At 29.0% G+C, this 144,179-nt stretch overlaps 1 protein-coding gene across 1 annotated transcript; it reads right to left on the minus strand.

The window, feature by feature from the left end:
• Nucleotides 1-1,705: 1,705 nt before the first annotated feature.
• On the minus strand, nt 1,706-114,928 carry LOC121126226 (uncharacterized). The gene is made up of 3 exons (XM_040721543.2): nt 114,443-114,928; nt 45,980-46,123; nt 1,706-3,005 (listed from the first exon to the last, which is right to left on the minus strand). The coding sequence occupies exons 1-3, from the start codon at nt 114,742-114,744 to the stop codon at nt 2,225-2,227; spliced, it is 1,227 nt and encodes a 408-aa protein (XP_040577477.1). The 5' UTR covers nt 114,745-114,928; the 3' UTR covers nt 1,706-2,224.
• Nucleotides 114,929-144,179: the final 29,251 nt, after the last annotated feature.

Raw genomic sequence — 144,179 nt, forward strand, 5'->3', positions numbered from 1 at the left:
TCGGGTGTTTCTAATCTGTATTTTTTGTTTTTTTTTTATATTTTCTTATAATTGTACCTTAGAGTCAGTAATAAAATAGCACAAAGAATGTTTACTTTTGAGTTTCTCTTTTCATTTAAATGTATTAATTGTAAAAACAATAGAAATATTTTTCCAAATTTATATACCAATAAAAAATTTATCAATCTTAAATTCAAAGTACAACATAATTTAAAATGCAGTCGTATATAACTGATTTCCGTATATACTGAATGTTCTTTTTTAGTTGATACTGGTACTGAACGTTCTTTAATACCCTTTTCCAAATCCATCTGAACTGTAGATTCTAATGTTAAATTATTAGCAGCAAATAACAAAGCCCTGAAAAGTTATGGTAGTTCTAATAAAAAAATAGAGATATCCATAACTGACATGTCGACCAAAACTTGGATTATTTAGATCTATTGTTATTGCAATAATTATATGTTAAAATGAAAATTAAAGAATATACAATCCAGGGCCCTTACAGATAGAAGCCCCTAGGCTTAAATCTAGGCTATTCTATATCATGATCATCACTTTTTTTTATTGGTTGGCCATTTGAAATAATAAAATTAGGAAACATATTTTGTTTGTATTATAATTTCAATGAATAAAAGTTCAATTGACCAAAATTTTATGCCAAAGGAAATTTGCCAAATGACATTTCACCGATGTACAATTTTCCTATGAAACAATACGCAGAAGTGTCATTTGGAAAATTTGGCCGAGCCATTGCTATTTTATTAATTGAAATAGGTAATTGTACATTTAAAATGGTTTTGTGATCAATAAGTATTGTTCATATGTGTAGCGCATGTTTTTTAATACCATAAGTTTGCAGTCATTTGCCATACAATGATTTTTATGATATTATAATAATTTGCTTAAATGAATTTGACACTCATGATCTACATAATTTTTTTAAATATAGTAATCACATTCTAAATAAGTTTTAAAAGTAAGTTCGAATTATTTGTTATCTTAAACAATATGTTAGAACAGTTGTTTTTAACCTGGATTCAATTGAACCCTAGGGGTTGGGTGAGTCAGTCTCACGGATTCGTCAGAGGTCTAAATAACTATGATTTTTGATGACACACTCTATTTGAAGAATTAAAAAGGGTTTGGTGAATATTCATATGAATATGGTGGGGCTCAGTACCTCCAAATAGACTTGTAACAAGTGTATCATAAGTATAACAAAAGTATTTGAGTAGAAAATATTGCAACACATGGCTCCATTTTGTCTTTTTGAAATATATAATTTAGATAAAATAAACAAGATATCTAATTTTATGTTATTTGAAGAACAATTTAGAGACTTTTCTGCAAATTTTTTCAGGCATACCTTTTTGAATGTTAATGCTTAATTTTTAATTAGTACTTGGATCAAATTATGAACAAATTTAAAGGCTGATATATCCATTTCTTATTATAAAAATACCAAGTTAAATGGTCGTAAGTCAAACTTACTACAACTATCTGTGGAGTATAACACTTAATTGAGAGGATTACAACATATATTGTTCAATACTTTTGAATTAAGATTTAATTGATCATACCTTCACAATAAGTTCTAATGGTTGTATATGTATATCTCTTAATTAAAATCCATATTTTTGGTGTTTACCAATTACGACATTTTGATTCTGATCCATGATAGAATAAATAAATAAGTTGATTATTTTTTTATCAATATATTTCATAGAATGTTTATTATACCAAATTATAATTTGTATTTTCCCAATCATAGCAATACTATGATATAGAAATTGACAGTAATAAAAAAGAAAAATTGTAATGATTCGTTACAATTTGATTAGATCGTTATATAGTGTGATTATATAATGAAGAAAAGACTCGAAAATAATAGGTATATGTAATAATAAATTATACACTGAGTTAAACAACATTTTTGGGTATTTTTTATGTACACTATTACTGTTCAATTATTATTTTTTAATTATAATGAATTGTATTAGTTTAAAAAGACTCGAATCTACGAACAAATAGTAAAAGTAATAAGCGAATAAAGAGTGTTTTTTGATTTCCTCTGCTTTTTTACTCTTGAAGAGATAGAAGTTGTGGGAGAAGGGAAATAGATAGACAGGGTTGTGAATTATCAAAAATTATTGTCTGTAGGAAGTTTTTATATTTATCAATGTGTTTTTGTGTTTTATTTTTGGTTAGTACACAGGCTTCTTTAGGAGATGGTAAGAAGACGACTGAGGCTCATAGAAAGAGCAAGGACAAGTAAAAGAGACGTATTGCTTATTGTACAAGATATCAGTCGAGAGAGGAATACGTGTTCGGATCCACTCCTGCTGTATTGAAAGGAATAAGAAGATGAAAGAGATCCAAGATTGGCTGCTGAGAGGGCTCTGGCCTCTTCTTCCTTCTGCCGCTCCGACTCCGCCTCCAACCTTTGTCGCTCAAACATTCGTCTCTGATTGATTTTGTGCTCTTTGAGACATTTGTCTGAGCATCGAACACGTGGTCCGTACTCGGGTATCTTTGCACAAACAGTGGAATAAGTGCAGCGACTCCAATCCGACAAATCATCTGGATCAATATCAGAGGATACGTGACTCAAACAACTCTTTGCACATTTGATGTCATGATCGCAAAGACCATTTAAACAGAGAAGGAGTACGTCTGGACTCACTGAGGCTCCTTTTGTGATACGCTCCCAAAGCTTACGATCCGTGCATTCCAGCTTGTCCAGAACGAGTTGATTTGCTTTTGGATGGCAGGTAGAAGTAGAGAGGAGTTCAGACCAGGTTGGCCAATCACTTTGGGGTACACGGAGAGAGACGTGATGTGCACAGCGATCGAAGCATTCAAGGGATGAGGTGTCTGTTGATGCACGTGTAGAACGAGAGCAAGCGGCGTGGATACAGGCACGGGCGATTTTGTGATGGGGTTTCACGCGTTCATATGAGATGAAACAGTCCTCCATGCAGGTGGAACGATCCCGGTATGCTCTGAAAAGGAAAATGCAATTTTTATATAATATTAAAGTAAATAAAAACTGAGAATAATTTTGTCAGATGTTGATGACATTTAACAAAAAATTATATTTATGTAACAGTAAGGTGGATATTATTATTAAAGTTAAAAATTCTATGATTTTATTTTCATTTTCTCTCCCACCAATGTCAATGGATTTCACTATTGAAAAAATATTCTAATGTTAGAAAATTGTAACATTTGAGTGGCATTTAGAGGTAGGGTCCAGCTTTTGATTCAAATATATTTGAATCAAATTAAAATTTATCAATAATTTCCTATGTTTTTATTTCACAAAAAAAAAAATCAAGCAAGGAAGAAAATAAAGTTTATCTGCATCTGAGATAAACATAAAAATTTTTTTGTAACTAAAACCCTTTATCAGACAATATATTATTAATAATCTAATTTATCATATTATAATTTTATTCATATTTGTTACAATTGGTTAACTAGTGTATATTGTATCTCTACAATCCAAATGACCAAAACGGAATAAATGAAACAGAAATTACCTGTAATTGGCTATTACAGTATCTGGACCAAAAACTTTATTCACATTCTTAGGAACCTGGCTTTCAATTTCCCCTTATTCGAAGAAAAATTATAAAATTAGGTTGTTTTTTTTACTATTGCTCATCTTTGATCTGTACTTAAATAAAACTGAGTTAAACTATGACACAAAAATTAAAACTTGATCGTTCTAACGGACCACACTTACACAACACAAAATACACATTACTAAAGTCATTTATTGAAGAAAAAATATGTAATTTATTACATCCATTATATGAAATAAAAAGTTATTATTTAGTTATACAATCTTAATGCAATAGTGTAGATAAAAATGGAGAGATTAATATATATTTTTCTTCATTTATCCTACTTTTCTCGTTCTTAATTGATTAAAAAAATTATTTTTTTCAAATAAAGAAACTTCATAAAATTTTTAGTATATCATACAATTGTTAAATTCTTTTTTATGCATCAATCCATTTTATACAATTTCATTTTATGGATTAAAAATATCAACTTGAGACTTGAAAATGGCATCACATTTTCTAATCATACAAATCATTACGTTAGTTAAAATATTGGATATTCTTTTTTCTACAGAAGAGTATATGGACAATAAATACGATTCACAATTTCAACCAGTGTTGCCTTATATTTGACGATCACTACATAAAAACTTAATTATCACAAAACTGTTTATATTTATTTAGTATGAAACATTTTCTTACTAACACCATGAAATATAAATCGATTGCACATATACAACACAAAATACAAATTACTAAGCCAACTATTGGAAAAATAATGGATTTTTGTTTTCTGCACCTATTATCATGTAACTTTATATTATTTAAATAAATAAGGAGATGGTATTTCTTAATAGCTAATTAATATAGGGAAAAATATTTTAAAGCAAGTACCACTATAAGATATTAATTATAATCATACATATTTTGCACTTTACAATTTTATTACAAAGACAACACAATGAAAGGGTGAGATAAGTAAAAAAGGTATAGAGTTTATATATAAAAATAAATACCTACTAGGAAAACTGACCTTGGGAAAATAGCCCAGGGAAGATTACCCTGCAGAAAATTGCCATGTACGAAAATTGCTAGTTAAGAAAATTGTACGTAATTTTGTTCAAACATCATGATGCATAAAATTTTTATAAATTTTCTTAATATAATATATACTAAGAACCACCGCCAATTCATCAAAGACATCCAAGGAACCCTTCTAATATCAAAAATAGTTCCAAGCTTTCTGGTTGCATAGTGTACTTGGGGGGTACTCTTGGATCTATAAATACTACCACCACTTAACTACAATACGTAGGCAGCTATATAAATTTCTGCCCGAGGCTACACTTTGTATTGCTAGATGCAATTTGAAATTAATTTTGGTAAGTTTGACCTTTTTGTAGCATAATCGTACTCAGAATGTTTTGACGTAAGTCCATCATTTATGTTGTTTACAATGACTTGCAAAAATTAATTTGGCCAAAAAATAGAATTTAGTCCTGAACATTTTAGTGCGATTATTTTTCACAACTTTCGACATGGATTATCACAACAAGAGTGAATTGATGAAATTAAATGACGATGAAGCAACATCCTATAGCACTGTGAAAAACTGGTTTAATGAATTCAATCGTGGCCGTTGTGCCAGATACCATTGATGTCGGGTATGAAGTGATAATGCAAGATCGTCATGTGACATACGGTGAGATAAAAACATCCTTGGGTACTTCTTCCACTAGGATACATTCGATATTGCATGTACACCTGCCGGTAAAAAAGGTTGGTTCTAATTGGATCCTGCACAATTCGACAATCGCTAAAAAGAAGGATTGTGTTGATTGGTGCAAAGAAATGTTGAAAAAATACGCTTGCAGTACTTCAAACGGACATTTATAAGATGTTCACAGATGACAAATCATGTATCTATGAGTATGAGCTCGAAACAATACAACAATCGATCGTGTGGGTTCTCGAAGGCGAGCTAAATCCAACAAAAGTTGTTCGTAGAAGAAGAACTTCGAAGCATATGGTGGCCTGTTTCTTCGGTAAAACTGGTCATGTGGCGACTGTTCTACTTGAGCATCGTAATACGGTCAATTCTGAGTAGTACATCACAATTTGTTTGCCTGAAGTCTTCGGAGAAATTGGTATAACGAACGAGAAAAGACGAATCATTTTTCACTATGACAATGCGAGCTCTCACACATCGGCTCAAGCCAGTGCCTTTTTTACGTCCCAAAACGTCGAATTGATAGATCATCCTCTGTACAGCCCTGAATTGGCCCCCAATGAATTCTTTTTATTCCAGCACATCAAAGACAAATGCGATTTTCGTCGGCAGAAGATGCTGTTGAAGGATTTAAAAACCATGTTTTGGAGGTGTCTCAATCGGAGTGGAAAAAGATTTTTTACAATTGGTTCGAGCGTATGCAAAATTGTATAAATACCGCTGGAGGATACTTAGAATATCAAAAAAACCATTTTTGGTTTAAATATTTGCAATATCATTTTTAAGCCAGATATATATAGCAGCCCTTGTATTTGCATAGTAAGTAATATTACAGCAGTATCAATTGAACTAAATTGATCTAATTGGCAATTTTCTCTTGTATCTTAGTATGTTGGAGAAAAAGTAATTTCATATTTTATGCTTTATTTCAATGCTCTTTTAGTATTGTTACACTCATCTGGCCTAGAAATAAACCTAGTTCTGTTCGATAACTTGTTACCAACGAGAACCCAAATTTTTAAATCCTTTCTCATAGAAGCCCATGTCCCTATGTGTAAGAAAATCGTTCATTTAAAATTTTCATATGCCTATATTAAGACCAAATTTGCACCCCAAAGCGCGTTGGTCATAGACGAGAACAGGTAGTAGCCCCTTGTTATGAGGTCAAGACTGTAGAATGGATGCATAAGAACTTCTAATCCAAACTCTTAGAGCTTCAAGTGCGTCATCAGCTTATTGTTGTCTTCATTATGCTTTGTTATTTCCAATTTACCATCGCTGACCCCTTCTGTTTGATTGAAAAATGTAAAATATGGTGAATCTCTTCTTTTGAGACCTCCATAATTGATGCAAAATAATTTATGGGTGAACCTTCCAAACGTAATACTGTCAGAAAAGTATACCCTCACAATTTTACAACACAATAGTATGATCCGATGGGACCAATAATGAACAAGATATATTTAGTTTAATAGATAGGTCGGGAAAAACGAAATTACTTTTTTCCCAACCGAATATTTAAAATACAATATTGTTAAATAAATAAATTTGAAAGAAAAATAAAGCTCTTATCGGAAAGAAATATCCAAATAAAATTCTACAACATATTTAATTTCTTAAATTATAATGTCCAAATCTTGTTTAATCTATTAAATGCTTTACTAAATATAAAATAGAATAATTTTTTGTACAGAGTGTTCCAGTTATATTGTTAAAATATTTATAGGCTTATAAATAACAAACTGGATGGATTAGGACAATAATTTGATTGTTATTTGAATGCTACATTTAATGACATTCATAGGTGTTATGGACTTCTTCAAGGGGTTCACTAACGACTGTTACTTTTTCTGATTTCATGTGTAAACATCAATCATACAAAATAAAATTTTTAATATTTTCTAAATAAATACAACAGAATTAATTATCAATTATGTATCTATAATTATTGTTTAGGCATAGAAATATAGTATTAAAATTAAATCAAATCAAATCAATGATTATGCTAGCAAGTATAAACATTTTTAATACTTTATTTGATATTATACACAGTAATTTAAACTTTTTCTCTTGTATAAGAAAATACTTTTTATAAAGTGTATATCATCATTTGATAAATCTCAATCAGTATTCTTTAAATAAAACACAAAGAAAAAGTTATAAGAATAACAAAAAAACACTTAAATTATCTAGAAAAGAGGGTTTTATATTTCTTTTTGGTTTTTCATACAAAAACTTTTAAAATCTTTCAAATAAATGATTATTTTTTTTACTTGGTCTTAAATACATATTTCAGAGAGTTATTTAGTGAGTTTGGATATGTTTAATACATAGATGCACAAAGGATGGAATTAAGAGGTGCATGATATGACGTCATCTTTGTTTGTTATTCTAACATTCATACTAATTGCAATTTCAAATAATGCAATAATATTCTGTCTTTCTAGGCAATACTTTATACAACATCTTCAACACTGATTTTGCCTCCTTTAAAATTAGCAAACCATCAATAAAACGGCTGATTTCGAAGGTTAAGAGCCCGAATAATATTTATCAAACACAACAAGAGCTTTGGTATACTTTTGGTCTCCATTAAAACAAAAACTTAAAAAATACTAAAAATCTGCTTTATTCGAAATGCTTCATCTCCCACCCATTAGTCCAAGATCTCACAAAACTTATATACACTATAAATCAAAACGATTGAGTTCAAATAGTGCCAACCATGTGTCAGTATACGAGCTTATCAGCCGACTTCATATGAAGTATACTTTTTTTAAATCAATAACACATTTTTTGAACAAATGAATTACAGCCCAAAATGGATTTATCTTTATGCACAGAATCCAACATTGATGTCAGTTTTTCTCTCAGTCATCTGAATTCTGAGAAATATGGAATTATATTAATTCAGTACTGATATTGTTCAGAGTCAATTTTTACCTTTAGTTAAAAGTAGAATTAAGAAAACTGATGTTAAAGTGTTTTATGGTTAAAAAGTATTATTATTGATTTTGTATCTTGTTCTGAACTACATAGATTTCCATTTGTAAGGTGAAAAATGATAAAAAAACGACACTGTTGCTATATACCCTTATAACTCATTCATAATATAGTAATGAAAAATATCATAGCTTATATAATCAAAAATATTCAATGTCTAATTTAGAAAAGAATTATTTAAAAATTTGCGTCTACAAATGTTTATGCTCAGTTTTGTATCTTTTATTTGATCCAATTTGGAAATATTAAAATTATCTACTCATAATGAATCATGGTAATTTCTAAAGTAGGAACATATTATCCTTCTTTCTATAGGTCTTTCCTTTCAATATCATTATTTCATCATATATACGATATATTCCAATGACCTTATATTAGGGTGATCCTTATATATCATTATTTTAACTTTCCACATCCCCCACCTTCCATATCGTTTTTCCATCATGAGTGTGTTGTCCTGCCCTGGAGAGTATCAGGCGGTAAAAATGAAATACTAATCTAAATAAAAATTAAATGTGACTCTTTCTTTTTTTTGGCTATTGACTATATTAATGACATTTTTAAATCGGTTATATTGTTTCTATAGATTAGTTGAGGATCTTGTTTGGTTTTATACTTATTGCTGTAACATATTTGATTATAGTTGATGAAAATATATCTACGGTTCAGAGGTAAATGTCACACAGATTACACCATTTAATTACAGTTTTCCTGGGTTTAAGTAAATTTAGCTATACTTTTAACATATATTTAAGGGATATTATATTAAAAAATAGCCACCCTAACAAACATAATATAGCTTTAAGTTTATTCCATAAAATTATTTCTATATCTCTTTATATATATAACCATATTAAAAAAATATGATGTGAGAATGGAACACCATTTTAAATTTATATATTACTTTTCAAACTGTTGTACAAAAAAAAAATATTAGAATAGAAAGTGAAGTAGGACAAAGGGTCTTAAAAATATTGTTTTCTTTTCAACACAGGCTTGGGATATTACATTAAAAAAAAGTCGTACGGCAGCATCTGACTTTCAAAGATATAAAGATCCAGCCAAAAAAGTATGAAAAGCATAGGTAAAAATATAATTATTTTGTTAAAAAAAAAGGATTTTTTTTTTCAAGTCCTTTAATGACGTATATTCTACAAAGAGTTGGAAGAGTTGTAGTCCTAAAAAAAACCCTGTGGCTGTTTGACTCCTCTTTCCCCATCTTCCTTTTACTCAACCCCTCTTTAAAAAACTAACAAAACTTAGATATCAAATTCTATTCAAACAAACAAAATGTGTTTCTGTATGCCAAAGATGTTTACATACATCAAACTGAAAAACACAAAAATAACAATTTGGTGTTGGAAATAAAAGAGCCGCTATAGCAACAATAGAACAGTTTGAACTGCAATCAATAAGATTACTAAACAAACACTTTTTTTTTACTTTCAAAGGATGGAGTTACAAATGCATGCAAAGTTGTTTAATAGTTGACCCCCGTATGTAAAAATAAATGAAAACCCTCACACTTTGAAGATTTTTTTGGAAGATAGGAGCTTAGCTGTCTTGGCCTTGTAATAGATTTGTTTGAAGAATATGTGAAAGAAAGGTTATAAACACGAATAATATTGTGTGTATCGCAAGGAATTATAGGGTGGAATTACTTGCATGTTGATTTTTAATTCTATTTTGAATACAAAAATTTGACTTGCACATAAGAATCACAACCCATCTTTAGTGTATATCTCTATCATTCCTGAATCTATATTCCTTAGTTCCTCAAAAATTTTAAAGTAAGAACGGCAGCTTTGGAAAATTAAAAAGAACAAACTTTATAGATTACCAACTGGATTTTATTTCACTCATTTGAGTCATAATTTTATACAACTACAGGTATTTCTGTACGTCATTATTGACTGAATTTTTGTAAAGTGTGGCCTGTAGGTATTGAAGAAATTAAGCCCAAAATTAACACTGTAATCCCAACAATTTGAAAAATGTTTCTGAGGTGAGTATAAAAGCTGTTATGCCATTTCATTAGATCAGCTTAAAGCTGCTATGAGAACAAAATACAAATCTTACTTTGTATGTGGCAAGGATATATAAAATTCCCCGAACAAATCCTCTTTCATACTCTCAATCTTTTATATGTGCACGCACTAGTAATAAATTTATATAAAGATATACTCTCTTCAAGAATAAACGAATAAAGAATAAAGCATTGGAGGAAAAAACAAAACCTCTTTTGATTGCCACCTAGAAAAATATCTCAAAGGGGTTCAGTTCATAATTCTTACAACTCTAATCACTATCTTTATCACCATCAACTAATCTGTATATAAAATAAATGATATTTTCTCTACTTAACTGAACAGCAAAGAAGAACTGTGCCTCAATGCCCCATGGACCCTTGCCAATTGCTCGTATCCTTTGTTGTTGAGCTTTTTTGCCGATTTTTGGTGGAGTTTTTGGGGAAGGAAACAAAATGTAAAAATAAAATAGGCCCAAAATAAACGGGGTAATCTTCAAAATTATATAAAAAATACCTGCATGTAAAAAAAAATATGAAAATCATTATCAAGTAAATAATGTTGTGAAGGAGAGCGGCTTAGATTTCATGACGTTGTATAAGATCAACTTCAAGCTACTGTGAAGGAAAGGTACAAAAATCATATGACAAGTTTATATATAACCAGGACATATAGGCTTGAATTACTCCTACATATGTCGATCTTTAATTCTACACTGAGTCCAAATTGTGCTTACACTAATATCTCTTCAACTCCTGCTCAGTGTATATATCTTTATCATTCATGAGGACAGAATACTTATTTGTTCTCTCTTCAAGAATTAAATAATAATCCTATAATTATAATAGATCTACTACAAGAAGCAATGAGAAAAGGCAAATAAGCTGGAATTACTTCCATGACAATTTTTAACTTTAGTCTTAGTCCAACATGGACTTTTAATTATCCCTCCCGAGGAGATACCTCACTTTGGTCAGCCACTTTCTCAAGAAAGAAGTATTAATGATAGATGCTTTTTGAAAATAGAAGACCCTGTTTAGATTGGCAATTTAAAAAAGCCGCTTTCTTTTGTATATGACAAAAAAATTTCATCTATGTTAACACCACATTATTAATTTAAGTTTTACTACTATTTATAAGCAATATTTTTTTTTTCAAATCAATTGTCTAACTTGGATTGATTTTGAATTGTAGGGATTTACTTCACAAATGTCATTTAAATGTTAAAACACACTCCAATTTTTGGTACACAAATTGAAACACGGAAATGTTTGGGGAGAGGAATTTTTGATTAATTATGTTGGGGATCTCAATTTTATATAGGTAATATATGGATGGGATAGGCCAACTCATCTGAGATAAGACATAATAAATCATTTGTGTGTTTATTTAATATGGAATTTTACAACAAATATTATAAAAAAAAAAAATTGGCACACCACTTCAGAATATTTATAACCGTACATAATATATTAAATTTAATGTAAATAAAAGCAGATTTTTTCATTTTTGCTTTTCGCTAACAAACATTTACATTTTTAGTACGCCGTTTTGTATTCATAGATTTGAATAGAATAGAAGTAGAATATACCATTTGGCAAAAATTATTTTATTTCTCCTTACGAACTTTAATTTAGTTTTTTATTTCCCTTGTTCTATATGAGTTTATTCATAAATAAAATTACAGAGTATTTTTATTATTTTAGTGGGTATACCCGACAAAAATGCCCATATTTTTTTGTTAAATCTCTGTGAGTGAGCATTTCTTTATAATAATTTTAGTAAACTGAGTAAAATGAAATCCTCCCAAAATAGATATTTAAGTTTTCCAACAAGATAATTTTGGTTACTCTTAATATTACAACATTTTTTATTATAATAAATGTCTTATAGAGAATTCATTTCTATACGTAAATATGGTTATCAAATTAGTACCCAAAAAGTTTTTGATGAGATTGCTTTTATTATTTATAATAATAGCTACTGTGTTACGACTCAGGTCTCCCACTTAAGAAATGAAAAGGAACAACTTGTATGCAAAACAGTTTTTAAAATTGACTAAACCTCGAATAAAAATTACATAATATGCGAATTCATCTTGAACAAGGCAATTTCAAAGTAAATAAATTCTCTATTTCATGTTTTAGGAGCATTTTGAAAAAGTGTTTGTGATAAAATGTAGATTCAAATGAATTAGAAACATTGATATAAATAGTGTATACTAACCTAAATCAAAAACAGAGGGTTAAGATAATTGTTGTAATACATTCTGTGGGCAAAAATGAATCATTATCCCCATGCCTTAATATAAATATTATAACTTTTTTATGAAGAACTTAAAAATATATATGATGTAATTCTAAAAAATTATTCGAAATTGAAAAAACCGATGCTGTGGGACTTTTTATTTTTTTATAAAATCATTTTAGAACTTTTGTTTTGTATTAGGAAAGATGTAGATAACCTTTTTGTAAACAACTTTTGACGATCCAATGTATAACAACCCCTTTTTAAATTATTATTATTATTAATATGACGCACTTAGCTAAGCTATAAATACTCATTGCAGCATTGTTATTTCTTATGTAAAATAGTCATGCACTTCTAGGTTTTTAAGTGTAATCCCAAAAATGATTCTTCTAGAGACAAACAGTTGGATAGCTTTCTTTTATTGAAAAATACCTCGTTTTATTTTTTAAATAAATAAATATGGTGCTTTTAGCTTTCCCTACACACGGTCATTGGTAATTTATTATTTTGTAGAGCCAGTAGTCACACTCTTCTAAAATCTTCAGTATCACTCCAAAAGTGAGGCTTCGACAGACAAACAAAACAAAAAAATTACGATTGATATATATGGATTTTTTATAAATTCATGCATTTTTTTCCTTATTAATTGACGCTCAGTGCTAGATTTTTAGTTTATTGATCAAGTAATCACAAAACTTCAAAAATCTTAAGTCTCAACTAAAAAAGATACCAGGGCACATATTCATAAAGACATATCTTCCTTTATTAATATGGATTTTTTTTTTAAATTTGCATATTTTTTCATAAATATGATGCTAATAATTTTTTTTTTGCCTTTTACAAGTTATTATAATATGCAACATGAGTTTTATAAGCTGAAACAGAAGATAACAAGATGAGCGTTATCATTGATGAAACATGAGAACTGCAAATCATTCATTACATCTCGTTTAGCTAAACATCATCTTTACTTTATTGTTATTTTATAGATCAAGTAGCCGCAGATTTCTAACATCTTACGTACAAACTCCAAAAAGAAGGCTTTGTAAACAAACGAATAGACAAAATTTGCTAGATTCTTATTGTTTTTATACAGCACTTTACGCCAAATATCCTAAAAACTATTATAAATTAATATACATATTATGAGAAACTAATATTTTGTACGTGCATAAATATTGCTATATTTTGGGACTTGGTGCATTATTTGGACAGATGTTTTTATTATAATTACTATCATCATTACAAAGGCATAAATCATCAACCATACATCATATAATTTGTAATAATCCACCATTATTAAAAAGTTATAATTAGATTCTTGCAAAATAATAATGGGGAAAAAAACAACATTCATAATCATACTGCAAATATTTAATGACTATTTCATTTCACCAAAAAGTTAACTTTTCTATGCGTGTATTTTGAGAAACTCTTTTTGTATTAAAGAATAAATATTTTGGTTTTCATTCCTGTTCATAGCCTCTGTATTGGTTCTAATGTACAAAATTTATTCCCCTACCAAATCATTGTAAAATTTGAACTACATTCAAATATGATATATTATGCGACAGTCGACTATTAAACTTTACAAAATAATTGTGAATGTATGAACATTTGCTGACCTTATTTACAATTCAACTAAAATGTAGAATTGATTAAAAAATTATTTATTAAGGAAAAGAGAGCAGGCTATTAAAAATAGTGAATTTGATAAGTAATTACTTTATGAAATAGTTAATATTTTATATGTGCAGAGGCACCATAAAAAACCTTGGAATTTTAAAGCGACAGAAGAAAAAAAACTTGATTGTATTTTTATTGTTAAATACTTTAATTATTTTCAGGGGTAAAGAAATACACTTAAGTCTGAAATTTATTTGTATTCTGGAAAAATAATAATTTTGTCAAAAGTTTTTGATAACGTACCTTTTGTATAAGTTTTATTTTTAAAAAGGTGCGAAATTTGATTTTTAAGTCATCATCATATTACATACATACTTGATAAAAAATGGAATTTGGTCATTCTTTTTAATTTAGTAAATCTACAGTGGATAGTCTTTCTCTATTTATTAGATGATAAGTCATTGAGAATAAACCTTGACTCATGAGATACTTTAAATTTAAATTTGATTTTTTTTTCTCTCTTTCCATCTTATCATCTTGCATAGAAAATTAGGAACGACAGAAAAAAAATGGCCTTATAAATTATTATTAGTGTCCAACTATAATCTTAAATAGCGGGGCTTCCAATTAATATTTCAAAAAAATCCCAAATATAATTTAGAGAACCGTTTCATATTAAAAAAAATTTAATATTACTAAGTAGGATTCCACAAAAATTGTGTCTAGGATCTTTTAATCCTGCTTTTACACTTTTTCTAAATTGTGATGTTAAAAAAGATTCATTGTTTTTGAAAGTTTTGTAATTCAATCGTTGAAATTAATTACCCTTGTGTCAAGTCCGTTAAATGGGAGACGGTTGAATAACACAAAGGGCTTTTTTATATTAATTTAATAAAAAACATGTTAAACGTAATTTTTTTTAAATCCAACAAAAGATTGTCCTTACGTAACTTCACAATACTCCTGGTATTCCTCAAATACAAATAAACCTCGAAAAGGCATTGACAAAAGTCTGGCGGGATAGAGATCTAACCACTTTCAAATGTATTGCTTTTTTTCTCCAATCATAGAACAAACAATTCTTGAAATTGTATTACGTATGTTTTATAAGGATATATAATAAATAAACAAAAAAAAAAATTAATAATAATTACAGTATGAGTCAAATAAAACTAATCCTACTGAAAATTAATTAACCATAATCAAACTTTAGTAGTTTGAATTGAAAAAAAGTACTTGGAGAAGGCAAGAACAAGACACTGGGTACACCTGAATTAAGACCCTTGGTAATATTAGCTTCCTTTTCAATTCATAATTATTAATTTTAGTGTGAATTTTTAAATCAATTCATAGCAAGGTTAGCCAAGAATTTTTCAAAGTCCTTATTTATTCGGTCCAGTCCAGTCTTAGAATCGGTCCAAAAGACTGTCAGTCCTTCTGACTATCAGTACTAGAACTTAAAAAAATTAATGTGGCATCATGGACCAAAGTTTTTAAGACGGCAAGGCAGGACTGAATTGGACTGGACTGAGACTGAACTAGAAGGCACTGTATCCTTCAGCCATGAATAAGAAATCACACAACAATAATGATAAAATCACGACGACCTATTCTATAGTGAACAAAAAAGAAGAAAGAGACACGCATCAACTGTTCTTCCTTTCTTATCGCCAGACTCTTTTTTCTTAAATTACGATTGACATAAGAGATAATTAATAAAAAATAAACAGTGCTATTGTTATACATACACAGGGTTGCAATATTTCAATACTGAGATTCAATGATAATGTTTGATATAAAAGAATGTATACGATTTAAATCGGAGAGCACTATATATAGTGCACCCTGTATACACATTCAATGATATATGCACCCTCCTACAATATTTCAATTGTAGAATTAGATTGTTATTTGTTAGATCAAATATGTTTATTTTACACATCAGGGAGCACTAAATAGAGTGCACCCGGTGGCTCCTTGTCATATATTCAGACAGACAAACAGATAAATTTTGCATCTTTTCAAATAATAGAAATTGTGTGAAGTGTGAGTCGTCATTAAATATTCATTAAAGAAAAGACCACTGCACTTTGAGGTTTTATTATGAAAGGAAAAAAAGAAAAGGGATTGACGGGTAAAAGTTAAACAATATGTTTTTTAGGCCACCCTAATGAACATGCATATATTTAGAAGGGAAGATAGTTTGACATTAAAATATGTAGTAAGTACATAATTGTGAAAGAAACCAAAATCATTAAATATATTTTTCAGTACTCCATTTGAACAATATATATATATATATATACATTATGTATATGGAATTAAAAAATCTTTAATTTTTATTTCATATTGAAATTAATTTAATGAAAAACTTTTAATTTTTTATTCAGAGTAAAACTTTTAATTACTTAAAAACATTATTTTCTATATATATATAAATATCTATACTTCTTCTATTATATTGTTGTCAGCATAAAAGGAAGCTGGAATGATTCAATTACAAAAATAAAAGTGAATTACATTTATCGTATTTGACGAATTATCATAAATTTATTTAATCAACTTATCTTTCTTCCATCTTTAGAGGTCCAGAAATTGTATCTAAAGTAAGACAAATTGATCCTTATGTTAAAAAGGATTATAAATTGATTTTTTTTTAATTTAAAAGGGGCAATATTGGTTCCAATATAAGTGTCTCCTATTGAAAAAAGATTTTAAATTATTAATAAAACTCTTTAAAATCTGAAGTAATCCGACAAATTTAAATAATAAGCCTTCACTTGACTCAAATATCTACTTATAGTTGGAACGTATTTATATATGTGTTTTCTCAACATAAAAGAAAGCTATAATGATATTTTGTAAAAAGAGTGTGCATTACATTTAATTCAAATTATCTTCACACTTTTTGGAAAAATATACAGTCCTAACAAAATTTATATTTTCAACTAAGTATATCGTGCTCATTATTGGTCACATTGGATCATAGGATAAGGTGTTTTAAAGGTGTGAGTGTATACTACCAACACTTTTGAATAGTATTGCACTTGGCCCGTTCAGTTGTGAATTATCGTGCGTCGAGTATGGAGGTTTTAAAAGGAGAAATTTGTCATATTTAACATTTTTACTACATGTAAGGGAAAATCGCGTTGAAGGCAAGCAATAGCAGTTAACGATGTATACAGGTTCAATACACATTTGTTTCATGCTAAACAACATTTGTTTGAGCAATCCTCCTCCCCCCCCCCTTACCCTCAATTCATACCTCTACTGTGAATAAATCCACCATGTCTAGCTATCAATAGAACAGAAGTGGTAAGCATTTTGTGAATTGGAGACAACTCTTAAGCATCCAACCTACAGTTCGTACATGGCATTAAGTGACGAACACATGTTCTTGTCTAGAGTTAACACACTGGTGGTACAAATTTGCCCTCAAAAGAGGTCTGTGAAAATTGTTTGTTTGAATTTTTGCGATTTAAGAAGTATCTTAACTCAGATAGAGGTTCGAAACCATGCCTATAAATCTTGGTATCTTATGTTATACAACAAATATGAATAGAATGTCAATAAATTAATGAAACATGAATATGAAATTGAGTTGTATTTATATATGAGGATGATATTTTATTTTTCACAAATTAAATGTAGAATACAATTGTATTCTCACTCCATGGTGACCATTAACTCAAATATGTCTATGAAAATATTATATATATATATATTAGTATATCTATGTACGAAGTAAGAAAATAAACTGTGCTTTCTTTTACTTGATTTTACAAGATTGTCTTAATGTTTTGCGTACTATATACGTGCACAAAACTAAATAAGATAACTAAAGATTATTTTAAGTACTTTATATATTTTTGTGTAGTTATTTGCTATATTTTGACAATATAATGATTAATATTACTTTGCACAATTGTTCATATAATGTAAATTTTCATAAAGCAAACACGAACAAATATCATTAAAATATTTGTATTTTGATGATGTACGTTTAAAAGTCATTATGATCTAAAAGCACATAATTTTTTTTCAAAGGATATGAGTATAAAATTTTTTTATACATTAGAGTATTCACTTAGAAGCGTACTTTTTCTCGATATAAGAAGTAAGTTGAGTAAAAATCAAAGTTAAGATCCTAAATATATCGTTTTAAAGAATGGGACACATATTTATAAACAATTATTTAAGCCTTTCAAAATCAACCATATTTTATTTTTTTTAATTACGAATAATACTTTTAAGATGTGTTTTTTGAAGATTATAACTTTTAATACGAATTACGTTGTAGAAAACATGTTATATCATAGATATAAAATATCACCCAATTCACCGTTATTGTACAGAAAGGTATGTTTGAAGATCATGCTTTGCAATCTTACAAAAACATGTTTATGGCTACGCTAATTTTGTTTTTTCTAAAAGAATAATCAAATCCAATTTCGTTTATTTTTTTAAAATTTTAAACTACTCTTGATGGGAAACAAGCAAGTATTGAGCGTTGACTATTGCAGTATATGGTATTCCCAGAACTTCGGCTATGATATACTCTATCTTGAAGGCCTCCTCCATATTTGCCAACGTCGAGACCAGCCTTTCGGAGGGACTCAATCTCTCCTATTGATGACTCCAGATCTCAGCCTCTACTACTTTTACCATAAGGGCGATAAAAGCGCAAAATAAAATAGGTGGGATGAAGTTTCGATGCACAAAAGGCAATGCTCAAACCCTTTTGGTAGGGTTTGGAAAATTAGTAAAATATTGGTATTAGGGATAGACTCTTTTTAAAATGATGGATCAAGCGTTGAAAAACAATAGGGATCTATAAGCTGTCTATTGTATCTAGGAAAGACGGAGGGAAGATCTCTGATATTATCTGTATGTGTTTCTTTTATATGTATATATATTGCCTTTTGTATAATTTTATAATGTTTAATCGTTATCTACAAGGGTGGGGGAGGAGGATGAATATAATCATATTATGCAATGTGCTGCGTTCCTTAGGAAGGGACGGTGTGTGGAAGAGAAGATTATACGTACAGCATACATACCTACATGAAGTCGGAATGGAACAGGTGAGGAGTACCTGTACCGGTAGGAGGCCATGGAAGCAATAGATGCGCACAAAAATAAAATCAGTTTTGAAAAATATTTAAATATATTATGTCATAAGTCATTAATTTATTTTATTCATTTTATTTTTTTATATATTAAACTAGAATGAAAAATTATTATTTTTTTTGATAAATATGTAAAATGAATATTTTTTCTACATTAAATCACAACTTTTTTTGTTCGGCCCGGGACTTTTTTGTGCATGTGTTTGCTGGATATAAAGTAAAAAATAATTTGGGAATTTATCATTTTTTTGATTTTTTTTTCCAGAATATTTTTAATATTGAAATATCAAATATCCATGTTACATAAGATAATGAAACTATCTTTAGGCTTAAATAAATAATACTTATTATATATACTTTATAATAATAAAAAAACACAACTCTGTTGGGGAATGAAATTATATTTTTTTTCTTTTCCTTTTTCCTTCATTCGAGAGATTTTTACATATCTATATTGTTAAAATATAGAAAACGGATAATATGAATACCATTCAACATATGTGTGTGTAGGATGTGCCTAGATGAAGCTAGAGATATTTGTATGTATAGTTTTAGGAACATTGATTTGATGTGTTTTTTTTAAATATTACTAGTTATATTCTCTATTGGGATATTTTTTATTTAATAAGTTATCAATTTGAAGTTGAATAGAATATATCCTTAAAAAAATATGTATACCTTTAAATTGGTGAAAAATTAATATTGAATCTTCTGTTCTATTTTAATGCATTGTAGGAACTGTTACAATCTATTTGAAAAATTATTGCTGATTAGAATCCCTATTCATAATGCCTTACTCTAAAGGTCCTTTTTCCCAAATGTGTAAAAGGACTCGGACAGCCATTTATCAGAGGTATCCTTTGAGTACAAATTTGTACCTCCTAACGCGTTGGCCATAGGCAGGAATAGGTGGAAGTCACTTGGTACTAGGTCTGGACTGTAAGGTGGGTGTATTTTAAGTTACTATACGATTTAATGCGGAAAAAATGACATTTTTAAGACTGCTTATATTTTTAAACAAAGGAAATAGGGTTTCATAGCTTATTGGATCAGAACCCTTACACTTCTTTTTGTGGGACTGGTTGGAAAGATAGTCCAAAAACGTGCAGTTAACTCTCTGGATTCTTTGCAGACTTCTATTCCCGAGCAAATGGACAAATAATTTCTCATCAAAACTTGTTTAAGAGCAGTATGGAGGCTGAGGTTGAAGATAAGGGTGGCAGTCGAGTGATTGACTTTACTTTAATAGACTACTACTACATGGTGGAGTAACAACTTTTGAGTTGCTAAATTAATTTTGGTAATATATGTAAGTAAAATGTATATAATTTTACTTAAATATCCCGAAAATAATTTTTTTAAATATTCACTATATAACTGTGTAGCTGTGGTTTTATTTGAAGATAAGCTCTTAGGATTAAACTGGGCTCGAATGAAACTAAACTAGACAAGACTACAGACTTCTGTCGTAATTATATTTCAAGTTATTTGTAACAATCTTAAAATAGAAATGATATATTGACAAATTGTTAATTTATTTTTATTGAAAAAATGCTTTCTTTCCAATCATTTCCATATTTATTTTTCTTTCTAAGGCATCAGTCGTCTTAAGCCCTATAAAATTATCATATAAAAATATATACAAACGAATATTGAAATTTCTTAATATGCCTTTATATATTGTATATATATGTTTATATTAAAAAATATTTTTCTTTCCATCTCTAAGGATAACAAAAAAAAAAAAAAAATCATATTTTTTTATCTTCAGCTTTCTTACTAATAATAATTTCTTATATTAACAAACCAAAATGATAATAAGAAAACGAAAAAATAAAAATTCCATTACAACTCTTAATAAGCTTTGTATATAAATATATATTTTTTATATGTCTCTGTGAGTAATATATGCTGTATATGTATATTAGGGTGGCCCTAATACATCAATGGGGTACTTTTATATACCTTAATCTTCCATTTTGTTTTTCAATATAAAAATTACCATTGTTTAAAGTAAGTATAATTTAACTCTTCATAGGGTGAGTAGAAAAATGACAAATTTAGTACAATTCTTGTTTTCAATGTTAACCCATTACAGCCAATAATAAGTTTATTAACAAGAATTGTACTAAATTTGTCATTTTTCTACTCACTCTATGAAGAGTTAAATTATACTTACTTTAAACAATTTTAATACTTATATTTTTCAATCTACAGTAATATTTAAACATTAATTTATGTTAATCTGTCGTCCAAATTACTATACTAAATGACTTAGTATAAAATAAGAAAAATATAATATTTTTCTTTAGCGCCGTATTAATCAAGAGTTTAATTCCAAACTAAGGCTGTAATATAAGATATATATATATATATATTGTAAAATATAAGATCATTAATGTTTCTGAGGATAAATGTTTGAACATTTTCAGTAATTTTATACTTTTTTAATTCATTTTAAAATTAGACGATTAAAAATTTTACCTCTCATCAGTTGGTAATCCTTTGATTTATTAAAATATATTGTATTTCTGAGGAAAAATACTTATGTTAAAGAAATTTTAGTCACAATTACAAATGTTGAAAACAAGTGTATAACTCCTGACAGCGTTTCTAAATATAACAAGGGCGTAGGTGGAAGTGATCTTTTGTATGCAATAAATGCTGTCAATGGGAGATAATTTGATGAAAGATGGGTCCTAAATTGAACTGGTCATTATTCCTTCTACTTTTTGAGCCTGGCGACTCATGAAAGCTAGAATAATTGTACAACTCCTTAAATTTAAATGGTACTCATTCCATCGAATTAACTTATTAAACACCTTTTATTTGTATCCTTAGGATCCTTTGAGAATGTTGTATAAATATTATCATCTTATTTGAGTCATAAATACATCAACTATTTCTCTCAATTTTTGCCAATTGCCCTATGTAATTATTGCCTGTAATGGGTTAAACACAATGACCAACTAGTATTATCTCTTTTTATTATTGCCCCTTGTACATACTAAGGTAGTACTCCCCTAAAAATTATCTTAAACTTCCTTAAATTATTATTTATTCATCATGAATCATTACTAATAATTACCATCAGTTATAAAAAAATAAGATTAAATAACAAAAAATATATACTTGAGGAGAAAAAAGATGAAAGCCTAAAGATCTGAAAAAGATTTTGAGCCAATTCTAAAAAAAAAAGAAATGCTGGTTAATATTATCAGTCCTTTATCTGCCGCCTTCCACCACTCCAAACCCTCTGTCTTCAAAACATCACAAATTCTTATGTGCATCTGCATTACTTCTTTCAAGCCTCTAGGCAAAGCTGACCCGGAAGAAATTGCACCATACTTTATATAGAGCACCTTCGATATTATTGCTTGGATCTTAAAAACATTATTGGGCCTTGGGTTGGTAGGAACAAGTCACCCGGTTGTTTTTTTTTTTTTTTTTTTTTTTTGGTTCAGTGCAGTACATATCCTGGATCAATGCCTTTGTTGCAATCCTTAAGTCAGTATTGTATTTGCAATAGTAGAAAAGATGTCTAGAACTTTCCTTCTCATTATTGAAGATCCTCCAGTTTTTTTTTATTCTCTTTTAATTGAATATTCTATTTTTAGACCAAGAGATTTCTTGTTCATAGACCCCTCCATCAATTTTAGTGTATCTAACATTTTTATCTTCCTAGATTAGATCTCATAACTAATAATAATAAGAAGAAAAAACAAGAATGATGTGATCAGGTCTCCTTCTTTACATCTCCTTGAGATTTAAAATTCTCATTTTATACCAGGTATGATTAATTTTGATTAGAATCACCATAGGTAAGTGTTATTTCTTTAATCAAATTCATAGGATTTTTTATGATTAGAGTTGATTTATTTGGAACTCGTGAAATATGGATTCGAAGGCTTTTTCAAAATCAACGAGTAAGATAGCAACATCTTCTTCCTTTAGTTCTATGGTATCCATAACTACTTGGCTTGCATAAAGAATATCCAGATGCCCTAACTTTAAAAAAAAAAAAAAAACATCTACTTTGTGGAGATGCATTTTTTTTTTTTTTTTTTTTTTTTGCAAAACGGTATAATTGCAACCTATGACTTTATCACTAGACATTCATTTTAGAATCATAAAGTCAAAGGGATTAGTAAAATTTCATTGTTGATTTTTGTTCTTTCGTCAATTGAAAAGATTAAAGAGGTGAATCAACAGGGGATTCTCGATCTCAACCGTACCCAATTACAATATTTAACCCTCACTAACTAAGATTAAGGGGTATACTCAAGGAAGGTTGCCCGATATGAGGCCATAGAAAGTCAAAGATAGCTTGCCATGAACAAGAAGATGAATTCAGACTTCATGTTCAGGATGTAGATGCCCACTTAGATAGACTTGTCTCATCCATATAACTTTTGATTTTTAGTTTAAGATAGGAAAAGGATGCCTCCTATCTAGTTCCCCTCTGGAGCGGTGTGGGACTTAAGAATACCTCTTGGTCATGAGGACAAAATTAAAGACTATCTAAAAATGAGGGTACTATGTCTGAACCAAGCCGGATAGCCAAAAAGATATTTGAATGGATCACTGAAAACTTTGAGGGGACAAAATATGTCATTTACATTATTCCAATCATAATCCTTTTATAGGTAAATGTAACAATATCTAATTACTTTCGTTTGATAATATCTTCAAACTTTGTTATTCTAAAGCGTTTAAAGTTTACTACTTATTTTGTCGTTTGAAACTTATTCTCAATTCGTTTAATTTCAACTGCAGCTAAGTAGTATATTTGTAAGAAAGGTGGAACATGTTTGAACTGTCAACCTTCTATAGGTTTAATAACAAAACTTGCACTAGCGAATGTTCATCAACAATCAAAACACAAGGTTAAAATGCATACAAAAAATAATTATATAAACTGATGCATGTTATATTGAAGATGAAGTAGAATATAAAATATAACTGAATCAATGTAAGTGTCACAGTGTATTGATATTCTTTAGACAATTATCATTTTCTTTGGATTTCAGTATTGATTCTTGGGACATTTAGAGGGAGTCTATCATATTATAAAGTTATGAATGGCATCCCCTATTAATACCAATTGAGAGTACGGGTAAATTAATGAATTTTGAACTTTTATTTTTTAAATGTGAGATTCAGAGCCACCCTAATATACATATTATATTAATATATTTCCATGTATGTGCATATACATAGATGTATAAATAAAGCCATTTTTATCATCTTTCAAGGTCAATTTGCCTACGAGATGTCTTTCTCGCTTATAAATATACGAGTATATAACGAATATAAAATGCAAAAGTTATTTAATAATAAAATCATATTTGTTGTAGTAACTAAACGCTTGGGACTTACATTCTTTAAAAGTGGAACCTTTTTTTTTGTGGACTAATTGTCTCAAAAATAAAGCAGCCGGTATTTTTAAGCAATGCATTCTAGCCAATAGGTTTACAAATTATTTTTAAGATAAAAAAAAATTAATGAAAATAATAACTTCGCCTCAACCAATATGAGTAAGAATCAACTAGAACGACGCACGGATCAAGTTAAATAAATTTGAATGAAGACAGTCAGTACTGGTACTTCGACTTTTCATAGCTCCTATATTCCTTTAATTATTGTATTGTGTAAATCATATGAGAAAATATTAATTTTTGCCATAAAATATATATGGGGGCAAAAATTCCCTGGGGTGAAACATCTAAGAATCGTTTCAATTCATGTGTGAACAAGTACAAACCATTATTGGGGAGTGTTATCATGATAACTCTTAATTATTGAACTAAGATCTTATACATATTTAGATTAATAGAAATATTTAATAATCCTTTAAGTCTACATTATATCACCAGTACTTTTCAGAATGCTTCTGAAAAATTCAATCAGATGATATACAGCTCATGAAGCATCTGAAAAATCCCTTCATTAGGATTTATTCGTATATATGTTATTTGTAATCAAGGTTGAGTGAATTTAATTTACCATTTAGCATTTTTTTTCCTTTTAATTTCTTGGAATGTTTCTATTTTTTAATGTGAGGACTGATGTGGATAACAGTAGCTAGATAATAATAATATTATAGCTATTATTTAATTTGATATAAGTAATATTATCAAAAAAATTAAATTTTTTTTTTTTTAAAAATTGTTATTATACAGTACACATTTTATAGACATTTTTAACAAAATATTTTTTTTACCATTAGAATAACATCTTATTGAAACTCCAATTCCATCTTCTGAAAATTATAGTCAAAATTTGATTTAGTTTTTATCGATGTCTTAACATATATTTATAATGTATAGCATTTTAATTGATAATTACGATTTCAAAATGTATGGAATAGTAAAAAATGATGAATAAATCCAATGACGTAAATATTATAACGTTTAATAATTTATCATGTAATTAAATATATATTTGTGATGTCATTCATTTCCTTTAAATGAAACCTTCAACAAAATCAAACAAATCGCTTCAAAAGTCCTACACTTCCTATCTAATCCAAAATTTCAAATAATTCCGTGATTCCGCAGCCCTCTACAAAGTCCTCATTCCCACTTAGGAACTGAAATTGTAGGTAGATTTGAAGAATTTTATACAATTAATTAAGTTCTCTTATTTTAAATTGTTTTGTAACAACACTATTCAGTCGTGTTTTTTAAGAACATTGTTCGTTATGTTCAAAAGTACGTCATTTTTTAAGCGATCATATAAAGTATTTTTCACTAAAATAAAAATTAAATACCTTTTACTTTTGAAATTTCTTTTTACACAGTTGACTAACTACATTATCAAAAGGAGGTTAACCTTAAAGAGGGATTATTCAATATTTAATGATAAAAATACTCCTATTTTTCACTAACAAAACATATATTTCGGGATAATCACGGAAATTTCAAAGATAGTGCATTTTTATGATAACTTGTGATTCTATGATTTTTTGGTTGTTGATTCAGAAATCTGTATATCAAAAATTGAAATCCAGCGATGCTGCTGTTTTTTGCTGCATTTATTTTCCAGGAAAAACTCAGCTATTGATATTTAGTTAGCATTGGAAAGCTTCTTTTTTTTTTACGGTGCACACTCAGATTAATTATTGTGCTTTACGCAAAGGTCTTCGATTTCTTTAGAAATATGCTTATTTTCAACATCAACAAACAATGAATTCATATTTTACGTGGTGGTGCTTCTTTTTCTTTTTTTCAATTTCTTATATAAAGTTTGTAGATACTTTAAATATGGGGTCCTCAAAAACCTAGCCTTTGTTATTTGGCAAAAGCAACTCAACTAAGCATATTTAGACTTTCAATTTTTAGAAAAGAGAAAGTTAAGAGTTTATGTTTAGTATGATACAAAAAAAATTCTGGAGAGACATTGGGCTCATGCTCAAACATTCAATAGGATCTCTTAAAACATGCAAAGGATTTGAAATTTCATAATTTTGTTCGACTTTCTGAATCAACATTCAAAAAAACATACGTCTCTTGAAAATTATCATTTTTAATCTTCTTGTTTTTGAAGGTAAAAATGCTCATAAACAAATACTAGCTCCCGTAAGAGTTCCTACTAATATTTTTTTATTATTTTCAACCCAGTAAGTAAAAATGGCCCATAACATTTATTTTTACTTAAATATTACTACTGTACAAAAACATTCTATCTTTTTTTTAAATTCCACCGTACCAAAAATAAATATTAAACGTTTATGCATAGGAAGTAAAAAAAAAATATTCATGCACATTTGCTTTCGTTAAGTTAGATGATATTCCAATGGTTGAGGAGGTCGTGGGGAAAATTTAACAATAATCTAAAAAGAATATATATCTATAAAGTACTTTTATCTGCCAAACTTCTCTCCCAAATTTGCTACTGGTATTTTAAGAATACTAGTGTTGTACTGGGTCCAGACCGTAGCTAAAATTCAATATGATTCAAAGCGATGTGCAGTTTATAATTTTGCATTTTTTTAATATAGAAACTGTGGACTGATTTCTTTCCATCTCTTAATTTATGAAATGAACAAAGATGATTGATACGATACATTTTACCTTATTGAATTTGTTGGACAATTTTGAAACACAACTGAGGTGATTAATAATTCATATATAGAATTGATCCACTCTAAATTTAAATGAGACCATTCCATAACCAATTTTCTTTCAAAGGAATGATATTAACTAAATTTTTTTAGAAAAGATCTATAGTAAACTTCTATAATAGGGAAAAAATTAGCTTGGGTCAATTAAAATTTCAATTGACCCTGTTTAGTCTAAGATTTTTAGTCTCGATCCCAACCTTAATTAAAAGAAATATACTAATGATGAGAAGGAGTTGAAAACTTATTTTTGCAATTTGGTCTCATTTTCGTGTCAATAAACATACATTTATTCATTTTTACATCCTAAAAGGATTCCGGTCTCAATCTAGTTGGGACATATTTTTTATAGGAACCCTGTATTATATGTAGTCCACATTTAAACCTAATTCAACTTTATATGTTTCACTGTACTTATGTTAACACAATTTGAAAAGTCTCTAAAAGTTAATCAGTAAAATTGCTCAAGATCGAAATTGAGATATTCCATTGGCAACCAATTGAGACATTCCATTGGTAACCAAGTGGGTGCAGGGGTTCACCTTGGTCTCTAGCAAGTCTGGTAGGGATCTGTGTCGACCGTGAAACCTTTGGGAACACATGAGAAGGTATGACGGGCGTCCGGACAACGTCACTTTGACCTGAGACCTCAACAGCACTGTTGTTGCCTCAAAATTGACTATTCAGTTTGCAACATCGAGGAGGTCTCCGTGCCTTTTCCAAATATTTCGAACGACAAATTCGTTGATTGATTCAATTTTTCCCCCGTCTGGTGAAGGTTTGAAAAAGCTATTTAACAAAAAAGATAATCTACCAATGTGTTTGCATTTGCCAAAGGGATTCCGTCAAAGTGGCGGCATAGATAGTTTGTGTACCCCGTATATATATTTAGGAGTGGTATGTATGAATATAAATGTTAGATTATATGTATAAAAAGTTTCATAAAATGACTCAGAACGGAAATTATAAATATTTATTCGCATCTGACATTTGTTTTTATTCCAAAAAATATAACTTTTATCTTTCCTTTTCTGTCTTCGGATATTGAAGTAAAAAAATCCTGTATAGACACATATAAGAGAATAGTTTTGACTTCCTACCCAACGAAGAAGACGCACATATACATTCACAATGGGAGGAATGAGGGGTAATCTAAATAGATCAACCTATTCATTTTCTAGTGTATATAATATGTACATATATTGAATGATCATATAGAGGATGACATAAGGGGGGAGGCTCCTTAAAAAAAGGAAATCAGTGGACTACTTACTAGTCATTCTCTTCTTTTCCTCTCCTTTTGTCCCCCTCCCTAAAAAAAGAGGAAAACCTGATGGATGTGATGTGTTTTATAGATAAATTTAAATGTATTATTATAACATATATTTATTTATATAGTATAATCAATCCCTTCTACCCATCAATAACCCAAAAATGGTTCAGAAAGTACAAAAAATTAGAAATGTGAACGACCCCTAAATATTTGAAAAATATACAAAGTAATAATTGAACATAGGGGGCTTAGCACTTCCTTGCATGGACTGCTGGTCTCAAAATTGATTTCAACCGTCTTTAAGTAATGCAAATGAGTGCAAAAAAAAAGAAGATAATAATATTTGGAAAAGATTGAATAAACATTTTATTTTTTTAATATAATACCTCTTCTTGCTTACTACTAACAAAAAATAAACGCCATGCTTTGAATCTTCCATAAGTGAACAGGGATATTATAAACCCTGCGATTTATAAAATTGATTCTTATTAATTTAAATCTACATTTGACGCCCAACACTTTTAAGTATGCTCTTGAAACATTAAATCCGATTACCTGGTAACTATTAAAATATGAACACTGACTAATTTAATAATAAATGAAGGTGGAGTGTTTCGATTTAATTTTTATTTCAATATATATGTGAAGAAATAATTAGTTAAAAAAAAAAGAAATTTGGGATCTGTAACGAACGTACAAGTTGACCCAAAGAAAATGAAACACAATCAACAAATTTCGATTCGCCCACTTCAAGGAGTTGTGCGTGTAAAAGGCAATCGTCTAAGCCTTCACCATGTCCGAAACTTTGGAAAGGAAGAAGAGTTTTGTCAAAAAGACCAAACTGGACCTGGATGAGTTGAAGAAATCAGACCAGACTAATCCTGTTCAATCCATGAGTGGCCATAAAAGAGAACACGGAGTTTCAAACCAGACTGTCGTGAGAGTTGTCAAAAAAAGTCCATAAAAAGAGCCTTGTGAGGTTCTAAAGGCCACATTTGACACCGACAATGGTTGAACGATTATTTTGAGGTCTTTTAACTCTTTTTTGACACTTTTTTTTAAAGATGCAAACTGATTTAGAGTATGTCATAGCAATCGTAAACTACTTCAAGCTATATTGTTTGATATTTATAACATTTGCAAAAAAATCTTTTGAATTTCGAGATCCAAAAAAATAAACTAAAATAATGACAATGAATGAATGGATAATAATTTATTTCCGAGTATTATAATAATTTTTACGTCAACTAAATGAAAGAAATTGATTGGTTAACTTTTTATTATACCATAACAATAAGTCAATATTAAATATCATTTATCTCGTAGTGGGATTGCGGATTAATAAATGAAAGAAAACAATTAAATTATATATGACGTCGTATCAGAACTCTTTTGTCAGCTGATACCGTTGCTCAATTATTTTTGCATCTTGTTGCCTCCATGAATATATTTTTCAATAGTATCTACCTTTCTTTCCCTCCCTCTGATCTCATTAAATATTCATTTCCAATTTTCTTTTGATTGTAAAAGGGGTTGGCTGCTTCTTCATAAAAAATAAGGAAATATAAATTAGATGCTCTGATATATTTATGTAACAACAATTACATTCCTATTTTATGTGACCCCAGAGATTTAAGGGTATATTTCCTCATATTTGGCTAATTTGGAACGTTAATACAAATGTGGTGCGTTCACATAAAAACATTTGAGAACAAACATAAAGAAAAGGATGGAAAACGTCAATTTATTTTTTACTTCATCTATTCAGGCTATAAAAATCTGAACACTTACTAATTCCATAATAAATCAAGGTTGAGTAATTGAAGTTAATTCAAATTTCGATAAATTAAAGCATGAACAATTAATTATAAAACGATACAAACCTGAGCTTTTGTAACTTATGTGCTTATAAAACTTGAAGGTGATCAACAAAATTCAATTTGCGCACTCCAAGCAGTTGGGCGTCTCCATGACCACCGTACTATGCAATTCCAAAACAGTGGAGTGGAAGAAGGGCTCTATGAACCAAAACTAAACTAAACAGGGAGAAGTTAAAGAAATCAGCCCAAGCCAATCCCCTCAAGTCCATTAGACCCATGCAAGATATCTCGGAGATTCAACCAGTTTTATTCACTATAACCACTAAATGATTACTAATTACCAAATATAATTTTGAATTTTGTTTTTGGTGGATAATAAAATGAATTAAGAAAATTCAAGAACTTATAAGCATATACAATCTATTAGATTCTCAGAGTATTTCATTGTATCCCAAATCAAAAATGGTTCCTTTGTCGTAAGTGCAATTTGTAGGATAGAAAAAGGATTCACATAATATTTGTTGATTTGAATTGATAGCAATTCGTGAAAGGCTACATATGTATTACAAATTAAAAATTTTGAAAAATACTTCTAGCTTACTTTTTGATTGACAGACAACAATATACGTTTGGTTGGTTTATTTTTCTTCCATCTTACTTTTAATATTGTCTGAATGTTATCTCCATAACTGTATACTAAAAACATGAAAGAAATCGTAAGAAACTCTCTTTTTCTGTCAGAAGATGGTTTATTGATGATCTTTGAATCCTTCTCTTTGAATCAAAACTGTATGTATACAGCAATAGTCTATGTATAATCCTTACACATATATCCTTTTTTTATTCCTTCGATGATGTATGACTTTGTTTTTTCTTTATTATTCCGTTTTTGTAGATTTTTGTCGTTTCATTGTTCTATTTTTCACTTATACTTTACCCCATCCCCAAGATGTGTAAGAATATGAAAAATATATTAACTAAATAAATCTATATAAATTGAAATAAAAGTTGGGGAATTGAAAAATATAAGCTTTTTAAATCGATAAATTGTAGTCTTCTCCCAATGTCACAAGTTCCTTCCCCTTTTACACAAGGATTTCGGTAAAATCTTAGCCTTGAAAATGTATATTACTTTGTGGTCATTGTCCTAGAAAGTTACAACATATTCATGTTTTATGAACCTTTATGCTCGTAACTTAATTTGGACAACTCGTCAATTTCAAGATTGTTATTATTCCTTTTGATTAATTAGGACTATTATACTTTCATTTAACACAATATTTCTTTGTTTTTTAATTTTATTTTTTGAACGTATTAATACTTAAGTATATTTTTTGAGTACTAACTTCATTGGGTCCATACCCCAGTTGTCAAGACTCGTCCAATTAGTAGCATTTGACAGCTTTTGCTCATGAACAAATTTTCAATTGGATAGATCCTAGTAAATACCTCAGTAAAACATAGTCCAATAACTATCAAATATTCTTATTCCATCATTAAAGTTACTCACGAACTATAATCCAGCACGCAATGGTCTTTTATTCGATTTTTGATCAAATTTATCATGCATATGAGCTCCTAACTAAAAGTAAGATTGATTTACAGATCTGAAAAATCGTTTTTCGATTAGAAATGAAAGATAATTTAAGTCAATTATTGATTTATTAATCAAATTTCCGGGTTGATTTGAGATATTTAAGAATTTTGAGTCCATTTTAAAATCTTTGTTTGATGTAACATAATTTTATTAGCCCTGATATGGTTCTTTGAGGAAGATTTATATCAATTTATTCTTTTTTTATTATTAAGATCATTTTTGCCTTCTTTAAGAGGAATTGAGAGCACACACAAAGGGTTTATATTAATAAATTGTAACCAAAACCATAAAACCAATTTGAGAAAAAAATTCTTGCTTATTTTTGTGTAGAGGGGCAACATACGTATATTTATTTGTAGCAACTTATTATTTACCAATTTAATTGAAATGGAATATAGTGCTTTTTGAGAGAATAATCAATAGAATCCTAATAAAAATTATAATATTATTAGTCTTATTACTCCTAGAATGATTTTTTGAATGGAAATGAACAACAGAACTATATTATAAAAAATAACAATTCCGATTTCATGAGCCGTGATATTAAATATTAAAAAACAATTGTACACATTGACATCCCATGGGTCTCCTTTAACGTAATGAAATTAATATTTGAATCTTACAAGAAACAAATTAGATAAAAGAGGTTTTCTTAGCTTTTTGTCTTAGTTTTACATGGGAAGAATATTTTTTGTTTCTCTGTGAGAGAACATGTGTCAAAAATGCACAAAAGATTATTAAATTACTGACCATTATTATTGTTATTTTGTGTTTGTTCTCCATGTTATCTTTGATCTGTTGGATTTTATATAAAAATAAATGTTAAAATGTTTATAGCCATAAGGAAAGAGGAACGACATAGTTGTAATTAGTTATTAAAAAGTCCAATAATTTCTTTTGGTATTCACAAACCTCATGAACAGTTCAGAGAATGTAATTCCTTAACCTATCAATATTCTCGTTAAGTGGGGGAAACTTAAAAACGAGTAGAACTGAATAGTATACTAATCATCCTTTAGTACGAATGTGTGAGAAAAAAAATAAAGGACAATTTTCAAATCATGACCTCAAAAACTGATTTGGTTCATGGGCACAAATTTGAACTTTAGCTTTTAAGGTGGAGACCATCCTCATAAATTTCCAAAGGATAATTAATTAATTCAAATGCAACATATAACATTTATCAATAAATTTGTAATGTGTAATCGCAAAAGAACTCGACGTTTTTGTAAATTTATTCTATAATAGTCGTTAATTCGGTCTTTTAAATATTTGAATTAAAAACCTGAATAAAAAAGGGATTTTTTACACATGTAAGATATTTAGAGGGATGGTATATAACTTATTTAAATTTTTGTTGTATGTCTGTTAGACACTGTTAAAAAAGTTCATTCTCGTTAGGTTGGGGTCAACTTCAGACAACCGTATATCTGAAAAATATGTTGTTGTTGTTTTTTTAAGTACGACTTTTTCCAAAATAAGGCCAGAAGAATTTATTTAGCCTGTGAAAGTGAAATGAGATATTATACACTCCTAGATTTCTAAAAATGCTTTGTATTCCTTGAAATCTACATTTGATAACCAACAATTGTCAGTATGCTTCTGAAAAATTAAATCTGGATATATGCTGTTTTATATTGATGTGGATAATTCCTTCTTTATGATTTATTCTAACTGTTAGTTCCAAATAAGCAATATATACATTTTAGAAAGCTTTAATCTTTTCAAACACATGTAGTAAGCCACAAAAACCACAAAACTTCTTGCCTTTCATGTCATAATCATTAATACATTTTAGTCAATATATTTACATATATATATATATATTTTTATCCTAGTAGTATGATGTGCTTATAAAAAAAATAGAAAAAAGGGGGACAATGTCCTCTCTTTTCTTTTCCCAATACATTTAATATCATGTCTATTTTTTATCTGTATTGATGAGGAAGGTCTAAGCCACCAAAGATAATTGCATGACTAGGAAAGAAAGAGGTCAAGAAAATAAACTATTTGAAGGATTGCATGTGTGGGGGATTATAGATTTTATGGCCCTAGACGGCGTTGTGTTTATGGCCGGTATGAATATAAAAAAATATATAACTTAGATAGTAGAAACTAAGACGATAGTTGAAAAAAAAATTATCTAAAACACAAAGTTTTATATTCATCTCATGTCTCCATGTGTAAAAATGTCTGAGGAATAAAAAAAAGGTACATGTGTGCGATACCCCAGACTGAAAGACCCTTGTCAGCGATATCGGACTACTACATTCAGAAGTCTATTTGACTTCGTACGGCCAGGAAAAACAATTATTTCTATAGTAATAACATGGTTGACTTCTGGCCTGGTTCTATGTGGTCTTCCTCCTTGTCTAACTTCAACCCTACGGCTTTCTTGTTAGGGATTTCTTTGATAAAAATATCTACCACACTGCTAATCATAATTGGGGCCTGCTATCATTACTGGATGCCACGCCATTGACTTAAACTTCATTGTTTAGAAATTTCAATCTTTTTACAAGCGTGTATGGATTATTATTCGTTGTTCAGGAGGACATATTGAACACAAAATATTTTTAAATATATTATCTAAACAATTGACAAAATATTTTTAAATATATTATCTAAACAATTGACAAAATATTTTTGAGTTTTCCCTACTTCATTCCTTAAAAATAACTTTTCTGTAATTTTGTAATGCAAGCACATGTTTTGGATCCCTAATCAAAATGTTAAACTGAATTTGAATAAGATTAGTCATGTAAAAATGACCTATTATTTTAGATCTCTGACTTATTTCAGCTTTAAGATATGAGCTCATTTTCAGGATGAGTTTGATTGAACATCGTTTTGAAGACTTTTGCCTTATATATATCACTTAAATGATTGTTGTAATTCCTATATAATTTGATAATTACCCTTAGAATAACTTTTTTTCTCCATTCAAATTGATTGCAATTTTTATATAGTAGGGACTAGTTTTCATGCATTTAATACTAACTTTTAGGATGATCGTTACATTAATTGCAAACTTTTTTGTACATATTATATACACTTATGTAGAATGTATTTATGAGTAAAAGTCAGTAAAAATATATATTTTTTTACTAAGTATATGCATGAATATTTGCTTAAAATATTTTGGACATAAATGAAGATTAATATAAATATGCCATGTAAAGATGGAATTAAAAGCCTTTCTCTCGTATATTTAGATGGTTTAGTCAATGATATGACTATATATATATATAAATTTTCAGCTTTTTTTTTTTGCATGCCCATGTAGTTATTAAAAGCCACTCAACAAGAACATAGAGTTGGATTATTTTAATAAATAATCAAATATTCATGTAAGAACAGTTATGTTCTTTATATAGTATTGTAAATCACAAAGCATTTTGGGTATGTGAAAAAAAAAAAAATAATAATAATTAAAAAGGTAACTCTGACAAATGTACTGCTTGAAAGTAGATCAATTACCTATAATGATTTATCATGAAATAAGCTGTTATATGATTATAAAGGACAAAAACACAAGCTCCACTCTGTATCAAGCACGAACAAAGGCAGGAATGTCTCTGTTAGTCATATTCAATTCTACTCTGGGTCTGTTCAAGAATTTAAACTATGGGGAGGACATTTCTTAGAGTGTGAGGAGAAGACAAGATGTGGACATATGGTTCCCCTGCATTAAGACCCTATTTAGCATGAGCTCCTTAAAATGATTATTTATGGGTCCACAATATTGAAATGAGATCCTTCAACATTTAAATTAGCTTTAATTCAAGGAAACTATTGTATAATTAAATTCAAAAAATATCTACAGTTATTTAATGAAACCATTTCATAAATTTAAATCATAGGAACGCTGGAATGAATTATTTAGAAATCTATTAAAAAATGCAATAAAAAGTGAAAATAATGATAACACCAACTATTTTTATTTTCTAATCTTAAAACTATTATTTTTCTTAAAGTTTTTTCAATCCCTACAGACACTTAAGACTACTGCACAATGTATATATTTACGGTCAATCATCAGATAAGCAAAAGCACTCAATTTTTACAATTAAAACATACATGTTTTTTCTTCATGTGTAAAATAATTTTGGATAACAGCTTTAGAAAATATAAACTGCAACAAAAAAACTGCATGCTACAAAATACCTAGGAAATACATCCCTACTTATTGTACATTAAAATATATATTTTGATAGATTTTGATAATTAATTCTATATTGTAAAGAAATATTTCTTATTAGTTAGGCTGAGAACACAAAGTGAATCACTAATTCCTTATAGTATATGTAGGTCGTTCTTGCCCGATGAAAAATGTAAATATTAATTTGGGTAATGTAATTTATAAACTCTTTACAAAGTTTGACCAGGGCATACTTGGCTTGAATCAGTATGATTGTAACACTTTTTAATAAAGTATTCAAATAAAGCGAATAAAACAAAATTAATTTTTCCCTAACCTATTATAAAATCATATATGCTTAATATTTTAAGTTGTAGAAGGTCTTTTCAAAAACTTCTAATTTAGCTCTTTTAAGGCATTGTGTTAGGTATTTGTGATACATTAAATAAATGTTCATTTTTTTTCACTATAAAAAAATATCTTTTTCAAAGTTTCAATCCTATGATTTAGACAATTGGCAAAAGAAGTTCTACATCATTTTATTTATAAGTAATAACATTTTTATCACCAAATTATATTCCTCAAATTTTCAAAGATTTTTTATCCATTTATAAAACTATTTATAAAAGCTGTTTTGTTTTGACTTAAATTCACCATATTTTAGGTAAAAATTTTTCTCTTAAAACTTTAAAAATTGACTACTTTAGAAAATGATGTGTACAAATATTAATAAATACGGCTCAAACGTTCTCTTTTGCCATATTTTATCTATAGAAATACTTTGCGACTGTGGTCTACAACATTTTGAAAAATTGTTTCATGAACCAGTTTTATATCAATAAAAAAATCAAATGTTTGTTCTTTGAAGAAAGTTTCCCCTTGTATTTTTTCTTCAGCAGGTACATATGAGAAACGTATGTAAAAAAAAAAATAAACTCTTATGAACATCTTAAGATTAGCTACTTATCACATACATTCAATTGTTGAGACCCCGTCTACTACCAAATTTTATTTTCGATTAGGTCTCAAGTTATATTTGTAAACCGATTTAGACAAATATTTCCGACTGCAAAAGCAGATCGTAGAATCAAATTTAACCGTTTTCATATTGTGAACCGATTTTTTCTGTCTCAATATATCACCACCTTTATTGTAACTCAAAACCTTTCCACAAAAAATAAACAGAAGAAACCACAGCTGTTTTTCACCAGTTTCACACTCTTATAGAATTATTGTACATTAATTGTTAGAAGTTGCTCACAGCTTAAACAAGCTACTTATAATTTGACCAATTCAAGATTAGAACACTCATTTTATAACAACAAAACTTTCATGCCTCCTTATCATTAAAAATTTATTAAAACGTCATTACCTCAATATTATTTCCAAATTACAAATAGATTTATAAAAATATCTTTATAGGAATGTTATTTCCTTCTTTTTTATGCTCTGTGTGTTAGTTTACCTTCTCATGAAATCTGAAAACCTTCAGAAAATAAGCAGGAACGTCTACAACTTTGAGCTAACAATGTGATATATACCTATTTCTTTCCGTCTCAATTTCTGAACCAATCTTCTCCCTTATCCTGATTTCGTAATTGTACAGATATAAATTTCTGTATAACTTGGATCGACGTAACTCAAAGAACATTGCATTTGGGAGAACTTATTATTTTGAAATCAATTGATGTGTTTCTTTGGAATTCAAAGAAGTTTCCTACGTTAGATGGAATAAATAAGACTCTATCAAAATATTTATACTTAGTCAGTACAACTCCATCAGACCCATTATTTAAGCAACATAAACAAACACATATATATGTAATTTATCGAACAAATTTAACTTGATATGACCTGATTTTAGGTCCATGTTTACAATTTGAAAAAACTATAGACTTTCTCAAAAAATCTTCTTTAGAATCAATTTAGACTCTTAGGTTAAATGAAACTGATACATTCTGAATTTTACTTTTGAAACTGGTCTGGACCGAACGTTTAAAATGTACACAATTAGAATGGTCTGTGATTTTCAGACTGAAATCCAAACTTAATACATACTTTAAAAAAATCATGTTTTTTAGAAATAGATGATATTAATATTACAACTACATATTCACTACAGTATATACAAATACTACAATTCATTTTCGACACACATTTTCTTGAAATAATTTGTGCTGTCTTATAGGGGAAAGTATTAAAAATATTTTTAATGGAAAAATACGTTTTCAGTATGAAAGTTGGGAGTCAGTAACTGTCAAATAATCTATCTTGGCGTATTTAAATAGTGCATTGACTTCTCTAACCTATTTTTTTTCTTGGAAACAATCTTGATTTTCCTCCTATTCTTATGCTTGAAGTTATAATATTAAACTTAATTTATGTTTTATAATATCTAATTTTTATTGGGTACACAATGAGACACGTGGAAAAGCTTTTCTTGTCTCAGAAGCACAGAATATATATTTTTGAAGGTGGTTAGTGCCTATTGAATTTGCTTAACCCTTTTTTAGTGAACTGGGATATTATGCAACCTGAGATTTATAAATATCCTTCCTATATCTTTGAATCTACATTTCATCGTTAAAACTCTTCACTATGCTCCGGAAACATTAAATAAGATATTATGTAATTTTTCATTTTTTTTTATAATTTCTTGTTTAGAATTTGTTAGTATACTTATTTACTTTTAGATAATTAAATTAATTATTTTGCCTTTAAACCGGCACATAGTCAAGGGCTCCCCATACCCCATAGTAAAATATAAAAAAAAATGGTAATCTATTATTAAATGATAGATAAAATTGATAAAAAGTTTATATAGTTAATATCTTTTTCCATCATCGCTTGGAGATCATTATTGAGCACAAGGGATATCATATTAATAATCAATGAGGCTTTACTTGTATTGTATGAATATCCAAAAGAATTACAATGTGTTTCATTTGATCAAAATTGAATTATAATGAAATAAATCATCTGATTGTAAATAATTTATAACCATTCTTTTATAAGTTGATATTCGGTATTATTCGGGTATCTTATAATTTATGTATGAATGCCTGATAATATAAATATTTTTATGATCGATTTTGTAACTTGACCAAGCGTGAGCCCCCCTTTTTTTTTTTTTTTTTGGTTTTGTCTACAAACATAAAATGGAAGCATAAATAATATTTATTCAAATAAGACTCGGTAGATTATTCAAATTGCAGATTTGTTTTTTAATGTCGTTTTCATCTTGGTCTTATAAATTTGAATCTTTATAAGTGATGGGTCAACATAAAAATAATTTTAAAACAAAAATCGAGAAATAGAGAAAATCCCTTTGAATTTATGTAGACCTTCCCAAATTTCATATACGTAAATAATAGAGTCAAATATTGGCTTATTATTCAAATATAAAGATTTATATATTTTTTTTAAAATCTTTATTTAATTTATTAAACTATATAGCCCTAAATATGACACTTTACAAATAAAATATGTTCAATTCTTATTATACAATAAAAATAAATCCATTATTTTTTTAACAGATGGCTTTAGTAATGTTTTTCATGCGATGTATCATTGTAATAAATTTACTCTAAATGGTACTAGAAAGATGAGATTCCATACTTTAAAAAACTTTTTTTAAACTTTTGTTATTGATGGACTCAGCATTGTTTGAGCGTGCTTCAAAAATTGACCCCAGCAAAAACAAAATACGCCATATTTTAAAGTTTTTCTTCGTTAAAGGCCAAAACACAGACCAGACGGATGAAAATGTGAATAGTATTTATGGTTGCTGATACTCTAACATTTAATTATAGTATTGCCCATTTTGTTCCACTAATTTTGAGGTTACGGATCTGAAAGGACAATTTTTACTATATCTTATATTGTTGTGAGGATCAATTTTAGGCTACTATAAGCTGTCCAAAATGATATGGTAATAGTTTATTTGTAGAAAACACAATAGTATTTTAAAGTATAAAATACTATCTCCACTCATTTTTGAAAATAGTTGTTCTAGCTTGCCATTCTTTGGACAGGCCACATAAGGTAAGGGAATAGTTAAGAAGTTGTAGTAGTTGTTTTTTTAACATTTATATTTTAATATTGTAGACTGAAATTCTATTTGTTTGTATAACAGTATAGTTTCGAAATATTTTGATACTTGCAGTCCCCGAAGGGTTTACCTTTTCCAACTATGTTCAAATGGCAATAGATGCTAGTGTTTATTTAAGCCTATAAAAGTAAGGGCTTAATTTAACTAAGATATCTGTAAATTTGTTTAAAATGAAGATAATACAATTGTAAAAACCAGCAATAATATTTCTCAGGGTTATTAAACATCAATCACTGTTAAAACGCTGTTAAAACGAATATTTTTAATAAAGATAAAGATTTTTAACATGTGTTGATTGATTCTACGAACATTTGTCCTCTTCAGTAGAGTAACAACAATGTAAGCTTATACATGACATTATCCCTAAACCTCTCTTTCAATACATAAAATAACTTTTAAATCAGTTTACTGTTGCCCACTCATGTATCTGGATACAGTGGTGGGACATAATGGTTTTATAAAGGATTTAAACATCTTTTGGATAAGTTCAGATCAATTTTTTTAAAGGACTAGATTCCTTTGTCTACTAAAAATCATATTATGTCTAAACCGGTCTAGAACTTTTATACCAATACCCAATACTATTAAGTGGCATCAATATGGGTGAGGGTCGTCTTTTCAAGAAAATGAGAAAATAAATTAATAAAATATCATTACATCATCCATCTCTTTTTTTAATATAAAAAAAATACTTATGTGACATTGAAAGATATCTTATAATTCTTAGTATGTAGACTCGACTTTTGCTCATTTCCAGGCTTTTTGCAAAAAAAAAAAAAAAAACTAAAGCAAAAAGACGACATCAATTAAAGTCAAAAACTATGACTAAAATACGATTACTTTATCAAAGCAAACAGATGACTATACATTAACTATAATTAAAAATTTTGGGGGTAAAAAAAGATTGGTTAAGTTAAAATGAGCACTTGTTTTGTTGTAAACAATTCCCATAAGTACCAGGCCTATAACTAAATAATTAGGCGTCGTTTAAAAGACAAATTTTGTTAAATAATATTGTAGAAATAAGAAAAACAAAGAATATGTTTGGATGACTTAAAAGTATTTAAGTCTGTAGAGAGTTTACTAATAAAAATAAACAAAATTTATAAAGCAGCATTTATATATAATAATTCCAACCTTAACATATACTGAAAATTCACATGAATTTTGATATACATCATGGAGCACAGGGGGAATCATTTTCATATATACAGGGTTGGGGAGCAAAACATGGACAGTTAAATAATTTTAATGGTCTCACTAATATAAGAAGGTTGTGTTAATATTTGTTGACATCTAGGTCAGTAATTTTTTCTGCATCAACAAACTATGATAAACATTTGTCACATCACCATAATTACTGAGGACAAATGGCAGCGCATATCAAATCTCCTAGATGATGAAGTTGAGGTAGAGAGGATTGTGGACGTTGTGAGGTGCTCCAACGGCCTTGTTTTCAAGGTGGCCTAGGTGTGGAATAATGAAGAAGACCAATCCAAGAAAGCAGGCAGTGCATTGTACAATTCAAAGGGGGGTCCGAAGCTCCTCCCAACTTGGTGAGAAAGGTCATGGAAGACATTACCGAATCTATAACATCTCCACGGCTCCTAGAACCATCAGAAGGGCTGTGAAGAAATACTTGGTATTGTCAGAGGTCATGAAGGCCAGTATACTCGAAAGATGCTGCTTAGCCCTGTACAAACATTCATAGAGACATACTTACGATGTTTGATTAATATAGATATGGATTCTATAGTTCAGAAGAATTAAAAACCTATTTTCCATTACTAATGTTTGTTGAAGTCTCTTACTTATTCTAAAACGAGTATATAATGGAAAATTAAAATTGACAGCTCAACAGAGCTCTGTATTTTTCTGTTAGTGAGGCAACTCTGAAAAATCATCTCATTATTTTATGTTATATGTCTGATATTTAGGGAAAAGAAACAGATAAATCTATAGTTGACATCAAAATTCTTTATATAGTTTTGAGTTAATAAAGTCACTCTCTAGTAAATGGGTATTTGTTGGAAAAGAACAAATAAAGTAGATAAGAAAAAAGAGAAAAAAAACATGGACTCAAAGAAAGAACAACTACTCTTGGCCAGGAGTGTCCATTAACGTGATGTGATAAAATAAAAAGGAAAGTGATTCTTCACATAAATCTTTTTTTTTTTTTTGAGAGAGAGAGTGAATGAGAAACATAAAACTAAATATTATTGAAAGCACTTTTCTGAAAGATATGTGTTCTTTCCATGTTCTATGTATTTAATCTGTTTTATACTAATTTTATTTTGAGAATATCCCAATACATTTTTCTATTTGGAAAATTTTATTTAAAATGATTTTACAAATTATTTTTTTATTTATATTTGAACTGTACTGGAATTTCTTGGAGTTATTGGGTGTCAGTTTTAAAAAAACCGTGCTTTATATTAAGTTCAATGATATCTATATTATTAAGGCCAAGTATATCAGTTTGTAATTACGTTTGTGTGTACTAAGTACATTCATTTTTGAGTGCATCTTAGGACTGCTTAAATACTTGATCTACTAAATAATTATCAAATCAAGGCTGGTGGAAAGCGAGGACCTTTAGATTCTGAAGATTCAAAATAGCTTCTTTATACGATAGCATATCAACTGTACGAAAGAACTCATATGGATCCCATTTCTACTTTTAAAAAAATTCTATGAACTCCTTCGTGACCAAAATAGTGTGCACTTAGAAGCCATTTTCCTTTTAGTCCTTCCTTTACTAAGAGCACACAATAATTACCTGTAGTGTAACTATAGGTAATTTTCCCAGCCTTGCCCAGGAGATAAAATTTTAAGAATTATTTTCATGTTGATTTCATTATTAAGAGTATACTAACATATTGACATTATATAGGGACTCTGTTTTCATGCGATGAAGAAGGTGTTACTTTATTCTGAGTTAGTTACCGAACTTACAGTCTCACAACCGTTTCCTTGAGCATCAAAGAACCCTTCTAATATCCAAAATACACACGGCCCTCAGGTTGTACAAGTTAAATACTTGGTCAAAATAGAGCTTAAATTTTAGGCATCAAAGAACCTTTATCATATAACCCAGCCCATGGGTTATGCAATGCACTACTGGGCTCGAGGCAGGTTAAATTATTCAACTGCACCTTTTCTGAGTATCAAAGAATGCTCCTAATATCCAAAATACACCCATCACTCAGGTTGTACAGTTGAAGTGATTATAAATGTTATTTAAAGGCCACCATGCCTTCGAAGACGAAACTATCACTAGAACCGTTTCCGAACCTTATAAACCTGTACAAAAATTAAAGGAAATTTCATTTGTTGGTTTGACTGTGATTAAAGGACAAACACACATACAGACATTCACATTTAATTTATAGAAAGTTATGAAGAAGAATACATATCTGATCAACTCACCTCAATTGGACAACTAAAGGGTAAAAACTTTTTAATAACAAAAATTGGGGGGAGCGGGTGAGTCCTGGGGTCTACGGCTCGATGGATAGGATATAAGATTTGGACGAAAGAATTGTCTGAGTCCAAGGATAGCTTTTTGAGCTTTACATAATAATGAAGTTTACTAGAAAGGGCTATCACCTGCTTGGAATTTCTTGTTTTGGGATTATTTTCCACTATTGGGTGAAAAGAGCCTTTACATTTTAATGAACACTTAAAAAGTAGAGATGAGCTAATGAAGAGTTTGCAATTTATCTATGGAACGAGGTGTCAACTGTGCTATCAAAAGACGTTGCACGGAGGACAGAACAATGACACTGTGCACAAAATGTGAGCGACCAACTTGTGGAAAGTGTATGGCGATTATTAGCTGCTGTTGCACGTAGTTTTAATAATATCTTCAGTTTGTATATACACAGACATTTTTGATAAGATCTGAGACACATTTCTTTTTAATCCTTTTACCAATTGATTTGCAAAAATAATGATTGGGTAACTTTTTGGGAGAGGAGGTGCATGATTTTTTTTTCCAATTTTCAAAATTTTATCAGCTCTTCAAATAATTAAAATACACTCAATGGCATTCACTAACAAAAAGTAAAACCTAAATTATTAAGGATTGAATATTAGAAACTACGTGAATTGACGTAACTGCACCTCCAGTGTTAAAAACCCTTTATATTCAAAGTTGACAGGAAGCATTGATTTTTGAAATCCTAGGTAAGTTATTCGTACTTATTGAATTAATCCTAAATATGACCCTAACGTGGAGTATCAAAAGAATTGATTATAAAATATCAACAAAACCCTCACAAATAAATGCATAGACATTTCTTGAATACATAATTTTTTATACGTTTTAAATACGGTTTTGTATGTATAAAACTAGAAAATAAGCCTGCAATAAAATGCTATCTTTCTTAAACCATACTCGTAATATTTTATGCTTTTCAAAAATAGATATTTTGGTTTAAATGTAGTTACCTGTATATATATACAATGTAAGTGCAGTAATCTGTTAGCTGTAGATATAAAAAAAATGTTTTATTTATTTTAAATCCTATAACATACATTAGCATATTAATGTAGAGAAATATTTCCAATATGTAAAAAGACATTTCATTACACTCCGCACTTATCTAAACTTTAAAAAGGAAGAGACATATAAAAGGCCTTCGAATATCCCACTAGACGAGGTGAGTTAACAATCGTTTTTTTTACAAAATTCTCCACCAACAAATAGAGCAAATCAATGGATATCGTACTGCAATACCTTTGGTTGTCTGTCGATATTTTCGACAGTCCTAATAAAGACTTATGTTAAGGTTCTGTTCACAATTAATCTGAGACAGTAGATCGAAATTTAGTTGTTTTCAAATCCAGAAGCATTTTGTTTGGTCTCAATAGATGGATCAATAATTTTCGGGCTCTATTTACAGACCAATTTTCCCCCAATCCGGTCTTATGAATTTCTCAAATATAATTTATACAACACTTTTAGCTTTATAAGACAATAAGGTTCAAGTTTTGAACAAACTTAATTTATGCTTAACATTTAACTTCATACAACGCTATTGTAAAGATGTTTATAATTTTAATAGTCACGTGACGTCATCAACAGTTCATCTATAATTTGAAATGACAGGAAGTCAGGCAAAACTTTGTTTTGTGGGATAACTATGGACTGGTGTTATTTTTGTTCGAGTCATTAAAAATTAGTAACGTCTTAGACTGGTCTATGATACTCCGACCAAAATCACGGTTTGGTGGTATATGAAAAAACTCATTCTACAGTATAGTCTATACCAAATATGGATAATTTTTTACAAGTGCAATTTTACTACCTAAGAGTAAAAAAGTACTATGTTAAAAAATCATTTGGGGCAATAATGTTTTTTTTAATATTTTTGGAGGTACATGCAATCAGGAACATATATTTTTCATATAAATGCAAAAATTTATGGACTAAGGTTATTTTATTGTTCTCAATGATCTTATCCGATCATTGAATGTGTACAACGTAATAATTATTTTTTATGAACGTAAATTATTTTTTTGTTTTTTAAAAATAACATTGCACAAAAAAAAATAGTGTATTAGAGCAAACTTACCTTTCATTGTACATTGTTCGATTTATTCCTTGGTGATTCTCGTCGTGGTGATGGTTATTATTGCCTTTTAGGAAGCCAGAAGATCCAGGTTGATTTTGATGACGGTGGCCTATTTGATGACTACTTTCACTATTCCCTCCAGAACTATATATTGGGATATAAGAAAAAAAACTTGAAACATATGACTATTAACATAAAAAAGGCATAGAAGAAACAATTTCAAACATAGGAACGAGTGACTTAGAAGACTTTAAATTAAGGAAATGATAACAAAGCTAAATGCCTTAGCTATAATGAACCAATAAATACAAAAAGTTTGTAGCTGATATACAGCTGTATAATAGTTATTAAACAAGTTATACTATCATCTTTTATAAAGTAAAATAGCTAAAAAACTTTTTGTTTTTATCTAGCTTTTTTTTATGTTGACGCGACACATATATAAAAATACTATGTGCAATAGTAAGAGGAAACACATGTCATAGATCAATCTCAAAGTTTCTACTTTTTATTTGTTATACTTTATTTCTATTTCAAAGTTATATGACAATTTCACAAACTCTAAACATAATTATTTTGAGGAAAAAACTTTTCAATTTATCAATCACTTTCATTTTCTTAGAGAGCAGTAATTCATTTATACATAAAATCAAATAAATAAATTTTCAAAATTCAATCATTTATTCCTAATCTCTTCAATTACTTGATTGCTACTACTTGTACGTACAGACAGAGATGGATTTTTTTTATAACCAACCATCATTCATGTGTGCAAATAATTTTTTCGAAAGGATTAATCAAGGGGCTTCATACGATTATTGTGCATTTTGCATATAATTAGATACTCTCAAAGTAATTGGAGTTGTACCTTCTGTGTGTAATCTCTGATTAATTTATAAAAATGTTCAGTTTTAAATAGTTATTTAGAAAACTTTTGATTTGGTCCATCAACTCAAATTAATGATGCCAAAACTGAGGGTGGATTACATTAGTATACTTTTGCGAATAATAGTCAAGTTTGCATTCAAAACGATTGTTACTATTCCTTTGGATGGTCTACAAATTTCACATAAAGTATTCAAACTTCATTTTCACCCATTTCTCTTGAAAGGGTTCATACCAAGATCAAAAAAGTCTCTTAAATCAACGAAGATTCGAAGCTAAAGATAATTGCTTTACTCATCCATTTAATCTGAGTAATAAGTATGTAATTGACTCAAACATGTATTTTTGTATCATTTTAGTTAAGGATATTTTATCTTGAGTCCCACATATCTGGCCCGTCAACACAAAAACAAGTTAAAATCATCTTTCTTAAGTTTAAATTTGGATTAGATTGCTGTTCTTCAACGACGAGTTTTTTCTTCATTTTTGTCAAAAATCTACTATGCTTAACATAATAGATGGACAGCAAATTGCACATAAAGTAGACAAAATTGATCATCACAACATAAAAAAAGAGAAAAAAACGCATTTTATATGAAACATATACATAAAATTCTTTTGTACCTTTAGAAATATGAATGATTTAAATAACTCAAATATGTCTGTGATATGTTAATATAAATTTTAAAACAAAAGATTTTTTTCTTACTTTCATTTTTTTTTCAAAATTCATTTAATTCTGACTCACCACACACAAAAAAAAAAAGTAAATAACTTTTTTTTTTCTCAGTAATCCCTTAATTTTATTGTATCTTGCAATCTTTTATTCATCAAGATTCTAAAATCAGTTTTAGTTATCTAATTCTTGTTTCAAATGATAATTCAATTAATACTAGGAATTGATCAAAGCTTCACAAGAATTAGTTGTAATGCAAATATTCAACGTTTAGAACACTGATAAGTGGGGAAAAGAAGCAGAAAATTCGATTTCCTACTGTAAAATACACTTTATATTTTAGAGTTTGTGATGTAACACCGTGATAAATATCAAATATTAAAAAAGCATAAAGGATAAAAGTTATAAATTTAGCTTTTTTAAGTTAGTTTTTAAAAACGTTAGTTAGTATCAAGTTCAATAATTTTTTGCAATTATGTTATTCAAATTTTTTTTTGAACTATGTCTTTATGGGCTCCGAGTTCATTAACAGGTTGTTTTCGAAAAAAATAAATCATTTTTCCTTTCTCTTTCTATATCTTCCTCCTTATCTTTGTTCTTCCCATCTTTTTCTTTTTACATACATCTTTCTGTCTTTTTTACACCTCTCCCTCTGTACCATTCATTTTATTTTACCTAAATATTTTATTTCCACTCTCTGATAGTTAAATATGCATATTTATATAAACCATTTTTTTTTATTTGTTGACTTTAGTTATCTTTTATCTATTTAAAGTTGTTGATATCATTGAGAATCAAATTAATTTTCTCAAATCTGAATAGAAATAATCTAAAAATTAGTTATAAATTATATCAAGCTATAAAAATGTATTTTTTCCCAATTTTATAAAAAACATAAGCCTTTTTTAAATTTTATTATATATAAACTCAATGGAAAATCCTTCTAATTCTCTTTTTGAATATTTTAAGCGTATTATATTTCTATTATTTAAATATTCCCTATTCTGCATTAGCATAAGCGGAAATAGGTGATTGAAAATATCATTGATTCACCTTCTGAATAAGAAATCAAAGCTTATTGAATTATATGAATATTTAGCTTTTTGTATTTAACAAAAAATTATTATCTATCCCAGTGTATACTTATTTTATAAAGCATAGGAGACTTTCCAAATTCATAAATGTAGCCCCTCAAGATAAAAGAAAGGGAAACTGATATTTCGTAAAATTGAGTAGGGGTTTCTATCAGAAAATTATTCTTTATATGCCTCTGGGTGTACTCAAAATTACATTTAAAGTAGACAAAATTAATCGTGACCATGAAATAGTTTGAAATATTTTTCGGGGCCTACATAATTATTTAAATATCTCAGTATCAAATAAAAGTTAGGAACAATAGTTGAAATTATTCATTCAATGTGATAATGCCTGTAATTATACAGCCAATGTACAGAAGAAATTGGTATTTTATTGAAACACATTATTGCGATAGTTTTTATACTTCAAAAACCAAAGGATCTTCCGACCTGAAGAACGGCTTGTGCATTTGCGTGTTTTAAAATTAAAAGGATTGCCGAAATTGTTTCATAATAAGATGGCCAATGCAAAGAAGGGGAACAACCAAATTGGAGTAGCATTACTAAATTACAAAAAAAAACAAAAAAAACACAGAAGATATTTATGAAATAAAATAAACAACTTCCTATCATTTTAAAATATCTTTAATTAACATATTTGGTATTGATTATGTCTTCCATCACATGCAATAATAGCCTCAACTAGACGTCCGAAAAAATCAGTAGCTCTTTACGATGAACATCGTGTTCATGATGTAGCACGCTGTGATTATGTCAGATCAGAGTAAATCCAAATTGGGATGAAAGGTGAGGTAGACGCTCCAAACAGCAAAATCAAAGTGCTTCTTGTTCCGGGGTGGAGAAGGGTCACTTGGAGATAGGCGAAAGTAAAAAATATAACTTCTGCATTTCTTTGGGTTCGCTTTGGGTGTGGGCCTATAATTGACTTATTGATGTTGTAGCCAGTTCAGGTGAGGATGCAATGGTCTATGCGGCCTTATTGGTACTAAAACCGGTACAAAAGAGGTCGCACACGCATTAGTTTTTTGTTATTACTCCAATATTTATAAACTCAGAGACATGGGATAAATGATAAACCTTTTTTTTTTGTTTTAGCTTCTCATTTTGTTGCGTAATGTAGTTAAAAAAATAAATATTTAAAATTAAAAAAAAAAACATATCTTGAATTTCTTGATTGTTGTTCAAAACATTTTTTATTTGATGCACCACAAATATATTCAAATTAAAATTTCGTAGAATTGGCCTTTATTCTTATATAGCATAATAAATAGAGATTTTCTACTTTTATAGAATTTTGTTTTCAGATTGTTATTATGTAGACGCATCAAATAGATGAGTGCAGACGCACAAACTTGATAATGATCTTACAAAGATTCCAAAAATCATTTTGTAGACATGAGAGTAACAACACATGTTGCAGGGGCGTTGAAAATGATTTATATTTTTTATTTTTTTTAGCTTTCTGAAATTGATTTTAATATTATACTATTTAAATAAAAATATAATCAATAAAAAAATATGATCACTGTCATCTGGTTTACAAAAAAGGGACGTAAAAGTTAATATTATCAAACATTTTAATATAATCGTATATATATTTTGAGATATATTAAATTTATTTCTACGTAATAATAGACTATAAATATTGGAAAAAAAGTTTTTACTTTATGTGCCATTTGCAGCACAACCAAAGGGTTAGGTATGATAATATGAAGGAATACTCATAATAAATAGATTTTTTTAAATTATACACGGAGTATTTTTCTATAATATATGGTATGATCGTCATCATCACTATGTGTTATAAATAAGTTATATACGGGTCTAAAGACCAGTATCGTCTTTTATCATTTATCGGCCGAAAAATGGAAATTTATCTATTTCAGAATAAGCAATTAAAATATTACATAATCCTAAAAAACATTTTTACATAAATTTAATTTATCCTAAATTTAATTTTGAGATTTTTTTACTGTGTAAAAATGACCTTCAACGATAACAGTCCAGAATTATTATAATCCCAAATAATTCGTAATTCAGATGACTGAGAGAAAAACTAAGATCTATTTTGGGTTCTGTGCGCATAGATAAATTATTATCTTTCATTTATTTGTAAAAAATTTCACCCCTGGCCCCTAATTGTTTCCCTCTATATTTTGTTAATCGAAAAAACTAAAATTTGTTTGTAATTACAAATGTAATCATAACTCAAATTGGATATGATTCTTTCTAAGTGACTTTTTTTGTTGACAGGTTAACATTAGATTTGTATTAAATATGACAAAAAACAAACCCCAAAAATGAACATGGTATCTATGTCAATTTTAAGTAGTGGATCTTGGACAAAGTCTCAACATTTATGTATGTATACAGTGTGGTCCAAATAAAACGGAAGCTATTCAAAGGTTTAAAGTGAACGAAATAGACAGGGTAAGCCCATACTTTTTTTTAAATTTGAAAGCTATATTTAATGACATTTTATTATTTATAATGAGATCTAGCTTTCTAATTAATATTTGCCGCACAGCGCTGAATCTTTGGCCGGACCGGTTTACTTCTCCAGCATTGCCATCGTACAGGTTCTAGTTTCGCACATTTAATTTACTTTCCTTGGATGGATGGAGTAGCCCAAGGAAGAAATTACACCTTCGAACAAGACAGTGCACCGGAAAAAAGGCCAAAAAAGTATAAGATGTCTTGGCACAACATTTTCTCACTTTTGGGGCTCAAATTTTTGACCTGCAAACACCCGAACCTTAACTAATGCAATTTATATATCTGTTGGAAGGCCGAACATAAGACCTGTGCCAACTATCATTCTTCTTCAGACATCCTGAAGACGTCCAGTTTCCTGCAAAATGGCAAACTTGGATGTGCAGGAGATTGCCAGAGCCTGCCATAGCTTTCAGCACTGTGTGACAAAAGTTATCAAAAAGGCAGAATATTAAATGTCATTAAATGTAGCTTTCAAATAATGATAAAATATGGTTCTAAAAGTACTAGTAAAACTACCCTGGAGAAAATTGCCAGTGAAAGATTGCCCACAACAAAATTACCATGATACAAAAATGTCAGTTAGGAAATTTTCAAAGGAGAAAACTGCCCGTATTTTGTTCAAACTTCATGATGTATAATAACATTATATATTTGCTTAATATCATTTATGCCAAATATCTAAACATATTTTATCGTTCTATCCCCAAGGGAGTAATTTCAATTGTGAGTAATATTATTGCAATACAATTTTTTTAAATTCAATCCATTCTTCTAAGAAATGCATTGAGAGAATTGGTAAGGAGGGGGATGAATAGCTTAGGGCCTCATAAAATACGGATGCATTTGGTCCGCTTTTGGTGGCCCAGGGGTAGTATGGGATTGCTAGAAACCGCCACCAATTAATCCAATACATCTTTGGACGCCCCAAATTAAACCTGATCTTCACACAGGTTAATCCAAGGGCGGAGTGTATTCAACTATATTTTAAGAGGACCTAAGCTATTCATTCCCCCCTCTTATATTACAATAATATTACGCCCACTTGAAAGTACTCCCTTTTCGGATGGAAAAAACAAATATGTTTGGATATTTGTCATAAACATTATAGAACGAATGTATAATTTGTTATTATTTCTAATTAAGTTTGAAAAAAATACAGGCAATTTTACTCTATGTCAATTTTCCCTCGGGTAATCTTCCACGTGAAATTTTCTACAGGGCAATTTTCCTTGCACTGGTTGCAACCAATCTAGTTCGTTCTTTATAAGCCTTTAGAGATTTTCCCATATTATCTGATCCACTCATTATATATGTGATGTATCAGCGTACAAATCAACTTGATCAAAAAGAAAAAAAGAAAAGAAAATCCCAATTGTATTTACATTATATTTCGTAGATATATTTGAGCCATGTATAAGTTTTGTGTTTAAATTTAAGAGATAAGTTAGGTTGCTCCTAATTTTTTTGATAGAGTTGAGAGGCTTTCTTTAATTTAAGAGACATATAATGGGCCAAATATTGTCGCTTTTAAATAAAATATAAAAATAACTAATTATTTCTTGTAACTATTAATACGGACAACTTTTAGTGCAATTTTCGGTAGACCCAACGACAATTGACAATATTTTTTAACGTTTAACTTAGGTATACTTTTACATTTCAACCCACACATAGAAGAAAAGAGTGGATGAGTGAGGGATCCTTCTTCCCCTTAGAATTTCGGATGATCATAGTCAGAAAATTCAAACAAGATAATAAAATATAAGCAAATCAACATATTTGGTATATATATATTTATTTTTTTTTTCATCCTGCCTCGTTTCCAGGTTCAGCCTAAACCACATCTATGTGAATACTAAGCATTCTGAGAACACAGAACCAGGGATGTAGATATTTATGAAGCCAGCCCGGGGTCTCCTTTCTTCTACATCTGATCATGTTGAGGATCGGCAGGACACTCAATATTAAATATATATATTTTTTTATGTGTAAATGTCGAATTGATATTCTCATCAGACAAGCTAATATATCTAACTAAGCTCTGTCTTCCTCAAAAATACTCCCGGTCACGACGTTTTGTATAAATTTACATCCCCCTCAAACAAAATAATAACACAATCCATCAATAAAGATACAAAAGAGTTGGCACTACTGCTCTTTAAAAACTACAGTATATAAAACGTCAAAAAGTTCATTTATAACAGTATTGTAATCGGGACGTGGTTCAAAAATATGCGTACATTAGCAGTATGTACTAATGCACACCAGTACATGCTGCTAAGGTTACATAGTCCTTTTAGAGACCAACATTCGATTTTGGCCGAAATCAATAGGGCCATCATGGTTGCCATATACAAAACTGCTCTACTTTTCTTTCTGGCTGCTATTGAAAGCCGGAACCTTCTTGACAAGGGCACCGAATCTCAAAAGCTGTCAATGCTTTTGTGGATGTGCATTTGAACCCCAGGAGTCCCAATTACATTATTACCACCTGACAGAGCTTTCCGCTCTTCATCAAAGCGATTATCAAAGTCGATAGAGGCTACATTAAAGATTAGAAATGGAAAAACATGTGGTAGGAAAAAACTGTACTAAGTTTGGTAAATGTAGACCTTGTTTTCCCATACACCAGTCCAAAATTTAGAATTGAAATGTCTTGTTTTTTATTACAAACCCAGTAGAGACTGTACCAATGTATTTCCAAGGTTCATAAATAGATTGAGAATATTTGTTTGACGATAACTCATGGAAAAATAAAATATATATGTAATCCAATCCCATTTTTGAGAAACATCATTTTAGATTTTTTTTTTTTTTTTTTACGGCACATTTCTTCATTTGATATAACAGAGGGTAGGACTATTCACTTAACAAAATGCCTGTGTTATAAAACCCGCAGTAGATTATTATGTTCGTACCTTGTATCAAAATATAGCTTTTGTTAAAAAAAGTGATGTATATTTATGACATTAAAACTTGTAATAGTTTTTGTTTTTTTAAATAGAAATTGCAAAATAATTAATATAATTTCTATTTTGATCTTCCCAAGAAAAAAAAAAATGAAACGATAATAAATTATTGATGAAAAAATCTATATTATAATTTCATTATTATTTTATGAGATCATTATCAGTGAATAAAGAAAAATAGATTCTATTCAATTTGAGCCAAAAATTCATATCTTGAAATAATAATTATTATTATTTCTATAAGTATGTATGGAAGTAAAAAGAGAAATAGAATAGAACTACCACTGGGTCTGATAAAAACTAGTTGTAAAAGCATTAAGAATAATATAAATAAAATTAAAATATTGCCAAATTTTGTAAATTTATTTTTTTAGAAAATATGTTGCGATACGATCTTTTTCCTTTGTATATATATATATATAAATATAAAATAAATGATAATTTGTAGGGGGAAAAGTAGGAAAGAAAAGAAAGATTTCTTTCAAATGGCCACTATTCTTTTTAATATAACTTTATATATTATTAAAATATGGGAAATATAAATTTTATCTGACATGCAAACAGTAACTATTCAAATGATATTCTTTAAAACAATAGAAACATGTTTAAAAAAAACAAAAACATAATTGACTTGTGCACGACTCTTAATTAATTAAAATTAATATATATATATATAATGTGGCCCGTCATCATTAAAGCAAGATAAAATGATTTTTCCCAAAATTGAGTGTGAATTACATTTGTACACTTAATATTATTGTAAATGTCAATTTCAAAAATTAAAAATTGTCATTTGATAAAAAAATGAGAAAAAAATTAAAAAATTGTTAAGCAAATACACCAAAACATTTACTTTTATGAGTCAAATTGATTTGTAAATTAATTTCCAAACAAATTTGAGCAACTTTTATTTATTATGGAAATCAATTATTTCATTTGAAGGTCACTTTTTTGCATTTGTAAAAAGTGAAACTGCAATTTTCACCAATTTCTTATTAAGACCATAACTTTTTGATTTGGAAAAATTTGTAAAACGTGTCTATTTTGATAGTTATTTCTCTAAACGCCAGTAACTTTTTGGCTTATCACTCAACCTCCTATTTTTAATCTTGTTAAGCTCTTTTTTTTGTTTAGTTGTTTAGTGTATAATAAGCGCTCCTTATCCCCCCTCTCACACACTACCAAAACAAAATCGGGACACCCGTCTTAGCTTGACTAGATTTGGAAAAAAGTACCCATGCAAAACATTCTGATTCCTAGGCCCAGCAGTATGGCCATCCATAAAGGACACAAAAACGGTATTTAATATATATACCTAGAGGGGCGAAATAAAAATATCTTCCTAAGTCTCTTAGAAGCCAAGAAAATACCATCTGAAAGAGACCTACGAATTTTGGTCTGCGTACTTTTGGACAATCAGTCCCGTACAAAACTGTCAAAATGACAGGAATTTGTTCTTTGGAGAGGCTGATGAGTGCTTTTGTACTCTCACTAACACAAAGCACCTTGCATCTGTTATGTCCCTGTGCTTTGTGCCTCAGATGGCAAGGCCATCCCTCTCATCTGGTTCACGGTCTGTTATAACCTCACGGGGGCCACTTCATGGAAGCCATGGAAGATAAATTGTTATCATGGGTCCAGATCAATAACCCAAAATTGAACATTGTGTTCCAGTAGAATTGTGAACCTGCACAAACAGCTAAAAAGGCTCAGAACTAGTTGAACAACAACTTGCTCTTCTGACCAATTTAAATCTGGCCCCTAATCACCAGATGACAACCCATTGGACTTCACTTCTGTGGGGCATATTGAGGTCAAGGCCCGTACTGACCGTCATCCATATTTCGACAACATCAAAGAAACCTTCAAACTGCAATGGGGTGTCATTTCTGAGAACAACATCTGCTTTGGGTACAAGGTGTTCCATGGTGACCTGTAAGGCATCATTGCTCCTAAAATGCAGTAGCCAAGATCTTATATTAGTTATTTTTATTTTATTGGCATACCCTATTACAACTGGTTGCTGAAATACATCTTGATAAAGTTCTAGATTGAAAGTGAAACGATTTTTCCGCTGCATCCGGTACAGATAATCAAAATATTACTTTAAATGTGTTCAATTATTTCGAAACAAAAGTAAACCTTTTCTACAAATTATTTTATTGTCTTTCATCAAGGATTCACAAACTTTTAAACAAAATTATTTATATCCGGCAATAGTTTAAACGGTTTTTTTCATGGGAATGATAAATAATTTATCCTTTCTTAATTGATAAACTTTTTCAAAGTATTTTGTTTTTGCAAATGTAGCAAAACTCTTTAATATAATTATTGTTGTTTTTTTATAATAACAATAATTATACTGTTATAATAATTAAAAAATAACAAAAATATACATTTCCCAAGAGATCTTATTAAGGAAAAGGGGTTTGATTTTAAACACAGAGATATACTTAAATATATCTATTAGTTAGTGTGGCACTGTGGATGAGCTGAGAGACACACTGTTTTCATTTCTATTATATTCCCTTCTCAATAAATTATATGAGTAAAAATATATTCCTCTTGACTCTTAAACTTTTGCCTAAAACCTACCAATTTCTAATAACTAACTGGCGTTTTTAAGCATATATCAAGTGTTGAATAAGATATAATGTTTCCACTATGAGGAAGAGAAGAGTGGAACAAAAAATTAAACGTTTATTTAATAAAGTACAATACTAAAGAACGTGGGGTGAAGACGAATAGGTCGATTTTTTGTTTTTTGCAGTTGAACCCGTGTTTTAAGAAAAATAGGTAACCTTTCCAAATGATTCCTCTTTCCATGTCAGCATGGCATTTCTTAATTATCAATTTCAACTAGAAAGCAATAATTTGTTATTGAAAAGAAAAAAAGAACATTTCTTTAACTTAAAATCAAGTTATTTAAAACAATTTGACCACAGATTGAAAAAGTAATTTTTGAGTAACCTAATTTTGATATGAAAATATATATTTATAGAAACTTTATAATTTTATGAATTAAATGACATTATATGACGTGCTCATTCGATTTTTTTTTCTTTAAGTTTTAGAAATTTACAACTTTTTGGCTGTTTTTTTCCGACTATATGTTTTAAAGCATATATTGCCACAAAAACATTAAGTAAAGTAGAATAAATTTGATAAAACTTATACACTTTGATAGCCAATACCACATTTAAATATTTGAAAGACAAATACATATGCATTATTTGAAACTGACCCGAAAACTAAAATAAGCCCATTTAACCAAATCTGATGGATTGTGTTAAAAAGTATGGCATGTTGAAACTAAAAATAATAGTTCAATATTGATGATTAGTAACAAAATAAAACTGAGTCGTTATTTTAATTTTATGTTGTTAGAGCAAATTGGAAATATTCAATTTATTTCCAACTGATTTTTCAATATTAGACCAACCACTAAGAAGTAATGGCCATCATAAATAGTTAATCAGTAAAATCAAACCTATTTTGCTCATCGTTGTTTTGTAATTTATGGGATGTACCGAATTTAGGTCAATTTTGAAGCATTAAAATACATAAAAGGAGTTCAGACAAGCAAATATATACTATTAATATTTTAAGACCACCCTAATATATATTATGTAAGTAAAACAAAATTTAAAAAACAATTATTTCTTAACTCCCAAATGTAAATAGTTAATTAGTAGAATTTATTTATAGATCATAAAGTAAGAATTTGCCCTCTTTAGAGAAGATAAAACAATTTATAGCTTTAATTTATGAATATATTATTAATATGATATACATTAAAAACAAGCAAAATTATTTGACTGTTTGTGGAGAACTCATGTGTGAATGTAGGGCTTAATATCTTAAAACAGCATAATTACTGGATCTAAAATAATAATGTATATGCGCTTCGATAAAGTAATTAATGTTTGAAAAAGCTGATATTTGGATATAATACGTTAATGTAAAAACAATTTTGAACAAATATCAAGAAAAGGCCAAATTCATTAATTCACTTTAAATATACATTCTATAAATTATTTATTAGATATATTATGGTTAAATTATAGCCATTGAAGTTAAATTTGTAGGAAAAGTTATGATATACTCCTTTCAATCAAAAAATCGATCACTTGCTCATCTTTTAAATTTAAAATCCATCTTGTTTACTTTAAATGTAATCTGCAACACACGCCAAGGTATTAGCAGAATAATATAAAGATATACATACATGTATTGACGATAATTTGTCAAAAAATACAAATGTATTCCAATTTTATTATTGATAACATCATTATAGTTACCTTATTGTGAATATAGAAGCACAAAAATATTTTTATTTTAAATTAGTTAGCATCAATAACATTTTGAACAACTTCTTAGAGTTTTATATGTTTATGGATTTTATGAAAAACATTTATATTTCTTGAGTTATAAATAAATTATTGATTATTTTTATTTTTGAAATGCATATAATATATTGGTAATTTATGAAATTTACATAAGATATAAATAAAAATAAACATATATTTAGTCTTAATTATTAAAAGATATCAAGAAGGTGAAATATTGTATAATGACTCGACTATGAATGTGTGTGCAACCAAGTTAGGATTTTAATTTGTAAGAATTTTGTAGCTTTAAAATAATAGAAATGGAGACCAACATCATAATTTTGAAAACTGAAGGAATGATATTAGAAAATATCAGCATAGCTGTTATGACATTTTATTAAAATAACTGCGAGCAGAAATAATATAATGAAAATATACATAAACTCCACTCCGTATTTTGAAATTTTACAGGTAGGAAATTCTCAATTCTACTCTGTGTAAAAAACTCAGTTCAGGTTACCAAAAACCACGCTAAAACATACTTAAGATTTACAACCCTCAACAAAGACATTAAAAAACTTTGCATTATATTTCAACACATTACTCCATGCAATGTTTAGTACACCCGCTAGTAGATCATAAAACAGAGAATTTGCTCTCTATCAAGCAATTTTTATGCATGAACAAAAAGAAATTTATTGCTGTGATTTATGAAAGTTATATATGTTCATAAAAAAGTTAGTTTTTGGGTCCATTTTTTTTTTTTTTTTTTTTGTTTGTTATTCTTTGCTCTTCCTTCCGGGCCAAAATATGTACATATATGGCTTTTATTTTATATGTTTTTTTTTTACACTGGCACTTCAAAGATTCATAATATATGTATATAAGGTTCCGTTATTGTCCAGTATTTTGTCATTTCCAGCGGAATTAATTAACTTTTACGCCAAAAATATTACTATATTTTATTAATAATATCGTGTATCTAAATATTTGAAGATGGGCAGGACTAATTAATTTTGCCAAGTAGTGAAGAAGCACGGAAAATAAACTACATAATGAAAATTATTAAGACTTAGCATGAAACAAATTTTATAGCCCATATATGTGATGTATCAACATAGAAGCAGGCTTGAATGAAAAATACACATACGAGCATATCTTGCCTGCAACTTTTAAAACAACTTATTCAAAACATGTACCTATCGTTATGTCCTCCCAATCTAAATATATGGATCTGTGATCTGGAATCCTTCCAGAAACTGCAAGGTGAACCATAAATACTGCAATAGATTAAAGCCTAACTGACCCTATATAACTCATTGAGGTTTAGAGATATCTTTGTAGAAAACTTTGTAATGAATAATGGATCATACGTCAACAATTTTTGCCTATAACATTTTTTGGTAATCTATCATGTACAACAAAAAAAAAGAGAGTGAAATGAAGCAATAAATCCTTTAATTTGTTGAAGTATATCACCCCTCCAAGTATTGTTTTCAGTTATGTTAAAGTTTTCGTGCAAGGGTCATATTCAACTAACAAAATGATCGAATTTTAATCCAAAAAAAGTATATGATTTGCCATTTATAACCTATTGGATGCAAAAAACCAGAATAACTGATAATATAGGGGTTCATTAGCCGGTCCCATAACCTCCTCATTATTATTGTGCCGTTGGGTGTCAAAATTAACAGAATTGAGTGCAAAATCACCATTCTGAAGAAAAGCCTCTACTTATTTATCTAGAATCTGATTTAAAAACATTCAGTCCGAATTTAAATGTAACCCATTTGTGAGGACAGGGTCCCCAAAAAACGCCCCATTTAAATTTTAATGACCTGAGAGCCTCCCTTTATAAGAATTGAGCAATATTCCTATGGAAGTGGTCCGCGCCTACAATGATGTCTTACCTAATAAACTTAAAGCTGTAATTTTGGCAAAAGTTAACAATTTTGAATAATATTTTGGCCACATATTGACATACAAATCTAGTAATATTCATACAAAATTTTAGAAATATTTTGATAATTACATACAATACAAACACAAAAATTTTATTTACAAATACTCTTACTCGATACCTTCCATGTTTATTTCAATTCACATTGAAGGTACACATGAACTATTTGTCAACATCAATTTAAAAATGAACAAAATTATTGAACAACAAAATCGTCTTTATCATCTTTCATCTAACAATTCCAGCTTGTTTGTATATTGACACCCCGTTACATTTACAAAAATAGTATGTACTTTTTGAATTGAATTTGATACGCATCATTTCTCACGCATTGATCACGGGCTGAGTATATATATATATAATATAGACTCATATATCATCATCGATTAAGTTTCCCCCTCCTCTCTTAATGGATCATAGATAAAGTCTAAATTAAATTACAATCTGATCAGAGCTTACATATGTAGTATTAAAAGAGAGGGTAGATCTATTTTTTTTTTATTGATGAAAGCTCTCAAAAACTTATTCCATGTTATTTTATTTCTTCATTACAATGTTTCACAATCCCAAAATAAGTAAGTTAATATAGCCCTATTCATGTCAGAAGGGAATTTAAGTAAAGTTGTTTAGAATATGACCTGGCAGTAAGTTTAAAAAACGTCATAGCGTTATGATGTTTGTTTATATTATTTGCTATCATATGACAACTTTTACCTAAGAGAAAGCTTAAATATAGGTTGGAATTACTTCGTTTCCGATAATTAATTTTAATTTTAGTCCACCAATGACTTACACTTATAATTAAGGACAAAAATAATGTCTTTATTACAGTAAGCAAACAAACCACCTCTGGCAGAATGTCATACTCAATATATTGACATTGAGAAAGGGCATAAATGCAGACCAAACAAAATACTCTGGTGTTATTTGATTGCTGTAACAACTAAATTTAAAAAAAGATAAAATCACATTTAATAGGAGCATTCTTATCATATGTTTCTGGTATACTAAAAGATAGAAAAAACGAAAATTAACTTCGTCTTCCTAAAAATTTGAAAGAGAAACTGAAGCTGTCCTGAACTATTATTAGATTTTCTTCTAGGAGATTTGAAATAAACTAAGTCCACCCAAGTCCTTTTAAGTATAAAGTACGGTTATTGGCAGGACTTACTCTGTTTTTCACGCATTTATGAAACTCTGAGTTTACAATGACTCACTAATATTAAGGGTTGAAAAACCTTTCTAAATTGTGAATGTGTAAAGAACCAGGCCTGAAAGAATTTCATGCAACATATGGTAACTTTGCAGAGATGACAAATCCGCTCACAGAGATCACTATTAACTATAGGGATCCTTTCTAGCTGTTACGTAAAACTTTCAAAGGAAAGGGTAAAAAATAATAAGAACATTCAAATTTTAGGTCTGATAAAAAATAAAGAAACTGGTAAATGACATCAAGCCCTTGATGAATGCTTGGATGGAAAGTAGCTTAGCTTTCATGACGTTTCCTTGGGGTATCTTCTATCAGCCGTGAGATGAAAGAAATCAACACAAATCGCCCAGAGTATTTAACAAGGACGTTTTACGTAGGAATTACTCCATTTTTTATTCTTAATTCAACTCCAAGTTCAGCAGGAACTTACAATTATAACTCCCCAACGAATCATTATTATTACAATTTGACTTTGATTCACTAGGATTATGTACTTTCTTATAGATTAAAAAAATACTTCATGTTTAAACTACAACAATTTTTGCAATTTTCTAAGTCATGTTTTTCAAAATATGCATCAGCACAATGTTAGGGTCTAGGGTATTTTGTGACCTTTCTCATCTCCTAATAAAAACTTGTTCGACTACTAAATATGAATACGAATTGAACTAGAAGCTGTTAAAAACAGGACCAGCAATATTTCAAATCTCAAAATATCTTTGGGACAAAAATGAACAAGCCGAAGAATGAGGAATATTTCAAGGGCATCATTCCGAGCCCCACATAGAGGAAAGGGTTAGTTTTTAGAAAAAATGATCTGAAGTATAATAAATAAATATTCTGTAACATCGAGGAATTTATTCTATATGATTTTTATCATATGAAATTCAAAAGTGTTATGTGACTAACAGTGAAATATTTGGAACCTAAAATCAGAGGAATTAGTCAGTATAGAATCATAGCAAGGCATAGTCAAACTAATGTCGGGTAATTGCTACTGTAAATGCAATCACAACTATCTATCGTCAATGAATGTAATTGTACCTCATGGGCTTTGTCTCTTACAGGTAATTACAGGGAACCTTTATTGATTTTATCAACAAAGGTACATGTACCAAGAATAGACAATTAACGTTTTATCATTAGGTACACAATCTCAAAAAAGGAACGTATTAACAAACCAATAAAACAAAAAACTTATCCATTATATATTGATCGAGTGTAGCCTTTTTCAAACCTAAAATGCCCATACTGCCCATTCCTGTAAAAAAATATGTGTGGTTTACAACATAAAAGCAATCTTTAAAGTTTTTTTACAACGTTGATTGAGGATAATAATTGTAATCTTTTACAAATATCTGTTTATTTTTATCAGCAAATGATTCTTATGCACCTTTGGGTGTGCTGGACATTGAATTAAAAGTAGTTAAAATTGATTGTTAGAATGAAAAAACCAAAAATTGATAGGTTTTATATCAAAGAGGACATTATAAGTATCTGCAATCGAGTAAAGTCTCTAAACTCCAGCTGAAGTTTAAGGACATATTAGCAAGGGTTACAGAAGGGTGAAAAACTTTTGGTAAACTTTGTATTAGAGGGTTCAGGGGCCAATGGCTTTTAAACTTAGAAAAGAGTTTTGGAAGGGGGTATAAGAAAAATAAATAAATAAATTATCTGATTTTTTTTTAACAAAATGAACTGAATCTCGTTTGTTCATGTTCAATCATTGAACAATCCTGGATTTCCTTGATGTTATTTTTTTGTGGTTTCAGGATCATGTTTGACCGGCCTTTTTGAGTAAGAACGACTAGGTTTTCACTCTTTTCTTAGCGTTTACATAATCTGTAAATCATAAGATGGCTCTTACCTCGCTATTCTATGATGGTGAGAGTCCTCTTGCAAGTGTCAATCAAATAAGTCACTTCTAATTTAACTACTTCCATCTTTTTTGAGTGTGTGTGTGCTACAAATATGCTTAAGGTATTGTTATGAATCTAAAAACATGCTTCTTTTTTTTTGTAAGCAATATTGTCATAAAAGGTGTTTAATCTCTTCAAAATTGCAGTTGAAATTGTGTTTAAATCCTTTAAAAACCTAATATAAGACAAAAAAAGGTTAAATTTAAAATAATCATGCACTTATTGTGATATTCTAATTTATCTTCCTGGAAAAAGTGAATAAAAATTCAATAGACATCAGCTACAAAAGAAATTGAGTTTTCTGTGTTTTTCAAAAAGAAAAGGATGTGCTAAATATCTCAAGTACTCAATCCCCTTGTCTTTGACATAATTGTGCACGTTTTCAGGGCACACAGTAGTTTAACCAAAGAGATTCCAAGATAGATATTAAATATTTTTTTCTTATGTTCTTAGGATGAAGTTGGAACGGCATTTTGGTTCGAAGGCGATCTTTAAGGTTTTTCCTCTCTTTCTTAAGAGTTTGCAAATATTCAAAAGCATAAAACAGCTGATCCTCAACTGTTTGATTATTTTGAGAGGATTTGGCTCGTATGGATCAAAGTAACGACTTGTAACTTTTTGACCTCCACATTTTTTTAAAAATATGCGTCAGTTATGATTCAAGTCTTGTCTTGAAGTTAAATATAAAAACTAAATTTTTTACTCTTACAACAATGTCTTTGAATATCTTTAAGCCTTTCCAAAAATGCAATTGAACAGGTGTTAAAATACTTTTTGAGCACCATGTAGATATTTTATGACATGGATTTATGGGAAGTAAATAGCAATAAAGATATTATTATTCAATATTCTTTTTTTGCACATGGTTAATGGGTATATTTTATTTATGAAAGATGTAATCAATTTTGTTATTAAGTATCTCACAGAATACCCTGGTTTTGTTTAGATACGTACTCCATCAACAAAAACCATGGGAGTAAGAGTCTGAAGATAATTTAATTTCTGAATCTAAATATCTGGCATTTTCTATTTTTTTTATCAAATAAGTATTTTAGCTCAAAATTACACATTCTAGACTGGCATTTCTATTTTTTTATCAAATAAGTATTTTAGCTCAAAATTACAACTCTTTGACAGTTCTGCTGCTAACTGCCCCCAAATTGTTTTCTAATCATATCTCAAATTCATAAATAATAAGTTTGTTATTTCACACTTGGAAACTAAAATCGTCCAACAAATCGGTCAGAAATTTACCTAATATAACTATAAAATAATTAAACATGTTCCTATTATATTTTTATGGGCCTCCGAGGTCATTAAGTTATTTTGTACTGAAAAATAACCAAATTTATCTCCTTTCATTCTATATATCTCTCCTTCCTGTTGTATCTTTCTACAACCCTCTTTCTGTTTATTTTCTACTACCTTCGTTCTTTTTTTCTATTCCCTTCTATTCAGACCTGCAACGCAAGCACCCTCTTTGAGTATATATGTAAAATAAAACTAATTATAATTAATTACTAAGTGGTGTAGATAATTTTTGGGGGTCAGCCCCTCCAATGATGCAAGTTAACAACACTCCTGCTCCTATTCAAGACCAATATCTAAAAATATTAATAACTTTCGATAACACGAATACAAAATTATAATATTAAAGTATAATACACTAATTATTTTAAAACATTGTAATCAATCCAATGATTTTTTCTTCAATACCTCGAACAAATTATTTGTATAAAATTCATGTATCTAGCTGAATCTGACAGTTTATATTATACAATGTGAATAGGATAATCTCAGGAATCACACTCCATCTTTGTGTCTTTTTAATAAAGGAAAAAAAAAACATGTCATGTTGAAGAAAATAAAACTATTAATTAAGAGATTTCTACCTAATAAATTAATTTGATAAATCCTTTGAAGACGTTGGAAATTACAAATACAGGCCTAAAATCCCATTATTTGTTATAGAAATAAACTGTGATGGATTATAACACATGTGCTGAAATTTTTTTAGGCTTCACACATAGATTGTACTATTTTTACAATTCACCTAATTTTCATATAGTAACAATCTTCAAAGACAGCTGCCTAAATTTCAGGACAATCTGTTCTTTAGTTTGTGAGTTATTGTTCAAAGTGTGATGCTACTTTTGTTATTTTTCAAAAACAATGGATCAAAAACAATTTCTGTATTAATTTTACACTGCTTCTTAAGGGGAAATAATACCGTTTAATTTAAGCAATTGTTTGAAAAGTGTCATGAGGACTCTACTTCATAAGAGAAGTACAATCAATATTAATTTAAAAAATAGCCAATTTTGTCCGTAAGAAAACAACTTATTTTTTGTTAAGCCTGGAAGTTTTTAATACATGATCATTTGCCATAAAATACCTTGTAACCCTTTGCAATGCAGTCGAGTAGCTATTAAAAGACTTTTTAAACATCTGTTAGTATTTTAAGGGCGAGAAAATAGAAATAAAAATTGTGAATACATTTTCTGCTATTATTTTATTCAAAGAAATAAAACTTTGAATTATATAAATACATACATTTTGATTTACTGTTTAAGTAATTACATTAGAGTTTTTTTTTGTGTTTTTTTTTTTTGTTCGTCCCCTCGTTACTTATTTTGTTCAACTTTTGTGCCGTTGTATTTATATAAAATATAGTTCCTATTGTTCACAAAAAACTACTACAATGGTAGGGACCCTTTTTTTCATATATGTAGAAACAAATATTCATAATAAAGTAAGGGAAGAAATAGCGGAGAATAATAAAAAAATCTTATGAGTAATAAGGGAAAATAAATTTATATTTTTTTCGGGGACTTTGTTGTTTCCCTTTTTACTTACAAATCCATGATATACATATAGAATAGGGTGGCTTTTACAAACTAATATATAACTTTTACTAGTCTCACCCCTACCATTTTATTTCCTTCAAAATAAAACATGACTGTGTATATATTTTTTTGCAATTTTTAATATTTAATACTGGTCCTTGCCTGCTAATGGATTGCTCTACCAAGTGGTCCATTGAAATCAGAACACGTAGTAATTCAATAATGAACAGAGGTGGATTGACTGAAATCAATTTATAATTTGATGTATAAACAATTAGCTACAAAAAAAATATATCTGAGCTATCTAGGTTGCGTAAAAGTTGAGAAAATGACACTTGAATCTAATCAACGAATTTCCATTCAATCACTTCCAGGAGTAGGCATCTCTTAGACAAATGTCTCGCCCTTAGCAAGTCTCTTTTTTGACACCTTTAATCCCCCAAAGCCAATATACCAACTCCCTCGACTACGCATTTTGGTTACATGGTCCAGGAGAAATACAGCAGTGCCCTTCATCGTACCACCGAGGCCCTCAAAGCCACTGTCAGCCAGCACTGGGAGGGCATGACTGACGAATACATTTGCAGCAGGCACCAGGCCTTCAGCACTCCAGGATGCCATCAATGCAGCAAAGGGTGGCTACATTAATAATTAAGAGAGCTCAATCGCACATCTATTTATAGTAATAATTTTGTGGAAATTCAATTATTAATTATTAAACTTTATCTTGTTAAAGTTAGAAATTAAAATTGTTTAGATTTGTATGGATCACTCGGTAATCAAAAAATATCCAGAAAACTTTTGGATGTTTCCAATATTTTCTACACATCAAGTTATTTGTAAATAATAACTTTGTATTTAAGCATACATAGATTTATGTTAAATCCTTTTAATCCCTTGGTTAGTGAACTGGGATATTTTCCACACCCAGAAATACATATAAAATGTTTCCTATTCCTTTGAATCTACATTTTATCGTCAATACTTCTGTGTATACTTTGGAAAGATTGAATCTGATAATATGCAGTAAATAACAAATAATCAAAGATAATGGACCTATTATAACACAAAAGCTGAAAAATCTGAGTTTAACTAAAAAAACAGAGTTTTTTTTTTATAAATATTTTTTTTTTCACTAACAAAGCATAGTCCCCAACCACTTTTTAAGCCCTTTCTTAGCTTGAACAGTATTTTTTCTATCAAACAGCAGTTTAAAATTAAATATGTAACGGTTTTTAATACATTGTATTGGAAATAACCAAGGTAGGGACGTCAAACTTAGCACAATAACTTATAAACTAATGATCCGATTGTGATTAAACTTTGAAAGTTGGTACAAATTTAATTATGAGCTGAATTTTAAAAAAAATGCCATCTATTTGTGAAATCTGCAAATTTAATGTTTTTGTATTATTTTATATATATTGTTTAAAAATTATTTTATCTACAAAACAAACCATAACATTTTCTTGTTACTTTTATTTGTGTTGAAAACGTATGCAAATGTGGATAATTTATCTGTTTCTTAGGCAAAATTTTACTTTACGAGCCTAGGGTAGCCACAGCCTTTTATTGCCGTTCAAATTTTATTATTTCTACATGAATATATTTTGGAAGCAATTGATAAGGTGGTTGACCAAATGAAAATAAAATCCCTGATTTCTTTAAGTAGACAAAAAGAGCCACCCTAATATTTATGTCCAGTACTTAGTTGTATATTTATTAAATAAAAGTACAAAAAGTACTCAGGAACATTAATCATTATATCTATGAATAAACAATAATAGTTGGTCATAAATGTAATATATGCATCATGAATTAATGGTGGCTAAAAAAGAAAAAGAGATAAATGATGTCTGGTAAGTACTACAACTCAACCTCCTTTAGATTTCTGTCCTTGTTCAATCAGGTGAATAATCAAAAAATAAAAAAGTTAAATCTTTATCATTAATAACATGGTAAAAAAAAAACAGAATTGTTTCCGGAAACTTAGGGGGAAGAAAAAAAAAAGAGAGACTCTAACTCGGGTTTGATTAAAGATACTGAATATGTTGTGTGATTTCATTTTAAATCTTTCTGCGTTTAAATTTTGTCACAAGCTTGTTGATGTGAACAAAAATTACAAACCGTTTCCAAATACGAGTGAAAACGGAGGCTCTTCTGAAAAAACAGCGTCAAGGAGATTAAGGGAAATACTATGATCAAGTACATTCCCCAGAGGGTCAGTTCGAACATCGAAGATTAGTGTTGTAAATTCCTTCATTAGGAAAAATTTTATGTGGGCCATTGATATTTCCCATTAAAAAAATTTAACTGAATTCCCGTGAATTAGATTTGATACTCAAAAAATATGACAGATTCATACTTAGCAGTTGTCAAGCTACAAGAATTGAATATAAAATTCAAAAGATCTTTTTATTGAGTACCTATTTTATTATAAAATGTCTATAAAATGATACTTTTGCAAATCTCTTTATTTCCTATTAAATCTGATTTTCAAGCATTTTACTCTTTTTCTATGCTTGAAAGTAAGCCTTGGAGAATGAAAAAAATCTGTAATTGATATGAAAATAATCCCATTCTCTAAAATATACAGGTTTATATTTAATGCATATTTAACTATCCGATGCTGTAAAAAAATAATTTAACATTTGATGGACTTTCTGTCAAAGCGAATAACGCCCCAATTATTCATTTTTTTTTTAAGCCAAAGAAATTCGTTATAAGCTTAAGTAATTGGTATTTCTTCTTAAATATTAATTTTAATAGTCAATTTTTTTTTTCTTTTAATATAAAACAATTTTTTATGCAAAAAAAAATAATTATTACATTTTTAACTAAATTTTATCCACATCATTCATTTTTCAGATAAAAAAAGAAGGTAAATACTTTTTCTATCTTTTCAAACTTTAGTATCATGTTAACTATGACGTCATTTATTCACTTTGACATATTTTTCAGGTATATGCGGCTCTTATTTGTACCCTTTACCCTTGATCCTTTTCCTACCTTTTATACTAAATTTAATACTTTTTATTGCAAGGTTAAAAAACCTTGCAATTTAAAAAATATTCCGAATAAATTTGCATATATATTTAACCAAGTATCTTGTATGTATGAAAGCAATTTCCCAATTTTATTTTTTTAATTTAATATAATCATCACATATGCATGAAATATTGATCCTTTGTACAAAATAAATAATATTATTATATGAAATTAATTAATATTAAATATGGGAAGTAAGATATTAAAGAAAGAATAAACCAATACTTATTAATTTTCATTTAAGAATTCGCCTACCTATATATAGTCAATACAAGTAAGGAAAATTATATTCTTTCAAAGTCTTTTAACTTCCATATTCAATTCTAGTAGTGCTTGCACTCATTACAAGTTTTTGAATGGCATGGGATTAGATGGGACAAATTATAGTACTCTAGATTTTTATTTTAGTAGTTATTTGTGTTCAAAGTATTTTTGAAAATTTTAAATCAGTAAAAGATCTTGTTGCTTTATTTTGACAACAAAGTAAAAATAAAAACAGACGGTTTTTTTTATATATTAGTCACTTCACCTCCTGGAAATTCGGCCGGTATGCACTCAGACAAGATCTACACGAGGTCAAAGTTTATTCCAATTGTTGTGCACGACCCTTTACATATTTGTGAATCGACATCAATATTACTTTGCCTTTAAAATTTCATATCTACTGTCATTGAGAAGTTTCCACTTTTTTAGATGATACAGCTGCATCCTCAGGTACTCCCTGAACAACATAGTCATAGTTTCTAGAGACACTCCACCATCATGATACATTTTTCTCCTGGGGCGATTCTTTTTTCTGTTGATCTTCGATCAACCTTGGAGTCCTTGTTTACCTTGGGCGAACACACTTGGGCCCATAATCGATAATCCCGGTCTCTTTTTACTACTTGATCCCGTAATGGAATGATAACTTGGGCATATGAAGTTCTTTCAGGGCCTTGGTTATGACCCTACCGCTCTTCCCATCCAAATAAAGCGAAATGATTTCACACTTTGGGTCATGAGGGTATCGCTAAAAGTTTGGTTTATAAGAATCAAAGATGAAGGATTCTATGAATCAGAATTTCAAAAAGTACATCTATATAAGAGAAATATTAAGTTAAATTTCTTAGTTTAGACATATGAATCAACTAGATAAAATTAAGCAAGATATTCTGAATGTTAAAATAAAAGTTTGTCAAATTGATGCCGTTATTTAGAGTCAAGCTTATTACTATTTTTTTTTTTTTTTTTGTACCAATTAAGATTTTCTCGAAATTTTGATTTGATTGTTTTTGCACATTTATTAGGATTTAGTCAGAAAAAGATTTGTAACTTATATAAAGCTTAGATTATTCTTTGCCAAATCGTATGTTGGTTTTATATCTCTACTTATAAATTATATTGCAATAATTCAATCTTGAGAAAATGCAATTTAAAGAGAAAAAATACCATATTTTATAAGAAATGTTTGAAATGGAATAACACTTTGGTTTTTAAAACTGTTGTTACACAAAAAAGTTTATTTGAAACATTATAATTATGTTTTCATTTACAAAAGTTGGGGTTTAACAGAGAACAGTTCAGCTGCAATATATTTGGATTGATTAATTTCCTATTGAATTTAATAAAAATAATTTTGTAGTAATTTTAAAAATGGAATATTGGATCCAGGTTGATATCCATATTTTTAAATTGCTAAAATACTTTTTATATACTTTCTACTAAATAATATTTGAAAACTCAGATGGTGTTACCTCACTAACAAAAACTATGGAATATAATTTCTTGTCAGTTATCTAATTTTCTTTTTCTTTTCAATATTCATTAGTGTCCTGAGGATTGACTAGTAAAATTTAAATTAGTTCACGTATAGTTGATCTTTAATTATTTATTTTTATCAAATCTGTTCTTCAAAGGTTAGTGATTTGAATGTTTAAAGTATTTTCATTCTTTTTATTGCTTGAAACAACTTTGAATAATAAAACGTCCGTCATTAACATACTACAAACTACTTTATTATTTTTTTAAATTTTATGCTGATTTAAATATGTGCTTATATTTGAAATACAATCCTCCAACTTTAAAATATGTTATTTAAAAGTTAAAAAACCACCATACCTGTAATATTCTGTTATACGTCAAAATTAATTAAATTAAAAATGGTAGAATGGTTTTACTAAGTTAATTTTTACTCCAAAATTAGTTTCTTTCCAAAAAATTTAGTGTAAAAAATAGTGATCAAGACGTTGATAAAATTGTTTATCAATTTGTATTTATTTTGCTTATTTCGTTTTCAGGGGATTATAAAAGCTTAATTATATAACTTTTAGTAATTTCTGTTTAAAAAAAAACAAAATCAAATCGATATTACTACTAAATTAAATGTTTTAGAATCAAATACTCTTTTTTATATGAAATCATCATAATTTATATTTAAATGAACGCCTTTGGCGTAAAAACAATTCAATATGGAATTTTAAAGTTTTTTTTTATTTGACTTGTTTTATTAACGTAGTTTCCAAGGACAAAAAGAAGTGAAATCTTGTCAGTAGGGGGTGTGGTCCCTATTGACTTCATCATTACTATCAAATCATAAACCACAAAAAACATACTTTGTTATGCATTATATATAATACTGTATGATAATCATTACTGTTTTTCCAAATACCAGAACCATAATAGAGGTTGCATGACTGATTTTGCTCATTGAAAAGTAATTTGACATATCTCTGTGTAGATTAACGTATGTAACGCGTCACTAGAAAAGTAAAAAAAATTGTAGAAGTAACCCAATCATATTTTTTACAATTATAACCGTCTCTCAACACGCATAACTTTTTATTATATAAGTCTGTCATTAAAAAAATCCTTAAATATTTGCATGGGAGCGCTTTAAGTCGATAGTTTCTGGAACGGAAGTATTTTCAATCTATCTATAAACAAACAAAGTTATTATTGTGAAAACGTTCATTGATTATTTGTAAATCATAATTGTTTCTGTCTACATATAAAAGGATGGAATATTTTTCCTAAAAGTTGATGAATTTATTATTAAATAACACAAGTCAACATACAATTTTCAATATAAATCATTTTGATTGTATTTAATTTTTTAGTTAATTTAAATTTGTGTTTATATCTTTTCTACCACGTACAGTTTTTAAGATGAAGATAACTTTTTTCCACAAGTTTATTTCTAAATTTTTATAAAATCACTAAATTTGATTAATTCTTCATATATTTAAATTATATTTTTTAAATAAAAATGAGTTTACGAGTATTATAACGTGTTTTCATATCCAGTTGTTATTTTCTAAAATATGTATAAGGTCTTTTATTTTTTTTTAATTTTATATTGTCGTTTCTGTTTCCAGCCCCCTCCCCAATTCTGAACTTGCTCTTATGAATATATCTATAATTATACCTTAAGAAAGTACTACATATCTATACTACAATTTAATAAGTTATGTTTTTTATCGTCTTGAGCATACTTATAGTTATCAAAAATAAATTAAATATTAATGGATATATTTAATATTTTAACATAATATCGAGAAAATTTTCATTCTCAATCTGTTTGTCATCATGCACAAGTCAAATAATATGCTACGATATTTTAAAAATAATCCCAACCAAAAAAAATGTTACTCATGCAGCCAATTCATAAGAAAAGAAATCAGATTTAAATGAGCACAAAAATACAGTTAAAAAAAAAAGACATTCCTGATGAAAAAAAGATGTTTAATTGAGTTGACCAGTCTATTGAATTCTCTTCTTTCAACTATAGCAAATTTTTTTATTAATTTCTTTGATAGACTCTGTAATTTGAAAATTTAATTTGAAAATTAGATTTCATATTATTAAACAGATAAATTGGCAAACTACCATTTGATTTTGGACTTCTTTTCTGTGTGTCTTTTTATTTTTTTATTCTTTCTATAAACATAGATAGTTGTGTCGTCAAAATACTATATGCTTACCAAAGTTAAGCACGGAGAACAATAAAACAGTTGGCTTTTGCATGCCTTGTCACCAGGATATTTTTTAGCATAAAAATAGATTGGCTGGAGTTTTTAACTTCTGCTTTACGAATGACCCAAATTTATACAATTGTTTAACATATAATTAATTTTTATGTAAAATATCTAAAATAAAACAATCATTTTTGATATTTTATTATAATTAAAAATCCTTGTTTCTCAGATTCTTATTTTTTATCCCAGCCAACTTTTATGTTAACACTTCACATATATATACCATATCGAATGAATGGGTAATAATATACCCAAAAATTAACTATACATTCAACACAATGATTAATCAATGGTTTTTCAGAGAGGAGTAATTCAATGAGGAAAACTTGCCAAATGCTAGTTAACACTTTAGACAGGTATTGCGTACCTCTTCCATTGGTCATTAATTATTTACTTCTCCCCCCTCCTATCATTCACATAATGATGATGAAAGGTAAGTGAATGAAAAATGATATCCCTATTTATTTATTCAGCAATATTATCTTTATATATGTGGCTTTATATACGTCAAAAAAACGAAATAAGGCTATACTATTATTTCTCAAAATGGAGTCTGAACAATATTTGAATTCCTTTCTAAAAAGAAGTTATTATACAATCCCCTCCTTTGGAGCACCCTAAAGCTGTACTGAAAGGGTAAAAAAATTATCTTGATAACAAAGGGGCTATATTGAGGCCAAATTAAGTCTCACAAATCAAATAAAGATGTATAAATTATAAAAACAATATTTGTTAATCTGAACTTATCTCTGAAGCTTTAATACTAAACATACAATTTAAAAGAATATGAAAAAAATTAATTTTATCATATTATCAAAAATATATTGGAGAATTGGTTTCAAGATTGTTCAGGTTAAAAAATTCTAATGGTATGTCAACATAATATCAATCTGATCAATAATAAAGAAAACGAGTTATGTCCCTCTATTATCTTACTAAATTCATTCATACTGACCAACATTTGATATACATCATTGAGTAAATTAAAGGCTTTGTATTTAAATTTGAGAGATGGGCTAATACATCCAAGAACGTTAAGTATACCTTTATTTTAATTTTGAGATTTAATTGAATATGGACCCATTCGAATAAAATATGTAAATTCCTTATGCTTTCAGTACGACGACTAATTATAGTTATTTTCAGAGACCAAAATAGTTAGTTAGAGTAATTTTGTTGCTAAAAATTTACGATGATTGATTGTTGAAGAATAGAGATGCAATCTACACTAAAATGAGATAAAAATCACTCTATCTTTCTTTTGTGTTGATAGGCCACATCTTCTCTCGTGTACTTATTTATTTCCGTATTTCATAAATTTATGTCATGAGACGATCAATTTTGGATACATTAATGTAATTTGCAGCACGCCTAAAGGGTTAATTAGAACAACAGGTAGTTAAAACATTCTAGCCCGCCTTTATGTTAACGACCACATATAAAGTAAAAAAAATTAATTGGATTTCCTCTTTTCTTTGACTATTTTTGCAGAGTGTTTTGATGTTTTTATACATCACATAGGATTTATTTTGAATGTACTAGGTAGCCATTTTGAAACATTGCTTGAAAGTATCTATGTACAATGTATATTATATAATTGTGTATTCCTTAATTGACGACTAATGGAGCTACCCTATCCCCCTCCAACCTCAGACCCCCTCTCTATCTCCACTCCTCTGCTAAGAGCATTATCGACGTCTTAATGATTCTAAAAAATAAATAAGCTCAACTGTGGTTTCATGAGTCAATCATACTACTAAGAAAAAATAAAGATAATCAGTGATTAATGAATCCACAGTGAGTTCTTTTCCCCTCTTCTTCCATCCTTGTTTGTTTTTTCGTGGATAAGCTGCATGATATGAAATATCAAAGGTCACATGACCTTATTTTCAATTAATTCATTTCTTAATAGTTACATATACGTATACTTATATAAATAAACAAAAAGCTAGGATAAACAATTATTTATTAAGGGAATAATATATGTTTTTTTCAAATTTCATAACAAAAAAATTTGACGAAATATTATTTTCATTTTTCCAATTCAATTATTAACAATACAAATACAAAACATTCCTCAACCTCTCCTCGGAATAGAAAAATTATGTGAAAAGGCCAAAAATCTGTTAGTAGTTTGTTGGTTATCTCACGATCACCAACCATTCACCTGTTACTTCATAAAAGTTATTTTTGAAATTTTACATCACTGAATCAAGGATCCAAATTTTTATTAATATTATATGCGTTGTGTGAACATAAAAATATTTAAATTATAGGGATGATCCAGGATACCCAAGAAATTTAACTATATTTAATCAGATTTATTTGATTGAAGAACGCTATATTGGTGCCAGTTTTCATATAAAGTAAATCAATTTCTTATTACTTTACTGTGACCATCATTTTGAGATAATTTAAATGCAATTTGCAGACCATTTCAAAAGAATCGTAATAATAACGTGATGATAGAAATAGAGAATTATTATTTGTCTAATAATATAACTGTAATTCAATTTCGAGAAAAATCATTTTATCTTTCTTTGGTTTTGATGGGCCAGATATACTCAAAGTATTTGATTAATCTTTACATCAAAAAAAATTCACAATGATGTCATTCTCAGCAACAGTTGGAATATTCTTCATTTAGTAATAAAAGTATTCAACTGCAATAAATCAATTCTGGCACGTTTTATATAAATTGATTTAGTCTATTATGATGAATAAAGTCAAAAATTATCCTCGGATTGGCTAAACTTTTATTTAATTTCGTTTTAACCTTTAGTTAAATAGTTCAAACACATAAAAAATGTTTTAAAAAAGAATGAAAGCTGATGTCATAATTCAATAAAGTTAATTAACCTAAAAAATCGGCTAAAAATAAATGTTTAGTTTATCAAATTTTTTAAATATAGTCGGTTAGTTGATGAAAACATATTGAATCAGGCAAGTACAGTATGGAATTAAACAAATCACCAGCTGAGATCGACATACATACTGATTCTTAGCTTATAAATATGTCAAGCAAAGAATGCTAATTAGTAGCATTTATATTCTGTCCGTTTTCCTTGAGTTGGCTAACTGAGAATGCATTTTTTTCTATCAAAACTACTATCATTATTATTTTGTTCTTGAGTAGTGACCTTCTTTTCAGCTAGTATATACAATAAGCGTTACTGTTGGTACTTATTTAGGATTGTAGACTAAAGTTTTCTCTAGTTTAGTCCAACATTTCCGTCCCTTTTTTTAAATCAATTGAGTAGTATCAGTCCATTCATTTGTACTTCCTAAAAGACTGAGAGTAACTTTGAAGATTTGTTCGAACTGCAATTTTATGAATAACTCAGATTAGAATTGAGAAGCAACATCAGAGTAATATTTTCCGTTTTTTGCCTTCAAGCAACTTTTCGTAAAAAAAAATGTATCTAAAGGTTCTTCAAATTGCATGAATTTTGATTCTTTTTAAATTTTTTCATTAGGACTTGCAGCAATAATAAAGTTTGGTTGCATATCTTTGAGCTTATAGCTTTTAAATAAATGTAAAACGTCAACACAAAAGTAATTTTGATTCAAAATCAAAAAAATAATATTATTATGTTTATTTTTTTTACATACTAATAGAAATTGTTCCATATTTTTCATTAAATAATATATCGGCCAATGATTACTGATATACAAAATTTTATGGCATGAATGCAAATACTGAGGAATATTAAGACTAATATGCGAATTATAGACCAAAGCCCAACACAGGTGCAAAAATACATTAATAAATTCTCAACACATTATGTTAACTCATATTTGTCTCAATATATTAATTAACAAGACATTAATGTTTTACTTATTAAAGGCAATACAAATTTAGAACATATATAATTCAAATTATATAATTTAGTCGATTATTTTAGTAAATTGATTGATTTTTATAAAAAAATAATTCCTTCCTGTTTGGATGTTGGCATGTCATATGTGAGAATGTTTTTTTTTTGTTTTTTTATGTGAAATTTGAACTTTCAGTTTCCCCTTTCTGTTAAAATAACAACAAGAACATGAAATAGATTCATTGTATGGTTTTATTTTTTAATTTTGTTCGTTGCTTTTGGGGATTTTCATGGATTTTTTTTACACTGCTGTGGGAGAAGGAGGGGCGCATACCTATTATTTCACTAGATGAATGTCATCAAATTGTAAGGGGTTAATCCCCCCCCCCCAACACACACGTGTCCATCAAAGGGTGGTATTCTATGATAAGGTTATAATATATAACATGTTTTTGTCAACTAACCACCCAACATGTATAAAGTTCAATACGTACGTAGAAATGTATAAAATATGACCTTCGGGTATGTAAAATCAAATAATTAAAAAAGCAAGGTCTTACAGTTATAATTCCCGAATAAATCTTCAGTGTCACTCTAAAAAAAAAATATGTTTTGAAAACATCATTCAATAGCTTGTCATAAAATGTTATCAAATAAGTTATTTACGTAACTTTGCTCTCATATTCAACTTACAGATTTGACTAATGATCTCATAAACTCACATGACTTTAAAACACCGTAAATTTGGGATTTTTAATTCTTAACTGACATGATGATATAAGAAAATGAAACTAAAATAAAAAATTAAGTTAAGATTGTATCAATATGACATTGAACTAAGGCAATATTTTTTGTGGTTGCTCCCTAAATTAGTCCTTCATTTTTGAGGACAGAGCATCCAATGATAAAGTGTTTTTACTAATGAATAACAAAGAGTAAGGATTAAGATTTGTTACAAAGTTATTATTGTATTCCCCTATTAGACTCAGAGTAAACTTAAGGATCAACATCGTAGTAATTCCTTACTGTATATACAGTAGGTCTTGTGTGTGTGTTTTTGGGGTTTTTTTTTATAAGAATTAGTCTTTAATAAATGCTGCATAGAAATATTGAATGATTTGATTCCATCAATCAACAAAAACATATTTTTAGTATAAAGCATCAGAAGATATCATAGTATATAATTTAAATGCTACCAAATCTTAATGGCTTCATAACTAGCTCCAAATATGTGTGTAGTAAATTTTTTTTTTATAAATACACATGATTTGTGTTGTATAAAAACTGTCAAGGAACACGGGATATGCTTTTTTAAGTAGGAAATCAGATCAACTTTGATGTAATTTTGCCTTTCTAAGGTTTAGAAAATTGTGTTTATTTTTTTAGTCTTACAACTACTTACAGCTGATATAATATAACGTCAGGATTGCATAGTTGATCTCCTGCAAAAATTATTTAAATCGTCCAAGTCATCCAGTTTTTATGTTTGTACTTACCGACAGGGCATGTTTTGTGCATTACTAGTTATATTTTTCTAGTGAGCTACCACAAAAACACCTCAAATATATTTTTCTTGTTCGCTAATTAAAAATTGTTCATATTTATTTATTTAATCTTCCTTGGTTTAATCTGAAAGAGAGATCATTGATGTGAAATGTATTGACTTCTGCGTTTTCAAATATAAATGGAGAATAACACGATTTCACAATTTATGCAAAGATAAACAAAATTGAAAATTTAAAGACTGCCATCAGAGAGAACAATATATATAAAATAATCACAAGTGCAAGAAATATAAGGAGTAACTCTGAGGATTTAGTGCAGAGTTAAAAGAGAAAGAAAACATTGTTCGGCTCATAGTAGAATTGAGGATCCACTTTGGAGTAATTATTCATCTCTATATATCTTTACTTTTTCCAAAGTGACGTTTGTGATTGTATTTTTATATTCTATATGTTTGCAGCTAATTCAAACCATGTAGATGCTTAGTGTTTGCTATCATAATAGCAACTCATATTTTTATAGTATTATTTACAAATAATGATTTTCTTCTCTAAATACAAAACTATGAATTTAATATGAACAACAAGAGGCAAAAAAATGCGCACTTTGTGCGGTACAGAAGTTGTCTATGTTTTTTCCTCCTCACATTTTATTTATTTTTTCTGTTTAGAAGCTATTTTCAATGTATATTTTTTGAACAGGTCTAATGTGACAGACATACACTGACATACTTTTAATTAATTATATCGTTTTTGGAAGAATGACTTTATGAATTAGGGGGATGGAGGGCAGAGGGGTGTTGATGAAGACTTCTCTTCTCAAAACGAGTATGTAAACTCACACACAAGATAAATGATGAAACAAAAATTCAAGACAAAAAAAAACTAAAAGAAGAGATTAGGAAGTCAATTTTTTTTTTTTTTTTACTTTGTTCATTTATCACGTCTTATTTAGGAAAGGATCTTGGAAATATGAATAATATAGATTAATATTATGTAATTGAAGAAAAGGATGGGTGTAGAATTGTTTAAATTAATTTGTCAAAAGTGGAAGACAAGATATTTAATTTATATATAATATTACAGTAGTTGTACAACCCTGCATTTCCCCCCAGTTTTTGAGCGTCGCCGAACAGATTTTTTTTTTGCTTTAATCTTATTGACTTTATTTTCAATATTCCCTGGGAAGAAATATCTCTAACAAATCCTCAGAGTTTCCAATCATTTTTCAGGAGTACACTCACACGTAGTTACTCAATACATGGACAGGGGATGTTACTCCATTAACTCATTAGTCTCAGTGATGTAAATCGTATTTATTTTTTGATTGGCCTATTTTTTTGGAATTGGTAATCTGAAGAATATAATTTCTTTCCTTCAGCTGTTGTCATTATTATTTAATTACTGAGCACTGAACTTCCTTTTCTACTATTTTATATTCATGTGTGCTGATAAAAGACGGAGAGTAATCTTGATGATTTGTTGTAGGGTTACAATCATAAGTCCTTGATAGACTCAGAGAAGAATGAAATATACAGATAGGAGGCATTCCTCCAATTGTTCGTGTGTTTTTCCCTTCTCTCTTGTCATAGTTGAATATAGCAAATCTACTTATATGTCATGACAGCTTAGTTGCTCTCCTCTAAAACACTCTCGAATTGTCAAGGCTTTTTTTCAACCTGTCCAAAATAAACACCATTTCCATTACTTAGTGGGCCCACTTATAAAGAATTTGTATAGTTATAACAATTCAAAAAAAATATAATGTCCAAATTTTCGAAAAATAATTTATTTTTGGTTTTAATTGTCTTGTATGAAAAAAGTTATTTGTTTTAATTTCTCTAAAAAAACTTTTGAGTAAAGTTTGCTATTTATAACAAAAAAATACTAGATCAAAAGTATTAATAAGTCCTTTTGCCCCTTAAAAAAATCCTTGTTGCGCCCCTCACATATTCTGCTGTACCCCTAATGATGTCATCATTATATCATTTTGCCTCCAAAACTATATTGCAGTTCCGGTGTCCGTAACACAATTATATACAGTATATTTTTCACTTCACTTTTCAATGTTCTGTTTCTTTTTTCTTAACCAAGTCATCAATAATTGGTGGAATTATAATTATCCTGGGTTAAATATGGTTTTACAGGTTGTATTATCTACTGATTTTTTTAGATTCCATGATATCGAATTATGTTTTTGATGTTACTCCTTTTAAAACACAGCTACGTCATCAGCAATTCGTCTATAGATTTGAGATTGACTCAATATTAAGTTGAATCGATCCAGACATCATTTTTCTTTTTGGCTGAGCTTATTTTACTAATTTAGTTCAGTTTACTAAAAAAATATAATGGCCTCAGACCTGTATATCAATTACAGATCGAAACCTAACACTAATCAATATATAAAATTTCATATTATAGAATAAAGAGCGGGTAGAAAAAAAAAACTCTTACGGAGTTTTACCTTGACGAGGAACAAAAGTAAAAGTTCGATATGTAATTGGATTTTAAAGATCTCATGGAATAATAATAATAAAAATATATATAAATAAATAAAACAATTATCAAAATGCTGACAACTTAATGATTGTTATAGTACTTGATCACGCAACCACTTGTGTTATAGTTAGAAATTTATTTTTTAAACAAAATCTATCTATTTTTTCCCCCTCAATACTATTTATATACAGCTTGTCTCAATATCACGCAGACCCTCTATAAAAAAGTATTTTATACCAAGCACTATTATTGAATGATCTCTATTATACAAATTCTTTGAGGTTGAGATAATTTTTTGTCAATTGTTCAAAAAAGCAATGTTGTGGAACACATAAATACCTGTTGTTTGCTAATAAAAAATTGTCTTAGTCGCCACCATGAGGACATAGTAAGAGAAAATATTAAAATAGCAGTGCTTCTTCCGCACAAAATTGTCCAGAAGGCAATCATGGAGCAGACTGAGACGTAAAAAGAAGGAAATTCATAAAATGGTCCATGCAATGGGACATTGAAAATCGTCTAAAATGTTATAATTAGTCCATAAATAGCAAAATTGAAAAATCGTCTAAAAAAACAAAGATGAAATTAATGCCCCCCTCCTTACAGTTTTAGGCAGTTTTTCAAAAAGTTTTTCATATTATAATTTTCAAACCTTATTCATTCCCCCTTTCAAAATGAATGGGCTCTAAGATTAAAAACTCCCTATTGTTACTTCAAAAAGTCTTGGAGCAATATTGAGACATACTGTAGTACATTTACGTAAGAAGTAAATGCATGGATTTTTACTTTTTCATACTGCCTTTGAAACTTATTATTGTTATTATAACTTTCATATACTATTATACAATAATTTATGACCTTATTACAATAACCATTGAGAGTCTACGGCTCACATTAAGATTTATAGATTTTTTCCATTCTTTAAGGGAAAACATGAAAATATTACCATATAAACGTAGATTGCATATATGGACCAATATAATCATTGGTTTCTGGGATGTAATTCTCCCTTGTTATGACCTCATGACCTCTACCTATATATTTATACATATAAATACATATTTATGACAAGAGAAAGTTATAAACATCATTGTAAGTATCATAATTAGTAAATTTTAGGTATGCTAGTCATTAGCATTTTGAGCATGTGAACAAAAAGAAACCGAAAATCAACATGGCAACTTGTACAATTCGCAGAATGTTTTGGAGATGAGTAGTTTACGTTGCATGACAATTCATTGAATTAAGTGGAAGTAGGTGTGAGAGGAGGAAATTAGACAAAAATCAAACCCTGTAGATAGCAAGGAAATATATGCTAAAGCCCAAAGTATTTGTTTGCGGAGCTATTTTGAGCACCACACAAAATTCTTGAGCCGGAGCACCCTCTTCAATTTAAAAAAGCAATAAAATTGCTGAATTTTTGGATCATTTATAAAAGTTTTTAATACTTTTTTGTTTATACCTCCTATAAAATAACATCAAAAATTGAAAGATAAATAATAGTTCCTTAAGATTGCAAAAATAGACAGTTAAAACTATTTCTCCAGATAAGCTAGAACTTTTTTTCCAAGATGAATCTGTGACTCTGCTGATTTTGTTGAACGAACTTGCTTTTTACATACGTGGCAACATTAAAGAGACTCAGATATTAGTTCCCCCAGAGACACCGCCAGCCTTTTGAAACATAAGTTTTTATTGTCTGTAAACAAATTTTTCCACTTAAATTCATTTTTTAATGTATTAAATTGACATTATATCTCAAAATATCACGTAAGCATGATTTCAAAACCTTGAACCCCCTTGAAATAAGCTCAAACTCATTATTTGGCTTTACAAGATGATATTGAACAAAGCCTCATAAGTACATATCCCTTAAGACAGTGGTGCACAAACTTTTTGTGCCCAAGGAACACCAAAAGAAAAATCTCTTGACACGCCTATTTTATTTAAACCAATCATTAGGATTATTATAAGCTATTACAAACAATGTATGGTTGTCAAAAAAAATTGTATGCCACATTTGAACTTTCAATATATTGAATTTAATTGGAAACATAAGGAGTTGTCAAATTTAAAAAAAAAACACCTATACGAGGGAAAGAATTAACTATGTTCATTTTCAATTCAGCCGGAGGGCGTTTCTTGAGTGGACTAAAGCTTTGCTTAAATCACTCTAATCCCGTTCTTCAATTTTACTCTGAGTCCAACAAGGGCATACAATTATGAGTCCCTGTCGAACCTTGGTGGTGACTATCTGTTTTTATGAGCACACACACTTGTTATAACTTTATATAATTATGATAACAGTATTTAACAAAAAAATAATAGTATACTTAACAACTAGATAAAAATATTGCAGGTGTTTAGGTCATATTAAGCAAAACTTTAGTTAATCATAAAGGATTGTATCGATTATAACTTATAGTTATGGTAACCAAAAGACTACATTGTAACCATGACAATTTAACTATTTTTTAAGACCTCAGGCTAATAAAGAAAGGCCTTATATAGAATGAAGGATTAAATTCTATTATGTAATAGCTAATATCACATCTGACTTTCCAAATTACTAAATTATTCTAGCTATTAGGCGGATAATTAAAAACGCATTTAGACTCATAATAAGAAATAATTGTTCATTGTACTTATGTAGATTGTCATTTCTATAGAAATTATTACTTTCGAAGTGCGTCAACATAGAAACAATCTCGAATAAATATAAACATATTGCAGAAAATCAGCAATATATTTTTGACTTTAACTATATATATATATATATAATCCAAAGTTTCATTAAGGTATTTAAGTCAATTATAGGCTTATTATTCGAATTTTTGGGATGGTATAAATTATGCAAGAGTTTTAGCTATATAATCAAAACTTTTTTCTTATAAAAAAACAACAACTTATAATAGCCCCAATATGGGTGTTTATAAAATAAAAGTAATTATTTTCATAATCAATTAATACAATGATCCAGTTCGACCCACTATATGTGGAATTTGCAACAGATCCTATGGCAAAATAAGAATCCTTTTGGAGAGGAATGAAAGATATGTATTTCTTAAAGAATATAAATGTATACCACTTTTAAATTTAAGAAAAATATATCTGGCCTGTTTTTATGTCAATAAGTCATATATATATTTCCTATTATAGAGAAAAAAATATTTATACATACATAGGTATATATATAATTGATATGTAGGTACTAATCTATATATTGATGACAAATGATTCTTGAGCATTTCTCTACATACATAATAATATATATGTATAACAAATAGATGATTAATAATTTATATTGAAGAATAAGAAAGAAGAATTTTATTGATTGACAATTTCAAATGTTTCTCTTGATCAATTCATTTTATGAAAGTATATATACTACATCATTTGTAAAATAGAGAGAAAATTCATCTATTATTACATGAACCAATTAGAATAGTATATATTCGCGTCGATGTTCTCTTTGTATGCATCTTTTAAGACAAAGAGTCTGCGGAAGCAAAGCGTACCACTTTTGATAAAAAGATATAAATCAACTTGATCAAAAATATTAATAGTTGTATTTTATAAATTATTCGTATATGGTAGTATGTCAACTTTTTTTTATATAAAAATGTCCTTATTCTGCAGCCATCTTGGCCTCCAATCTGTACATAAACACAACGATGACGTAGTCATTGGACATATCAGCTTACTACTATTACATTACTATTGTTCTGGTTCCGGTTTTGCAGTTTTAATTGATATTCCTTAGATAAATGGAGTAGCCCCCAGAAGAAATTACACCTTTCAACAAGACAGTACACAGGCTTACAATGCCAAAAAAGTGCTGGATTTATAGGCCATAAAATATCTTCACTTTTGGAGTCAAGATTTTTAGCCTGGAAACATCCCAGACCTAAGCCCATGCAGGTTCTATCTCTGGGGGAGAGGGGTCGAACATGAGGCCTGTGCCATGTATCATTCGTTTGTGGATGCCCTGAAGGTTATCAAGTAAGACAGATTTCATTCTAAATAAATTAATGTCATTAAACGTATGGTTCTATCTTATTTAGCTCGTTATCAGCCTTTAAAGATTTCCCTATGTTACCGAACCACCCTGTATGGTATCCCCTTTATAGAGTGACAGACGGTTAGGAAATTTGCAATACGTTGCCCTGTTGCCTCCATTATCGTTGTTTGTAGACGTATCATAGTGAATAATTGATGTGGTACGATTTTCTTACACACACTGTCAGCAAATATCTTCTGAAAGTGTTTTTCTCAAAATGAGTGAGGAACATAGTTCATCCATGTTTTAATAAATAATAAACAAACATTCAAATGATTAGAGGATGCCCTCCCTTGTTTATAATTTATATATGGGATTATTGTACTAAACAAATTAGTCGAAAGGGTTTTGTATTGAACGTATTATACATCTTTATCTAAGATACGTAGTTTCGAATACTTCTTTGTATGTACTTAATTGCTTGAAAATTTTACAGGGTTGTGCAAAAGTTTTGAGACCCCAATGGATATATTAAACAATGGTGTATATTTTGTTTATATTTAATATCCAATCATTTAAATTAATATTATATGTAATAATGATAATTAATAATAAATAGAACCACAATGTGTAGCAATAACGGCTTCCAGGTAGAAGCAGAATTAGCCGCTGTTGCTTTCAATGTAGGCATATAATATCAACTAACTGTTCATTGGTGAAGTCCTTTAATACCTATCATACATAATCTAAGGAATTAAATATGTTAATTGTCCAGGCAATGAGTTCTGGTCTATACTTTACAACAGTATACCAACTGTTCTTGGACAATATTGGACGTTGCAATCCCTCACCTTTGTGTTTTTGTCAACATTATAATACATTTAAATGTTTTGAATTTAACGTGAATAAATAGGAAAGAGTTCTGGCTCACTGTAGATAAGAAAATAATTTAATTCAATGGAAATGATCTTATCCAAGCTTCAAAACTATATCCCACTACAAAAGAATGATTTTTGAATCTGTTCTATTTGGACGTGTTACAGAGATAGAAGAAAATATGTCTGGGATCTTTGTTAAGTCGGCAAGTTTTCAAACCTCATTCGTAGTTACAATACAAGTATTAGCATTATTCAAAACATTAAAAGAATGAATTCTGATGTGTTTGAGTACGTGTTTCATAAGTGATGATTTTTTACTCAATCCCGTTATGTTGAGTTCTATTAAGGAAAAGTAAAGAAAATTCAAATTTGAAAGATGTCAATCAGAGGTATTTTGTAGTTTTTTTAAAGTTGAAAACTAGTCATAACACGACTCCAAGTTTAAATTGCAGGGAGCGGGGATCAGATTGTCGCCTACTTTAAACCTTGATAACTTGAAGACGACATTATCATATGAGGGATCTGGGCTGCCATGAGAAAACAATAAGGGATAAGCACCCTGCCATGTGTCCAAAATCTCCATGCAGTGGTTAACCAAGAACTGTTATGACGTCGTAACCAAGGATTTGTGGCCTCCTAACTCTCCCAACCTTAATCCTTTGGACTATTTCGTCTGGGGCTATGTCGAGAGACATAGCCCCAGACATCCCCATATCACCAAGGTCAGCCTGATGGACTCCATCAAGGAGGTATTCGGCAACATGGACAATGAGATGGTCAGTAGAGCCTGTGGCAGGTTCAGAGGCCGTATTGAGGCCTTTATTGATGCCAACGGTGATTATATCGAATGAATGGCTACTCTATACCAATATGCTCGTCATAGTTTTAATTTTCAATGAAAAAGTTAAATAATGTATATTTTGTGTTGTTTTTTGCCAAAAAATATTTTGGCGACAATTTGATCCCCGCTACTTGTACATATTTTTTTTATTTGCTTACATTTTTTCAATCTGTTATAAATGTGTCATTTACTCAAATGTAAATGCAAAGTTCACTTCACCTAAAAAAATCTTTTAATATTGAGTGACTTTTATCTTAACATAAAATGCTTTTATTATTGTTGTACATAAAAATAAATATATCAAACACAAATGTCAACCACCGACAATTTTTTTTAGCAAAAATTATTTTTGTATGTATAGAGTACAAGGTTTGTTAAAGAAGAACGATGATCCTTTGAGACATGACATATGTACACTGTGCATCTGCCAAACCTTATATAGAGATTTCGCCTCTCTAATGTTTCCTCAAATTTCATTACTCCTATTAATGGAATGAGAGTTCTTTCATTTATGAAACTTTCGGTTCGTTGAGCTCGGAGTGAATAAATCAGAAGGACATTGTGGGAGCAATGAAGCGTGCTGCTCCAATCTCTTTATGAACCCTCAAATATGTTTTAGATATACTGATAAAAACGAACATCATTATTTAATAACAGTGTATCGTCAACACAGTTGCAAGCTGGAATGTTTTTTTCTTTAAATCGAGACATGATTACATTTATATTCTTCAACAAATAATGATGATCAATTTCTAGAAGCAAAGTATTGTTATTTACACTTTGGATGTGCATCAAATTGTACTCAAAATTACATCAAATTGCTTTTTACATTAAGAAAATGAGACATGGATATACCTTAGATTATATTGGTGCTAATCCAATTTAATCAAACAAAGGATGTTAGCTAGGGATTCAGAAGAGACGGCCTCTGGGCAAGTTTGGGCTATGTAAGCAATTCATACGATCAAAAATTAATAAAATATAACTATTAAATAATCAAATAATATTGAAAAGGGGTAGAATCAATTGCCACCAATTATTTTCACCTGGCTTTAAGTGATATCCATTAATATTAATACTGCCAATTTTTTAGCTGCCCGTTTGATAGAAAAAGTTAATTTAAATAATATATTTTCTTTTCCTTGGCAGTTGGCATTACTTAATTCCTTAGCAGTTGTCATTATTTAAGTCCTTAATAGTGAGCATTCTTTACTATACAAATTCAATAATATTGAAAACCTGATTGAACATTCGTGTGTGATCATAAAAGATGGAACGTAACCCTGAGGATTTGTTGTGCGGTTGTAATTGTGAGTCCTTGTTAGACTCAGAGTAAAATTGGGGATCGTCATTGGACCTTGTTAATTTCCCATTCTCATTCCTCCCTTGTCATAGCTTATTGTAGCTGATCTAATGAAACGTGATCAGCATTATTACTACGCCCCATCAAAACATTTTTCAAATTGACAGGGTTACCATGTTGATTTTCTCTTTTTTTTTTTTACATGCAGGATTTTCATCAACTATGATATCCTCCTTTATTCATTTCACGCCTTTACATCAATCAACATTTCTTCCCAGCTAAAGTATTTACTAGTAAAATATAATTGATTTTTCTTCAAAATTGTTTTTATGTTAACTCTTCACATATGTGGCCTGTCAACACAAAGAAAAGCAATAATTAGTATTCTTAAAATTGAGTGTGGATTACATTTGTATTCTGTTAAGACAAAATTACTCTGAACATGGAACGCCTAAATCCTTTAGGCCTTTCGGTAGCTGCTTTAAAGTAGCCAAAATTAATTATTACATGAAATAATGAAAAATATATCTTTTTTCTCTTAAATCAAATAGAAGTTTTAAACTGTACATCCAATTATTGGGTACCTTAACTCAACTTAATAATTTGAATAATAACTCTATAATTTACTCATATATATTTATGAAATATTGGCTTGGACTATACATATCTATAAAGAATTTGTTTCCCACATCTCCTCCCCTCGTGACAGAGAAAAAAAAATAATAATAAAAGGTTTATTGAATTCTTTAACAACAACCGACTATTCTATAATTATTATAATTGTAAACACAAACATATTATATTCATCACCTCTGGACATAGACTATTGAAAAATTGTACTAGGACTTATAAAGCGATTTTACTCACTATGTTAATGTATATAGAACTTGTAGCTTTGTTACTTTTATTGCATCACACAACCTTTACATCTAAAATAAACCTAAAAAAGGGTCAAAATGTGTAGTTAATTAGCCAATTTTAAGCCAAATCTTCCTAACAATGAAGTTAGTTTAAAATAATTATCGGGAATCTTTTACAGCTTCAAATAAACAAATTTTGATTCAACCAATCAACGATCAGAACACTGAATAAAATTAAGTAATTTTTTATTTTACTTGAAATTTTTGCAGTCAAGAGGAAAAAAAACTTAACATTAAAATAGGGTAATTATTTTTTAATTAAGAAAAAAGGTTATACTGGCAAATTATGCAACAGAGTAAAAAATTAAAGATTTGAAAGTTAAAAAAAATTAATTTCTCAAAATTTTCTATCGATTTTCAATTTTTTTTTTTAAAATTTTTTTTTTTGATTTTGTGGACACGTTGTGTTTTTTTTAATTTTTTTTTCAAAAATGACATTTTATTTTGTCAAACGTTATGAATTTTTTATGATTAGATATGAATTTTTCAATTTTTTATGATTATTTATGAATTTTTGAAACTTATTCCAAAAATATTAATTTTCAAAACTTATTTATAAAAATTTAATATTATGTTAAAAACAATAGATTTTGAAAATTTCATTTTAAATAATCAAATAGTTGATTTTTTTTTTCAAAACTCTTTGAAATTTTTATCAAAATAATTGTGAATTTAAAATTTGATTACAGAAAATAGAAATTTTCAGGAAAAGCTGGGAATTTTTTGATTTTTTTTTCTATAAAAATTAATATTTTAGAAATTTTTTCAAAATTTTCTTTTTTTTTGTTAATAAATAGCGATTTTAGGATTTTTCTTAAGCATTATATATGGAATCCTGAGGACACCCCTAATTACATCAAATTAAAAATTATGGCAAGCCCCATTTCATGATTGCATAACCTTGGATATGTTTAATTTAAAGAAAATTTAATTAAGATCTTCTCTTGATCCTAATTCTTGTTCAATATTGTTTTTATGTTACCGCATCACATATATGGCTTGTCAAAACATAAGCATGCTGGAAGGATCTTACTCTAAGTTGAATTTGATTTATATCTTCATTCTTGAACGACAAATATTCGTTAACTTAAAAAACTGACGAATAAACTATACTGAATATAATGAAAGGTACTTAACAGTAGAAAACATTATTGGACATCTAATTTTATCCCAGTATTTCGAATATTATCTTTATAATTGACACAAATAGTTTTATGAAATATATTGGATTGTTCATTTCATTTAATAAATTACAAATATAAATCATTTGGGCGTGCTGCAAATTTCATTTAAAATAAATTAACTTACTCTTTAAAATAAAATAATGAAAATTAATCAATTTTATTTAAAAAAGAATGTTTTGGGACTAATATAAATCTTTTTAATCAAATAAAGGCTGTAAACTATGGTTAAGATCATTATTTACCTTCAGTCATCCCAGAAATTTGAATAATCAGCCTTTAATTGACTCAAATATGTCTATGAATAACTGGCCTTGTAAGAAACAAAAAAATAAATGTTAAATTGATTTTTTTGATAATTTTTCTTCATTATTGTTTTTATGTTGACGCCACTTACATATTATAAATATATCAATAATGGTAACATCATTATATTTTATATACAATGTACATATTATCCATGTAAAAAACTGTTTGACGGAAGAAATTACAACATAATTTTTATAGGAATAATAATTGATCATGAAAGAAAAGAAAAGTCATAAATTATTTTTATTATTTAAATTTATTGTTAAGTCGGGAGGAGGAGGAGGAGGAGGAAGGTTGTGAATGTATGTAAATGAAATTTGAATGTGGGGGGTTGTTTTTATGAATATTTTTTCTTTTCTTTTCGCATATAGGATTTTCTTTTGTTTTCCCCGGTTTTTGAATACACTTTGTTGTTAAGTAATTTTATTTTCTTCTTTGTGTCTTAAAAAAAGGAGATAATAAAATTATTTCCTTATCAAATGTAGAATTAAAATTCGGGAATGTTGATTATGTAAATGTTTCCTTTCATAACCTGATTAATGATGAGACAGTCAGGGGCGTCTGCTAGAATATTGGATATATATATTTTTTTTTTTTTTGGCGTTTCTTTGTATTTGTATTTTTTTTTAATTCAAAAATTAATTTTTTTTGGAAATAAATGAGAAACATCCTTAGTTATTCAGAAAAAGTATAATTTAAAAAAAAAAAAAAAGAGAACTGTTAATAAAAAATGAAATTTTGTGAAAAAAAATTCCAAATTTTCAATTCTTTGAGAAACAATTTCAAAATTTACAACTTATTAAAAAAATATTCAAATATTAAATCTTGTAAGGAAAAATTTCAAAATTCATCGCTATTCACAATAAATGAAATTTTACAAAAAACAATTTGAAAAATCCATAGTTATTCTCAAAAAACTAAGCATTTAGAAAATCATTTCAAAAATCCACACTTGTTCACAAAAAATAAAATAGTTTTGAAAGAAAAACAAAATTTAATTTAAAATATTAAACTTTTCGGGAAAAAAAATCAAAATTCAGAGCTATAAATAAAATAAAAAAATTCTAAAACTTCATTCAAAATCCATAGTTATTCACAAAAAAAAATGCTTTTTGTACAACATTAAAAAAATCGCAGCTGTTCACAAAAAAATAATTGTTTGGTCAAGAAAATAAAAAGATTAATTTCAAAAATTAAATATTTGAAGAAAAATTTCAAAAATTCATTGCTATTCATAGAAAAATAATTTTTGGGAAAAAGAAAAATTAAAATATAAATTTAATATAATTTCAAATTTTTTTCAAAAATTTGAAATATTAAATATTTTAGAAGTTGTTATTTCTTTGTCTTCAAATAAATGGTTTTTCTTATGGAAGCATTATTTTTTTTTTGTCAGAGAAAACACGAGGCCATATTTCTTTTTTTTTTATTGATATTTAAAATTTTCATTATTATAAATTTCATAATGATGCAAAATACACTCGATCACTGATTGCAAATTATTCATATTTATTATCTAAATAACCTTTCAATGCTATTCATTACAAAATCACTTTGATTGGTGAAACTCATTTTTGACACAATAGCTTTTTTAATATGCTAATAATCGTTATTCGGCAGGCAGCAATTTACAAGTGTTTTACGAGACATAATTGTATCCTGAAAAATTATTGTTTTGTGTGGACTTCATTCTGAAAAGATCATTGGGCATATTTTTTCACTGATGATGATAACAGCACCGTTATTGTAATTGGAAATTGCTATTGTAAGGAGATAACTGATTTTATTGGGTCTAATTGCAAGCTATGACTTTGGCAAGCTTGTGGTTTCAACAAGACTGTGCCACTTGTCACATAGCAAATTTTACAATCCATTTATTCCAAAGCATATTTGTCTGCAGGTTATTTCAAAAAATGGACCAGTTCATCGGGCGCCGTGATCGTGCTATTTAACGCCTTTAGACTATTTTTTTGGAGTCACGTGTAGTCATTGTCTACACCAATAAGCCAATGACATTAGAAGAATATCTCATTTAAAATTGCTGCAATTTTGGTCAATTTATTGAAAAGAAAAATTGGAAAATTATGTTCAGGGATCGGACTTCTGTAAACATGCTCGTTGTGGTCATGCTAGAGAAATCTATTTTTAAACAAAATTGCATATGCTTGTAATTTGTATTAAAAAAAATAATTTAGCCAAACTGTTAACTGTTTATTTTTCATTCATACAAATAATTAAAGTGATCTTAATGAAAAAGTTTTTACATTACTCAAGTCCAATATTGCTTGGCCGTTATTACAAATTATTAATTAAATTTATATTTCCATTTTCATATATTCAAATTACATTTCATAACGTATTTATAAATAATATAACAGATAGAAGTTGAACTATGTCCTATCACATATAACACTTATATTTTACTAATTTATATTAAAATAGCCAATATCACAAAGTGATCAATCATCCATAGAAAATTAATCATTGCATTATTATCACGCAAAGTACTGGATATTACAAAGCGTATGTAGATTTGTCACTAATTCATTAAATGTGGTGGGGGGTTTGTCCCATAATGCTGAAGAGATATATTTTGAAAGTGTTTTTTTTATATAAAAAAAAAACATAGAATTTTCGTCTACTGCTACAGGACTCTAGGAAAAAGAAAAACTTATTAGATGGTGAGTATGTTTTTTTTCTTCTTCTGGTTCTTGATTGTTAGCTGCAATATACTCTTATTAAAAAAAAGTCTGGGAAATTTTTTAATTAATACCCATAAAAGTTAATTTAATTATTTATTATAATTAGCAAATAGTTAATTTTAATATCTATTTCATAATAGGCATGTGTACTGTAGTGTAATATAAAAATGGATCTACTTCAGATAAAAAGTTAAATTGTTTAGCTTTTCGAATGACATAGTTTTAAATAGAAACATTTTATGTTATTTTTGTGTGTAATATAATAATTTTATATTATTTTTGTATAAGGTATAATCGTTTTATATCATTTTTTTAATATTTTTGAATAAAATTTATTCATTTTTCTACGAAATATAAGTATTTATTTATAAAATTTAATCATTTTAATACAAAGTCAAAAAAATATTTTTTTTTCATTTATAATAATTTTTGATTAAAAGCAGCTCTATTTTAACTTACAACATCGTCCCCAAATGTAGGCTCAAATCACATTAGTTAAAAAAATCACTTCAGACGGACCCGAAAATAAAGTTCAGTCTTGGGCCAAGTCTCATCACGAATAAATAAACTGATGAGTTTTTACAAAATTAACATTACATTTACGTCATTTTCCTTTCCATTAAAGATATCTTTGTGAGGGTTTTTGTGAAACTCATATTTCATTTTCAGTTGAGAACACACACTAATGGGGCACAAAAAAAAAAGAACAAAATGAAGACTGTCTTATGTACAATATCCTACGTAAAGTCAAGCTTTGCATCTGTACGTACAACGTATATGTAGCTATGAAAAAGAAAAGAACTTTTCTGAACCCTTCTTATTATTGAAAATGATTCCCTTGAGAAAGATGTTTACTATTCCTTTATAAATTATATTTATTTGATTTGAGACTCAGTCCATAAGAGATTTTTTTTGGGTTCGCTCTCAAGCAGTGGCGCTGGAAGGAAAGGACTAGTTCCCCCTTCCCGCTTCAACTTTAGGCAGTTTCTAAAATTATAGCAATAAAAAATATTGTTTCTGTCGTAAAAATTATACATGCCATACATTCCATATGTTTCTTTGTTAAAAAACTTATCTTTTCGTTCTAATGGAATGCTTTCAAAAAAGTTTACAATATCACATTATACTAGTAGAGTAGATCTTACCGCCGTTCAAATTAATTATGAACTCTTCTTCCTATAATAAAGATTATAAGGATAATACAAGGCTATAACATCATCTAATCGGGCTTGCTATAATTTTCAATTTGATTGAGCGTACTGACTACTGAGCAAGACAGACTCATTTTGACATCATACAACAGAGGTCAGGAAACTATGACTTGCAAGCCAGACGGGACTCTTTTGAGGACTACATCTGATTCTATGCATGAATTGTTGATGACTTTATTTTTACTTCAAATTGTTGACCATAACTGTCATATTAAGTTAAATGTGTTGAGTATAAATCATATTTTTACCACTCATAAATCAGGAATGAGAAAAAAGTCCCGACATATATTGGGAAAGAAAAAATTTATAAATCTATTCAAAGCGAAAAAATCTGTCCCCCATTTAAAAACGATGAAATTGCAGTGGGTGGTCTGAAATCGCAGTGTGTACCAAAATATCTATATAAATTCGGTCTTGGACCGAGTCTCAACACTAATGTTTATTTATATTGTCAATTTTTTTTTAAATGAGGCAAAAAATTGAAGTCACTTCATTAATTTCTTGGAAACGATGTACAAAACAAATAAATGCTGAGGTGACTCTTAAATAAATAAAAAAAAACGCCCCCTTAATTTATTTTTTTGGGTAGAAAATTAAAGTGTTCTTAACAGGAGCAATAATAAGAACATTTAGGTAAATAAATACAAAAATCAATAATAATAATAAAAAAACAATACACTTTGCTTCGATTTTCAATATTAATGATTTCAAAATCCTTATTTAAAACAAAGTGAACAAAGAAAGTTACAAGTAAATTGCTTTAAATAACAAATTATAATTTTTCATTGAGGCAAAAAATCACACATTTTCAAATAAAATCAGAAATACAACTTTTTTGATGGTTCTTTAGTACTTGGGACCAGACCGTAAGACATAACAAGAACTGTATAAAAAGAGAAAGAAATATAGTTGAGCAACATCCTCAATTACCGAACTTTGAGTCCTAGATAATGACCGATACAAAACTAGATTTGGTCCGTCAATCCGAAAGGCAGATACAATGATTTTTCTATGAATTTGACTGTGGATTACATTTCAATTTATCATCTAAAAGAACAAATGACAAATTGATTTATTTTATTTGAACGGAGCCATAGTGGGCCAAAAAAAGTCTTGAATTAATTGTCGCCAAAAGGAATCTTCACAATTATAAGACAGATAAGTTGATATATTTTATTTGAAATGCCTATTAGATCAAACAAGTCTCGCAAATTGCACTTTAAGTAACCAAAATGGATCATTACAAAATAAAATAATAAACAAATTTTATTTTAAAGGCGCCAAATTGGAGTTATCTTAAATCAAATAAAATTACAAATAAATGAAAAAGTGACCCCAAATACAGAAGCTGTGAGATTGACCAACGAGGAGAGTGGACTCAGAAATTCAACAAAAAGAGAGCAGGATTAAATAGAAAATCGTGTGGAAAGTACGTCCAATACTGTATCCCAGTTTTTTTGTTTTGTTTTTTAATTAAAATATTTCATAGTGAGATTGTGTAATTATTATAGTCAGTTAAGATAGAAAAGGCTCCCTAGAGGGAGTGAAATATTTTATAGAACGAAAAAATTGTATTTATTTCTTCAAAGTCCAAATAGGATAATTGTTAGTTGCCTTACTCAAAAATTTTAAAAAAATATATAGAGAAATAATCGTTTTTTAACTTAACTAAAGTTCTTGGATGCCTTACCTCATCCCAGAATTTTGAAAAATAAGCTGATAGTTGATTCAAAAATGTCAATAAACTATTGGTCTTTACTTTTATTAGAGTATTTATAGGGTAAAAAAAAACTTACTTAAACAATATATGCGCCCATCAACTCAAAATCAAGCTAGAATTATTTTTTTATATTTTAAATGGGATTTCATTTTTATTCTTCAACCTTTTTTTTTTCTATTATTCAAAAAAAAAAATGGATTTTTAATTTTTTGATCAAGATTGTTTTGATATTGACAAATCATGTTGTATAATATATGAATAGAACCACGTCTCATACAAAAAAAAAAGGGAATGAGGGACGGGAAGGTTAAGGGATACGTGATACCAGTAAGAAAATAATAGCCTATTATAATCTCTCAACGATTTTCCCTTATTGAATATTACCAAAATATGTTGTGGTATATCCACATAGAAGTAAGCCAGACTGATTTTGCTCTCAATTGAATCTGGATTATACAGTTTTTATTATTTAAATATTAAAATAATCCTTTGTATGCTTTGCTAATTGTTCTTAGAGTAGGAAAAAATAATCTTCATGAAAAAAGAATCAGAAATTGATAGATTTTTTTCAAAGGTCAATATTGGGGCTAATATATTTTTTTAAATCAAATAAAGACTTTAAACTATAGTTAACATATTTGGGCATATCAGATTATTCCAGAAATTTAAATAAAAAACCAATAACGGACCAATAATATGTCCATCAATCTGTAGGTAGGTTATTATGTATTTTGGATAATTCTTCCTTTCTTGAGATTTGTTCTAAATTGTTTTAGAATTTCTCATCAAATATATGGATATTTTGATTTATTTTTTAATTCCTCTTAAGAAGTGCAAATTTCCATTTTCATTCAGGAATTTTTAATACATTTAATAAATGTAAAAACATATATGACGTATCAACTTAAAAACAGGCTGGAAAATATTAAAAAAAAAATATTTTTTCTATTTTACTTCATAAAAATCAATCATATGAATTTGATGATGAGCAAAACCTTATTGTTCTGTAAGAAATTATTATAAGTAGGGCTTGAATTTTTTCATAAACGACCTTAAAATTTAACGGCTTAGTACTCGCAGTTTTTAAATCAGGACTAACCTATTTTAATCTTTCACATTGCACATTAAATTTTGGTCAGCCGTTATAAGGCAGTTAATTTAAACATTTGAATTTAATTAATGTTCAACAAATCCATCATTATTTTATATTGACACATCACATATGCAATCATATATTTTATTTCTAAGTGCATATAACACATAAGATGCTTACATACACCAAACATGATGAGATGGATTTCCGCATGAAAAGACTTAAAAATAATTTAAAAGAGTTTCATTAAGAAAAAATAAAAATAAATATTTATTTTTACAAATAATTATTTGATGAAAATTAATTATCATATATCATTTTCGTTATTTATTTAAAAAAATTTTTTATTTATATAAAAACAAACTTATCTACTCTAAACAATGTCTTGCAAAAAAGGGGGATTTTGTTTGCAAAATCAGAAGAAAAAAACATAAAAAGTTAAATAATGTTGTCAGAAGATGTTTGATGTTATAAATTAATAAGAAAGTTCTGCTTTCATTTAATGAAATATACTATGATGTAGAGGTTAAGTGAGCGCTTTATTCTACCATGGGGTGTTATTATGAGACAATCATATTGTTGATGTCGGCCAGCCTGTACGGCTTAACAGTCAAGTTTTAGGGTACTATTAACAACAACAAAAACTACATAGGTTAAAACGCGAATATCTAAACACTGATAGAAAAGGAGAATTTGAACAAATAAAAGAATCATTTTAAAGCAAAACCATTAATTCACCCAACCTTTATTTCCAATTGCAGAATTGATAAATAATTGCAAAAAATACATTTTTACTAATATAAATTATATTTTTTTTCTAATGAATGTTCAGGATCATACTAATTTATTTTATACAGATTTGAAGCAATTTTATAAAATCAAAATCTATCACTTCTGTATTGATTTTACAACTCGTTTATGAATAATATATTCTATGGTTTAGGATCAATAAAATAACCAAGATTAAGAAATTATTATCGTTATTATTATTTTTTTTTAGAGTGAATATTGATTTATTCAGTCCAAGATCGTAATTATTACATTACTAAAAACTCAAGTGAAAATAAGGCTACATATTCAGAATAAATTAAAAAAGTATGAACACAGTATTTTAAAAATAATTTAAAAACAATGCTACACATGCATCAACATACAAAATAAAAGATTAACACCTTTTTTGAAGGCTTATTTTTTTCTTTCCAGCAGATTCCTTCACTCTTTTTCTTTTCTCCAATATATCATTCATAATGCATATAGAACATATTAATATGACTTAATATCAGTCAAATCTCTGTTGACGTCACGACACAGGAATCCTTATCCTTTATTTAATTGAATAGTTATAAAATAGAGCCATCGATTTTATTTAAAAGTAACAAAGAAGAACTATCTGAAATTTGTGTTGTCAAGAGAATTCCCTGGTCAGTCGGTAAGCTTTTCACGAACCCAACAAGAGCCGTCCTCCCTAAAAATGATTGAGTCCCCTTAATTGTATCCAGACCTTAAGGTATTTTGGAGTTGCAAGACCTGGCCGCTGAAAGGACAAATAACACTTAAATTATAACAGCTTCTCGTTTAAGTGGTTTTTATGATTAGAATTAGACATTACCAGCCACTCATGCAATGAGATAGGAGCCTCAAACGCTTCTAGAAGCAACCCTGAGGCATAAGCTACAATATAACTCTTGGGCATCCATGAAATAAATGGCTCGAGGTTTGTATTTCTGAGCTGCAAAAGGAACACATCTCTTCTCTTCATCCCCCACGGATTTATTAGGGAAAATAGATGAGGTTGCCATGCCAAAGCGGAGACATTTTTATCTAGAACACGTGAAGTGATTGTTAAAAAGTTCATCAGAACCTCTTTTACTGGTTCACGTACCAAGTGAAGAAAACGGTTTCTGACTAAACGGACAGAGAGTCCGATTGATTAATTTGCTAATAAAAAAGGTTGTGTCTTCATTTTATTAATTAACATGAAATGAATGAAAGAACATGGCTGTATTAATTGAGATATGATGTGGTCAATGAAACACAATTTATGTGGTCGAATGACGGAGGTTAATTGATTGAATCATAAAAATAATTTAATTTTTCTATTCTTTTTAACAAAAGATGATATGCGGTTTTTTTTCTGTATTTGACCAATTGTATACACTTACTACGAGATCAGGTGATCTAATGAACAAACGTTACTGGATATATCATATACATATATTATGTCACGTTTGGAAAATAAATAATAATTTTAAATAAATTAAATCACAAGAGAACCAACAAAAAATTAATTGCATTATGACAGTAATAATAACCCTATCAAAAAATCTATGTTTACTCTTCAAAACCGATTTTAATGGTAATATATTATTGAACAATTAATAAGAATCATTGATTTTATTTACAAGAAACTGCAACATAATATACAAATTTAATGCAAATTTAATGGCTCTTCTTTTTTTATGTCTGAAAAAAAGAGACTGTTGCAAACTTGAACTCTCATGACCTCATTGAAATTATGAGATTAATATTATGCAGTTGTATTTTGCAACTGTTTCTAGACTTGAAAAAACAGAGTCAATTTTAGCATGACCTAAAGAAATGGGGAAAAAGACACAGCTCAAGTTGCAATTACAAAAAGTATCATACTTTAAAGTATCTTCTACAACTGTAGAGATGGGTGTCAAAAAATTACTTTTCAAAAAACCTTCAGATTTTCGCAAATCACTCTTAGTTATTTTTGTTTATTGGACACGCGAAACTCCAATTTGTTTCTCAACAATAAATTTATATGAACAAGAGACCAGGAACATTTGAAACAATTTTTAACTTGTCTCAATTGCATTATATCAGACGTACAAATACTGAGTGATGGTTTGAAGGAGCCGTTAGCAAATCCAGATATGCATCCCTAGTCCTCTGGAGTAAAAATTAACCACTTTTTTAGAGAAAAATATTCCTCCATCAACAAATTCCCACTTCAACTAAGGGACTTAGACCATTCAACAGATGGTGCTCCTTCTCATACGTCCAATATAAGAGAAGGTTGGTGCAAGACACATCTCTCTAGCTTTTGGAGCCGTTACTTATGGCCTCCATGCGGTCCAGATTTGAGCCCGATTGATTTTAGAATTCAGTACGTTTTGGGGGACAGGGCCTGCAATAAACCTCATCCAAATTTAGATCAAATAAAAGTCTTTCTAATTTGAGAATAGGACAGCATTTCCATAAAGATGCTACGATACCTTCCATAGCAAACTCCAGACTGTAATATTGACAAAAACAGACCGATTTTAAATAGCCAATAGCATTCAAGTTAAATTTTAGGTATCTAATATTATAAAATCAAAAGTTACATACAATTATTTATTTTACAGTATTTAGTGTCCACCCTGTAGACATGTGATATAAATTTTGGTTCTTGGATTTTCCACCCCCCAGGGTGGAAAATCAAAACATAATAAATATATAAGGGAAAAAGATCCCAATCTTTTTCCCTTATATATTTATTATGGTAAAATTTTATATATATTCTTACAAACTATTCTAGAAGCTTTAACTTGAAGACTTCTGATCTATTGCAAGAAACTTAATAAAGTGGAATTTACTGCTATTTAGATGACAGTAGGTAATGCAAAAAGGCGAGGAGTACATATTTGTCCTATTATGGGGTTTACTGTAAACCATACTGATATTATATGTTTGAGCAGCATTTGAAATTTTATTCAAAATCCCAATGGTTCTAATTAACAAGATCGAGAATCCCACTTTCTTCTTCATAAACGGATATACCATCATCCTCATATTGCTTACTTTCGATTATCAAGAAGATCCTCTCCATTGGTTAGTAAGATATAATGAATGATGAATTATCTATAAACTCCGTCCGGGAAGAATAGAAGGTACTTGAGCATATTTTACCATCTATGTTGTATGATCCTTGACAAGTTCTAAGTGCGTGGGAGTAAAATTGATGTATTTTTATCCGAATTTTGAATCACTTCGAAGATAAGTGATCATGAAGAAATCTGTGAGTCGAAGGTTTGAAATTATAACTCTTATTTTGCCTCACAAACATTAAGCTTTGATGGGTTTGATGAATTGTTCTCTTCCCTGGACATCTTTACCATAATGGGAATCGAAAAATTCAGTTACGACGGACTTCAGTAAAGGATGACCCATTGGAAGCTCCAAAAAATAAGCGAGAAGATTCATAATATATGCAATAATATATATATGAGTCAAAGTTTCTTTCGTAACTTCCGTGGAGAAAAAAATCCTGGGGCGAATCTTCCGGTGTACATCAATTTTATGACTTATGTAAGGTTAATAGAAATAAAGAATTTTCAATTTGATTTACTGTACCGAGAGTTGGACATGAAACACATAATTTGATATCTTAAGGTATAACAATTGTAAATTTACAGCATATAATCCTTGACATTAAATAATTAATAGTAACAGTATATATATATATCGGTTGGCTCCAACAATTAAAAAGTGTGGTGAAAGTCAAACATGAATTGGAAAAGCGTTATCGTATATCCTTGTAGTTCTATTAATCTTGGGGTTGTATGTTTGTTTTTCATGTTTGATAAAAAAGGAACTATTGCAAAACCTCCTCTGCCTTCTCTATGTATAATTAGAGAGCAAGAAACATAAATTCTTCAGGATAAATATTCCTATTGTTATTCATTCAATGTAATGTTGACTCATTACTTTCATATATGTGAAATTTATTATATGTATACATATATACAAAAAAAGGTCGTTCCTTTATTCTGTCCATAAATCATTCTGCGCAACGTCGTCGTATTTTGTTATATATTTCGTATTGTTTATAGAAGTCAAAAGGGCCGTTCTCTACAGAAGAATATGTACATAAAAATACAGATCGGAATTTTTAGTAGGTTCTTATTTTTCAAGAAGATACGTCTGGGCGTATGTACATAGATACATTCTACGCACATCTCATATTTTGTAGTTTTACTTCATAATCTCATTCTAAGTTATAACTAAATACAGTGCGCGAAGAAATGTTATTACAACAATAATTCATCATATATCTCAAGAACAAAAAGATTTCAAAACATAAAAATTTGACAAAATATTTACCCCATACTTAAGATATAATTATTTAATATGATTCCAATGAGCTACCACAAAAACCTTCATACAGTTTCTAATGATAGAGCAAGGATGTTCCTAATTTTGTCATCCACATTCGACAGAACAAAATAACACATCACTCCATATATTGTAATCCCATGAATTCAGATCTGTTGATGATGGGGGTCCCATGGATACAGGCCAAAAATCATATAAATTGGACCAAGGCTAACTTTGGAACTAAAGCCTTCAAGTCTTACTGCTCTAGGCCTCATTCATTTTGTCGCAGCCTGCAATGACAGAATCCTTCAGATCATCCACATGTCTTCTGGAGGTTCAACAGGCTTCCCTCTCCACAATGTTTTATATTCTCGAATCCTATGAATTAAGATATTTTAATAATGAGGGTCACAAGTTGACACAGATGCCTTAAATCTGTCCCTAACTCCATACACAGTCTTCTTAATGTTCTTTGGTTTTATTTCCGCGCAGAGCAAAATCAGGATGTTGTTTGGCTTTGTTTGTTCCATGATTTAAGTCATTACAAAATACTATAATAATTACTTGTAATTTTCTTTATCGAAATATAAAATCTCCCTTGAAATTTATAACTAGTAATTATTCCCTTTACTCACTTTTTTACACCTTTTATGCTTACTTATATTTCGTTTAGACAAGGCAATAGAAGATGTGTTGGATCTGTTTTAAAAAAAAGGACTTTCAGCCCATCAATCTGAAGCTAAATAAATTTGTCAGTCGTAGGACCTGTACTTATTGGTATTTTCAGTTTTAGATTTTTTGGACAGATCCAATAGTCCAAAATATCTCTGTATATTATTTCTTCACAATTTTCAAATGAATTATACATACAAATTTCAAAATTATACATAGTATTTATATTCGATACTGTATTATAATATTAATTATTATTATTTTGTTAAAAGCATAGCTAACATTTGTATTTGCGTATGATAGCCATAAAATCTTTAACCAAAAAATGAAATGGTCAATATTTCCCTTTTATATACGATGAGGCATGAACAAAAATTTCTATTCTTGTTCTTTTAGAAACGGATCAAAAGTATAAAATAACTTATTTATCCAAAATAGTAAATAATGAAATAGGCATCACGTATCAAACGAGACGTTGGAGCGACATCTGACAACAACATTCATGGTATTATTGAAGAATAGCTATACAAATTCCTAGGACCGACATATCTGTAATTAAGACTGTTGAATGATAAAAAATAATGGACTGTAAAAAAAAGACTGCAAATGGAGAAAAAAGTACTGATAAGGTAATTAATCGCTTGCCAGATCCAGGACTAACAAAGATACATGTTGAAAATAAAAATCAGTTGACCACATGAAAAACATATTTTTAGGTAAATAAATAAATTAAAAATCTTCCAAGTCTTTGTTTTCTTCACCAAATATGTATATTACTTTGAAACAAATATTTTGCCATAATATTTTATACATATTTCTTTAAAAAATATGCAAAACAAAGCAATTCATGTGTAACTTGCGTTAGAAAGACATGGCTGTTCTATAATAAAAATGTCAATGTATGGGTTTAATAAATACATACTGAGTGCATACGCAGAAATGTAATGTTGTGCCCAGTTAAATTACTGAATATTTTACAAAACAATTGGTTAAAGTTCCGTAAATAAAAGAGTGAGCTATTGTGATTTGTCTTGAAATAGAGACTGTATTACATTTGTTTTTCTTCATTCATTTCTATCTCTAAATTTGGTTTTTATAAACCCTTTACTTGCGCTGCAAGTTCCACTTAAAGTAGTCAAATTGATCGTTTCAACAAAAGATTAAGAAATTAATAGATTTAATGGTGGCCAATAAGAGTTTTTGAAACAAATTAAGATTCGAAAATATAGCAAACACTCTGAAATATATCAAAAAAAAAGTAATCTAGAATATTTGTTGTGTTTTTTTTTCAACATTGAGCGTGGATTATATCCAATTCATTGTCACCATTAAAAATAGAGAAATGGACAGATTTTATATGTTTAAAGGGGGTATATTGTGGCCAATATAAATTTCTTTCATCAAATAAAAGTTTTAAACTGTAGTTAGAATTCCAGAATAGTTCAATTCAACCCACAAACTTCAATTTAAAGCCTTAATATATTTTATAGGAAATATTTATGTGATTTGATGTAATTAATATGTAAATGTGGCCGGTCAAGACAAAAGTGGGCTATAATATGTTTTTCTCAAAATTGAGCGTGGATTACATTTATATTCTTCTACGGAGTAGAATATTTTATGAATTAATTTTAAACTATAACTTAAATAGTTTAAATTATCCCAATAATTTCAATACAAAGTTATTAATTGATTCAAATATGAATTTGAAATATTGGGATATCTGTATACATTTATGAAGTAATAAAAAATGATAATTTATTTAAAGAGAAATGGCAATCCAAATAAGTGTAATCATACAATTACTCTAATCATTCATTACCAGTATAAATTTGTTCATAAATATCTACTTCAAATGCTAGCAAAAATAAAAATAAATAGAGATTTTGTCTTTGTCTTTGGTCAAAGGTTTTTTTTTTTTTTACGAATAACATATATAAATTACGACTATTTGTACCTTTGAAGCAATCAAAAGGGAATTATCGAAAAGTTTAATTGTAAATATATTTACATTAGTATTCGTTGCCAGCAAATTACCTTCAATATTTATCAACAAAACTATTCTAATAACCATATTCCTTTTAAGTTGTAAAAGGCACTTAAAAGTAACCAAAGTTGATCATCCTCATACAAAAATGAAAAATGGACAGATTTTTTTTGAAAGGCACCATATTGGAGCTAATATAACTCTTTTAAATAAAATAAGAATTTTAAATTCTATCAAACATTCTTGGGTATCTTAACTCACCATAGAACCTTGAATAATTATCCCATAGTGGACTTTAATATCTGCATCAAACATATATTTGTATATGAATTCAAAAAATATATTGAGATTTTCTAAATTGTTTATGAGCATTAACTATCATTTAAGAGTATACCTCTCCGAAATTTTGTTTACAAGAATGTAGTTATCGTATTCTAAAAACAGAACACAATTTTTTTTTTTTTTTTTTGCAAAGGGTTTGTACATAAGATAAACTTTAATCACAAAATAAAAATCTACAATCATCCTTTGAGTCATAAATCTAGATTTTGCTTATTAAAACGGTAAATTTGCTATGAATCCCGTAAATTTATGACATAACCTTATCACCTCTTAGTAATAAATTACTGATTCCATAATTATAACAATAAAAAATATATAATAATGCAAAATATTTGCAAAAATATGGAACAAATATAAAAATAATATTTAACCTGTTGTATCAGCCTATTGTTATTCCTTTATACAACTTGTAAGAATCCTCTCAATATATTAGATGTATTCTTCCCAATCCAAAATATATTCAATCCTATTGATTCTAGGCATCTATTCAAGAGATCAGCTTTTTGGGTTGTTGCAAAAATGTGTTTTTATTATATATTTAATTTTTGTATCAACTGCCACTCCCAATCACATCCCCTCCTTCCCCTCCAACAAAAATAAGTTACAAATTTTGATTAGTGTTGTTTTAAGCATGTAGGAATAAGTATTTGTAAATATGAGTTATCCCTTCTGTGTCCAAGAGCCTTTACATTAACACCAGCCCAACTGTCCAGGAAAGGCAAATAATTCTCTCAGACAGGGTGATTCAGTATATATGTAGTCCCAATTGACAAGCGGTCAAAATTCACACAACCTAATCTTCGGTTTGACAGACAACACAATTGTATAATTGGTCAATTCTTGGATTCTGCTTTATTCTAACAAATTTTTATCGATAGTAATTATTTTCTACATATAAAACTTTTACAATACGATAGAACAATTTTCATATCCTGTACATTCGCAAGTTGAGCAGAAATGTATGTCTAGTGGTGTATTATATAGTGTGTACTTTATAGATGTACCAATTTTTTGGAATTGGTAATCTGAAGAATAAATGTTCCTTTCATTATTATACAACTCAAACTTCAGTTTTTACTCCATTCATTATTCGTTTATGCTCATAAAAAATGGAGAAGTAACCTTAAGGATTAATGAAGGAGTAATGATTGAATGTCCTTGTTGGAGTCATAGTATACTTAAGGATCGACATTGGAGTCATTCATGTCAATGCCCTTGTTTATTTCGGAGTCCTTCCATGTCACAGTTGATTGTAGCTGATCTATTGAAACGCCATGACAGCTTAGCTACTCTCCTCAAACTATTGTGAAATAGTTACCTTACCATGTTGATTTTGGCTTTCCTTTTTAACATGTCTAAAATATGCACAACTTTCATCACTATTTATTCTGTATCCTCAATACAAATTAGAACCTTTTTTTGAGAGAGAAGCCATGGTCCAGTGTCTAGTAACATTACTTTGTTAAATAAAAAGTTACATATTACTTATTACTACGAAAAAAAGTAATTCAGATTACTTATTTCTTAAAATCAATCATGTTACTTTACTTTATTATACTTATTTTTTAAATATCCCATTAAGATATGAACAATGCCACAATAAGTTTGGCTTCTTAAATTGAATAATGATGAATTGAGTATTTTCATAAAAATATATTTTATAGTCTTACCCTTTAAAAACTAATTTTTACTATATTTTCTCTGCTAGCATTTTTTTAAATCATTGATTATTTTGTGTAATCCTCTATATAAAACTTTAAAGTATAGTTGATTTTTTTAAATCTATACTGGATAAAGTATCTTAATAAGGAGGAACAGTGTCTTATTTTTCATCGTTGAATTAACCATCTTAAATTATTCATTACTTTTATACTCCCAAAACTATTTATTCTCTGTTTCAAAGACAGTTTATAATTTATTATTTGTAAAAATAACATAAAATTATCTATGGTCTCCTTTGTTAATATTTTGGGATTTTTTACACCCCATTTTTTATAAAATTGCTTTGAATTAGTTTAAAACATAGTGCTAGAAAAAGTATTAATATGCCCCTGAAACATCTTTCAGAACACATACAACTATTTTTTGTTGCAAAATTGTAATTTTGAAACTATTTGCAAATTTTACAATTATTCATTAAGGTTTTGTGAATTTGATTACTTTCTTTACTTTTAAGTCATTTTTTACCTTGGTCTTTTTCTCTTTTTTCAGCTGTTATCCTATACGTCATACATAATCTCATCAAAGTTAATGAGTACATTTTTGCTACCAAAAGTTTTTTTTTTTAAATAACTTATATTTCATAGAAGCTGTCGTGAAAAATGAAGTTGTAATATTTCAATTATAATAATCACAAATTATATTTTCTTGATGTCCAATATTGTTATGATTGTTATGATAAGTAATGGCAGAGCCAATTAACTAATTAATGATAAGTTGTTACATATTGGTCAATTTATCAGTAATTTCGTTTCATTACTTATTTCTTCTTGAGCAAAGTAATTTAATTACACAATTTGTTACAAGAAATGTAACTTTATCACTGTATTAAATTACTAACCAACGTGTTATTACACAATATAGTTGATATGATTTTGTTGGTAATTATATTGTACTTTATTTAATTACAGTATATATTAATAGATTATTAATATAAATTGCATTCTTTATTTAAAAAAAAAAAAGAATATTCAAGCTATAATTTGTAAAAAAAATATGTATTTGATTTATTTTTGTCTTACCCTAAAAATAAATTTGGAAGCTTGAGCAATAGTTGAACAATCTTTCCTCACAATACATTCATAAGTTTTATATATTAGTAATATTATTGCCCGAGGGGAAATTTGCCATCATTATTTACATCTATTAAGAATTGAAACCTTGCAGTACCAAGGACAAAAAAATTGTTTCACCAAATTAGATTATAACTAAGTTCGGCTTAAGGTAGCAAATAGAAATAATGATTTATTTTTAACATAGAAAAAATAACATAATGAAAAAGTGTACTACAGACTCCCTTCAGGGCTATAGATTAAACTTCCTATCATAAATTATATCAAATTGAGGAATCATATCTTACTTTGGATATTCAGTTATAGAAAAAAATAATTTGGAGCGTTAATTTCAAGTTTATCATTTCAAAAATCAGGTATATTTTTTGTACAAATTTGCAACTTATAACATAATAGCAACAGTATTGAAGTTGAAAGATTTTATTTATTGTTCAATAGTTATAAAGGAATGAACTGTAATGAATTCGTTAGTTTTTATTCGCGATATTAAAATAAGTCTTTGATGCAAAGAATTTATTATTTTTGTAGGAAAACAAAATCATTTACGAAATTGGACCTTCTATTTGTCAATTTTCAATCATATTAGCCAATATTTATATAAAAAAATTAGACTGGTGTCAAAAAATATACTAAAGCAATATGAGTTATAAAAAAAATGGAAATTTTTGATTTAGTATTTTTTAGTGCTTTAAGCATGCTTGACAATGGAAAAAATCAAACAGAAATTCTGGAGTTTACTCAATATATGAGAAAGTAAAAAAAAAAAAAACTAACATTTTTTTAAAGAACACACACAGAATATTAAAAGAAGAATTATTATTGATTGATTTGACATATCCATAGAGCTCTTTAATGGAATAGAATCTCCCAAGATGAATGAATAAAGGAAAATCCTTATCAGGAGGAGAATGGAATGTGACATTTGCTGGCTTCTGATGATTTGTTTTTCATTAGATAAAGAAAAAACAAATGATTATTTTATTACACATAAATAATAATTTATTTTATTTATAATACCATGACAACTTGTCAAGTTTTAAGTTTTACACACTCTGCTAATCAAAATTTGTTCTATTGTGATTGTTGTTGAAGAAATAAATAGTTCTAGACATATATATATACATACGTGCTTCAAAATAAACATACACTGTTACAGATGATGCCTGAGAAGTATTAACTATTCAACTAAAAACTAGTTTTTCTATTAAAAATTTATGTAACAATGATATTGACATTGCAAAATACTGATTAGTATAGATACATAACTACTTTTTTTTAAATGTTTGGAGGTGCATTTATTGAGGGATACCAATTAATTGATTACTATGATTTGAAATATTCAGTATGTGATTATTTTATATAAAAATCTTAGCTAGAATGTCCAATTTTAAGCTAAAAGGTTTATTGATGTGAGTGTAATCAATTTCTATTTTTCCATACTTATATTATAGGTTTTAAATATATCGACACGTATCATAAAAATAGAGCTAAAGTATCACTTGGGACTATTCACCTCTGAACTGTATGATTCTTTACCTGTAAATTGTTATTTAAAACAATAATGGTTTTAAATTTGGAAGGAGATTTCCAGCTTACATTAAATGCATTGACAAAAATAATTACCTCTTTTCATTGATTAAAAATCTAGCGTATCACCTTATCAGTCAGTCGTTGTACTATTCATTCTAAGCAATTTCCTTTATCCTCTACGAGTGCATATTATTCAATGGTATTCTAAACTACAAACATGCAATTCACTAATTTACCCTATTGTGATTGCTTCAATCAATTTGTACATTTAAAGCATTATAAACATGCATTATAATCAATAAAAGATTTATTCATTCAATATTCATAATTTATAAGCAATTTTTCGTATTCATAAAAATTACCACTTACGAAGTGTTGATTATTGCCTCATACACTAAAGTAACCACTTGGTTTCGTTTTAAAAAAATCACGAAAACTCACTACAATAGATTTAGTAACAACAAGGGTAATCATTGAGTGCAATGTAGGGCTGACTCAATCCGAAATATTGGGCTAAAAATTGATCTTGTACCTTTCCTTGCAACCGGTCCTTGAAAAAACCTTCCAAATTTTAGAATGTGTCTACAAAACATCATTTTCACTCATAAATTAGTAAATTACCTTAGTTTAACAATTGATTTCGAAGCGTAAAATTATAATATTTTTCATAGACGAGAATAGTTTATCGTTATTCTTAAATAAAGGCCTAATTTAAAATATTATGTATTCTTATTAAATTTGATCAAGATTAATGACAGTGGTTTATATATGTTAACCCGTCATTTAATAATTAGAGTTCCTTGAAATGGTTTTTTTATCAACTAACCAATGACCATTCAACAATAATTGCAAAAAGCAAAGTCTATTAACCCTTTGTTAGTGAACTGGGACTTGAAACAGTATTAATATGCACTTGAAACTTTTAGTAGAATAAATAAAACTGTTTGTTGTTGCGAATATGTATTTTCTAGGACCGATTCGCAATTTTTAGACAAAGTTTGGTTAATTTGATTAACTTATTCAATTTTAAGCCGTTCTTTTATTTTGTCTATTTCTCGGTTTTCAATTTTAGCTATATACATTTAATATCAGCTGTTATCCCATAAATTACACTCCATCTCATCAAAGTTAAAGAGTTTAGTTTTAACACACAAAAGTTTGTTAACCGTAATTCATATTTTATAGAAGTTTTTATCAAAAATAAAAATTATAATATTTCAACTCTAATGATCACAAATAATATCTTGGTGATGCCCAAATCTAATGTTGGTATGATTAATTAGCGTAATTTAGAGTCTATGCTTGCTATGTATCAAGGATCAAAATTAGCTTAATATTTAAATTAGGGTTTAATCCCCTTTTAATTACTAGGTAAAAAAAAAGAATGCTCACTAACAGAGAGTTAAAAGGGTCAGTTGACTATGCACCAAAATATGCAATCTTTGATTTGGCAATAATGTTGTAATTGATATTGCAGTTTTCTTGTCACAATTCCTAGATTAATGAACTGGGAAACAAATTGGGACTGCTAGTGTTTATCATGTTAAAGCACCAAAATCAAAAGTGTGTATGTATCAAAAGCAAAAAAAATGGATTTTATAGAAGAGATATAAAACAACAGAATTTATATTTGAGATTTGGGAAATAAAATCTATGTACAAACGTATAAAATTGAAAATGTATTTTTAGTAATCAGCTCACTGTATTGTTTTACTGAATAACTGAATAGAAAATTGTAGTAACTTTGACTAAGGACAATTCAAGTATGAACTGTATGTGTCTTTACTCGTAAAGTGTTATAATATAAAATAAGAAAACCTAGATTCCAACCAACTCGAATATACTTTAACAAGACAAACGACATACGTCATTTGAATTTGAATTTAGTTGCCACTTGTCACCCATTGGTCTACTCATTTCTACCTTTCTGAGATTAGCAAACTCATTCATATTCATTTTCCACGAGTTTATATTTTACATGTATCCTATACTACTTCAAACAACCAAAAGATTACCTGACTCTCAAGCGGAGATGCAATATTTTCCATGGTACACACTTATCTATTATTTATTTCAAGAGTAAGATTTGAACTAGAGGTTTTGTGAGGACATTTATTCGAGAAAAACATCTTAGCATAGTGCTTGACGAAACTTTTATTTTATGTGTGAGCCCTCAGGTCTAATAATTGCCTCAATTGGACAACTTAAATACCTTGCAAACCATGAAGAGTCAGACTTCTTCTTGATGGAAACATCTAGAGGCTGGAACTCATGTGATGAGTAGCACAGATCCTCTCCTTTAGACGTGCACAAATAGAGTAAACTAAGGGGTTCAAGTCTTAAGAGAAGGGCAGCCAAATATTGAGGTTCTAAAAGTCCGAAAAGTTGTGTCTCAGAAAGGTCTCCATCTTGAGTGAAAACAAAGTTGTCCCCAAAGTTTTCTTTGTCCAGTTTCTTATCCAAAAGTTTTATGTATGCATCTGCATTGATCTGTTCCTTCATCTCTATATAAATGGGAAGGTAGACTCCATAGCACCCAAGACCATGGTTCCTACTGGATTTTTTGTTCTGAAGATATGTTTCACTACAACTGAGAGAGATTGTCTGGGTATTCTGTTTTAATGTAGCAACATTGCTACTGCCTTGAGAAAATTTAGGATCTTCTTTCCTCTTTACAACGGTCTCAGATAGTTCTATTAAGCAATAGGATGTCTTGCTGTCCTCTTCCGTGATTTTGCACCAATGTCATTCAAGATTGAAAATAATAAACTATGTACCACTAGAAAAGATTAATCCTATAAAGGAAACATCACTTGCAACGACAACATCTTTCCAAATTCTGTGGCCAATATCTTTTAGTATTTTATTATGTGAAATATCCGGGATCGTTGTTTACGTTTTATCATTGTCTTAAACATTGCTATAGTAAATCTTAATTCACTTACAAATATATTTTCTTTAAAAGATCTACTAAATCAGTGCATTATAAAGCCAAGAACCAATTTTCTTTTATTCATATAATTGCCACTTACGAACTTTTGGCTGTGACCCTAGGAAATGGAATCACACCGTGAAAAATTTGTGACTAAGTTGACTTTATAATATTTGAAAAGTCCAATAAAGATTTATCTTGAACTATTTATGATTGAAATTAATAGAATAATAATTATGGCAAAATATGACAAATTTTATCAAAGGGGAAATTGATAGTTTTTATTTTTATTTTTAAATATATAAATATTTTTAATTGTCTGTCAAAAAGCAAAATAACTTATTATTTCTGCTTCATTCTTTCAATAAACATTAGGTATTTTTAATAATTCTGATAACGAATGGTTAGTAATGATTGTCCAGTATACACATTCCTAATAGAGGAAAAGTCATTTGTCTTGGCATTTTTTACAAGAAAAATGACAGTCAAAGCATTTTTTCCTGTCTATTTTTTTGGGAAGATGGAGACAAATTATCATTTGTATTCTTGTACAAAAAAAAAAAGATTCAACGATATCATTATGATATGATAAAGCACAAAAATAACTAATTGTTATAAGATATAAATGAATATAACGTCTATTTGGAAATTAAATAATTGTACATTTCATATAAAGACTCTACGTAGACTAAACCTTTTGACTCTACGCATTTATTCATTATTTTAATATGTAATGATTAAATTGTTATGTAGCAATTCTGTTTAAGACACAATTATTCTCAAATCATGAGTTGATTTTGTGGGTTTGAATGTAAGGTACAATTTTCTTTTGGATATTTTTTAAAGAATACTGATTCAAAATTAATTTCATATGGCCTTATTGTACCAATGTTCAGAATCATTAAACAAACAACACGTAAAAAATCCATTTTTAAATCGGTCAAGATCTAAATTTAAATAATACTGATTATTTTGCAAAACTGATCAAGATCAAATTAATTTATGAGATCGTTTTAGACCAAATGTTTATCTGGATCTGACTCAGAACGGACTTTTAAAAGGACCTAATAAGTAAGGTCTACCAAAATGATAATGGTCTAAGGCCGGCTATAGATTTTCAAACTCTTCTTATACTTTGTCACAAGTAAAATATTCAACTTCAACGCATTGAAAATGAGCCGATCCCGAAATTTTTTTCCCTGAGTACCTATGTCGTTTAATTTTTGACCAGTCTAGGTCAAACTTCTTTTCGAATCCAATTTTTTCGTTTACTAAATGATCTATCGTTTTAACACTGGTATATGATTATTAGACTAGAATTGCAATTCAGTCCAGGACATCATTTTTTTAGGTTCGTTGATAAATGATTTTTTTTCTATTACAAAACATTGGATCAGACCATGGTCATACATTGTGAACAGATCTTCCCTTTTACCCCAAAAAATAATATTTTTTATCAGTACAATCTGGATCAAATTTTACTACAAGACTGATTCCGACTGATTTAAGACAAGATTTGTATCAACTTAGAAAAATTATTAAGTAATCCAACCACTTTATTATTTCGAGAGCGAAACCATAGACTAATAGGGACATGTACAGGTGAGTTTTGGGGCAGATAAAATAAATAAAAAGCCTGATGGACATTGATGCCAGTGGATCCTACCTGATTTCCTCTCGCGGATGCCGCTCCATACACATTTCCACACACTTTCCCCACAGAAACTCCTTTTTAAACTTGGAAGTAACTAGCTTTTGTGCCAAAGAGTCACATTGTCCCGCACAAGTGGTCGGAGAGACAGCTCCATTCTCAAACTCGGAGAGATACTCCGTGCCACAAAGTTCATACTGACAAGAGTCCTCAATTTCGTAGTTGGAGAGAAATGGTGCGTAGGGCTCCCGTCCTGGGGACTCCAATATGCAGGCTGAAGGTCTGATTACCAAGAGTAGGAGGGGAATTAAATTCATAGTTTGGCTCACACTTTGACTCTTTTTATTATTTTTATTGATAATTGTATTATAAATTTTACAGATTTAAGTGTTTGACAACTTATAATTGGTTATTATATATTTATTATGTAAATTTTCGACAGAGAGATAAAAAAATGACGCTTCACAGAGAGCAATGTTTGAAGGATACTGAACATATATTATGTAAACATAAAAATATTTTTTTCTGCGTTTCGACAGGACGAGTGCGCTTTGAGATTTGGGAGAAGGGCACGGAACTTCTTCTTTTTTTTTTTTCTCCCTATAAATATTTTTTACGGCCGTTTATTTTGAGAAATTGCAACGTTCTTTTAATACATAAAAAATTGACATAACATCATTTTAACAAACTATTTATTTACTTTCATAAATGTGATGCGTCAACATAAAAACAAATATCAAGGAAAATGAGAAACTCCAAAATGCTTCATACAGTGCAAGAGTCATTTATTGGGTAATTATTTATTTTACAAGTAAAGAAGACCAAAAATATTGACAATTTTTCAAAATCTATATTCGTTATGACACCGATATGCCCTTTCAACATCCTTACATGGTGACAATCAATTTGGACAATATTAAATGCAATTCTATGTCGACCCAAGCGTGTATTAAAAATATATGTAGGGTGTCAACATAAAAGCAAACTTGAACTTGAAAGTTCAAGAAAAAGAAAATTTCTAAAAATGATTTATTTAACTTCATATGTACAAACAGTTTACTGTTTAATATACAAATTTGAGTCATTTATAGACTTATTATTCATATTTTTTGGACTAGTTAAGATACCAAAGAGTTGGATCTATACATGAAAATCTTTGTTTTTTCCAAAAAAACTTACATCGAACCCGATAACCCGAACTCTTTGAAATGTAGTATATTAATTATTTTATTTTTTATTGTGACAATCACTTTCGGTCAATTGAAGAATAATTTGTGGTACATTTAAGGGGTTAATATTAATAATTTGCTGATATAATATGACAAAAACTCGTAGAAATGTAATCCAAACTCAACTATGCCAAAAATCCTCTTTGTTTGCTTTTGTAAACCTGCTACAAATTATCTTGACGTTTGCATTCAATAAAGAAATATTATTAATAACACAAAATTATATGTAGAATATTAATACTACTTAATTGTCCAATTAACCTATGTAAACCTTTTCAGTTATTATTATTTTTTTTATGAAAGGTAGTAGAGATCAATTAAGAGGAGGTTAAAGGGCTTCTTTATTATTACAGGTTTGATCCTTTGAATAAAGAATGTACTACTGATACGAAATGAGGTTTTCATTGTAAAAATACATTATAGGCCAACATACCAAGTCATCCATTCAAGTATGAACTCTTTCATTTTAAAATTCAACAAGATGTAACTTTTTAATTAACAATAGAATTAGAAAAAAATTAATTCTATAAGTATATGTGTGTCTGAGTTCTCTTAAGCATTAATGTAGCCACCCATAATGGCAATGATGGCCTTCAGGAGATGGTGGAAGGCCAGGCACCCGCTGCGGATAAAGTTTTCTATAGTTGCATCCCAATGTTGGCTCAGAGTGGCATTGAGGGCCTTGGTGTTTAGTTTAGATGACGTGGTTAGTCGACAGGTACCCTAAAAGAGTAGTTGGAAGGGCTGATATCAGGTCTGTAGAGGGGGGGCAAAGGTCAAACAAGAGTTTAAAAGAGTTCAACACAAGAGTTGGGTTTCTTTTATTGCTGGTGTCAAAAGTGGCCTCTCTACCTTCACAAGGGCTTTTTTACAGAATTTGTTTATGCCTCTATGGCCAGTCTGGTCTAAACCCCGAGATTTCTTGCATGAGCCATCATGGAATTGAGAGACTGGCCTGGGCTGTTTCTTTAACCCATCCAGGTCCATTTTGACCATATTGACAGAGCCTTTCTTCCTTTCCAACGTTTTGGACTTACTGACGGCGTAGACGGTGGTTCTAGAGACGCCAATCTGCTTAGGGTCTCATATTTTATTCCTTTTATTTATTTATGAAAATTAAATAAATTCTTTTAAAAAAAAATTATTAGTTAACATAACTTGAAGCATATACATTAAAATTACAGAATATATTCACACACATATTGATAGTTATGTACCAAAAATTATAATTAATTGGAATTGTGAAATTACAAATATTATAATCAATTAAAATTATAAAAGCAAATATTGATATGAAAAAAGTTAAAAAGATTAACAAACTGTGTTATTTTCTTGACTTAGATGTAAGCAAGAGACCTCAGGCTTATTTTGTCTTGTTAGTAATTGTTTATGATTTAATCTGAAATAAGAATAAATTACAAAAACTAAGCTTTCATTAATTATTGAATTAGTAAGTGTTCCAATTTCAATGTACCACCCAGTAGTTTTGATATTATTATTGGCTTTAGGACCTATTTTAGAGGTATTTTATATTTTCTAATCAATACAATGGAAAAATGTGTAGTATTATTCAAATGTGATATCTTAACATAAAAATAGTCTGGAATATAATATTAGAAATTGTAAAAAAACTAATTTTTATTTTCTAATTATTTTATTTCATAAGAAAGTGTCATATGACTTTTTCCAGGGCATTCTTATGATGCATAATGCATAGTTGTAGTAAAAAGAAATGTATTACTTTTAATGGATTTTATTTTATTTCTATTAATTTCTATCCTCTGAGCAATCAAAACAGTGTTTACATGACGTAAGACTCGACGACTTCCATTATTTTATACACATTTTTTCAATTCGTGTTTCAGAGCATGGCGGATCTTTAGCAACAAAATTATAAGAACAGAATCCAATAACCAAAATACTGCTTTAATGGCTACTACAGCGTCAGGACCATTAATGCTACTCATATTTTGAGCCTACTTGTTTGTGTTTTCGCCTTGATCGAACAAAAACTGTAAACTATGTCATATTTACTGTTTTTACTACAAGCCATATTTGACGTGAGCTCAAATTTGCAATTAAAATTAAAAATCTTTCCTAAAAGTTTTTTTTAGTACGAATTCTTATGTCTTTCTTTTATCTGACCAATAAAAGAAACATAAAAAAAAATATATAATATTCTTAATTAAGTCTATGCATAAATAAGTGAAAAGTGTTTCTGTTCAACTAATTTCCCATATTTGTAGTGGTATTAGAAGGCATATATAAGACAAGAGTTACTCAACCAGTCAACTATAATTTAATTTTCAAATTACCACATCTTTGTTTATTTAATGTATCCGATCGATTTTCCCACTAACAATTCCAGCCTGTTTGTATGCTAATATGTCAAAATATAGAAGCATTGCAAAATTCTGATTGATTATAAAGTATATATTGTGAATTTTTAAATTTAAGAGAGGAGACTGTGTGGAATTGCAAACACCTTTCTTTTTTCTTTTGTGGTTGGATGAATTATCTGCAGCTTGTTTGCCTCTGGCTTATAAATTTTTAATGTTATTTATTCATTATTATATTTCAATTGTTTATTGTTCTTTCAATCAATTTAGAGATTTTACTTTCTGTTGCTAAGAATCAAGGTTGTGACTTTACTGGTCAAGCAGTTCAAACAGTTTCAGTTCTTAAAGGGCTAGAACCGAAACCAACAAAGTCGAACTGAGACCGGAAACAAGACTGCAATATACTGCATATCGATTTGGCTTCTTGTGCTTTTGTTATTACAAAGAATATAAATATATAATATATTTTTTATGTTATATAAAATAAACTAACTTTAACACATAAGTCAATTTTTTTAATTTTATTATTGTGCAATGGCAGCGTTTTCCAATGAGTTTTTTATGTCGCCAGGGGCATATGTGAGTTCCAAATAGCCAAGGGCTTCTTATGGATCGGAAAAAAATATTTTAGGCACCACCCAGTGTAAATGAAAGAGGGAAAAGTTGATGTGGATCATGGATCCAGGCCCGCTACTAATCATGTTTGGACCCAATAATATGTTAACTATAATATTTCCTAAACAAGGGGTTCCCAAACTTTACTATGCAAATGCCCCCTACACAGATAGACAGAAAAGCAATCCTCAATCATCTATCTTCTTGTACTCCCCCCTCCCAAGCCTCCCTAACGGCCCAACTTTGAAAACATTGTCTTAAGCAACCCTATTTTTCGGGGCCGTTGAATGAGCTTGGAGCACTATGTATAAGGTAGCTGCGGCACTGTTTATATCAAATATCACTTCCTGGCCCTGAATTTTCTAGTAACCCTCCTGGTTTAAAGTGGTTGTTACTAAAATTATCCTTTATAAAAAAGAGAGGAGATCGATATAGCTGAAACAAGACCAAAACTGTTAAAATGAAAGAGTCCAGACCTGAACCAATAGAATTACATAACCTGAACCGGGCACAACTTAGCCCATGAACTTTTGTATAGTAAAAATGGAGAGTTAGGGATCGCTCTGAAAATGTTAGACCGGTTTGAGATTGTTCTGATTATCTGTGAATTGAGTTAGTTTGGACCTTTGAAGGAGGTTTGGCTTTGACTAGACTCAAAGAAAAACTTGTTATGGATCGGTCTAAATATAAAATTAGTTTAGAGCGGCTATACAAAAAAAAATATCGTCACCCATAAAAATTCGGTATGGACAAACTCTATAAATAAATGTATGTATACTTTAAAGTTGTAAACAATGGTACACTAACGTCATATCAAGTTAAATTGGTTGCATATTCGTAAAACTCATCTTTAAACTGGTTTAAACAAATAATTGTAGTTGAACAGAAAAAGATAGACTCTGAACATCTTTTTATAATATTAAATTAAATGAGGATGTAAGGAAATTAGATTGATCAATATTTTTATCGAAATAAATAGAGATACAAAGATTTTTGATTTTTTAAACTTTAATGATTATATATTGGATATTATGATAGGTGTATAATAATGATTATTTTTATAATAATTCATTAACCGGCTCCTATTGGATTTCCATGAATCTTTTGAGATTATTCATTAATATAATTATCTTAATTGAGTCATAAATAGTTAAATTATATGTTTGAACTTTTTCTAACTGTCATAAATAACTATACACTATAATGGATTAACTTAGGAGTATTTAAAAAAAACCATAATAAAATTAAGAATATTTTTACTGAAACAATTTTTCTGGATTAATGGTATTTAAAATGTACAAGATTCTCCTCTTTATTATAATATTGCATTTTATCTCCGCAAAGTCATTTAACAGTAGCTGATGTTAACTATGATGTTAAACTCTGCAAACGACAGCCAAGTTTGTCAAAAATATGAAATATAATATGAGTTAAATATATTTGTATTAACTCGTAGTTTTGATATATGATTTGTGAGAAATAAAGTATTCTTGAGCACTAAAAAAGATAATTTTCTTAGAACCCTTAAATTTTAGCATCAAATATATACACGGTATTATCTTGATAAACATATTTCAGTCAATTTTAAAATAAGAATTTGATTTTTGTAAATGAGTTGTTATAGTTTAGAACCTTTGTTTGATTTATTGGACTAAATTTGGCCAAGATATAGCCTTTCAAATAAAATTTGTCAATTTATCAATATCTTACTGTGATGATTAAACTTGGAATTTGTGTACCATCGCTCAATATCTCCTAAAATAGCTCATTTTGACCTTCTTGGAAAAACTGTTCATTTGACCTTTTTGTGTAGGAATTGGTCTTTTTAAAAATTAGTAGGAAATAAATGAAAAAAAAGTTTTAGTTACATTAAACAACAGCTTTTGATCATATTTTGGGAGAAAAAATCACCTTGCAAAAACCTTTCTTCATTAGACTCTCATTTTGGAGGTAAAATCAAATATTTGATGCAGTGAGGGTTATGATTACATGATTGGAAATGAAAGGGCGCAAGATTCCGGGAATATCCAATAGAAAAAAAGATTAATTTGGTGTGAAATTGATCGTTGAATAAATCCCACGGAATCTTGCAACAAATAATTAATTATTTTGCTCCAAATAGAGAAATTATTATATTTATGCAAAAAATTGGAATCAGGTGTGGTGATGATGAGATTTCCCCATCTAATTAGACTCTTGAAGATAACCCTAACTTTATATTTTATCCCCAACTTCTAATATGGACGTTGAACAGTATTTTAGTATGTTTAATACCATAAATACCGTTCGAATGCAAAAACGGGAGAAAATCTTTCTTGAACCTAGATTTGTCTAAATAATACGGCAAAATTTATAGATAAATTATAATAAATCTTATTATTCAAAATTATTCTTTTAAAATTCATTTTTCTTTAAATACAAATTGCTTAATTTTGATATTTTAGAAATCATTTTTAAAAAAATTAACATCCTTTTTTTTTTGCTCATTTTGGCCAAAAAATTGCATCTAAATTATAATTTAAGTGATGATACACTTTGAATACTCTAAAGTGCAATTTTAAACGCCTCCAAAGGCTAGTTACAATAGTTTGTTGAATCAAATTGGCGAGTATAGTTGACCGAAGAACAAAGTTGTCATGTCCCCACTCAATGTCGTGAAAAATCATGCAAGCTTAAATTGTGTTGATAGACCACATATATCAAAAGTATTTGTATTGAACAAATTATATCTCAAAACCATTTCGTATTCGCCAATTTCCAATTACTCGGTATAAGAAGCATCATTCTATTTCATGACTGAAATAGACAAAAAAGTGATTTCAATAGATATATTATTTTTTTTTTTTGCTAAATATATTATTTATAATGGATACTTGTCAAGCCAAACTATTCCACGAAGCAGTTTTCTCTTTTTTCATAACTAAGTATGTAGGGAGGACTAGGTACAATTGCAAATGTTTTTTATTTATTAATCAATTACTCTGAGTTGGTTTGACTTATACAAATCAAATTTTAACACTACAAACTTACAAATGTTTGCAATTAATTAAAAATGGTGATTAGAAAAAAAAATTGCAAAAAAGAAAAGTGACAATATGGGAAAATTTGTAAATTTATTTTAAGCTGACGTATGTTAAAGGAAAAAATATATTTTATCGACGCCTTGAGGGAATCCCGTAATATAACAATTAGAGATGTTGTCGGCCAAAATTTTCCTTCTAAATCTATGATTTTAGGTAAGAAATCATTAAGGAATTTTCCAGAATAATGAAAAATGTTATAGAACACTTTTAGCAAAACTCTTTCAAGAATTATTCAATATGGCCACCTCCAGCCTCTATCACAGCTTCCACATGATGTATGAACTTGGCACAGGTTGCTACAATATATTCGGCAGACATGTTGGCATATTCCTTCTTCAATTTGGGCTTCTCTAAGATGCTATATACACTGAAGTCGAGTGGATTGAGATCATGACTAGAAGAGAACCAGAAGGACTTGTCCCTGAAGTCAAACAAGTACTTCTTGCATACTTATGTGCCTTTAAGTGCGTATGGCTGAGGGTACCGTATTTGATCTACTCATAGTTGTTGTTCACAGGATAGGTAACCTTCAGCAATGGCAAGATTTTCCACTTCAGAACCTCATAGAAGGCCTCAGACCCGATTTTCTTATTGGGGTTGAAGATGAAGGGATCCATTTTCTTCCCATCAGAGGCCACGACTACCAAGCACATTTTTTGGGCTTGAGGCTTAGCCCTGAAGGTGTCATAGCTTTCCTCGTGTGATGCTGCTATAAATATGTCGTTTATGCGGGTCAAAACATGGTCGACTGTGAAGATCTTCTTGTCTGAGAATATCTTCAGAATTGACAGATGACTCTTCAAGTAATTTAGGTTTTTATTGGGATCTTTCAGCCTTAAGGTTTTCATCCTGTCGATGAGGAGATGTCTTGGAGTGCAGACAAAGCTCTTAAGGTGTAGCTCATCATGAACTACCTTCCTGATGGTGATGTCGTCCACGTTGAACTCGTCAGCCAACAGCGCATTGATGCAGTTGTATGTTTCTTGATCTTGGCCTCCAGGGACTTGAGAAATGTTACATCTCCCTTCGAACTAATTCTTCTACTTTCTGCTTCCCTTACGACTCCTTTTCTATTCTCTTTGCCCACCCTGATGTTTTGAAATGTCCTTTCGGTCACGCCAACAATGTCTGAAATTCTTTATAACTTATCATCTTCGCCAAAAAGGTCCGAAACCCTCGGCCTTTCTTATTCCTGTTCATTCATTATTTTACATTATTCCAATTTTGTTCAAATCAAAATAGCGCGCAAGAAAAACAACACGTGTCTTGGAACATTGTTTGAGATATCTTAATTAGTGCAAAAATAATAATAATAATGACGCAGAAAATTGCTCTGTTGCACTTTTTACAATATATCGTAGTGAAGGTGTAAATCATATTGCGCCGAGTATGGAGGTCTTAAATGAAGGAATTCGTAATATTTTACATTTTCACTAACTGAAAGGGAAAAACGAGTCAAAAGCAAAAATTTGCAATCTATACGGTGCTGATACTCTGTTGATTCGTACTGCACATCAGTGGTTTGAGCAATTTTCTTTTTCTCTCTCAATTACGACCTATACCGTGAACAACTCGACTGTTTAAAACTGACAATCATTCTGAAACACCTAGCTTTGGTGAATAAATGACAATAAGACATTATCAAGACAACGCCTGACTGCTCATATGTTTGATGACGTGTCATTGGAAGTTCTTTTGAAGTTCTGGAACCAAGCGACTAATACTAATGGGCTTGTGGGCAAATTAGGCCTCAATAGAGGAGTGGAAAAATTGTTTGTCTCAATTTCTTACAATAGGAACTAGGGCTACTATGAGTAGGGCATAATGAAGTTGGATTCTCGTAGCCAATAAGTTATCAAAGAGAACAGGACATACTTAACTGAACTCAGATGATTGTAACAATTCTTATGAAGCATTGAAATAAATGAAAAATACAACATTACGTTTTCCCCAACCTATAATATAAATATCCATTACATATATACCCTTGTCGATTCACGCAACCTTTCTTCTGGAAAGATACAAATAAAACAGTCATTAAAAGTTGTTGGAGTTTGGAATAGTTCACAGCAAAAAGTATTTAAATCGACAGAAGAAAAGAATGTATGTTGAACATTTTTTAGGATTAGTTATTATTATTCTCTTTTATACTTAATAAGTTCCTAAACAGCTGTGTGGAAGAAGAGAAGTAGGAATGATAAACTATTACTATTCATATATTTTATTTTATACACAAAATTAAATCCAACCACCAATATTATTTAACACTCAAATTCATAAATTATAATTTATTCTAGTCAAACTATATTGACATTTTTTATATACACCTACAAAAAATATTTGAAATACATTTCCTGGGTCGTACATTTGATCAATATCAGTTAATTAAAATGCAAATAAATAAATAAAGTGTTTAGAAACTTGATTATAGGAATATAAGTATTTATATTGGCAATTTTTGTGATAATGAGGGCATGCCATGCACTCAGAAAGATTTTTGTAGGAAGGTTGGTCGTAAAATTCATAAAAAGAATTTTGTAAGATGTCAGTTGCAAATTGTACAATAAAATTAAATTTATAAAGAAATCCCGAAAAACAAAAACATATATTTTTCTTATAAATAAAAAAAGAACAAGGTGAAAAAATCCGATTACTTAGAAGCAAGAAATGATTCTTTAATACTTGGTTTGCATTTGTTCATAACTTAAAATTAGCTAATTCTAGATAATGTAATTCACGTTAAGAAGGAGAAAATAAGTAAAAAGATCTGCAGCTTCTATCACAAAAAAATACAGTTTTGTGTTTGTTAACCCGTGCTGGGCATTACAATGAGTCGGAGCATTTAAAGTTCATTTTAACAATATTTGTATGCTAAATTCCAAAAATACATAAAAATATTCTGACCAGGAATAATTATGTGGTCCTTATTCCATAATAAGATAAATTATATGTTGACAACTCGATACTCTTATTGCACGATAACTGATGTAGATTTCTTTTCTATCCAAAATATGCGTGCTTTTATTTTTGGTTAGAAGGTAAAAATGTACACTATATGTTTGTTTGTAAATAAATACTTAAGTATCATGTTTAAATAGGTAAAGTTGAATAGTGCTTCTTTACAATCTACTTATAAATTATATCAGCTTATAATACCGAGTGGTCCTTAAAATCTGAACTCAATAAATTTAAAATTCAACAAAATATAATTCTATTAATTAACAATAGAATTTCAACCGAATAAATATAATAAAAAGATGTGTGTAAGAGATCCCTTAATTATTAATGTAGCCACCCTTGGCAAAAATGATATCTTCCAGGCGGCAGAGGAAGGTTAAGCACCCACTGCAGATGTAGTCCCTTGTTATAACGTCCAAGTGCAGGCTGACGGTGGCCTAGAGGGCCTTGGTGTTATGATGACAGACACTGCTGGTCTTACCCCCTACATAAACCCAAAATGTATTGTCAATTTAGTTGGCATTAGGGCTATAGTCCAAATGTGTCAAAAAAGAGTTCAAAAGAACTTAACAGACTCATTTAAAATAGTTTTGGAACAAAGAAAATGGGGTTATTTCATTACTGGTTTCAAAAGTGGCCTCTACCGTCATTAGCTCATTCCAGTCTAGTCTCCTCTCCAACGTTTCAGGCATGGTGACTGTGTAGACGATGATTCTAGAGACACCCAACAACTTGGAGTTAGCGAATATAAATTCGTCCATCACGTTCAAGTGCAATTTTCATTTACGTGAGTTAAAAGTTCATATTTGTTTTGTTTTTAATGGATTGTTGATGGTTTAATATATCAAAGAATGAATTAATTTATATTACTTAACCTTCACTCAATATTAATGCGTTAGTGTTCAGAATTCAATGGATACCAGTCAATAGTTTTCTTCAAACTACATTTGAATTTGACATATCAAATGGTTCAACTCTATTTGTTGCAAGGTATGATTACAACAATTAAAAAATATTTAGTTAGAATTAGAAATTTAAATAATTGACTGAATATATTTTTGATCAATAAAAAAATCGACTTTTTATTTCATGGAATGTTTCAATTATAATGTTGTGTAGTAAATGATGATTTATATTATTCCTTAAATGATCAACTATTAGTTTTATAGGTAAAAAAAGTGTTATATTAAAAACGTTTTGAGGGTTTTTTATGTTTAAAAACATATAAATAATAAAGAAGAACTAGAATGGGGTCTTGGTAGAGCACAACACCTCCGCCTACCATCAAATGAAGGTGTAATTCTTAATTTCTTCAAAAGTTTTTGTCTATTAAGTCATTTTTACGATTTCTATTAGCTAAACCTTTGTTCTATTCCTTCCAAAATTTCACGCCATCTTACTGTGACTTTGTATTCAGATTTTAAAAATCGATCCGTATTTTTTTTGTTTTGTTTGTCTTGTTTTGTAATCCTTGTGACTCATAAACAAACAAACAAAGGCAAAAACATAATAATAAGTCATTTGTTGAACATTCCAGGATCTGTTTCCTTACAATATTTCAAATTTATCTCTTCTGAGTGTGTATTTAGTTTTAATGCATTTATATCAACAAGTAGTAAATAATCAATTGTTTAAAGAACATCAGTTTTTGTAAAAACAATGATTGCATTAAAAAAAAATAAAAACACTTGTATCGGTTCAAAATAGTTTTTATCTAATATCTTAAAAGAAAATATAGAAAAATATTAACAAATTTTTCACTAAGATCTGCATTAATTTAAGAAATTGTGATCTAAATTGTTTGAATGTAACTTTTAATGCCCCATTCTTAGTCTTTGAGCTGAAGAAACAAAAAAAATGTATTCAATATCTCAAATAAAAATGCACCTTTCTTTTAAAAATAATAATCATTCAAGCTATTCCTTGGACAGTTACTTCATTCTTTATGATGAAGTCTCAGTGTTTGGTTTTGATCTGAAAATCCTAGACTTTTCTGTTAAAAATTTTATTTTAAGTGATTACTTTGGTCTTTTAAATGAAAGTCCATCTTGAGGAGAAAATATTTTTTTTTGTATAATACAATATAATTCCTAGATATATTAAAAAAAAATGTTGTATAATTTTCTTGTACATGTTCAAAATGTATTTTGAAAATATAAAATGAAAGTCTATATGGTTTGAAACAATTGCCACAATGTATGATAATTATGTGTATATAATATATATGTATTCAATTTAGGGAAATTAAAACATCTAAAAGCTATCTAACACATTTATAGCAATCAGTGGTTATGGGTTCAATAAACCTCCCCCACCCCTCAAAGATGATCAAAAACAAGTACATGTCTTAATTAAAATTCTCAAATATAGATTCGCAGTTACAGATAAACCAATATAGATTTGCGGTCAAGATAAACAAACAACACTCCTTGGTTGGATTTTATTTTTCAACAATGTAACTAACTATTATTATATGGCTAGTGGTGTGTGTACAGCTGAGAAGGAATCCATTAAGGTCGTTACGCAGCATTGGACTCCGAATAATTGGAATAATTCAATTCAAATGCTTTGACACGTAGTGTACTTCCTGGTCTTTGATAAATCTTCTTTATTATGAGACACTCATCATATATAGAAGACGAGACGACACGCCAATCCAACTGGGGGAGTCTTACTCCAAAGTGATGCCATACAATGTCCTCGCACGCCCTGGCCGTTAATATAATCTTCTTTATTATGAGACACTCATAATATATAGGAGATGTAACGACACGCCAATCCAACTGGGGGAGTCTTACTCCAAAGTGATGCCATTCAATGTTCTCAAATATACAAAATATGAGATAGGGTCTTATTTAATTTCGGAACTTTTAATACAAAAGTTGATTTTTTTCAGTTGGGGATGAATTTGTCTTGGGATAAAGTGTCTTTGCTATGAACTTACTTTGGGATAGACTTGTCGGGAGGGGGGGGGGTGAAGGAGGGAGATGAACTTTCCGGACGTCAAAATGAATTTCTATATATGGCATAAATCACCAAAAAAATTGTAGGAAAAAGTTGGTTCAGAGATTGAGATTGAAAAAAATCGCTCAAAATATTCAGACTGAAAAAAAAACGGTTCACATTTAAAAAACGATTCAATTGAGTTATACGGTCTGATATTGACGTTTGGACTGAGATATCGTTCCAAATCCATCATAAAAAATTACTTAAGAGCAAACCAGGAAATTAATTTGGTCTCTACACGAGTCACAACACTACTGAGTATGTACTATGAGTCTGCAAGATTTGGGGTTTTTTTCCCCAAAAGATATAAATACTAGATAGTTGTGAGATGTGTTTTTCTTCATAAAAACATGTGTAAATTACAAGAAAATTATATATAAATATACAATGTGCATACATATAATCAAACATTGAAGTATTATCATTATGGTATGACAATCAAAATACCATTAGAAATTGATGATGTCATCCTGACAGTCCTCTCCCCTCCTTTACTCCATTCCTAATAAATGGTTCTTCGTATAGAAATATATATAAACTCACATCACATAAAAAAAAGAAGGTATACATGTATGATATATGAAATTTTATATATATATAAAATACGGAAAAAAGTTTTATTATCATAAATTCACATAGAAAAAAAACTACATAGAGTCGACAAGATGACCAAATGATTGAGCAAGGTTATCAGCTGATAAAAGGAGTAAACTGTGACAAATCATTTGTTTGATTATCCTACATTAACAGGACTTTAAATGAACTCTTCTCCGATCGTTTCATATGTGACAAAGTTGTATTATGGTATAATCTTTGTATTCTGCTTTATTTTACAAATTTGCATCGATAACCATTACTTTCTGAGGATAATTCTGGTACATTTGTACAACACATATTTTCCCAACTGTAGGCCAGGTTAAGAACAAAATCAATGATATTTAATAATTGACCCTTTCATTTAAATAAATGATATTAGTAACTGATGGACTCTCCATCGTAAAATAAAAAGTTAAATAATCAGCAAAATTAATTGGCTGTTATCCAAATTTTGATACATATTTAAATCCAGAGATAAAATATTATACAGGAAAACATTAAAGTACAATTAACGTATGTTCCATTACCAGAGTTCTTAAATAGATGCAATTCTTCAACAAAAAAATAAAATAACAAAAATTAGAAATAAACTTCAAATGGCTCTCTCAATCCGTATTTAACTCTCAACCAGATCGTATCTTAATACAAATTTGTATCTTGTTTCACTAAAAAGGATAATTATGTATCAACAAGTAACCTAAAAGGAAATAAATATTTACTAAATTTAATATTAATATTAACTTTTTAAATTACTAAATTAATGGTAAATCCTATGAACTTTTACCTTCATTTTTGTTGTTATCGGCAATTCTAACTGTGTTTTTCTATATCTCCAAAGCTGTTAGAATTATTGTTACCTTCATGAGAGAGATGAATGAAGTATCAAGTGTAATAACGAGTGTGTCTGCTGTTGAATGACGGAGAATAACACTGAAGATTTATTTTGTAGTTATAAGTGTATGTTCTTGTTCAAGTCGGAGTGGAATGAAGTATCGGAATTTGATGAATTTTTTTATATGTCGTTGTCAGATAAAAAGTGGGATTTCTTTTGTTTTTTCATTGTTTTATAGCTGCTAATCTAAAGAAACATCATTAAAGCTATTCCTTCTAATCATAATACTTTTATATATTTAAATATATATAAAAAAACTATTGGTATGTGTATAGAAAGTGAGTCATTGTTTAATAGTTATCTTTGAACACGTATGTGCAGGTCAGACCTTCAAAATCACCAAATTTGAATCTGATGAATTATAGTTTTAATTGCGATAAAACAACAAACCCACAGAAATCCCCAGTATCACCAAACACAAAATAATCATTCCGATCAAGAAGAATTCCAAAAATAGCATAGAACCCCAATAACGCAACCCTGTATGCCGTCTCGATTTCGTGTAAAGTAATTAATTATGGCTGAGGGTAATTTTATTAGATAAAATAAGTCCAAATTCATCAAGCTTTCAGAATCTGGTTTTATTTCTTTTTTAATTTGGTAACTCATTGAAATGGAAATTGCGTTTGAAAAAAAAAAAAAAAAAAAAAAAAAAAAACATTTTTCGCACACAGTAAGCATTCATTTTTGTTGTGTCTAATTGTCATTAATTCAAACTGTTCTTTCTAATGCACTTTAGCTGAGAGGAAAGAGTAAGGAAGAATATAAAAACAAATAAATTTGAATAATCAAAGCTATTGATGTTACTTTAATTCTTATGAACTTTATGACTCTGGTTAAAAACTCCATAAACCTGTCAGGGAGACAAAGGCTATCAGTGAAGTCCTTTGGTACGCCATCAGACTTCATCTCTTGACTTTTATTTGCATTTCGTTATTCTTTATCTTTCTCAATTCAAAAGAAAAAATTCGGCTCGAATTAATTATAAAAAACTGAAACATTTATGTTTGATATTTTCTATTTTAAATATATTAAAATTAAATGAAATGCACTCATTTAACACTAATGAATGCAAAAAAAAAAATACATTAGAATGTACTTCAAACAGAAAAAGACTTATTTTAAACCTTTATCCATCTGAAAGAAAATATATTTTTTGCCATATTATATAAAAAAAGAAAAAGTTCACAGTGCATAAATTCCTGAGGTGAATCATCTCCGAACTTAAAAACAGAAACCAAAAATGAATGTGTTCGCCCTCTAAATTTAAAAAAATACCTGAGAGGAGAGTAGATCAGCTGTCACTATATTTCATAAAATTAACTGCAAACAGTTATAAATAAATACTAATCCCTCTCTATATATAGCAATGATATAGGAAGGAATTAATTTGATCTCGATCCTACATTTTACTCTGAGGCCAACAAGGAATTACTCCTTGTTGGACTCCTCAATGTTACTCTCGAGCAAACACATTCGTGGTTAGCCTTCATAGTGCAAAGTATATATTCTCTTATCAAAAAGGAAATAATAATTAAAACAGTATTAGAAAATAAAAGGAAATATATATACATATATTGAGGTAGCAACAACAAAAACCCCTCTTCCATTATACGATTTTTTTCATCACTGATGATGTATTTCGTAATTTTATAAAGGGGAGGGGATGCACGGCAGATGATTAAATATTGCACATAAAAAAATCTATCGACATACGGTCAAAATTGTTACACAACTTAAATGCGAATCCTATCGAATTATGTTCCTCCTCTCAAGGGATTAAGGTAACTCCTCTAATGGCTTGATTTAAATGCATTATTTTCTCCAAATAATAATAACCCATTTATATATCAATCACGATTAGATTAATTATAACTATAAAGTAAAATATGTACATGTAAGTTCATTTATAAAAAAAAAAAAAAAGGAAGTGAAAGTATGGGGAAGTCAGTTAAAACGCAGTAAGTTGAGTTGTAATTTTTTTGTTTTGCAATGTCCTGTATTAACAAAATAGTGGGATTAGACCTTTGTTTGAAAAAATACTAGGGTACTATGAGATTGTTATCAATGTTAGTGGAACGAAATAACTCGGTCTCTACCGATTCTATAAATAAATCAGTGGTTCTTAATTTGTGCATTTTTTTAGATAGGCTCTGTAGCACTCCTGAAAAAAACTATTTGGGCCAGAGCGGATATAAGAACTTTTGACTTAACCAATTACTACCCAACCCCACATAAAATAATTTGAGATGATAAATATTAATAGATGACAATCATTTGGACTCGAATAAGATTATTCAGGATTTTTAATCGAAGTCAACCCTTTCATATTAGAGTGGCAATAAAATAAAATTGACAAATACTATTTATGTCACCCTTGAAGTACCTCAAGTGGTCCACTTCGTCATACTACAGAGATTTTTTTTTCTACCTTTAGTGGTGTTAAGAGTTGCTTCCAGTGACGTCCTGATATTTGGTAGCATTGCATGGTTGGTAATAATAGAAATTACCCATTTTCTGTTTTAGTTAATTTTCCTGATTTTTCCATTTTTTTATTGTTGTTCAGTTTATAGAGGTTTATAGTATATAATATGTATAAAATTTTCATGCTTGAACCATCATTACATTAAAGAACTAATTTTAGAAAGGCAAGTACAATCACTTTGTTGTTATAGGTACTCTGTAGTTGGTCAGATCATTGTCAAACAATCTTTCTTCATCCCTATATCTTAAATAATAGATTATGGAATATGGGGATGGAATACTTGATCCATCTTTTGGCCTTGAGTATGTTGGCTCACGGATCCAACTGGGTCAGGTCTTAGATAGTTTGAGCCAACTAATACACTCGGGGAGTACTTACAAGTGGTTACTGGTAAATATTGGTTTACATATGTTATTTCTTCATTTGTAAAAGTACTGATCCTTCTCATCGTCCCAAAGAGACACATTTTCTTATTTTCTAGTTTATTCAATAGATCCAAGGAATTAAATAAATTGGAATACTATGGTGGCTTTCTTTTGTTGACTGCCCCCCCCCCCCAAGTACTTTGAAGTACGTAAAAATGCTACATACTTTTTAAGGGCAAACGTAGCTCATATCTAAAAAAAAAAATTGTTAATGAAATGTAAAAGAGTTATTTTACACTAAAATTAGAAAAAACTTTATCAATATAGAACCCATTTTCTATCCGAGATTTGTAGACTGACAAAGGTCAATCAATATGAGTTGACATTATAAAACAAACTTTATTATTTTCATTGTTCAAAAACTCTGGATATAAATTGCACAAAATAATGTCTGAAATCAAAGTAAAACATAGTATTAGCTAATTAAGACAATCTAAAAATTAGTAAATGTTTTAGAAAAAGAACAGTAGCCACATAAAAAAATATTTTTTTATGGTGTCCCCAAAGTACGTCGGCCAGTATTGGGATAACTATTCGATATTAGTCCTATTTTTTTAAATTTTTGCACAATAACATCATATCATATATATAAAGACAAAAAAATAAACAGTCCACGAAGTACCTCAAGTGGTCCACTTAATCAAACAATAAAATAATCAGTACACGATTTGAAAACGATTAAATTTGGTTTACGGTCTCAGATTGCGGTATGGGCCGATATATCAGTCCAAATTGAACAAGAAAAAGTCGTTTAAGACCAAAAAAAAAAGTTTTGAACCAAGTTCCAACATTACAAACTGTAATACTCGGAAAAGTTATTTTACCTTGCTCATAATTTGCTGTATTTTTACGGTGTGTCTTCATTGACATACAAATTTCCTTTGTATTTTTTAATCAACAATCAACTTATTTTTATCAAATGTGTCTAAGAATTATTGGTATGCTTAAACAGCGTGTGGTCGCTGTTTAACTGCGAACTTTGAGCTCCTGGGGCAGCTATCCATGCACCAATTGGACTTTGTTTTGTTTCTTTGTTTTACCGGCTAGCCAGATGTGTTTACCGTCGATCAAAAAAAGATATTTTTTCAACAAACACACCAGACAAGACAATATTGAGATTGTAAATTTCCTAAACCTGGAAAAGTACTTTATTTGGAGAGTTAGGAAGGATCCTTGAGGAGTAGCACACATCTTCTCCTCTATACATGCCTTGATCGAGTAGTCAAAAATAATTCGTGTCTGGAAAGGAGAGCGACCAGATGTTTATGTCCCAAAAGTCCGGAAAGTTGTCATTGAGGAAGGCCTAGGTCTTTATCGAGGTATAGCACAGAGCTCTGTCTTGAGTCAAAACAAATTTATCCCCAAAACTTTGCTATGGCCCAAAGTATCACTTTCTTATCCAAAAGTTCAATGTAAGATCTGCATTGAGCCTCTTTTTGTCTCTACAAAAATGGGAGGGCAGATTTCGCTTCTGCTGACCAGTGGATTTTTTGTTTTGAAGAAATGCCTCACTGAAGCTGAAACATTGTCTGGATGTTTGGGTGTGATGTAGCGGCTGTTCTTCTTATTCAGTCTTATCAACGGTGAAGAAATTTCATCAAAAAAGAGCAAAGCTTTGAACAAATTTTTGTAACCTTAAGAAAATTTAGAATCTTTTGCTCTTTCCAACCTTCTTTGCTTTTTATGTTCAAGGATAAAATATTTGTTTGCCTTTTTCCTTGATTTTGCACCATTTGACATACCGGATTGAAAATAATAAAAAAATTGTACAATTAGATAAGATAGGGTGTCTGCTAGCAAAACTATTAAGCTCCAAAAAGTATTTGCAATCTGACAATGCAGATGTTTTACACAAAAAAATAATCGGATTTTCATACAAAGACTCATTAAACCTCTCAAAAAAATAAGAATAGAAATACAAAAAGGCAAAAGACAGATCTTGCCAACTCCCAAGTGAGCAAAAAGAGGATAGAGGAACACAATGAAACTCTGGATTCATGCCTATTATAAGGGATCTCCTAAGTGTGGCAACATGAGCATCTTGCTAGCTACAACAGCTGTATGCTAATCTAAGTGTTTTTAAATATAAAATCAATATTATAAATCGTATTAAAACTACGATTAATAAAAGTCGGATTATGTGTGAATCATTATTCATTTATTTATTCACTTGGTGTTAATTTTGTATTCAATTCATTATTTCATTTAATATTTTAAATCAATAACTTATATTTTTCACATTTGAAATATTTATTTTGCTCTAAAAACTATGTATATGCTGTAAATATACAAGATTGTCCTTTTGATAGATTTATATTAAATAAATAAATTATCAAATATTGACGTATTTATTAAATATTTTATTTTGGTATGTATAATACCTTTATATTAGACATTATTTATTTAAATATGTCACAACTACACAAAATAATTTAAAATTTTTGGGTGTACGTCATACTTTCCTAATCTACTGATGTCAAAATTAGAGACCACGTATGTGGAAATTTATAACTCAATGATCACAAGCTTTTAATAATAAGGAAATTACATCGCAAAGCGAGGTGAATTATACATTTTTTGAGCAGGGGAAGAAAGATCTCAACTACTTTTTCAACTTATTTAGACTCTTAACCCTTTGGAGTATCTTGATAGTAGATGGAATGTTTCATTATGTAGAGGAAGCTGTGAATTCGTCTCTTGTAGAGTATTGAGGATGGGAAAATGACTCAGAATAGACTAATGGACTAAGGGATGAGGCAAGAGGTGGAGAAAATCGCTTATAATTGGCTTGTACTCATTAAATAATAAATCACGTCTTTTTCTTGCAGGAGTACCTTAAACGGGATTTGTAAAGTAAAAATCCGTCTATCTTAATCTCCTCTGGTAATTTTTTGATACCCTCTGATACTCCATAATAGAAACACCCACTCTCTTCTCCAAATAGTGAGATCTTCCGATCTTAAGTAAAAAACATGCGAATGGAAAATGCAATCAATTAGCCTTCACTGATGATGGCACTGAAATTTGTAAAAAATAACTTGCAATCATTTTTTCAATGTCATCCATTTTCGACAGAAACTGTTTACAAGACTCTAAGAAAATCAAATTGGTAAATAAAACATCATATAGCTGATAATAAAGCCTGTCATATCAATGTTATCACTAATAATATATTATGCATTTATGCTGAGTAATAATGAAAAATAATTTTTTGTCAACTTGAACCGAGTTGATAAATTATCGAAGGCAAGAAAAAATGAAGGAGATAAAAAACCCAAAATACTCTGCATTGCCAATTTAAAAATAATATAACATATTTTGACTACAAATATGATTTATGTTTTAGTTTCAATAAAGTATTGAGAATGTAAAAAAGATTAACACCTGATTCGTACTTTAAATGAAAATCAGTCGCATATAGTATAGAGGAACTATAGCCAATAAAATTTCTTTAGACACTTTTGGGTAATAATGCTAAATATAACTTTGTGGCGTCTCAAGTATGCTTTCAATACCAACAAAGATTTATAACAATGTTTATTTCAAAAATTTCCAAAAAGTGCGCAAATACTAATAGTTAAATTTGAGTTCTTTTGAAATTTAAAAGTTGACTGTCAATTGGGGTTGTGTCATAAAATAAGCCACCCTTGTCCAGCTGAACCAAATCGACCATTTTGTGAATCCACTTATCAATTATAGAAAATTCTATCGACTTATTAATCCATCAATTTGTCAATATATATATAATCTACCTATGTACAAACAAGAAGTAATTATATACATTAAAATCCAACTGCAACGTCCTAAGTGATTAGGTTAAGATTTAGGGTAGAAAATAATTGAAATCTTTTAAATCAAGAATACATTTAAAAATAATTTCCTAACCAACAATTATTTTTAGATAAATAAATAAATTTTTTGTTATAAAAAAACTAAATAGAATTATTATTAAATTGCCTCGTTCTAAAATTGATATGATTTTGGAAGAGTATTCACAATTACAATTACAAGCGATAGGTAAATTAATTTACAACTAGATATAAGTATGAATTTTTCAATTTATATTGATAATTTTTTTTTATCCTTCCTCTGAAGTACTTAACTTAATATTGTATAATAAAGAAGAGTATAAATTATTTACTGGGACAACCTAATACTCAAGAGTTTAGCTCAAATTCAGAGTTCTGTTCATATGGAAACTATGGTTTTGAAGAAAAGGCAATTATCTCGTAAGGGATAAGGTGTAGATACTCCATTTCCATTGGAAATGTTTTTGTGACCCTTGACGTTGATCAGAATTCACTTTTAGTAATTTCCATTTATTTTTATATTTCATAGTGATTTATAAGAACTTTTTTTTCATAGGAAATATATTATTGGTAACAAAATTTTAAAAACAGTTTCAAAGATTATCCATTTTCTCAGGCAAGGAGTAGAATAGAGTTGAAAAAAAGTATATGAACCTGACGTATACTGACATGATAGTGTTTCTATCGATAACAAGGTCATAAGAGGAGTTGCTCTCTTCGATGTAATAAATATTAGCTGCCCATTAAAGGATAATTAAATGAAGAAAAGATTGGTAGCCTATATTTAAGAGATTAGTATTGATACTGTTGTTCAAACCTGGCAGTTCATCAAAGTTAGAACAAATGTAGATCTGCCTTGTTAATATTTTATCCGTCATATTGACACAGTTTCTATCAATTTTTGAGAAAAGTAACTTGAAAAAGCCTAAGAGGTGACAATGACATTTCTCTATTTAGGTATATCTCTCTATTTTGACGTTGCAAAGGTTTATTGTGTTAGGAAATGGCGATTTTTTGGTGTGTCAGATTTTATATTAGGCAACATCAACAGTGCTCCTATAAATAAAATAAATAATAGCAACTATACTAGTCCTAATGATATTTTTTCTTGAAACCTTGTTTATTTGGATAAATAATGAACCCATCGGAATAAGTTTATCTTATTTTTCAAGATTCAATCCAGTAATTTAATAACAAATATGTATCCTGAAATATTACATCTAATGGTACATCATACTGGTGATAGAGTCAGCAGGATTCCCTTTGAGCATTTTTGCCTTGTACGCATTTGCCTTCTACGTTTTCGTCTTATAGCACTTTTGCCGTGTGACAATTTTGCCTTGTGACGTTTTCGCCTTGAGCCATTTGCAATTTCTTCTTAGTTATTTTGGTTTGTTAGTGAAATTTTTACCATTGTATTCACAATTATCAAATCGTAGTTAGAATACGTAGGTTTCAAAGTATTTAGCAGGAATCACGGAGTGGTACTGCTATGGTCCTTTGAAAGAACCATTAGCATTCATATACAGTCAATTTTTTCCTCAAAATGCAATGAAGAAATATTTATAGCCTGGAACTGATCAGTCGTTATGATCCTGATGATATTATTATTTTTATTTTTTTTAGCCTCGTTCTGAACCCAAGTTAAATTTATTTATTACTATTAGCTATTTCCAAAAAGATTGTCGTTACTATATAAATTGTAAAGAAGTGGGGGTATGCCTACACCTGGCCTACCAATTATGAATACAACATTAAACATTTCAGTAACAAACCCATATAGCTAAGAAGAAATATCATTCCCTCGTTTATTATCAAAGGCGAAAAAGTTGGTAGGCAAAACAGTACAAGTCGAAAATATCCCAAGGCTTAACGTCACGAAGCAATAACGTACAAGATGAATATGTAAAAGGCATACATGTTCAAGGTGAATCCTCCTAGAACCACTAACAATACGTTAGTTAATTAACCGCCTTCTTTCGGGGTCCCAAGGATCTTTAAAAAAAAATTTTATGAATATCCTTATCTTATTTGAGTTATAAACTGTATACCAGAATGGTTTCCCACTATTCGTATTAATTATCAAATATAAAGTGTTAATTTTTCGAAAAATAAATAAATTCCTTATATAAATTTAGGATTTATATATAAAAATAGGAAGGCATCTGATAAAATTGTCGAAATCAACTCCAAAAAAAAAATCCTTTGATGAATTCACCAACATTTAATTCCCCGAAATTTGTAGGCACCACTCTTTTTTTGCAGGTAGAGGTTTATAACCTTGGTTTGATCATTTTTGATACCAGAAGTCCGCAAAAACTTTGGGTTCATTTAAGAATTTCTATAAAATATGAATATTTTATAGAAATTAGTAGATTTCAATTAGTACTAAACAGTTTTGATTGGAAAATTTCCAGAAAATCAAAATGAATAATAAAAGAACAAATGGAAAGCAAAGAAATTAATTAAATTAACTAAATCTCCATTAAAAGTAACTAAAAATACGAAGAAATACTAAACAAAGCAATATAAAGTTAAATAATGAGTTGTATTACATCAGATTTAAAGTCTTTGGAGCATAATAAAAAATATTAGCAATAAAATGTAGATTCAAAGGAATGAGATGAAATTTGAGTAAATTAAGGTGTATATACGGAATTGCTCCGGTAAATCAAGAATACATTTAACTGCATTTGGATCAAATGGGGAAACAAGTAGAGGTTTGAAATTTTATTTACAAGTTCTAATAATACAAAAAAAAAATAATTGAATGTGTTTGTCATTATTGACAATCGTTCACTCAATACGAGGCCAAAGGATTTGCAGGCCTTGACTACGTCTGGTGGGGAGGCCGTGACTACGTCTGCGGGGAGACTCTTAATGATGGAGGCCTTGAAAGAGTCGATGTTGATGTGTAAATTGGTAGAGATCCTCCTCTCTTACTTCTCTAAAATAAATGATCCAGGAAATTTATATAAGGGGAATTATTAGTACAGGTTTTCTTCCTTAAATTTTTTTGGGTCTTGCAATGCTTGTGAGTGGGGTCAGATTCATTTTGAAAGAGGAACTCAACACCATTATCCTCAGCTTTCTTTCATGTATCACTTGGTCAGAGAGGAATCCAAAGTACCTCTCCATACTCAACCTCTCCTTTGGATCAAAAAAGATGGGTGTGTGCTCCCAACGACCCCAAGTCGTAAATTTGGTTTTTAAGATTTACGGGGTATTAGCTCTTTTCTGTGTCTAACCATCTGTCGTTTTGGATGTCGTAGGATCTGTTGACAGTCTATTGTTTCTCATCCGAATAAAAGATAATTTGTTTAGTATAGGACTTAATACGTTTAGCAATTTTCTTCAGTGAGCAGCGTAGGTGGCATTCATTTTGTATGGCAGGGCATTTCTTTTTGTAGAGGGGGTATGACTTCATCTTCATGTCAATGTTTATTACCCTGGAGACTGTTGCACGGCTTACGTGGCATTTTTGGCAAGAGCGTTAATCGAAGTGCCACTTAATGACTTCAAGGTACGTTTCATGCCTATGAGGAATATGAGATTGTGTTTCTATCACTCCAGGAGTTGTGGATTTTTCTCTTATATGCCTCTTCTTCTTTTAGTGGTGAAGAGGTTGTTGACTATGCTCGTTGAATATCTGAGAATCTTTTAGATGTACGCTGGGATGTGTCCTGCAATTCGATGTTAGTGTTCCTTTGGGTCTCCTAAATTGTAAATACTTGTTTTGAATTAAAAGTTGTGTAACAAGTTTAAAGCTAAGGCTCAACTTCTTGCTTTAAAATTGACATAACCATGTTAAAGACTTGTCTTATTGTTCGGGATTTAGTTAAAGATGGTCTAGGTTTAACTGAACGACCCTGCATATAAGAGGTTTAAAAACAGGTGGGATTATTTTTGATACTAGCAGTCCACACAGCGAGGCGCTATATAGTGTTAAAAACCTTTGTTTATCCTTTGCAAGAAATAGAATTCCTTTTCCTTAAGCCTTTGGCATTATATATTTTATAAAGGAAGCACCTTATTAAATGCTTAAAAACTTATATAGGTACACATTTCTTATATCCCTATATTTTTGTCTACCCTTTTTGACTTCATCTATGTAATCCTTGATATCAGACTCATAGGGACTGGCTCCACACTTAATTTCTTTATGATATCATTCTATTGTATATACATATATATATAATGTTAGTTTTCATTTCTATATTTTTACAACTCTCGAGCTGTAAGAGACATTTCTTTTATGTTCTCAGTCTTCTTTTTGGTTGGGTCTTTGACCTTTTTTTTTTTTTTTTTTTTGTTCTCCTTATAAAAAGTATCTACACATATTAAATTGGTTCCTTAGTATTAGTATTATTATAAAATCAAGTTAAAATAATGACATAAGGTTAAATTACTCTGCACAAAAATATACTATTTTCAAGATGTTGTAATTGATATTGCACTTTTTTGTGTTGAACGGTAGGTTATTGAACTTGGAAACACAAATGGGCTGATATTTTTTATCATATGTATTTTATTTTATACGTGGTGCATCAGAACAAGTGAAACTAAATAATGGATTTTAATGAGTAAATAAATAATTATCAGAGCTTGTGGTGTCAGGTTGGTCCTTAATCATGATCCAATAAAGTACAGTCTGATCTAGACCTTTTTTACTTTAAGTCTTTAAATAACGGCAAACTCAATCCCTTTTGACTTCATAAAATAGTTTCTTTTTATGAATTAGTATTATGTAGTTGTAATTAAGGATCGGCCTTGTACTGAACAGGACCGAATGAATTTAGATTGACACTACACTATAACCATAACAGCTTTTTTTTTTTGGGGGAACAGTATTCATATTCAAACTATAAAAAGTATCATACTAGTTTATATCATATTTCCTACAACTTTAGAGATGGATGTAAAATAGTTTATTTTTCAAAGAAAAAAACACCTAGTTTTTTGTATATAGCTCCTGGTTAACTTTGAAAGTTGGACACACGGGAACGTATTTATCAACACTTGATTAAAATTCAATAAAACTATAATCTATAAATTGTGCGGTCTAAACCAAAATTTATAACAGTTCACCTTTGACCTCTATCCATGATTTTATGTGATATTGCTTATGAAATATTATTTAAAACAATAATGCTAATTACATTTAGAAGGAGATTTCGGTCTTTGTCCATGAATGGATTAGTTCAGATCGTTGATTGGTAGGACTTTTACTTATTTCTTAGAGATGTTATTAGATGCATATACATGTAATTAAATTATGTATTTATTTTTCTATCATTCTATGAATTCTAAGGGAATTATACGTATAGATTTGGATTTACTGATATTAATTGGAAATCTAGAGACTAAAGGTATAAGTTGACTTCTCTTCTCATCCCTACCTAATCGATATTAACAAACTCCCAAATACTGATTCCTCATCTCTATTCTCAACTACAAACAGTCAATACATTCACAGACTTTTACATATTGTCAATTGTTTAATTAATTAATTAATGTGTACCTTCAAGAGTCATGTAAATACATACTATTTGGTATAATCAACCAATCCAACCCAAATTTATAGAAAGCCGCACTTATAACAACATTTTTTTACTTAATTCTTAATATTTTTAAAGCAAGTGAAATATCTCCGTCAGTAGTTTACAAATAAAAAAATGTTTTAAAACTTTCCTTTAATAAGTTATAATTCATTTGAAACAAGACTTGCTAAGAAAAGGATCAATTAATTAGAATCAAAACTTAATGTGTAGTCTCCTCTTACGTCGTTTTAATAATGACTCCACAAAATATTTTATCTTATACATTCAGTTCAAATTTTTAAAGAAAAAAAATCTTACACATAATGATAATGAGTTTTACAGCACCCTCTATAAGAGTAACATTCCAAAACAATTTCATTCGTCTTCCTTCGAATATTTTGCCCTTAAAGAATTGACAAAAAAATAAATGAATATATTGGATGTTTTAGAATGTCCATAAGCGATTTGTACAATATAATACGTGTGACAACTATAATTATTGGTGTGTTACTCATTAGGGGACTTTTGGGCATGATGAGAAATGATGTGTAGGAGAGGAGGAGGGTGATGGAAACATCATAAAGTATTTGTCACAAATAAATGTGTTGTTCCTGAAAAAAAAATCTTTCTTCCTTGTACAAAGTAAGAAGAAAAATTCTTTTCCAAAGTTCTTATTTTTTTTTTTATTAGTTTCCTGAACTTCTTGGACATAAAAAATTATTTATAACAGAGAATAATTTTATTCCCTTACTTTAGGAGGAGGATTAGAGTTAGTTTGCTTATATAAGAAAGGGCTTTACCTCTTTTTACCTTTGAACCAAGAGTGTACGTTAGGGCGGTTTGTTTTTAAAGTTTTTTCGAGTTTTTATAGTTTAAATATGTCTATCAAAAATATTTTTCCCAAAATATTTAAAAATGTCTACTCTAGGCGGTCACCACAAAAAAAAGTTTTCGTAAACGCTATTTACGTCTATGTTACTAACTCCTGTAGATCCAGTTTCGACATTCTACAGGTAATGTACTTCTTCAGGGCTCTTACAGACGAATAATACTTGGCATAGGCCTCATGCTCAACACTCACCCAGAGATAGGAATGGCATGGGATCAGATTCGGGCTCCAAATGTTAGGACATTTTGTGGCCAAAACATCTTACACTTTTTTGGCCTATTGGGATGGTGTACTGTCTTATCGGAAAGTGTTTTTTCTTCAGTGGACTAATTCATCCATTCAGGGAATGTAAATTAAAATCCATAAAAATTTGATAAAAAGTTGAAAAACTAACCGCTCTAAAACTCAAACATGTATAATGTACATTAATTTACTTTTATATTGAGGATTGAGTTAAGTTCAATATATACATATATGAGGTCTTAACATAAAAACAGGCTGGAATTATATTGTAAAAATTCATCATGTTATGTTCACTTAACTGTATATTTTTACTAATTTTTTTGATGTGTTGGGTTAAACCCGCAGTTTTTAACAGCTTTATTAAATGTAACCAAATACGATGCTAAGCCAGTATTTTGACGGGACGTCAAAATTGTTAATGTAGGTTATATTGGTGGACTAGACAAGGAAGCTAAGAATATTTTTTTATATATTAATAATAATATTAACTATTGTATCACATCAAATATAAATAAAATAAAACCATAAACCTAACTGTCTTTCAAAAAAATATCCTTCTAATTCCTGCTTTTTTTATTTGACCCTAAAATGTATTAATAATAAATTATTACATCGTAATATAATCTTATTTCTATATTGTAGTTAAATAAAAATTAAATATTTCAATGGAGGGAATGATATATTTTACTATAACTACCCATATTTTTTCTTTTCTAATTGAAAATATTGTTGTTCAGTTTTTTTTTTTTTCTTAAAGGCATTGGAAGAAGTTTCATGCAGAGTTATTCTATATATGACATTTGTTCATTTTATAACAAAAAATATAAATTTTAGGTCTCAATATGGCTTTTCAACGTAGAACGGTCATTAAATAATTTTTGACCTATTCATATGAACTTAAATAGTTAGGTTTAAATTTCTTCAATTTCATCAGAGCCTCTTTTTTTGTTGACAAGTCAAAAACAAATTTTTGATATATTTAATACTATAAATTTTTGTTAAATATGTTTTTGATTTTCACATGCAATAACACCCTCGACCTCGAGAATAGATTCATTGCTCTTGAAGAAGAAGGCCGTGTCCATAGTGCACCGCGCTGTCGTGATGGTATCTCGGAGCAAATCTAAATTTGAAATCAGAGATGATGTAGACATTAAACTCCAATATTCCCCAACTACAAAGTCCATGGTGTGAAGATCAGGGCTGAAGGAGGGCTACAAATAGGCAGCCCAGACGTCTGCCATATTGTTACTAAATAAGTTTGTGTACTTCTTGGCTGTATGGGACTATAGTTGACTTAGGGATGTTGTATGCAAAAGAGTTGAAGATGCAAACGGTTTTCGCAGCCTTTTTGACAAGGACACAGGCCTGGAGAAGATCACACATGCGTCGTGTTTATTTTTGTAACTGTTTATATTTTTACACATCGATATATAGAATTAAAAAAAGAACTTGTTTATTTTGTTTTGGAAGTCGTTTATTTGCATTATTAAACCTCATTATCAAAAATGCTGATAACAAAGACCTTTCACGAAAAGGAAGGAATTAGATATGGAGTTCCTGTCCAGTTTGGAGAAAAAGATGAAGGAAGACCCCACCAAATCTGTGAATAGCTTCGCCAAATAACTTCTTCACGACTGAT

Source organism: Lepeophtheirus salmonis, chromosome 11 (genome assembly GCF_016086655.4).
Source record: "Lepeophtheirus salmonis chromosome 11, UVic_Lsal_1.4, whole genome shotgun sequence".
NCBI classification, from domain to species: domain Eukaryota; kingdom Metazoa; phylum Arthropoda; class Copepoda; order Siphonostomatoida; family Caligidae; genus Lepeophtheirus; species Lepeophtheirus salmonis.

Bases quoted from the DNA above. Each gene is read 5' to 3' on its own strand.
- LOC121126226 (XM_040721543.2), bottom strand. From the start codon at position 114,744: ATGAATTTAATTCCCCTCCTACTCTTGGTAATCAGACCTTCAGCCTGC. The intron at 46,124-114,442 runs GTAGGATCCACT...CCCAATATATAG, and splicing joins CATCCGCGAGAGGAAATCAG to TTCTGGAGGGAATAGTGAAA. The intron at 3,006-45,979 runs GTAAGTTTGCTC...TTTCCTTTTCAG, and splicing joins CGAACAATGTACAATGAAAG to AGCATACCGGGATCGTTCCA.